This window comes from Diadema setosum, chromosome 18 (genome assembly GCF_964275005.1).
Source record: "Diadema setosum chromosome 18, eeDiaSeto1, whole genome shotgun sequence".
NCBI lineage: Eukaryota > Metazoa > Echinodermata > Echinoidea > Diadematoida > Diadematidae > Diadema > Diadema setosum.
The window spans coordinates 17,810,127-17,954,305 of NC_092702.1; the positions used below are offsets into that span (position 1 = coordinate 17,810,127).

Genomic DNA, 144,179 nt, shown 5'->3' on the forward strand with positions numbered 1-144,179 from the left:
TCTGTACATACTTTATTCTCTGTTTATAAGTTTGCCTTATGTTTGTTTTCCCCCATAGTTTGACTCTTTGTCCAAATATTCACAATGGTGACCTAAAAAAACGTAATTTGTTTTACGAGTGTGCATCAATTATGATGGAACTTAGGTAGGAAAAAATATCAGGAGAGAAGTGAAAAATTTAGAAAAAAAAAAAGACGTACAATAAATCATTCCGAAGATATCATTATTATAGCATTAAACATCAAAGTCTCGAATGAAAGAATGTTATCGCTGCAATGATTAAGTTTGATATATAAGGCAAATATATATATACATATATATATATATATATATATATATATATATATATACTTTACACATACGAAGCGACAAGGAATTATTTTGTCATGACATCGCTTTACTTTTTGCGTAACGTCCACGTGCATTTGTCTGCTTAACGAGCTCTCATCACGCTTTATAAATCAGAGGCCCGCTCAATGGGCTTGGTGCGTCGTAACAGCTGGTCACGACTTGCGTAAGGTGTCACCGTGACGCTGCTATACTCACGAAACATCGTCACACGATTTTGATTTGTGGCAGTGTTTGTGCATAACTCGCCGATGGTCAGACCATGGAGGTAAAAAAAAAGACCATGGAGCTATGTTGTAGCTGAATGGTCAGACGAGGTCTCGAAGAGGCCTGAAGACTGCAGGCCATATGTGACCCAACATGAGACAGCGCCAGGGGCCCAGTCCAGGAAATTTGCATTTATCGAACCGAAATGCTACCTTATGTTCGTTTTTTTCCTCCCCATGTTTCAGCTCCGAGCAGATGAAATCAGTACTTGTGTATCTCTTTTTTTTTTCTTTCTCTCTCCCTGCTATCTCTTTCTCTAAATGTATGTCTCTCCATCTACCTGTATGTCTGTATTTCTGTACTTTTTTTTTCCTTCAGGTGTTGTCCATTTGTTGATTTCCCTCCATGCGTTGTTATTATACTCCATGTGTTCTCTTTTGGTTGGAGCACAAGGACATCGACATCCTAAAGACGCTACCATACCGTTCGATTTGTCTCCGATAGAATAGCAAGTCACCTTTCAGAGATAGAGAGTCGATGACCTAAGCAAATCACATGTATTTTCTTTCTTTCTATTTGGGAACACAGCATTGTAGTGCAACTGATTGACAGATTGCCCCACATCGACGTAAATAAGCACTGAATTGATCAGTGTTTTAGTAGTAGCCATGATAAAAAATCATGGGCGTACATACTCGAGCAGGATTCGAACCTACGACCTCCTGATCACCGGACAGGCGTCATCTCCACTAGACCACCGAGCTTTCGCCCGACAGCAAGTGTTGGTTCTAATCCTTATAGCATGCAGCGGGTACTGCTTTGTTATTCAAATTGATGAAAATCTGCCGTCGAGATGTTTTCATTGCAACTGATTGACAGATTGCCCCACATCGACGTAAATAAGATTTTCATGAATTTGAACAGCATTGTAGTGTTCTTCAGACATCACGTCATGGAAAAAGTAACAGACACTGAATAATGCATAGACATTGAAACGCAAATCGTTTGACGCACGCATATACTGTAGTTATCTTCTGCATATATACCAAAGATACTTGAGAAACTTGACAATCAGGAAAGGAAGTTCATGAAAACGATTTCAAACCTTCAAATGAGAGTTCGTGGCCATCACTTTGTGATTGAAGGTAGGTGAGTAGGCGAGACACAGTAACAAACACTAAAACAGAAAGAACACAAAGAATTATATTGCTTGATTTGCAAACGGAATTTGAAATTAATCAGATTTAGGTGTGAGTTTCTTCAATTTGTCTCCCTCTACAAATTAAATTTGTTAAGATCGCAACAGATTAGCAGTTGCGATCTTAGCCAATTTAATTTGTAGAGGGGGAAAAATTGAAGAAACTCACACCTGAACTTTCACCCCTCTGAATAATATTTTTTTTTTCATTCGTTCAGATTTGTTATCAGTTTGCTAGATATGAGCGAAACTATTATGTGCTTTGATGTATTAGGTAAATTTTACTTTAAGGGAATTCATCCAGGAAGCAAATTCAAACTTTTACTTCTGTGACTCTTATCTGATTAGACTGTGAGGTATTCCAAATTGGCCTATCCAACCTTCGACCGGAAGTGTGTTGATGTCTTTATTTGTTTATTTTGTCGGGGCTGGAAAGAGATTTTACGAAGCAATGTTGAGGCTCCGGTTAAGGTCTACGAAGGTCTATATAGCCGCGCGCCAGTTGCTCGCCTTGTCCGCCACTAAAAGGCGACGCGGTAAGAAGTCGCAACAGCCTTCTCCCATTCCACGATGGCGCTCCTGATTCATGGCCGCTGCTATGTCAATTAAATGTGATGTAAAACATCCATCCATACTTTTGTTATCTGAAACACACGACATCTTCATCGACCATATTGTCCAGACGTACCGTCAGTGTTTAATGCGTGTCAGCAACCGAATGTCGGCGACCCCATGTGCGGTGTGCTTTCTATTGGCACCCGGTATGCAACCTGACATTCGTCTCCAATGTATAGACACGTCAGAATGTCTAAACAGTGGAACAGATAGATAAAGAAAATAACGGTTTAGCAGGTCTAAATGCCGTTGAATATGTGAAGAATGAATCATGGTAGCTTGGTAGCATGGTAGCATGATGATGATGATGATGATGATGATGATGATGGTGATGATGGTGATGATGATGGTGATGATGGTGATGATGGTGATGATGATGATGGTGATGATGGTAATGATGATGGTGATGATGATGATGATGATGATGTTGATGATGATGATGATGATGTTGATGATGATGATGATGTTGATGATGATGATGATGATGATGATGATGGTAATAATAAAAATAATAATAAGATTAATATTTCCTTTAATGTTATGTATTTTTGACAGTGACATTGATATTGTATTGCTGTATTTCTCTTGTGTGGCTATTATGTCTGCTTTGTATAATACAAAGCAGACATAATTGCCGATGTAATGTGTATGCATGCAAACAAAACAAATTTCCAGAAATAGACAATGAAATCGAATTGAATTGAATTGAATAATCAAAATAGTAATAAATGATACCAGTAATCATACTCTTGAATCCGCTACTAATGGTAATTAATGTATTAGTAGACGCATATTTCTCCAACCGACAATGATAATGACGATTGTAGAAATAGCATCCCCTATGGTGCAGCTGGTCTAAACAGTTCTCATTGTCCGTACGGTCTTATTCAACTCGGAAATCTTTAGCTACGTACCCTGTAGTTATCACCGCCTCATTGCCAGCAGGCACGTAGTTAGTGACCTTGTGTGTCGCGGAAGGGACGTAAAATATAAAAAGCCATCATGTCCAAGTGTACATAAACTCCAGCAAGAATTCTGAAGGAAGATCTCCTGTTTCAGGATCCGAAAAATAAGAGGATAGAATGTCGCCACAGTGCTCCAAAAGGTACAATACGAGAACACAAGTTGAAAGGAAAGCGAATGATGCTGGGCGTGGATATGTAAAGGGCAGAAAATTCCAGCCGCCATTTCTTTGAATGTATTTCCCTTAAGATTTAGTACCCCTCTACCTTCGCGGCGGCGATTCGTTAATGTCCACTCTAATGAGTAGGGTGTGCGAGTTTAAGGAATGCATCCAATTTCTGGTTTTATGTCATGGTAGACTGATTGCATGGTGTGGACATGGCAACATGACTAATTCTATCCGGTCATCAGCGGCCGAGGGAGCGAAGCTGTGCACGCTTGTCCAAACACGTTAATTGTCATCATTTGGTCAATAGTGCTTGACCCAAACTCTTGAGGCGAAGTGTCCCAGGTGTTTTGTGCGTGGGAGGGCGCGCAATATCCCGTCTCTAACCTCCATCCCACCCCACCCTCGATGACTTGAAGTATTCCTTATTTCACATCGGCCATTTTTTATCGCAGTTTTTCCCCACTATACTCCAACACAACATGTTTTCTTCACTCCTTGTATACATAACGGCACATAAATGCAATGGTTTGCTGTTCCACCGTATTTTGATTTAATAAGACATAACCAGCTCTGCCCCATTTGTTTGTATCTTCCTTTTCGTTTTCGCGCATCTGTTCAATCATACCCATTTTCTTCCTACCTTCGGCCTTCTCCTCCTTCTCCTCATCCTCCTTCATCTCTCACTTCTTCCACCGTCTTCCTCCTCCATCTACTACTTCACTTTCACATGCATTTTGCTCTATGTTTATCCTTTTCATTTTGTTCTGTTTTGTTTCGTCTTCGTGTCGCAGTAATGTCCCTGGCATGTCCCAGTTGGTAGAGTGTTTTTTTGTTTGTTTTTGTTTTTTGAAAACGTTCACTTAAGGATGCCTTAATACCATCAACCATAATAGCTGGAATAAGCGGAATTGAAGACAAAGAGTTGCATTTGCTGTGAATTTACATTTTAATGTCTCCCTCGTTTGACTCGTACATGCTGTATACGGCAAACACTTCATGTACTTGTTTAGCAAATATGCGACACGTTTCAGCTGCGCATGCAGATATGTCAAAACACGTTTGACTTGCAAACGTGTTTTGGCATTACAACATCGTCTTGTGATGACGCCACAAGCCCAATTGGCGAACCTCAGTTCTACCCAACTTATAATAACAACACACGGACACAAAGTGACGACAATGTAGACGGCTGTGATGTCAATGATAAGTATGAGGATGATGATGATGATTATGATGATGATGATGATGATGATGATGTCAGTGGTGGTGGTGGTGGTGGTGATGGTTCAGATGGCTATAAGAATGATACCGGTTATGACAATGATAATGATAGGCATGATGATAGCGATGATGATGATGATGATGGTGGTGGTGGTGGTGATGATGATGGTGGTAGTGGTAGTGGTGATGGTAAGATGATGATGGTGATGATGGTGGTGGTAATGATAGTGGTGATAATGATGGTGGTAATGTTGAGGATAATGCTGCTGATGATAATGAAGATGGGGTGGTAATGATGATGATGGTGGTGATGGCACTAAGGATGACATCGATGATGATGATGACGAGGATGATGAAGATGATGATGATGATGATGATGATGATGATGATGATGATGAGGATAATGATGATGATGAAGATGGATGTTAGATGCTTTGCGAGAAACCTTGTTCCCCTATTGTCTTAACTATAGCTGTCCGGATGGTAGACGGATCATACTATCAAGCTTGAGCACTTTACTCTTAACTTCATTATACGTGTGTAACTATACACGGCTGCCATATATTTCCTTTTTGTACTGTATCCCTGTACAGCTAAAAGCCGTTGGGTCGCCCTCGGTGTTCGAAACTAATTGTAGACTGAAATTCCGACAAAACTGAAGACTATTTACAAGAAGGCAAAGAAATTTGAGCCAAAATGTGGCTCAAGCTGTTGTGGCATTATCTGCTTTTCTACTCTTTCAAAATGGAAATCGGAAGTTCCTGCAAAAGAGGACTGCCGTTGATGTAGGAAAAAACAGAAAGAAAGAAAAGAAAATCAGAACTGGAATCGATAATACCAAAGACAACAACAAGACAGCAACGAGAAAGGCGGGACTCACTTTAAGTGACAAAGAGAGGAGGCGATTCTATAAGTCATTAGCTAATGGTGAATATTATTGACACATGTTGCGAATCAATCATCCGCCGTGGCCTTCCGTCGAGCGAAACGCGTGACTCCGGAAAAAGTCCCGTCAGGCGGAGCCCAGAAGAACGTTCCGGATATGTCGCCTCGATGCTCTTTCTGAATCCCATGAAGGGGAAGACATCGGCTGATCTCGTTTTTTTTTTTTTTTTTTTCTCGGCTTTTCTTTCTCTAGGCTTTGTGATCGTCCTCGTTGTCTTGCTTTTCTGTTTGTCTATTCTTTGACAGAATTAGAACAAGACGTACAGTGCGGGGACGATTGTTCCACCTAATTGACCAAATAAGATGATGTCTTTTGTCCAACAAAAAATCATACCAAATCATCCTCAAGTTGATGAGTTTGCATGCTTTGTACGTGGCCCTAGAAAAGAAATAATTAGAGTTGAAGGTTGTGTCCTCTAGGTTAAAGACGCACAGTAAGAACTCTTAACATGAAAATTGATTCCATCTGTTGAATTTCATTTATTTACCTATATTCTAATTTATCTAGTTATCTATTTTTGCTACGAACATTGAACGTGACTCATCTTGATGCTTCCTGAAGCATTGTTCAGTCCGCGGGAATGCGCTAAAAGTAACTACATTATAAAAATGTGAAGCGATATCAGCTAAAATATATGCCGTCGAACAAGGAAATTATTTGATGAAGATTGACATAACATTCCGTTTTCCTCCGTCAGTTTCCATTATGTGTTCAAATTACACATTAAATGCAGTACGTGGCCCATAACATGTACGTTCTTCTGTACATTTTTTACAGCTATACTTTCGTCTGACGGTGACTAATTTCACCAGCCCTGAGAAATGTCCACAGCAATATATTTCAACACAAAATAACAGCTTCAGCAGTGTTTGAAGTACTAGCAGTATATACTGATATTTGTCTCGTATCACGACCAGAAAGTTTTAATTTGGGAGCAAAAACCGTGCGAGCATAAGAAAATATAAGGTCACAACACCGGGAGCAGATCATACTATTACATTAGCTTGTCAAAACTTATCATCGTTTCATGACAAGAGAGATAAACACAGTGAAGCAATGTAGATTTCACAAATGTGACCTAGAGAAACTGAAATACAGATACTGATAAAAATATGAAGATTTCAAATTCCATAGAGAATACATGAGTGATGCGACTACCTTGTATTGGACGCCAAAACCTGTAGCTGGGAGGGGAAAGAGGAGCGAAAACTTTTCATTTCATTTCATTATTGATTTTGGCAACTTGACATGGACGAAATTTTGCAAAGAAAATATATATGCTACAAATAAACTAAGGGTACATTTTGACATCCTGATATTACATGGCACAGGTTTATCAGACTTAATGAGCAATTTATATTGTATTGCCTCTTGCGTAAATAAATATATTAGGCCTAAGATGTGCATGTAGATGGATTGATGAACAGTGGCTTGAAGGAAATTGAGTTCACACGGGGTAACTGACGTGTCATGATAAACTACTGCGCTACTCAGAATACCTTTTCTGGGTTCGAGTGCTCTCTGACACCCTTTTAACCACACCACGCCTCCTGCGATGTTAACTTAACGGGCATAATCAAAGTATATAGGCACGTGCTTTCATCAGTTGACATCGGGTATATTGTGTGGGAACGCCGCGTACATTCACGTTACATCGTTTGTACATTGAAGATTAGATGGCACATAGCACGAGTTTGCAGAAAAAAAAAAGCAAGGAGATGGGGAGGATCAGAGAAAAAAAAAATATCTTTTCTATACACAAAAGCATGAGTAATGTCTTATTGCAGGCCACAGCATCGTTACATTTCCTTTTTCTGAAGATTTACTTTCTTTGACAAACTTTTGCATTTTCTTTGCAATCTAATTATGCAACGAATTAGACACCGTTACTAGGTCAATAGATAGACCTTGTCAGAGAAATCGCACAGTTTTTCTCCTTCGAACAGTCCAGTTTACTATACAGTGAGTGAGTACGATCCGGACAACTTCTCATCGCATTTTCCCGCATTTTTTTTTTTCTGACCTGAGTAAATCCCGGTCCCGGTAGGATTGACCGCTGAGCTTACACACGTGTTGCGGATATTGGACTTTTCCCGAGCGGCAAATAGACACTGACGTCTCTCGGAAGCGCTGAGGGCACGTGATCCCTAGACCATTGCGATGTTATCACGTGATTTTGAAAGCTATATAGTGCATTGGTCTTGTGTGGCCAGGGGTTAGCAGGTGATTGCCAACGGTGAAAAAGAGCAAACAGGAACAATGGGGAACCTTATCGAGTGCGCTGACAGAACGTCTCGTTTTCGAGACCATGCAAATGTTGACGGTCTATCGGCGCCTGCAGCTGTTCTCCTTCGTACTCCCGAATTTCGAGAACATTCCTATATGGCAGCGAAACACCTCGTAGGATATCCATTGCCTATTCCTTGATTTCTACATCTATCTGGGGCAATGTCGTAATTAAGGAGACGCGCTGGAAGAACAAAACACGATCTCTTTCGCCCAACTTCACTTGTTTGACATTGCTCTTCCTGAGGGTGTAAAGATTCTGTTATCGAGTAACCATGGGTAACACCTGTGTCAAGAAGAACACCTGAGAGAACTACGACATGGGGAAGATGGAGCTTGGAGTCCTTTGTGAAGGGACGCACAACATTTTACTCTCCTAGTACCAGTTGATACAAATACACCAGTACAGACAGACTGATTACCCTCTTTTGTGTGTGCTTGTGTGTGTGTGTGCCTGTGTGTGTATATATGTGTAATATAACGATATATCATATTGATTCTTAATATCGATCTTTGTTTGTATCTGTAATCATATTTCTATATTTTATTTTCACGCTTAAACTTTTAAAGGTGAAAAAATCTTCCATCCTGTCCCAAGCCCCACCCCTCTACACCCGCAGCTGCACCGTAAGCGAATACAGATTCTATTTTCTTTCAAGTTTGTCATGCTTTCAAGCTCTGCTTTTTCGTGTCAACTCCAACAACCCCATTAAACATTCTAATAGTCATGTCTTGATTGCCTCTTCAAAAGTGTAAACCTTAATTAGACATGCATTTTTTTTTCACGTGACAGACTGCTCTGAAAAAGTATGAAATAGTATGGGGAAAGAATGTAGCTTTTTACTTCAAGTAACTTTGATTGCTACACTAAGGCATGGCAAGTCATCTTGCTCGTAGTTTGCAACCTAGAAGGTGATGCATAGATACAGAGGCAAGCGGGTTTTTTTTGCACCCACCCACCCACCCACCCACACACACACACACACACACACACTTTTTATGATAATTATTCTTTATTTGAATTTCATTCTACATAAGTTTTTTTTTTTTTTACATACGGTACAATGTATAGTTATTGGAAATCAAAACTGATATAAAATTCTGCATACTAATCTCAGAAAAAAAAGCTATCTTAATCAACCTAAATCAAGCCAATCAATATCTGGCTCATTACACACACACACACACACACACACACATACACACGCACATACATACATTGTCATACCTATATATACACAATTGCACACACAGAGAAATATCATTATGTAATAATAAAAATAATTCACAATACTTGTATAGCGCATTATCACATTTATAGATAGTATAGGAGTGTATGTGTCCGTGTGTGTGTGCGTGTGTGTGTGTGTGTGTGCACTGAAATGGATTGATTAAAATTACCGGTTGTGCAGTCTATTCCTGTAAATTAATAATTTCCATCCCATTCATCAGTTTCATCTTATAGACTACATTTTTTTTTAAGCATTTTGTTCCGCCTATACACACAATAATCATTGTCATTAATTCATTCTTGCCTAACTCTCATTTTCCGATAACATTACTCCCTCTTCCTAATCCTATCCAAAAGGTCAGACAACCTGCCATTATGGACATGGCGGATAAAAAGAGTTCTAAAAATATGATACAGTAGCATGTATAACAGTGTAAGGCAAACCTATTTGCAGCGTTGACTGTCCAGCAAGGTAGAGACCTCAGCACAATTAAGGTGTGACTTGTGTTTCTCTGACCACAGAGGTAAAAGACGAAGAGGAGTCAGTATTTTTTGTTTTCAATTACAGCCAGCAAAAAAGGAGTGCTACAGCAGACGCAACACCGCCTGTAATTGAATCAGTCTCAGGTCAGCATCGGGATCAAGCTATTACTTTAATAGATGCACACCCATTTCGTCTTTGTCTCTAGTTTTTTGTTGTTGTTTTTTTTTTTTTCGTGTGTGGGATGCGAGTGTGTTCAGCAAGCACTGACTGCTATACATAGTTGGATAGAAGCTCGCGAATTTTGGCGCCTTCTAGCTCTTTTTTTTTTCCTATCTTCATGAGGCAAGCGAGAAGTTTGACCTTCGGAGAACCGGTTAGGAGAGGCCAGCAGACGACAAGCAAGAGCTGGCCAGTCGCGCGGGCCGTCAATCATGAGCGTAAACAGTGCTAAAAAATGTGTGGTTCCGCTCGCGCGCAAATAGTGTTCATTACCAGCTTGTTCTCCGGTTGTCCATTTCACACTGCGACGATTCCGATGGCAAAGCCAGATGTCCAGATGACACAAATCCCCAATAATTACTTCGCCTCTCGCCCCTTTTTTTCCTTAGCAACCATAGGAGTCCCCTGGTCACGCCCGGGATGCGCCGCAACGGAAGCACTGAAGAGAAAAAGAAGAAGTTATCATTATTTTGTGATCACAATCGTTGAAGCAGAGTTCGTGACCTCTTCTTAAAACCTAAACCAATGATAGGGTTGTCTGCTTAGATTGATTGAATTGTGTGCATAATATTGCAAAGAGAAAAACCATGTAGTTCCATCGAAAGCTATACGATGTTGGTGCCTTTACTATCTCTGCACAAGTGAACCTGTTGTTATGATACTACTTCCTCCGAATCAGAGTTGTTTTACGATTAGAAAACACCAAACACTAGAAGACACTCATGTTACCGTAGGTCATCGCCCACGAACATTTTTCGTGTTTCGTTGTCTGTTTTTGCAAACGACATACATACGTACCTTATACTATGGCCGAAGAGTTTTGTGTGTGTCCGTGTGGCTGTGTGTTTGCCTTAATGTAAGGAAGTAATAATTATGGGCTGATATCGAACGAAAAGTAAAATAAAGAATAACATTAAGAAAGTGTGTTTGCGTGTGCATGTTTACGTATGTCAATTGTGAGTTTTTGGGTGTTTTTTTTTCCCCTCAGTCTTTGTTTGAGGAAGTTATGAGCGAAATAATAAGGAACCATTGCATAACTAGAATTCTTTACATTTTTGTTTCACAAATTCCTTGGCGATAATGATTTAATTGATCACACTTGGAAGATATATCATCAGAGTAAAAAAGAATCAACTTAAGCCAACAGAGCTAAAAGGGCGCGTCGAGACGAATGTGAGCCAGCCTCAGCGCGAAGACTTGCATAGGCAGAAGGAGAACTGTAACCATGGTAACAAGAACAGAAAAAAAGGAGGCGGAGGATGAGGAAGAGCAGAAGGAGTAGGAACATTAGAATGAAGAGAAGAATAGGAAAGAAAGAAGAAGAACGAGAAGAATGAAAGGGAGAAGATTTGAATAACAACTCGGAGAAAAAGCAACAAGCCATTAATTGTGGGAAAAAAATTGTGACGTCACATTTGCTTTGGTCTTATTTTCTCCAAGGACCTACGGTTAGTATTATAGGGTTGTGTAAGAGTTTTAGGTTTAGTGTGATGTGAGGATTAAGATTAGGGATTAGGGTTGTGTTTGTGGGTAGAATTCATAATTGGTTTAACGTGCAGCAGATATTTTATGGGAGGAATTGTCTCAGGAGTAAATATCATGAACCGGAGAAACAAGATTATGTATAGCCGGGATCTTACAGAAGACTGACGAAAGTGTGACAATGGTTTTGAACGCAGTGATGAAAAATCCTGTCTACTTGCTGGAAGTTTGTTAAACAAAGGAAAGGCGGTGAAGAGAAGGACCGTTTTTCTATTTATTTTTCAAGGGGATTGTGTTTTTGTTTGTTCATTTTTGTAATCTGTTCTTGGATTAGGAATCAACAAGGGATAAGTCATCAGATATCGGGTGGTGCAATTGGCTGAGCAAATAGAGATCATTGATCTGGGACCATGTTCTCTTAAAACTACTTTTCGTTAAAGGACACACTATTACTAGTAACATTTTGTGTTCTGTTCTGTCACTGTCTGGGGAAAGCCAATTGAGAGCTCTATACGTTTGCATAATATATCTGCACTTGACAGAGCAAATACGTTTTCCTGATACTCATCAAAAAAAAAAAAGTTTCGCTAGAAAAAAAAATGGCATTTGATTTACCCGCTGTCACCCCCTTTTCTTTTTGTATGTACGTTGTTCGGATCTGACAGATGAAATCCAGGATCATTTATTTTTCTTCAGCTGATGGATCACGCCAAGTGTAAATCTCGTCCGCCTTCATAGAATTGCAAATTGGTCGAAACTGTCCCGATGAAATCGATGATTGAGGTGGCCCATATCTCTTTCCGTTCCAGTCTCTCACGAGAAAATTATGTTTGAAACCATTCCTGGTATATGCACCTCTCTCAGGTATAACAATTAAGGGGATTGCAATCTCACAAAGCATGCATGCAGCTAAAAAGGAAATTCTATTGACAAACTATAAAAGATTTGCGTTCGAACAACAAATATATTATTCATTTCATTTGACATTATCATGTTTAAAAAAAAATCCTGATAGACTTTCCTCCTGTGTTTCAGTACTCACTGCTAAATCTTAAAGCTGAGAATCACATGCTGTATCAGTGTTAGTGCATGGAGCTGTCCGCTAGCTCCAGGGTTAGAATAAAAGGTGCTGCTGTGACGTACGATTAGACGTCAACAGTGCTCTTTGTTCTCACAAGCTTCATACGATGACCTATGCAAATAATATATGCGTTAAAACACTGAAACACTCGCCATTTGAATAATTCAGTAGTATACTTGATTATCAACTTGGCTGCGTTGACATAATGTGATCTGGTCGTTCAATCTTCAGGTAATTTGGGATTTCATTCACTTTATCTCTTTTAATGTTAGCTACTGGTTATTTTCCATAGCATGTACATCAAGTGTAAATGAGGTGTTTTCACTTCATTGAATTTTAACGTACGGACAAATTCCAGAAACCTGGAGAACATGAGCAGCGCTAGAACAGATTGCATTGTGTACTCAGTAAGGGATTACACTTCACTACATACAAAAGGAAGCTCTAGGGTAGTACCTCCTTGTTATAAGTAGCTGCGGAGCTACAACACTAACCCCATGGTAACCATGGCAACAGGCACCAGTCCTCCTGCAGGATCCACACCGGGACTGTCACCAGCATTCTTCGCACTTCGTACTCGGGAGTCAATTGCCGACATCGTGATATCGGCGGCAAAATGTTCAAATCTGTCTTCAAGTGGCGACCTTTTTTTTTTTCATCTCGATGAAAATAATCATCTGATCCCTCTGAATTTCTTCCTCTGCACTCTTAGCTCCCCGTGACTCTGTTTTTATGACTATCCATTTCTCACTCTTCAACCTCACTGGTAAATCTTCACTTTAATAGTACTTCTCTTTCTCCTCATCTTCCTCTCAATCGGGCCATGAGCATCCCCCCTCCCTTTCCCCTCCCTCCCCTCTACCTCTCTTGCCCTCTGCTTTCACACACCGGGGGTGAACCAAAAAGAAGAAAAAAAAATGCGGTCGAATCAATCTGCACTAAAAACCCTTAATCGGTTTCCGGTGGCGGGCTGAAAAGGGCACCAAGTACAATCGATTTATATTCATTGGATTGTTACGTCATGAAAGACTCGTCGTATTCGAGAACAATGCTCCGATGGCGTTCTCGCAGTCCCAAATACAAACAATAAAAGTTGCCCACTTTCCAAAGCTCTTCAGCACGCGGTCAAAGTGGGAAATGATTAATGGTTTTATTCTAGGTCGGATTATGGTCAGTTGCCAATAAAGAGGAGAAAAAAAAAAAGAAGTTCCAGCGCATTTCCCTTATCATAATTATTATGTAATTTGTGGTCCCTTGCAACTTTCATCATTACTCTTTAGAGGAGAATGAACCTAAGCAGATCAAAGAAAACAAATGAACATAGATAAAAAGAATAACATTTCAAAGACTGCTACTGCTGCCTAGCTATAGCCTTGATATTCACCTGTGTGTTATATTCAGTATAGGCTCCCTATGATACACCATCGGAACTCAGCCACTGTCTGTGAGACGTTAATAATGCACTTATTCATGACACTGTAAACCGCTGAATATTGAAGATTTGCGAGATTATTTCCAACCACCAGATATATTTCATTGATTTTCTTTTTCCCCGCGGGAAGTCCATCATTTCCATTTCAAGAGTGCATTTCCATTGTATTCAGTTACAGTTCCTGTACGCTCCTCAAATCCTGCGGGGCATTTGAAATTCCTCGTCCACATTGGCCGTTACGAGGCTTTTAGTGTGAAAAGACTTCGCTAGGGCGTTCGCCTTAATTTCCGTAACGTTGTAACGTGTCTGAAATTACCGGCTCCCATCATTTTTAACGGACAAAAATGGCGCATATGCCTCTACATACTCTCGCAGAAATTAAAACCCCAAGATATACACCCTTGATATGTACACGATACTGTGGTTCTAAATTGTATCCGTGCTCGGTACTTATCCTGCTTTTTTTTTTTCTTTTGCATTCGGTTTCTATTGGGATCTAAGCTTAACAAGATTGCTTCATATGTAGATTTCATGATTCTTCTGCTGCATTTTTACTTTGGTTCAAATGGTCATAGACAATAGTCATGTTCTATCTAGCAATTATGTTTGTAATATTTCATTGCACATCCAATCTGGATATCATGCATCATTCTATTTTGTTATATCTGGTGTATTTTTCACTGAGGTATTCTGAAGATAAATTGAAATGGAAAATAAAATGAAATAAGATCGTACACAGGAATTACAACGAGAGAAGTCGGAAAACAAGCGTGATGAAACCGACTGAGCAGCTCTCTCTTAAAAAGAGGAGAAAGGATTTACTGTATCATAATCCTAAATAGAATTAAGAATAGACAAATTCAGAAGCCTCAGAATTGTAATTGTTGTCACAATGCTTTGGGGCAGGAGAAAGATTGCTGATGGTTCAAAACAAATACCATTATTTTATCCAAAAACAGAAAATCTGTAAAAGAGGAAATCACAATTCTATTTGAAAAAAGTAAGAGTTTTACCAAACTAATTTGAAAACGAGCAGTGATTTCATTACAGTGGATTGTGCATAGGAATTTAAATAAAAAAGAGAAAAGGGCCTTAAAAAGATACTCATATAAGTACGACTGATACATAAGAAATCACCACTGCCCTTACAGAATAACGAGATTGGATTAGAGTGGTATCGATGTAGATATGTCAGGATTCGTCCATTTGACATGTAAACAATGAAATTGCCAACAAAATGTATTATGTTTCACGTTCGTAAAGGTTGAGAACGATCTGTAAAATTGAAAGACCAACAAATTAATGTTTAACCATTATTTCAGTCGTAACTTGCATCGTACACAAGTGGTACATGAACATCAATAGAATGATGTCATGAACAATGACTGGTAGTCTGTAGATGATAAAACAGCGGTCAGTCCGTTTTTGATTATGGTAGATAGATAGATAGATAGATAGATACATACATACATACATACATACATACATACATACATACAGATAGATAGATACCGTGGCGGCTGCAATACTTAACCATTCTGAAAATTAAATCACAATCATGTAAGTCCACTCCACTGCTAAAATAAAAAATGAGGACAAAAAGCAACAAAATACATATAACTTATTGTCATCGGAACAGACCTCTAACAAGGAAAATTAACAAGGGACTGTAGGACGCCATAGACTCATATCGAGATACGGCCATGAAAAATGCGATGACTTGTTAAACGGCTATCACCGATTCCCCAAGAGACACAGGTCTAGGCTACTTCCTGGACACGAAGCGGAGATTTTCTCCTAATTGAAGGTGTTAGAATACCTTCTGACATTATATACTGTTCCACTGGGATCTCATTTAATAAGTTAAAAAAATGAAATAATAAAAACAGCAATTATCTGACCATAAGTAATTCCGACTCTCATGCGTGAAATAATGATCGTATCCAGGTTCTTTAATCCCGACATCTTAAACATTCCCGGGAAACCCATACCCGAGTTCCGTACAATTTTCCAGTCATTACTTCACAATTATGACATAATAGGAATGAAAAACACTAACACACCGCAGGTGATCGCATGTCGTTGTTGTCTAGAATCCATCACGCCTGAGGGAATGTGTCACATGTTTTGTCGCGTTTTCTCGAAGCAGCCTCCTCTACAAGCCTTTTTGGCCAATCAACACAATGGCCTTTTAATATGATTATTCGTGTATTCATCGATCAGAGAAACAGAAAGGCCTAAAACCCTATACCCGATAGGCATTGTACTGTTCTTCTGCCTCTCGACTAATGGTTTTCCTTCTATATAAGCGGATGATATTGGCATCCACAAGAATCACTGGGGACTAGATTTACCATCAAAATGTGTTTTGACATTGGCATGTAGTCGGCGGACGTATGAAGTGAATGCAATGAGATTGGAATGTGATTACTGTTTAATTTCATGCCGATCTTTTTTTTTTTCTCTCTCTCTCTCTTTTATAGCCAATGTTCTGATGAAACACGATATGCCGACATGGCCTCTGTAGAGAGATTGACTTTTTCGCCGCAAATTACTGCTCGTTTTGATACACTTATGCCTTAATCCTTCTTTCATGAAGGAGAATTGTTTAGACGATTTCCATTCATCTTGCATAATGTAGACCTCGGACGTCATTTCCACACACCTGAACAGTTGCAAAATGGAGCTATAACAAAGCTCCATCGATGGCTGCAACGTACAACGCAGCGTCATCTGCAGGTACAAATGCGTCGAATGTCTGAAAGGCATATTTTTGATCCGGAATCGCGAAAGTAATGTCTACTTTTACCCTTTTGATCTTTCGATTCAATAATTTGAAATGAAATCAAATAGAATTTAACTGATTTAAAAGAATCGTATGATGAAATAAACGTAAAACAATGCACACTCTTTGGGTCACCGTAACTTTGCAAGTGTCTTTAGCCCTGTTATAACAAACCCTACCCCGACAACGTCGGGACAACGTCCGGAGAACAAAAATTCTTCCAGGTGAAAATCAAATCTCCTTGCTAAATATCTTCTTATTAGGGGAATTACCTGAAATTGATGACTACGTCATTATATTGGCATCTGCCATACGACGAGTGTAATGAATATCTATGCTCGTTTAAGACTGATAATGGTGTTTTGAGGAGTTGCTGTTTTTTTTTTCTCATGTGATGATATAAAAAAGGTTGCTTTCACAGCTAGTAAGCAGAAATATATTATATAAATATATATATATATATATATATATATATATATATATATATATGTATATATATATATATATATATATATGTATATATATAGATATATATATAGATATATAAATATATATAAATGAGATATGAGGAAGAAAGGAGAAAACGGCTTTGAAATCATTATTCCTCTTACTGTTCCTGCTTTTCGGAAAAATTGCAAGAATTAAAAAATTGATCTCCGCCGGGAATCGAACCCGTATATATACATTATACACACACACACACACACACACACACACACACACACACATATATATATATATATATATATATATATATATATATATATATATGTATATAAATCAGTCGCGATCGATTTGAATTGGACAGTGATTGGCCCCACATTTTTCCCTGAAGAGTCATACTTGGTTCCATTATGCTATACTGAGAGAGAGATAAAAAGAATACGAGACAGAGATAGATAGCGAGCGATATTATACATACATATATATATATATATATATATATATATATATATATATATATATATATATATGTATATATATATATATATATATATATATATATATATATATATATATATATATATATATAGACGATGAAGACAAACAAGTTGACATAATGCATTAGAATCAGGGTAACAGACTGTTACCCTGAGGAAGATCCGTGCAAGGGTCGAAAATTTGGTTTACAAATAAATGAAGTTGGATTCTAATGCATTATGTCAACTTGTTTGTCTTCATCGTCTTCATGCTCTTATTCCAACACGCGGATAATAATACCATTATATATATATATATATATATATATATGGATTCTGTATCTCTGGATGTAGGGAAACGTTGTGCAGATAAGCAATGACAGCAGTGTAAAGCATGCGATTGAATGGAATAGTTAAAAACGTTAAGGAGACACAAGCTGTGTGTTTAGTGTGTCTCCCTTATCTAGTAACCATGGACATAGTCATGTCTCCTTAAAGCTAGATCCATCGTTATAGTTACGTTATAGGGTTCGACACTATCCCTTTCTCTGTAGACCCATTCAGGCCATTAAAGTCTTTGAATTTGGAATTTGGTGACCCGAAATGGAAAAAAAAAAGAAATATTCGAATTCATCGTGATATTTTGCTGCCCGATCGGGCCACCAAAAGTTAGCCTATCAAGAAGTCTGGTGACCTGACATCAATTTGGGTGACCCCGGGCAACTGGGCCACCACTAATGTCTATAATGAGGAGAGACCTAGAAAGGGAGAGAGAGAGAGAGGGAGAGAGTAAAAGTGTAAGGACGAAGATTCAGTTTGCCTCTTTAAGTAATGCTCTTCAGAGATCAGCGTGCTTTTTCGAGCTTTATACTTTGCTGATTATTCCGAGGCATTCAAGTGTTTCATTTTCACACCCTCCAGAGGTAGAAATACCACCGTTGTTGACGTCTTTCAAAGAAACATAATGCTTGACACGAGTAGAGCGTGAATACATTTGTACTTAAAAGATCGGCTGAGCTCTAGTTAACATTTGCGGCACGTACAAAGCGGGCGTGGTGAACCGATATCTCAACGTGTGCTATAACAAATTGGGCAATGATACGGTCTGCTGAAATACTTGCCCAGTACAGCTATGCAACATAATCTTGTAATGAATAAGCAATACCCTCTCCATGAATCTAATAGTCTGTGCAGAAAGCTTTTCCGGCAAAACCACTCGGCACTCGTCTCGGGCGCCTTTCGGTGACTAACCCCCAAGAAATCTCATCGGTATTAGTATGGCCTTGTTTTCACTTACATCCTGTTTCCACACAAATTTTCTCCTCCCCGGGATGTTTTCGTTGTTGTTGTTGCTGCTGTTGGCCAGTTCAAACAATAGTAAGATAATTGATATGATAATCTAGTTCCTGAAACATTTTTTTTTTTGATGCCATGAATGATGAAGTTTGTTAGTCAAGATGCCTGGGTATAAAAATGATCTACTTTGTGCTTTGAGAAAATGGGACAAAGATTCTCGAGTGAGCTGTTTCTTCAAGGCTTTTGCCTCCGAGGTGTGTTCATTATCTGTATACTTCAGAAATGGTACACCAAGTTCCCGCAAGTTAACAGTTAACTAAACATAGACGCAATTAACCTCGTTATCCCCCGATAAGTGCAAAATGGTCTTAAAGGTACTGTTTGCCATTGGGAGCAGTGATTTAAGAAAATGTTCGAGATATCACATTTGATGCAAAACATCGTGCCATGTAAAAATTTCATAATAAAGCCGAAAATATAAGGAGATATCACTATTCTTCCCACTAAACCATAACTGTAAACGGTTTAGTCTTGAAACATTTGTATTACAACTATTGTTCACAATTTGTATATTTAACAAGAGTTAACATTGCTTATACTGATTCAATTTTTACATTGGTTGTTTCTATCCCTAACTCACATTTTAGAACTATTTTGAAACACTAAAAGCTGGGTTTTTGTTTCATCTGTGAATGGTAAGTAATGCCTTTACGTCTACCTTCTTTCTCAACCAGGCCACCGAAAAAAAAAAAAAAAACGCCACGCGCTAAACGCTGAAGTTGGCCGGCGCCTTTAATTGATTGGGTGTTTCTCTATTCATATGAATCTGAGTAATCTGTGGCGCCAACATTATAGCCACCCAACCGTTACATACAGCTTTCTATCATCTCTGTGTGGCGTCAGCAAGACATCCCCGTTTGATTAAAACATGGTATGATATATCATTAAGGAAATATAAATGTTGAATCTTTCCAGCTTATGTTACGGAAGTCGCATGTATCGCCCCTCTCCTCAGCACACACACACACACACACACACACACACACATTTTTTGTTTTGTCGATCATTTATTTTTCTTTCTTTTTCATATATACACTAATTAAACATTTAATTTTACTTGATTGTAAAATAATACAAATTTCATTATGACAGCATAAATTACACACACACACACACACACACACACAAACCCATTTTTTTTACAGTAATCTGTATTTGATTTCTATAATTTCACGTGACAAAAACATTCATCTTGAATGTATAAACATAATATACAATCAGCAATGTTTGATTAAACACACACACACGCACACACATAATATATATATATATATATATATATATATATATATATATATATATATATATGTTATATATATTTATTTATTTATATATATAATGAAATAAAAATATATACACACAGATACATTTCACCCCAAAGAAGACCAGAATAGTAATCATTGTCATTTCTAAAGATGGGCTACCGGCAGTATTGTTTTTCTTTATACGTAAACATCTTATGTCACTTGAATGTGAATCGGATGAGGTTTTTTTTTTTCTACCAAAATAAAAACAAACAAACAAATATAAATAAGACAAAGAAAAGCAGATAAGCATATGAGGAAAAACCTGAAATGATTTCTGTCACATTCTGCTTGTCTTTGATGATAATGTTGAAATAATCCTTACCTGTTCAAGGGTCTAAAGTACTGTTTGCGGTGTCACACGCAGCGATAGACCATGATAATAAAAGCGAAATTCTGGGAATTTGCAAAGACAATATTCCGCTGCTGAATGTAGAAAAAAAGGAAGAGTGGACTGGTGTTTCCACTGGGGGTGAAGCGGAGATGATTGCCGACACGTTTTATGCCAAGACACAAGGGGGATCACTGGAAACAACATGTATGAAATGCAGGAATAGCGCCTTTGCGAAGCGCATTAATCTGTAAAATACATAAACAAAAAACGCACCCTCAGAGACGGTGTGTCTTATTCATGCCCATCAATATCAATGGCGACTTCCTACTTTATACATTATACAAGTCTAAATATAACACGCTGTGTGCCATACTTACATCAGAGATTGAAGAGGCTCTATTCTCTTTCGTCTGTACTCGTCTCGTTCATTTTTTTTTTCTTCTCCTTCAAAAGTACATGAAAGCAGTTCATTTACCATACAAGTTTCTCTATGACAGACACATCACATTTTTCCGTTCCTACATGCACTTGCACTTCCGTTTGATTAGAAAAAAAAAATTGAAAAAATACAATATATCTCTATTGGTATATTTTTCAAACTGATAACACTTTCAAATACACTCACATACACACGCATACACACACATACACACACACACACACAAACAAACAAACAAGCAGTAGATTACCACACGGGAAGCCATATGCACTTAAATTGGCAAGGCTGTAACCCCACAGCCGTGAACCCACAAGGGTTGACCGGCTTGTTCCTTCCACGCCGCAGGCTTCAGGCGTCTTTCATCAGTGAAATTAAAATAACAATGTCGATAAGAAATATATAGAAAATATCAAAATGCAAATATTGATTTATTGCTATCACAATGACACATATATCTCCTCTTATCATCAGAGGCACTACCACAGTATTACTACCTTTGGTGTATCGTTGTCAAAGTAAGTGTTATACTCAAAATGTCACATTATGCGTTTTCGCAGACAAATTATCTAATCTTCAGTTGCACAACGGGAAATCGATGGCAATCGAGTCTGATAAAAATCTTCATCAATCACGGACTATGCAAATTCATTTAGCAGGTATACTGCCCCCATTGGCCAGAAGCAAGACAGTGGTATTTGCATTCCGAAAAGGCGCCGTAAGTGAACTCTCATTAGTAAACCTTGAAGGATGCAAAAGGTAGTAAGCAGAGAAGTAATTCCTTCTCTTTTGGAATTCTTCGCCTCCGTTGTTTGCAAAGTCACACTCAATTATGCGATGAATTCCTTTCTGATTATGTGCTGTTTGTAAAATTATCATTACAAAAAGAAAAAGAAATGTTTGTTTCCCCTGGCCTACGTGCGCAATATAGTAACAAGGTAGTGATCACTCTCAATTAGAAGTATTACCCAACGAGTAATCGTGCAATATCAAGTTGCCCCTACCCCCGTCTTTTGCTATATTTTTTCCAATTGCCAAGGAGACATATACACATTGTGTTCATTTCAAGCATCAATCAATTGTTCTCTGAAAATGGCAACATATTCTCGACAATTCTCTTCTTTCTTTCTTTTTTTCGCTTTTTTTTTCGCTTTTTTTTTTTTTGCCAATGAAAGGTTCCCGAAGAAATCAAATTTAGGCTGAAGGTGGCGGTGTGTGTGCGTTTTTAACCTCTTGGTGCAAATGCCTCAAGTATCATTGTATTCAAGTTGATGGTTTTTATCGCCAATCGAGACGAGCATGTTTAAGGAAAGGGCAATCAATCCCGTATGCTACAAATGCCATTTCTGCTTTGCATCAACGTCAACTTTCATTCGATTTAATCTTGCTTTGTGTTTTTATTTACCTCTCTTTATCTCCTCTGCCCATCTCCTCTCTCTCTCTCTCCCTTCTTCACTTCTCTACTTATCTCTATATATTGATTTTTCTATCTGTCTGTCTGTCTGATTATCTATCTATCTACCTATCTATCTGTGTGTCTATCTGCCTATCTTTCTATACATGTATCTATCTGTCTATCTATTTATCTATCTATCTGTCTATCTATCTATCTATATATTTGTCTGCCTGTTTAACTATCTATCTATCTATCTACCTGTCTCTCTATCTTTCCGTCTTCCTATCTACCTGTCTCTCTATCTTTCCGTCTTCCTATCTACCCGTCTCTCTATCTTTCCGTCTTCCTATCTACCTGTTTTATCTATCTATCTTTCCATCCATATATCCATCTGTCTATCTGTCTATCTGTCTATCTATCCATCTTTCTATCTATTTGCCTGTTACAGCTCACATTTCGGGCGTGGCCGGTGGGGAGGCTCACAAGCGACTGATAAGAGACCTGTTCGCCAATTACAGCAAGACCCTGAGACCAGTGCGGGAGTTCAGCACTACCATCGAGCTGGAGATGGTACTCCTACTCTCACAAGTCATCCATTTGGTGAGTCCATCAATCACGTGACCAGCATTCAGCCAATATCAGCAAAAAGAAAACAAAACAACAAGAACAACAGCAAAGCTTTCTCGAGATATGAATACTGATTTGGTCAAATGTCCACCTTTGGGTACGATACGATAATGTCACGTATATGAAAAAAAAACAACAAACAAAGTGGAGTGTTATTTAGTTTCCTATGGCCCACTTTTACATTCCGTTATCCCATGTTTCTTCCCAATTATAGGACAAGTTATTTCATAAATGAATTATGGTTGTGTTACAACCTATTTTTGTATCAAAAAAAAATCACATTTTGGCACAATAATTTCAATCATTATAAAGATGGGTAGGTTGACCCAAAAAAAACAAAGAGAAAAAAAAGATTGACACCACCTGCCACAAATTAGATTACGTATAAGCAACTAGAAACGTCTTGGTGAGCATAATAACGTGTCAATTGTAAGGAAACTGATACTGATACGCCCCGTTTTGCAACAATTGGATGCTTACCAACAGTGGTAATTTATAAACCTTCGGGAGGACATGACAATATTCTAACATCATTTGCGTCAAATTAAGCACGCGGAAATTGGCCGATCACCAGAAACCAGAAACGTCGCCAGCTATTCGGCAGCGTATCGATTAAAAGTTGAAATGTGCACAGAAAAAAAAAATAATAAATCAATGTTAATGACTGCTGTGGCGCGCATTGCCGGTGTTCATTGCATGCTTATATCTTGCGCGTCACTTTTGCTTTAATATTTTAGTGTCAACATTTACATTCATTTGCCCATATTTCTGTCCACTTTCCCTGAGGTTATGTCAATTTCACAATCTTGAGCGTTGTTGAAAGACCAAAAATGACAAATCAACAACAAAAACTCTAATAAAGAGGTCGCCGTAACAAGTGACTGTATGTGTTATTGTTGAAAGGCTCAATGTTAATGTAATAAATATTGAACATCTTTCACCGTCTTTTGTTTTAGTTGGTTTAAGTTTCGGTTTAAGTAGGCCCTACATCGATTGCATTATTGTATGTTAAAAGACAATTAGAATGTTTTAATGGGGACTGGATGTAAGATTGGATGAATGGAGGAATGTTGCACAGTGTGTTTTGGTGTTCAACGCTCAGGGGCAAATACTCTTTCATTAATTTCTGGCGTCCAAGACGAACACATCGAATGCATTAGGGCATCAAACAAACCTGTAATGCTATGTAAATGTATTTTTTAATCGTTTTCTTTTCCTGACGGTGTTAAATTCCAGTATGCCTATGTACATTTTTTACAACCTATCTAATTCCCCTTCCTCTTCGTAAACAAGGAATAAATAAAAGATAAAAAAACAAAGAAAAGGTAAGTAGTAGAAATGTTTTGATACTTGATGTTAAAGGGATGGTATAGTTTCGATTAAGATGGTGAGTCAGATTGTACATTTTTGGGAGAGAATTTGAAACCACCTATATGAAATATGAAAGAGCACACAATTCTTAGAGGAATTCAAGGTTTTTTTGTTAAGAATAGGCTTTGAAAAGGCTGAGGTACAAAAAAAAAGAGAGTAAAACAATGCGGTCGTAATAAAAGGTGGTTATCACCTTTTATTAGGACCTCTTTGTTACTGTATAGTCTTATCTATGTCATTTCAAAACCAATTTTCAGCCAAAAAAAAATTGAATTCCTCTTATAATTGAATGCCCTCTCATATTTCATGAATTTTTTTTTTCATTATCTCACCAAAAAAAAAAGTTGGAAAACCGAAGCCCCATCTCAAACAAAACTATGTCATCCCTTTTTAAACATGAACATCGGAAGACATGTGTGACTAATGGCTACTTTCTGAAAACAAACTGGTCCCATGACATTTGCTCCTGCGACAAATGCTCCCACGAATATTATCTTCACTCTAAGCCAAACATAACCCTTACCTTACACCTAAACCTAATCCTCACATCAAACTAAACCAAAAACCCTATCACAATCCTAAGACCCTAATCCTAAATCCTTGGAGAAAATAAGACAGGAGCAATTGTCGCAGGAGCAAAAAGTCATGTTACCGAGCAAACCAGATGGAAAGTTTCCATTATGCATCCTCCTCTGCGGTTACCCATCGTCGGGTCTTGACGTGTGAAGACGATCTATCGCAAGAAGCTAACCTTGCACAACTACGCGTAGGAATATCACGGTCTTGGTACTGCGTGTGCGTAAATGTGTGTGTGTGTGTGTGTGTGTGTGTGTGTGACTGCGTTTTTAGAGGTGCAATTCCACAGCAGCTGAAACAAAGTAGAGCAATTTAATGAAGCAACTGGTTTTGTTTTTGTTTTCTTTCTGAAGGTATTTTACTCTTAGAGGAATTGAAATAAAAGTCAGGATGAAGGTCTTGGTTGTGTGTTTTAATTTGCTTATTTGTTTTCAGGGGGGCGTTTCATCAACGAGTTCGTCGGAGGTTTTCACCGACGAATTTGCTATCAGCCAATCAGACGCAAGGATTTACACTGACAACTGTTAAAAGCTAATGAAATCATTGGTCTGATTGGCTGATAGCAAATTTGTCGGTGAAATCTCCGACGAACTCGTTGATGAAACGCCCCCCTGATAAGCAAGTGATTAACTGGACTACGTTCGTATTGTTGTAGATCATGGTAACATGCTTCTACTCCCAGACCTTGATGAGAGGCCCTCATCACCGTTGACTGCATTCACACAGCATGGTCTAATTTCATGCAATCCGCTTTATACAGAAAAACGCTAATACACTTCTTCGTAACAATTTTGTTTTTCCTTCATTTAGAGCTCCGATCCCCTCTACATCCAACGATCTCGAGTATACAGAAATAGAAATATTGATTAAGATTATTGGTCCTATCATTAGAGAGTAAGAGAGGGGGAATGGGGAGAAGATGCAGTCAAAGCGATTCGCTGTACCTTGCGGTTTGGAATCATCTCCACGACCGAAAAGCATATAATTATGGTTTACATGGTTTAGCCGAAGCATCGCCTATACCTTTTCATAACGTAGGCCATTGACTGACTGTATTTGTGCCAAAGTGGTATAAAATTTAGACTTTTTTTCGCACGAAAATGGACTGTTATATCTTTCTCCCCTCCAAGGAAATAAAACAAGTGCTGTAACTGCACACCATCACCAATGATGGGAAAGTGTTTACAAAATATGCAGAGACATTAATGTGACATCCTTGCAACCAGCCACACAGTTTAGCGAGTTCGTGGCTTTTAATATCAGAATTTACAAAACAAAAAACTCTCGGAGCAAGGGGAACAAACCCAGTGAACCCGTCCGCTGACGTCATGATTTATTTCGCTTTATGAGAAAGCATCGAGGTGGTCCATCAAACAATAATCGACGTTTCTTTTGATCCGCATCAGCAAAATTAATTGTGGGGGAGAAAAAGAGGAGCGCACGATATCATAGCTGGTTGTCGATGATGTTGATGACTTCGGCGTCGCAGAAAATATGATCTGTCAGGGAGAAAGCTTGAGACACGGTAAAGACGTCGATTGCCTAAAGTGCTGAAGTCTTACCGATCATCATCCTCGCCAGTGAAAGCGTTCGATGAGCAGAAAGAATACTCCCAACTAAGAGAGAGTTATGACTCCTTGTTATGTGTCAGCCAGTGCGACTCCTGCCTTAATTTGCAGAATACAATTATGCAGGCGATTGAATGTCTCTTTTTTCTTTTGTTTTGTTTTTGTTTTGAGCATTCAGTTTTTGCCTTTTGTATTCCCTTATTTTACGTTTTTCATGTTGGTACGCAGGATGATGCTGTAATCACTCTCTCCTGTGGAACGGGTCCTCCAGCGCTAAAGCGAGTTCGTCTTCTTTTTGCTGCTGCTGTTGCTACTGTTTCTGTCTTTGCTCCCTACCCCCTGCCTTAAAAGAAGTGGGGGTGATGTCCGTGTTTGTTTGATTTTTTTTTATAATATCTTTTGTGTGAACGTGGTATCATTTACCTGGGTGTCAAATGCTTGTAATCTGAGAGAAATGGGGAAAACCATTTTGTGATGAATCCACGTGTCATGACTTAGGAAACCCCGTTTTCTTTCCGCTGCTCTGATGCCACGACGAATATTGTTTTCGTTTTGGATGCCATGGCCTCAGACGTAGCAAATTACTCGTGAGTCGTGTGCGATTCCAGATGCTAGAAAAGAAAAAAACAGGAAAATGAAGCCGAATTGAGGTCGGAAGATGTAATTGATATCATGGACGTGGTTGGAGCACGGATTCAATCCAAGTGGCTTTCCGAAATCCGAACGCAGCCAGGGCCAGTTTTCAGCGAGTCTGAATTCTGGTCGAGATGTGGGTTACCAAGACATGACTAACCTAATTCCTGACATCCAGAGAGAGAAGCCTTTCCCCCTTTTCACAATTTTTATTTCTTACTTGAAGAATATTAATTTGCTTTCACAGATTCCCTTCGAAATGCATGAATGATGTGCAGCATTAATTTATGTTATCTCAGTGCAGGTTCGTAATTTCAATTTCACTTCTCGCTTGTCGACTATTTCATCAATAACTGATATAATAACTGATATAATGGCTCGGTCACAAATACCATTAAGAACTGCGCAGCACGAACGATTTTTAGACAATTTCGTAAGATCTTCTTAAGAAAGCTGTACGAAACCAGCGTTGGTAGACCGTTCGTAAGTTCGTAGCCTGGTCGATGGTCTTGTCCAAGATTTTTTTTTTTTTTTTAAACTTCGTACGAAACCCTCTCTTCGTAAGGCTGCCGTACGAACTCCAGAATTCGTAGGAACCGCTATTCACTCAGTTTCTCCACCGTGACATATTTTTGTACACTCTGGTCACTCCTCACTGACCGCTGCTCCATTCAGTCTCCTGGACGCTGAACAATATTATTAACCTTGACCAGAGAAATAACTTTCGGTTACTGCTTTTACATTTTGCTGATGTCCACGGTATACATACAATACATTTCCCTTTTTTTTCCATTTTCAATCCTCTCCCTTAGAGCGCATAGAGACACTACGGTAGAGATAATTATGCGTTATATAAGCACTGTATTATTATTATTATTATTATTATTATTATTATTATTATTATTATTATTATTATTATTATCATTATTATTATTATTATCATTATTATCATCATCATCATTATCACTATTATTATCATTGTTATTATGCCAATTATTATTATTGTTATCATTATTATTATATTACTTTAGAGGGGGTAAAATGATGCACTTTTCACTCTATACTAAAGTGGATGACCCTAAAGTAGGCCTCTTCTGGGCGTGGACATCTTCTTGATAACCATGACGTCAATGAAATCTCCATATCTTCAGTTCAGTTCAGTTCAGTTCAGTTCAGTTCAATTTGTTTTCATATTTCTCAAAGAATAACAGATTCTTTGCCACTGGTACAACAAAATAAGAATACAAATATATCTAACCGTGTCTTTGGATTGCACATTACAAGATAAACAACGTACTCAACACAAATGTTAATGGTCATGTTATAGTACAAAGGGGCACATCTCAAGGAAGTAACAGAAATAATGATGGGGCCTACAAAAAAAAAGTTATCTTGTAAAACTGCAGGTGCTAAAATTCATGGGTGTGAAAAGTATGACAGTACGGATTGTAATGAATGCTTTGACCAACTGAAATTATCGCAATAGTATAATCGATGTGGGAGAATGGACTTGTATATATAGACCACATATTGCTTCGACCTATCTGTTGATTAAAGTAATTCATTCTGTGATACATGGTAATACAATATTATAAAGTATATATAGTAATAAGTAAAGTTCTACAGTGTATGACTGACTATATACTCCTTTCGGTACTAGTAAGATTGATGTATGCAATCAAAACAAGCAACCGAAAGAGAAAGGTAAAGCGTAAATCCTCCTCGTGTATATTTGAGAGAAGACAATGTCATACATTCAAATCATTTAGTAGTAATAATAACAAAATGAAGAATATATATATATATATATATAGAGAGAGAGAGAGAGATGTACAATATATACGTGTATCTATAATATATATATATATATATATATATATATATATATATATATATAATATATATATATATATATATGGACCACACGGGACACAAGATTTTAAAAAGGGTAATTGCTCATAGTGTTACGGTCCAGATTCTGTATTGAAGGGAATCGAGAATATCTAAAGGGCAGATGAATTACCATGCAGTAACCTCTGTTAAAGTCGGTTAAAGAAGGTTGTTTTTTTTTTTTTTTTTTTTAGGAGACAGCGAAAGTAAAAAGGCAGTTATATCTCGTGTTAAACGACCTGCCCTTCGCTTCGAATGAGCATAAAGGTAATCTATTTATACAAAACGGGATCAAGTACAATCTCGCGGTCCAGGTACAATCTGGTAAATGAACTCAATTAATACTGGATGTATGATTATAGAAAGGGAAACTGATTCATATCAGTTTGATATGTATCGAAGTGACTTATGAGGCCATCAGCTACAAAGCCCCGAGTCCTTTTATTCGTTATACTTCTTCCAAAATGAATTGCAATTATGATAATATTGTTTTCCCCTCAGGAACGGCGATCAATGCCATCAAAATCAAAGAAGCAAACACGATGCATTGTTATGTGCTCGTAAACAAGCAAGAGGAATCAGACGTATTCTGTAGCTTTGCAGAAAATATACAACACCACTCTATTCCACACGGTGTAATGTGCATGATATCGACACTTTGCAGACTGGAGAATTATTAAAACAAAAAAGAGAGACCATGTCGGAACTCGTGTTTTCTAGCTGTTTCCTCATCAAAACGAGCACACGTTTCCAAAATGGGTCATCCGGAGGCATTTCAAAGTCTGCAGAGAATGAGGTTTGCATGCCGATGGCTGAAATGTACAATTATTATTTTTTTTTTTGGAAAGTAATTATTAAGGAATTCGGGGTGATCAAGTTTCCTCCGTTAAACAGCAGCTGGTGGCTTACTTGCATTTCTCCTGGGTGCACCTGTAATAATTATTTGCGCATAACTGCATGTAGTTACTGTCAGGCGATACGCATAAGACAGCTGTCATTATTCTCAAGTTTTGTTGTTGTTGTTTTTTGTTATGCTGTGCTGTCTGTTCTGTGCTTGAAAGAAGGGTGGGGTTGCGATGCGCGTATGAGCTCAAACAAAGGGAATGATTTTATATTTTTTTTATATTAATGCAGGAATGTTGTACTCGTTTCAAATACTGCTGTAAGCCATTTTTTTTAGGATGTCTTGAAGTTCTGTCTACTAATTGTATTTTGTAATTGCAATCCATCATTCCTGAATTGCGTTTGTAAAAATGAAAACAATCCCTGTGGCTAACAAGACTATTAATTCTTCTTCTGTTTATGTGTGTATGTCCCCTCCCCCCCCCCCCCCCAAGTAGCTGCCATTTGCGACATTCATCAGAAATGCTGGTATGTATCTGAATATATCGATAGTCAACAGCTTTGTTGTTTCAGGAATTGTCTCTTCCGAGTGCAGTTTGCCGTAGAGTCATGCTCCTCTAGAATACAACGGCGTGAAATGGAAGCCGTATACCGGGTGTCCCAAAAAAAAAGCGGAACGGTGGATTTTCAGTACCTTGCGTTCTAAAAGTAGTTTATTCTTTGACATCATTAGAAAGAGCACCTTCCGCAGAAGACCATGATACCAAAATTATTAAATTTGGTTCAGTACTTTTTATTCTACGCCAATTTCTGTAAATGCAGTCATTTTCAATTTTTTGCGACTTATGAGATAATAATTTGGGTGCGACATGCGTTCCATACGGTGAATTGTGTAAGCTCATTGATCTATGTCAACAAAAGATACAACTTTCATATTGGGCGCGGAAACACACACACACACACACACACACACACTGTTTGTTTTTTCCTGGCCCGCGCCCAATGTGAAAGCTGTATCTTTTGTTGACATGGATCACCGAGCTTACACAATGCTCACCGTATGGATCGCGTGTCGCACTCAAATTATTATCTCTTAAGTCGCAAAAATCCGGAGAAATTTGAAAATGACTGCATTTAAAGAAATTGGCGTAGAATAAAAAGTAATGATGTTGGTATCATTGTCTTCTGCGGAAAATGCTCTTTTTAATGATGTCAAAAAATATATCACTTTTAGAAAGCAAGGTACTGAAAATCCACCGTTCCGCTTTTTTTGGGACACCCGGTATAGTTACACTGACTGTAAAGATGGAATGTCAATCACTGCTTTAAAATGACCCCTCCAAAAAAGTTTGCATTAAGCAAGGAGGTTTTATACATGGAGTTCCAACTGGCTGTAATTATTCAAACAGTTATCAGATTTCTATTGATGTACAAAAGAATTCCACAGGTGCACTTGTGCCTTTGATGATCGATGTTCCAAGCCGCCGTCTTGCCGAGCAATCTGAAGATTCATTTTGAACGTTATCATCATGTTGACCATATTTTGCTTATTTATTTATTTAATGAAATGAAATCTCACTTAATGATAAAGCATGTAAAACAAAAGTCAATTCCGTTCAGAAATTTGCGCAAAAGTGTAAATCAGAGCTGTATTATGTGAATATGTTTAAAACTGTACCATCCTGGCAAGCTGGTTTTATCACTTTTCCACTTAATTTGCCCAAATGAAACTGATATGTAATAATCTTCAAGTATAATTCTTTATTGATAGGTATATCAGATTAGTACCCGCGTATGCCCAGTCGAGTAATTTTCATCTTCATTTCAGCATTTTTGTGCCTCAATTTCTGTTCGCGCATCCTCGTGTCTGTACTACCTACCTTTTATAAGAAGGGATAGCGGAAAGTAATTACCATCACAAAAGCATATCTTCCTTTGAAAGTGGCTGGTGATTATGCAATGAGACACGAGTCAATTGTCTTTGTATCGGCGCGACAGATCCTGTTTGGCACATGCTTCAAATATTTTTGAGCGGCGGCTTCGAACATAGATCAAAGAGAATAACTCTGTTGTTACTCCATCTCTTCAACCTCCTTGGTATAATACCAAGGAGGTTTGAGATATGGAGTAACAACAGTCCCATTCCCTTTGATCCCATGTTTCATACCGCCACTCAGAAACATTTGAAGTATGTGCTAAACTGGAGCTGCCTCACAGATAGGAAGACAATTGATTCATGTGGCATTGCATCATGACTCGTCACTCTCAAAGAAAGATATGTCTTTATGATGGTAATTGCTTTTCGCCGTCCCTTCTTAGAAAACAAGCGGCACATTTATAGTACAGGCACGGGGATATGCGAATAAAAATTGTACAAACAGTGATGAAATGAAAATCAAAATTACTCGTTTTTACGTGACTTCACACTAATCTAACATATACATGAATAAAGAACTATATTCGAAAATTAAACCATATCAGTTTCATTTGTCGGAAGCGATCGGAAAGATGATAAAATCGGCTTTGTATTGAGAGTACAGTTTGAAATTTTTTCACGACATACAGCTCAGGTTTACATTTTTGCACATAATCTTGGACGGGATTTACTTTTGTTTCATATGCTTTATCATTAAGAGAACATTCATTCTATTTGACAAATAAACAAGCAGAATATAGACGACAGAGTTTAAAATGAATCTTCAGATTGCTCAAAAAGACGGTGGCATGGAACCCTGATCATCAAAGGCACAGGTGCACCTGTGGAATTTTGTGCATCAACAGAAAATGACAGCTGTTTGAATAATTACAGCCAGTTGGAACTCCATCTCTTAAACCTCCTTGGTATTACCAAGGTAAATGGCACACAGGTTACTCCGCATCAGGACTTCTAATGATACAGCACCATGGCGAGTACATTCTAATTCCGTCTGCGGGTATATAGAAAAGAGAGAATATTGAGGAAAGGGCATAGGTTGAAAATAAGACGCACAAACACACATAGACACACACACACAAACACACACACAAAAACACACACACACACACACACACACATTAACACACACAGAGACAGAAAAAGACAGAGAAATAGGAAAGGGGTGTTGATGATGACGAAACCAAACTCGACGTGTGGCATGTAGGACAGTATTGTGCATGATATGACCCGTCAGCTGACCTGTTGTTGGCACCGTGCACTCCCAAATCGATAGTCATTCATCCGCCAGTAAATTACGGATCGGGTGTTTCAATCACACCACGCTGCGAATGGCTGCTCCCCGGGCTATCACTGCTTCTTCCAATTTCTATCTCTCCATCCTCTCCCCCCCCCCCTCTTCTTTCTTTCTTTCCTTCTCAACCTCCGAATGTTTCTCCCTCTTAAATGTGTCTTTGGAGATATATAACATGATATGATAAATATTACATGATATACATTTTGCGTATGGTGTGTATGTCTATAGGCCTAATCATGCACAGGATATTCTATAAATAATTCATTTATCTATTCATTACTTTTTACCCAACCTTCTTGACTGTCTTATTTGTCAGAAAGTCAATATCTCTATTTAGACAAAAACACACACAGAAAGTCATTCGTTTTCTTCTTCATCATCTCCTTTTCTTTCTACTTCTTCTATTTTCTCCTTCTTCCTCTTTACTTTTTCTTCTCCTTGATCTTCTCCTCTACCTCCATCTATCACTGTCTCTGTATTTCTGTCTTTCTATCTATCTGTCTATCTATGTCTATCTATTTGTCTATGGTGACATTAATTTTGTTTACGTTATATCAATTCCATCTCTATATCCTGCTCACCGTAAACTTTTTTCGTTCTCGCGTTTCCTTCTCACGTTCTTAACATTTATCCCGACTCACTTATCTCCCATTTCTTGCACATTCCCTTCCATCATTTTCCTTAAAAAAACAAACAAACCAACAAACAAACACGTCGAGTTCCGCAGTTAAGCGACCTAAAGGAGTAAAACTGTGCATGACTTTAGTACGCAGCCTCGGTCACACTTCGTTGGAGTGGCCGCATCCCAAACCCATCGAGTTTACTCGCGAATGAAAGCGGACACTGGTCCCTCGCATCGGCCGCTTCTTCCTGCTATCATATCGAGCACACGACACTCTGGCTTCGTACCTTCACGGCGGAGACCCACCTTCAGAGTGAGATCTGTAGATGCCCAAACCTTGTCTTTCTTGAGATGTAACGATATCCTGACAGACCCATGTCTTGACTTACATACATACGAAAGGCTAAGGCTTTCCCGCTTTAACGAAGAACTTTCACGGGTCAGCTCCACTTTACTGTAATCATGTCAAGGGAACGAGCTAAAATGCCTCCGGCGAATAAATCACTGTTAGGCATTTTTAGTGGCATATCTGTGCCATTTTTCATTTTTTTGCTTGAATAAAATGAGCACAAACAAAGTTTAGTTTATCAATTTAACCCTTATACGCAGTCCCACGAGTCTTTTTTTCACTATAATATGAAAAGAGCATCAAAAGAAAACAGCATTAACTTCGTTCTATAAGCTTGACACAGGAATGCCCCGAAGCCTCAGGGAAACTTGCTTTTGTTTTGTCTCGTCTTGTTTGTTCCAAGGTTGTTTTGGACAGTTTATGTCTTTTTGCTATCTGTTGTGTTGTTGTGAGGGGGGGGGGAGGGTGTTGTTTGGGTTTGTTTATTCATTTCTTTGTTTGTTTGTTTGTTTGTTTGTTTGTTTGTTTGTTTGTTTTGCGAGGGCAGAAACAAGCAGACCTGTAGAATTCTGGGCAGGTAAAATTGTCATCGTGATGTGCCATCAGAGAACGTGCATCGTGATAATCTTTGGAAGACAAATGCAACGAGAAATGATATATTTCTGAATGCATTCAATCAAACCTTATGACTATTTTCCCTCAGAAGAACACTCAGTAGGGGAGGTGGGCAGCAGGGGTGGGGAAGTTGCCCGCTAGAGACTATGTACTGAGTACCAAGCATTGTTAGAAGTAGAATAGGAATGTTGCAACCTGTATTATGTTAGACAAACAAAGGATCCTATACTTTAATTAATTCACGAAAAGAGCAATCGTAAGAATGTATAATGGGGCTTAGGGAACACGCGGAGTGCCGTATCCAACTCCCCTTCCCCGTGAAATATCTTGCATATGGCCTGGGTCATGCTCATTATCCATCTCGGAAGGTCACCGAGTCTTCCAGTTGCGATGACTGCATGCCAACAAGACACCGTGTGTAATGAAGGGGAGATCAATAAATGGATGATACTATGACTAAATTCTCTACCCATATAAATCACAAGGTTCCATGACATTTACTCCTGCGACAATTGCTTCCATGAAATATCTGCACGCTAAGCCGAACATAAATACTACCCACAAACATGGCCCTAACCCTATAATCCTAATCCTAACATCAAACTAAACCTAAAACCCTATTACAACCCTAACCCTAACACCTTGGAGAAAATAGGACCTGAGCAACTGTCGCAGGAGCAAATGCCGTGTCACAAAATCACAAACACGGGTCTGTATACATGTACATGCAGTACAAACTTCAGTACAAAATGGTAATGCGTAAAGCGCAAAACTAAAAGAAAAAAAATACGTAAGAAAAAATACGTCCACATAACACACTAATGTTCTGGGATTTTTTATATTAGAGTATTTCACTGAAAAAAAAATATCCTTATATATCAGAATGTGAGTAGCACGTAGAGGGATTCGTTATGCTGTGGTATATTCTATGTCATATTCCGAAATATTAGCAATGAAAATGTGTGATAATAGTCTGAGGATATTTTCTGTCTCGTATAGCGTAAAAGAAACGTCATCTTACTCGGAAACGAAAGGAATTTGGTCGGACAAAGAAAGAGTATAGGAGAAAAAAATACAAAAAAAAAATTAGAACATTAATCCTTTAAGATATGATCGCTTTAACACTCGTTCGTTGTCTAGTTCAGCGCTGGTGTGGTCTTGCCAGTAATCAAGAACTGTCACTGTCTCAGGTGGCGACAGTAGAGAATCAGTGATCCTCCAAGGTCGCATGTTTAACACTATACAAGTGTGATTCCATACACATCGATGATACCACATACAGAGAAACTGTTAATTGACCCGTTATCATCTATAAAAGTAAAACTATCACTCCATCTATTTACACTCACACACATATATACATGTATATGTGATATCTTTCTATGGGTATTGTTTTGTGTATGTCTGGTTCCTAGCATGATATGTTTTTCCATTGTTCGAAATGGCAATAGTTATGCGAAATGTGAGACATTTTTACACACACACACACACACATCATGCACACACACACACACACACACACACACACACACACACACACACACATACTCAAACACACAATGTGTAAACGCCATTTTGCTTCCTTAGATGTGAGAGATTCTAAAAAGATAACAGTAATCGGACATCGATGTATGGCGATAGATTGTAAATTAAAGAAAAGGTTTAAAATAAAGAAGTAGGTGAATATAGATGAAGACAACTCAAATAGAAAATAAAATGAGGAAGAATACATTTAAAAAGTGAAATTATAAAAAGAGATGGATAGTAGGAAGGAAAAAGAATTGACATGAAAAAGAAAAAAGTAAAAGAGAGTGAAAGAGAGATGGAAAGTCAATGATTTCCACAAAGCGTTTTTGCATCTGAAGTGAAATGACGTATCAAAGGAATCGGTATGCTCAGATACGATCTGTAGTATTTTCGACGGCGCCCCGCCCGTACGCACGTGCAGTCAACTTATGATTTATACCAGATTCCGTTGGTGTAACCATTATCCCCTTCTCACAGATCAAAGAAGATAAGGCCAGACAGCATTCCAGCGGCGTGAAATTGAAAATTTCTTCTTCTTCTTTTTTTTTTCCAATAGGCAGTTTCTGCCCAGACTGAATGACCAGTACTGAAGGATTAATTTTTCGCTGAGCCCCCAGTGCATTTCGTCATGTTAACTTCCGCTATAGAAGTTCTGTTTTCGTCATCTCGGGTTTTTTTCCCCGATGTTTATACTTCAGGCTCTCCTGTCTAGCCAATAACTTCTGGGTTATCGAGATGTAAGGGGAATCAATTGCAGCCCGACGACTGATGTTCGGTTGTTTGTTTGTTTCTTTAGTTGTTGTTTGTTTTACTTGATATTTTGAACTTTTCATGAGGTCAATTGCATTAATCCTGGCTGAATTTGTATTAAATGAAGTGATTTGTGTTTTTCTCTCACTCTTATATTTTTCTTACCTGTTTAGTACCAAAATATAATTTACGCTGAGTCAAAGTATATAGCCTAGATGTTATGTTCGCTCAAGTTAAGATCCGATTTCAGAAAGGGCAAAACATCTGAATCAGTGTTAGATCTATATTGGTCAGAGTTGTTTCATGTCCAATAAATCACACAATTTCGAGGTAATGAAAGCGATCACGTTCGGCAATCCAGGGAGGTTGGAGGGACATGAGTTAAATTGAAACAGGTTCCTTTGCTCATGAACGCTGAACTTCACCCAATTCAAACACGTCTTCTCCTCTGTTTTCCACCCCTTCAGCCCACATGAAAACCGTACGATTACATATCTTATATTAAAAGTGGTATCGATGTTTACAAATATCAGGATAATACTTACCAGTTTAATAGTTTGATATTTTCTACTCGCCATGACATCCGGCAAACAAACAAACAAACAAACAAATCATCAGATATAAACTGAGCTGTTATTATTCATGGCAAGTCTTTCTCTTTCCCCTCCTCTTCTCTAAACCTTCCCTTTCTCCTTCTCTTCTATCCCCCCCCCCCTCTCTCTCTCTCTCCATCTCTATCCCTTTATACTTGATTTTAAAATCTTTAAAATACAAGATTTTAAAGATTTTAAAGATTTTCAAGATTTTCAAGATTTTAAAAATTAAAGATTTGTATTTTTTCAACTTGGACAGTTTATGTTTAATTTCAACGCAAATGCACTTCCCTGTATATTCAATTCAATGTTTACAAGGAATCAGTTTTTCCATAATTATCCCACCAGGCAATCTTCTGAGTTTCATTTACCCCTTCTGAGAACATTATTGGCTCAGAATACATTTATATACACAGGCCCTAGATTCTGGAATTCATTAAGTTGCGAAATGAAAAATTCTCCTTCTTTGTACTCTTTTAAGCGGAAGTTGAAATCCTTTCTGTTAAACCCTCTCTGATTTTTCGCTTTTATTAACCAAGTCCCAACAACCACAGGGTTCATCATCCAACCATCAATCAATTAATCTCTGAATTTATTATAATGAAATAGCCATCATAATCTCTGCACGGCTGTATGCAGCCACCTGCTGTTTGAAGCACCTCTTCAATTCCCTCTTCAATTTCTTCTTTCGTTTCCCTCTTTTGTTTCCCTGATCAGCGTGTAGGCATTCTCTTTCTTCTTTCCTTCCTTCCTTCCTTTTTTCCATCTATTTTGTCGAGTCGTGTCATGTTGCTGTGTGTCTCCTATTTTGTTCCGTCTTGTCTTAAATTATACTTGGCTAAGCATATGCAAATAAGTATTTCATTAGATTTTTCTTGAGGGGTTCACAATCTACAAGCTTGCTTTTTAGTGGACCTCTCAGTTCTTTTTTTTTTTTCCAACTGAAACATAACCTTGTATTTTTTTGCGTATACATGCATGTAACTTTATTATTGTATCATTTGATATCATTTGCAAGATGTATGTACACGATTGTGATATGATTCCTAATTTATACTGTGTTGTGTTCTGTTGGAAAAAGGAGAAGAATATAATAAAATAATAAAATAATAATAAAAAAAATTGTATCCTGGCATATCTTTTTTTTTCCCATGGGAACCAACTTGTCCGCTCTCGCCTCTTCATGTTTTTGTTTTGCTTTTAATATTGTCATCTCCTATTTTTGTTCTACCTGCGTGCATTTTCACGTCGAAGTGGTTGTGTTCAACGTATCCACATGCTTGATATGCTTATTTCGTGTTCTATCTGCATTGTCTTTTTTTTTTTCTTTTAAGCATCCGTCGATCCGTCTGACCTCCGACGCCTGTCGATATCAGTGTCACGGTTCTTGTGTTTTCGCGCCTAAACCGCTTCATGCTCCAAACATAATTGTCTCAAGTGGTAATCCTTGAAATTGTTTACACTTTATTCTGAGGAGCTTAAAATGTATTTCACTTATGCAATAAAACACGATGCACCTAGTTGTAACAACCTCAAAGTCATCACAAATAGTGACGAAAGTGAATTAATGGTTCATGAGGGTTTAAAGGCATATTACTATTTGCAGATGAAACAAAAACCCAACTTTAGTGCTTCAAAATAATTATAAAATTTGAATCAGTATAATTAATGTGAAGTATATTGTTAAATATACAAAAAATTAACAATAGATATAATGAAAATGTTTCTAGACCAAACCGTCTACAGTTATGGTTTATTGAGAAAAATAGTGAAATCTTCTTATATTTCAGGTTTCATTTCAAAATTTTTACATGGTGCGATGTTTTGTAATACAACTGACCTACACATACACTTGTATGCATCAAATGTGCTATCTCAAACATTTTAAATCACTGCTCCCAATGGTAAACAGTACCTTTAAAAGTTACAATAAGATGACACGTGCCCACACTTTTCCATACAGTATAGTTTTGAATTTTCAGCAATTCGTCTCACTGTAGGTGGACAGGAAGATGGTGTGCAATGACAATATCCAGATTTATTGCAGTGTCAATGTTTATGAAATTCTATTGTTGGCTCAGAGATATCAGTGAATTGTCAGGTTAGTTTAGTCACGTGATGCATTATGACATTACGTCATTGCATATCACTCGAGGACTGTATATTTCTGTACATCACGTTCAACGTCGTCAATCCGACACAGATGAATATTTGTAGTCGCGCACGAAAAGGGCACACAGATTAAATTATTCTGGGCCAACACACATAACCGCTTCATTTGCTGTGCAGTGACTCCTTACGTACAAAGTGTACTAGCTCAATCACTTTTCGTAATTATGTTCATTTCAGTGAAGGGCAGGTGAAAAATTGACAAGACCGCTGAAATAAATCTTCCGCAGGCCGCTGGAGCGTCTCCGGGCGGGAAAAAGGGGAGGAAAGGGAGTATCGATCGCAGAGAGACGGGTCCTATCGATCGGGATTAATACGATAGGAAGGAGAGAAGCGGGATAAACTAGGCTCTTTAGTTTTGGCTAATACACCATCGGGCGGCAGAACCGCTGTGTCTTGTAAAATGTCGTTCTAACTTTTTCGTAAGAGCCATTCTATTCACGACCTCTGTTTTATGTCGGAGCTTTAAGATTGTGAAGAGAGAGATTAAAAAAAGATATATGAGACGGAGAAAGGCGAACGTTTGTATACATGGTATTACAGGAGATGAGAAGGTAGGGAGACGAAAAAAAATGAAATAGAACATAGAAACATAAAGAAAACAAATTGATTTTGAATGATATTTAACAGCCTTAAAAGATGAAGAGAATTGGAAAGAACTGGTAATGAGGTGCAGGTAATAGAGCCCAGAGAAAGAGGGAGAACGAGAGAAAGATCGGGGAAAAAAATAGTATTTTTCAAAGTTGGAGGTCCAAGTAGATATTGTGGATGAGTGAGAAAAGTACGACCATATCCTTTTTTTTTTTCTAAAGTGAAGTAGATTCGAACATCTGTTCCTCATGTTTTTGTTAAATGATAATGATGATGATAATAATAATGGTAATTATAATTGTGATGATGATGATAGCAATAATAACAATGATGATAAAGCACATTTGAATTGCTCAATTACTTGAATAATATGTTCTAGTGCTCATTACAAAATAATAGTCATAACATACATAATTCACACCTAAGTAGCATTTTTAAGAAGATGAGTTTTCAACCTGGTGTTAAGCTCATAAACTGTAGCACTTTGCCGTACAAACAGAGGGGGATTACATGTATTCCGCAATTTTCATAATTCTGTTCTGTGCAGACACGGGTGTGCTTGTGCGTGTGCGTGCGTGCATGACTTTAGAGTTGGTTACTACCGCTTTACTGTCTGGTTGTCATCCTACGACTTTGTTATCTGTTGTCATCCTATGACGCAGTATTAAGCAACAAAAACAAAACAAAATAAAACAACAAACATGTTGATCTGCACATGCGTGAGACAGCTGTCCCCATTGCCCCTCCCTGGGATGCGCGTCATAAACATTAGCGTTGCAGATCTGAAGCTCGCTATTTTAGACATTTATGCGATGTAACGATTCGGAAGTCAAAAGCCAATCTAGCCATATATCAATGCCAACCGCAATATTTCTCTAGAGAGAGAAAAACACGCACATTGACTCTATACCACAGCAAGAGAACTGTGTAGCTGTGGAAGTGTGGACCAGTTGTTCGACAGCTGACACCAACATGAGTGGATCTTTACACCTTTTTATCTTTTTCTTTTTTTTATCGCCCCCGTGTAGCTCCTTAAATATGCCCATTCCCGCTGGGCGTTGCCCACTCGGGGAGGTGTGCAGCGGTAACTGACCCGTTCGTTGACTGTCGGTCAACCGACGACCGATCACGTGATCAATGTTTGACTTCATTCGTGTCAGAAATTCCGTGTTCACCGTGCTTACTTTATAGTATTTGTGGTTGGTGATGTTGTTTTTGTTGTTGATGCTGTTGTTATAGTGTTGCTATAAAAAGTTATTGTCGGCTATTATTCAGCGAGAGGACTATACCATGTACTAGGAACGAGCCCGGCAACACATTGAAGGTGATGGTACAGTTTTGGTTGAGATTCGGCTTCAGGTTTCCAAATTTTGTATTTTCCAAATAGTGTGAAACCTCTCATGAAATATGAATGAGCACACAATTCAAAGAGCAGTTCAAAGTTTATTTGATGAAAATTGGTTTTTAAATGACTGACATATCCAAAAACAAAGAGGTCCGAATAAAAGGTGTGACCCATCTTTTCTTACGACCACTTTGTTTCCCTTTTTTTTTTTTTTTGATATCCCAGCCATTTCAAAAACAATTTTCATCGAATAAACTTTGAATTCCTCTAAGAATCGTATTCTCTTTCGTATTTCATAAGTGGTTTCTTGTTATGTCACAAAAAGTCAAAATCTGCATCGCCCATCTCAACCTTTTCAAACTTCAGGAAGACACCAAAGAGGTGAACCAAAGCACAGTCGAAAGACAAAAGCAGTAATGAATGTATATTGTTCGATATAGATGATAAATGACAGATATACTGTCAGTATAAATTATAAACTTGTTCGATATAGATGTGGCATGTTATTAACTAGCAAAATTGCATTACCAAGTCAGTATAAAGAAAAAAGATGAACTGCAAATATCTAGCATTATTTCTTTTTTTTTCTGACTTGAAGAACAGTTCATTCCATGTCGAAGTTCATTCCTTTTCCCATATTTTTTTTTTTTGCTTTCTTTTTCGTGGTTCTCATTGGAAGACTACCATGCTGGTTTTTCAATATTTCAAAATTATCATTTCACCCATTCATTGCCTCTGATAGGTCAAAAGGTACTCGATATATAGTCATACTCTTGCTGAGTCCTTTGTTTCGTTAGGATTGTGATGATATTATGTTGATTTTCCGTCAACGTGCTGTCAGTATGAAACAAATTTTGAGATGAGATTGAATCTGTAGTTTTTGTTGAATTATCATTCACAGAGTTTCGTCTGGGCTGGATAAAAGTGGATCGGTGTCATTACATTTTTTCTGATGGCATTCTAGATACTGTTCTGAAATGATGGCAATGCCACTTCAATTCATTTCATTTCAATTATCATTCATTTACATCAAACCAAAGAGTGAATCAAAATACGAAGCATACACTACACAAATAATATTGTTTTATTGATTTGAAACCAAAAAAAAAAGTCGACCACGTTCGATCAAGTTTTCTGTGGTAAATCATGTGGATATCCGACATTTGTACCGTCTGTAAGTATAAACCAGCTGAAGGCAATGTTATCGCAGATGAATTGCTTCTAAAGATTGTGTGATCACAGAGGGGAAAAAAAAGACTAACACGTTGTATCATGCTCGTGCGATGTTTTGCTGACCTCTTTCCAATTTGTTTCTGAGTCGCCATTCATGAAATCGATACCTACAAAAGTGTAGTACAACGTCATTGCGTGCCAATGAAACCGGGTTATCTTATACGTGGGGGAAAGGTTACACTTCTGTATGTCAGGCTTTCATAGCTCGATGCCTGCTCCAAGGATTATGGACGCAATCACAGAGAATGTTGTTCACCAAAATGGCGACAGGCTTGAAATGAGTTGGTTTTAGAAAAGGGTGAAGTTAATACAGCGAGGTTATACGTTGACCTCCATTCGTCCTCGCTCCACTTAACGCGTGCCAAGTGTTCATCATTATCCCCAACGACACCACGAATAAGGAACACAAGGTATTGAATTAAAAAAAAAAAAAAAAAAAAAAAACGTGTTTACATACCCAACACCTGAAACTCTATCAGCCAGCCTCCCCCCTGCACGAAAGGTGCAGTTATTTCTGTGCAATATTGTTCGGAGCATGTTTGTGTTCAATGAATTGAATCGAGTTGAATGTATTTCTCATATTTCTCGTGATTTTGACAACAACCAAATTTGATACAAAAGTTATCACTCATCAAAACACGATTTAAAACACGATTCGAAAAATTGAAACTAATAGCTACAAAAGTAATTGCAATGATATCTATATGAGCAAATAAATAGCACAATGCTATTCCTAAATAAATTACGAACCTAAATCATTGGTCCATACGAACAGGATTGGGAAATATGACGGAGCCAACTAAAATTGATGCTAGTAAGTACTAGTCGGTTTTTGGGGTGAATGCTTATATAATATTTAGAACGAATAACAGAGATCAAGACTTTCAACGACCAAATTATCCGTGAGGATCACATATTAGATTTTGTTTATATTGTTAATAGAGAACAGAACAAGGAAAAAGAAAATGTAAAAACATCATGTTCACTTCACTTAAAAAAAAAATCCCCTTTGAATTCTGCATTGGGGAAAAAGAATATACAATTCGTCAAACTGAATATCAGTCTGAATGACTTTCTGACGCGTTGATCGTTAAACAGTATGCAAACCACTCACGATAGCATCTGCTTTTGTTCCATTTCTACTTTGATCGATTGTGTCTTCGAGTTCTCCTCCTCCTCCTCCTCCTCCTCCTCCTCCTCCTCCTTCTCCTCTTACTCCTCCTCTACCTCCTCTTCCTCCTACACGTTGGTAGCCTCATCTCTATCTCTTTTCGTCCTTTGTTCTTGTTTTTCTTCATTTATTTTTTTTTTCAATTATTTTCTCTCCAGAATGTCATAACTTCTGGTGATATCATACTGACTCAACGCAAAATTTCGTTTGTTGGTAAGATGATAGGTCTATATACGGTTACAAATAAAAGTAGATGAATACGAACACGTTTCTACATTTCAGAACTTGAATTTCTCCATGTGATTATGAGATTGATTTGTTTTCATTGGAAAAATAAAAATAGCCAGGTCTGAAGATTGGTCTGGCCGGTTCATTTGTGGTTTTACCTCGCTTTATGTTGTTGAGGGTGTGTGGTTGTTTTCGTTTTTGGGTAGCTATTAATAAAACTGATATATATTGATAAAAATCGTTGCCCTAGGTTTATGTTGCGAGACTGTGTGATGATTATTTGCTAGATAAACACAAAATACTTAAGTACCCAGAAGGTGTTGAAAAGTAGAAAAGAAAGCAGTTTTGTTATCTTACTATTATCTTTATGATTTTTGTATTCAGATTTTGTTGCCGGTCATTTTATTGACTTATTAATTTGATTGTTTGCAGAATTTTTTCAGTAGGTGTTGAACTGGTTCTTTTTTTTCTTTTGCTTCCATTTTAGTATCTACGTGCGTATATGTCATTTCTATCCCGTTCATTGCTGTTGAGTATGTTTGTTTGTTTCTTTGTCTGTTGTTGTTGTTTTGGTCTTGCTTCAAATTGTTTGTCCTTCAAACTTCGAAATCCTTTACCATCTTGCTTATACTCACCTTCGACCCTGTATCATAGCTTCAGTTAGACGGTCATCCCCATTTTCTCTTCCCCCCTCAGGGCTCGGCAGAGTCTGGAATTCCATCCAGTTGACGAGTCTTAGCAAATTTAGTAGACGTTTCATTGTCTTGATAACAGAAGAAGTAGAAATCCATATCCGTCCCAAGGTGAAACTTTTTTTTCTTTTTTTTTTGTGTGCTGAAATTCCAAACTCGCTGTATAACCTCTTGAAACGTCGTGGGATTAACATGTCTTCATGACAATTCCGTTCACCCATGTCCAAATGTAAGAAAGCATATCGTCAAGTTCCGTGTGTGTCTGGATTGAAAAAAAAAAGTCATATGTGATATTATTTTTCTTAGTGTTCACTGGACAGTTTTCATAACGAGAGTAATAATCATTTAGTCACTATTGGAGAGGTCTGCTCAGCATTTCAAACTTGAAAAAAAAAAAAGCCTGATTGGCAGGTGTTTTCATGAAATGAAAGTAAAAAAAGAACACACACACGCGAAGGAGTCGCAATCCATTTCACAGAATGACTTTCGTTTGTTATTTTGTTCCCTCGCAACGATAATTCCCCACTTAATCGTTAATAGTGAATGCACAGTAGCGCACATTTATTGATTATCCAGACACGTCTTGCTTGGGAAGTAATGAGTAAACGTCGTTCACAAAATAGGTTTAAATGTCCTCTTTTGTTTACCTTGATGCGACGCCAAGATTAAAGGCATAATTTACCATTTGCGGATGAAACAAAAACCCAGCTTAAGTGCTTTAAAATGCTTCTAAAATGTGAGTTAGGGATAGAAACAATCACTGTTAAAATTTGAATCCGTATAATCGATGTTAAGTATTGTTAGATACACAAAATGTGAACAATAGTTGTAACAAGAATGCTTCCAGACTTAACCGTCTAAACGTTGTGGTTTATTGAAAAAAATACTGATATCTCCTTACATTTAGGCTTTATTACGAAAATTTCATATGGTAGGATGTTTTGTGATACAACAGACCTACACATATGCATCAAATGTGATATCTTGAACATTTCTAAAATCATTGCTCCCAAAGGTAAGCTGGACCTTTAAGTTTTCTTCATTCTGTTGGTGTAATGTGTCCCAAGTAGTATTATAAGCACCAGGTGTATTATTTTCAAGAAAAAAAAATGTACTTGGTGTTAATATTACAGTTTTCATCTTTTTTTATAATATTGCAAATTCTGATGTAGAAAAATTTCTGTATCTTGTTCTCATAATTTCTTTCTCTCTCTCTCTCTCTCTCTTTCTATCTGTGCTGGATAAAATGCAGGATGAGCAATTTGTTCCCTCAGTTACTTTACTATATTTTCATTCTCCTCTCTCTCCCTCTTCCTAATCCCCCGAGGTACTGTTTTGCAAATCAAATCACTTTCCAGCATTTTCTTTGAAAATCAATAGAGAATGATTTTTACAAACAAAACAAAAAGATATGAGTCTGAAACACTTTTTGTTACAAGTCAAGGTTTCGACTTAATGGCATTCATGAGAGAATGGGAAAAAAAATATTGTGTAAAATTTTTCTGAAATGGCTCATCCACCAGGAGTACTTAATTAATGAAAGTGAAAAGCAAATGAAATATCATGTCTTAAGATTTTGAGTCTGATTACCCACAAGAGGCAAACATATTTTTCCAGAATCCAATCCAGAATCCTCGGTGGAAATCAGAGTGTGGAGAGGACAGAGAGAGGGAGATTTCGTGAACCATTTTGTATCCTTATTATTCATCTTAGAGCAGATGCTTTTATCACCTACATCCTTCGTGCACATCAAAGCATATGTTATATATCTCGATAAATTAGGACATGTCAGGTTTTTTTTACCTGTTTGTGTGTATATGCATGTGTTTCTCTCTCTCTCTATTTTGTTTTTGTTTGTTTTTTTTTTGTTCCTGATTTGCAACCAAGATTTGATAACATCTGCCTCGTAGTATTGGAATATCGACCCACTAGAATCCATAACAGTCTATCAGCTTGAAACGAAGATACAAAGTCGATAAGATAAAAGCACCTAAATTAGTTCAAGTAGTATATTTCCACTTATCTTCTTTATCTCGGCGCTGTAATCTTTGCTATCGTGTATCTACTGTCTACTGTCTATCACCCACATTCCAAACAAATGAAAAAATAAACAAACACACATACACACGCACACAACGCATAAATATAGATATCGTAAACAATTCGAATTACTATGTCATTGTATTCGAAAATGGAGTACCCTTGTTTAAAAATCTTCACTATGCATCATAGCAGCACCTAACATGTGTGTTAAATAAAATATTTTTTTCTGGATAATTTTATTAAATGTCTAGGAAATAGTTTCATCCGCGGTAACTGTAGTATGTAGATTCTGAGCCCTTTAAGTAAACACGAGGTACTTCAACAGTTACTAAAATCTCCAACGCCAATAAAAGAATGCATATACATATATTCCACGCAAGTTAGGACAGGGATTCTATGAAATGAAAAAAAAAAAAATCTTGCAAGAATTCATGGCAAGAGACATCTAATTTCCTTGTCTTCCTGCCCAAACATTATTTTTTAAAAATGGAAGTTACACTGGCACGTTTAAAGATACTGTTTACAATTAGTGATTTAAAAATGTTTGAGTTCCATTTGATGCATATGTGTCGGTCAGTTGTATCACAAAATATCCCATCATGATTATAAAAATTTTGCAATAAAACTTGAAATATAAAATGTCACTATTTTTCTTAATAAACCATAACTGTAGACGGCTTGTTCTAGAAATATCTTTTTTATAATCATTGTTCACATCTTGTATATTTAACGATACTTAACATTGATTACACTGTTATACTGGTTGTTTCTATGACTAAATCACATTTTAGAACTATTTTGAAGCACTAAAGGTGGGTTTTTGTTTCTTCTGCAAATGGTAAATAATGCCTTTAACCTTTGTGTGTCACATTTATTTCAGGTCCATAGGTAAGTGTGTAATGTGATTACATGTATTATATATATATATATATATATATATATATATATATATATATATATATATATATAAAGGGTTAAAGAGCGACCTCACTTCTTCCCTCACCTTTGAATAATTCTGCCTCTGTTTTGAATATACATGTATACCGTGTGTGCGAAATGTACTAAGCGAATATGTACATCGATCGTGAACAAATACATATACACAAAAGAATTCTGAGCAATCCAAATGTGTACATCGACCACGTGACAGGTGTAGCGATGTCGATATCATCATTGATATGCCTACCTACGCTCATAATACGATATGAAACGTCACTACACGAGGCAGGCACCTGCTAAAACTTGCCCTTCTCTGATGAGTACTTGAGACGGGTGGGTCCCAAAGTCGAATCGGATTTATGCGCGTTAAGGTGCTTTATTGTTCCCTTAATAAAGCCAACCATTCAGTCAGGTGGCTGTCGGGACGGGCCGTAATGGAGGTTGAAGTCGGAGAATGAACATGGTCATCTCCCACCTGCACAACATAGACATAGGCGTCATCCCACTAGAGGGGCCGCCACTGGGGTAGCCCCATGCATGAAAGAAGTCTTCGTCTTCGCTTACGTGTGTTTACCTTAAAGGTACTGTTTACTTTTGGAAGCAGTAATTTAAAAGATGTTCCAGTTATCACAATCGATGCATATGTGTAGATCAGTTGTATCACAAAACAACCTACTATATAAACATTTCGCAATGAAGCCGCAAATGTAAGGAGATATCACTATTTTTCTCATCAAGCCATAACTGCAGACGGTTTATTCCAAAAACAGTTTCATTGTAACTATTGTTCACTTTTTTGTATATTTAACAATACTTGACATTGAGTATAGTGACTAACACTTTTACAGTTGTTTATATCCCCATAATTTACATTTTAGAACTATTTTGAAGCACTAAAGCTGGGTTGTTGTTTCATCTGCAAATGGTAATTGATGCCTTTAATAGACAGGTTGAAAACGTGCTTTGTGTATTTGTGTGTTTGTGTGTGTGTGAGTGCGTGTGTGTGTGTGTGTGTGTGTGTGCGAAGTACCGGCACTTTCAGGTGCTAATTAGTCTCAGCATCAACAAGCAGGTTAGGGAGAACAATGGTGGCAGGACCGTCATACTTTCGGCATTCCTCCAGCCATTCTTTGAGGCTTTTCTTGATTAATTCTGATATGTCTATTTACTCAAGCATGATATGCCGCAGTCCGATGTAGAATTCGTCTCTCTTCAGTCAAGTGGAGCTGAGGATCGTTGAGTCAAACCTCTGAGCATCCGGCGGCGTCTCTTGACAAAGGCCGCTCATTGTGAGCACTCGCACTCGTTGCGCCATACTGTCTGACGTATTGCCATGCAGGGTTTGTTGGGTATTGTAATCTGGTAGCACAGGAACAACGAATGAGAATCAATATCAAAAAAAAGTGATTTCATACTTTCACTGACTTTCACCGACTCCACATCCCCTATATATCTCTTTATATCCCCATTCCTCCTTCTCAACCATACCCCCCCTCCTCCCGATTCCAATTCAATCCACGATTTGCAATCCCCTTCTCACGCGATATTCATTTTCCCTATTACGTCTACTGTCTTGGCCAGCTGCGACATTACGTGCTCTGATTAAATTGAAAGGAGCTAAACGGTCTGTTGTGATATTTTGCAGCGAAATAATGGTTACAACATGATAGCAATGACAACTCATGCAGACAGAACTGTATTGAACAGTCAACATACTGAAATGGTGTTATGTACCTGCACAATGTATTTCGAACACTTCAGAATTCCCTTAAAAATTATTCGATTTAGCATAGTGTGTCTTTTGTATTAACGAGTGAGTTCCAGTGTTACGAGTATTGTAGCGACCAGCAAGTTGTAGCATTTATTGTAATTGTTCATATCGTTGCGCATTGCGCAAATACAAGCATGATCAACTAACGACCACGTATGCTATTTCAGATTTTATTTGGAAAATCGTACAAAAATGTATGTATAAGATATGGAACGAATATGAAACTGAATGTTCCTCTTTCTTTTCGCTTTCTATTATTCGTATTTTGTTGTCGTTGTTTGTTCTTTAGTTTATACTCCTTTCTATGATTTCTCGATGAAAATAAAAAACATCTGTTCACGCGCATGAAATACCCAAGGACACTGGGATATCATATTAAAAAAAAAACATAAAGCGACCTATGTGTCTCTTCTTTCTGCATTTGAGGTCACAAAGCAAAATACATCGAAAACCCCTGGGGTGCAGACTAAACACTCCGCCTGAGATTACTCCGAGGAGAGCTCCGCGTTCAGTAGCCCCTCACAATTTTCCTCGACCTCCTTCCGTGTATTCATCTACAGAGAAGATCTGCAACAGATTGTGACATTCGAACAGACTCGCAACGGTTGCAAGGTCTCGTCACAAAACAAAGGAAAGACATTGAGACAACAACGACGACGATAGGATGTGATCATTTGTAATGTATCAACCCTTCTTGATACTTGCTTTCTCGTCCGTTCGAATCACGCTAATGGCTGATATGAGGTATACACGTATACTCTGGGGATCACTTGCATCTCATAGAAAATTGATGGAAAAATCCTGGAAGCAATGACCGAGACCTTACCTTACGCCACGGAGAAACCAATGCCCAGGCACTGCAGCCGGTCATGAAAAGTGGTATATCAAACACGCAGGTATAAACACTGCGGCCCCAGTGATACGCCCTTGATTTGTTTTTGTGTACGATTGGAATAACATACCAGGAAAGGAAAAAAACAACTTTATCTCGGACAAGTTGAGTCGTACATAACCATGTTATAATCTTGGTCACTAGTATGTTCTTAGACGCATTTCGGAATGTCGAATGTTTTTCAAATTATCAAATGCCATATATCACAGTAAGTGTGTTCCAAGTTAGGTGATCGATGTTCATATTTACTGATTTCCTTCGAATGCGTGGGTCATCTGCCTACACTTTGAGCTGAGTACCTACAAGGATAAACAAAGCCAGACGATTCTCTATGACGAAAGGACCCGGATGATAATACTGACTATGAATCCTTCATAACACTTTTTCATATTTGTCTTCTTCCGTCAATCTTCAATTTGTCCTGTGCTAATAAATACCATGGAAATCTGAACGACAGTTCTAAGGAAGTTTGTATATTGACTTGATGACGGCAATTTCTTGTTAAACCTGTTGTTTTTGTTTGCTTGTTTGTTTGTTTGCTTGCTTGCTTACCTATATACCAAGATTCTCTTTGCCTTTAAACGCGTGTTGAGTCGTGGCTGCCAATATAGATTCCTCCGTTGTTGTGAAAGTCCGAGAGCTCGCACAACAACCTTGTCTGATGGACGAAAAATGCTGGATAGAAGGGAAAAAGGAGGAGGAGGAGGAGGTTATCCCATTGTCCATGTTGACAGAATGTACCAAACATTTCGATGTGCCGTAATCACGCGTCCCTGTATCCACAGGAGAAATATACACGAGAGTGGAAACATATCTGTTTGAAACGTGCCGAAGGCAGTTAGATTAACTCGGCTCCCCCGCCTCCGCCGAGTTGCGAGATGTGGAACAATAGATTCTGACGAGATATTGACATTCCGCCGGGGTACTTGTTGGCGGAGTCACCGGAGACCACCACCTCAGCCCTTGCTCTGCTACGGCAACACTTGAGTCTCGGCGCGAGTGGAGATGGAGGACGGTGGAGGTTGGCGTGTAGTACAAAACAGTGAGGAGAGGAAAAAAAACCACAAACATAGGAAACAAAAGAGGAAAAAGGGCATAAGTTACATACGAAATGATAAATCGTAGCGTTGAGAGATATTTGGCTGAAATAGGAAGGGGAGAATGGATAGACAATAGGAAAACTTCAAGATTGAATTAAAATTCATAGGCACGCACACGACTTTGCGGAAAAGAGCAATGAAACATTTGGCCCCCTGGTATCGACTTGATTCCGTCTTGTTTTTGAGATTAAGATGAAAGGCATTACCATGTGTTCCAAGGTGCTATCGAGTCTGACCTGGTTCCGTGATGGGAGTCAAACAAAATGGAAATGCGTGTGGACGACCTAACCTCTTCTTGAAGAGTGTCCAGTTCAGTTTTCGATAGACGGCGCCGCATACTTTGCGATCAAAATACCCACTTGGGTCAAAGGAGCATCCTCGAGTTTCACCGAGTTTCCAATCTGGTCTGCATATGCTTCTTGAAAGCTTTGCGTTTAGCTCTGTCCTGAAACTGTAACTGCCACAAGCTTCGCTCACCACCCCCTGCCACTTACCAGCCCATCCCCCCCCCCCCTCATTGAACGATGACACGGACATTTTTCTTGTCTATGATTTTGTTTTAACAGATGAATGTGCTTCACCGAGAAGGATTTTAGGTGTAAAAGAAATGAAAAAAAAATTACTGTGATGTATCAATTACTCTACAAATTTTGTCAAAACTAAGACTAACTTGCTGTTTTACGAAAGATTTTTGGGTTTATCAAACAGGACAAAATGCTATCATAAGAAACAAGTTTCAAAGGCTATTTCTTTGCGTTTCATGGTAGTGCAAGTGTGACGGACGAACGGTTTTTGCGAGTGTGTGCGCGAGTGTGTTTTATGCATGTCTGTGTGTGTGTGTGTTTATGTGTACGTGTGTATGTAGACGCATATCTTCAACCACTTGTCACATACTTCGCGATCGCGATGTTAAAGTTGTTGCGATACTTTAAGTGCTTTCTGAACGAAAAAATCACACTGCCTTTTTAAGGCAGCTGTATAATCCTAAGGCATGGGAAAGTCGGATTGGACCTGACAAGTTGCAGCAATGGCGGCCCGCGCTACTTCATTAACGGTCTCACGCATCGAAGAGCATACGGTGTAACGATTCATCAAGAGAATAGAATCACTACACGATAACAGCCGACGGGCAGAGCGGTAAAAGAGCGATTCCCGGGCAGAACGAGGGGAAAAAACCGAAGCGTGCAGCTGCCTAAGTTTAGGACCCGAAATATAAACGAAAAAATACTCCCTTTTTAAGAGGGTAGAGGAGAAGAAAAGAAAAAAAAATACTTTAGCCTCTGGGCGCAAGGTGTCCGAGAAGTAGATACGAACAGTGATGTCGGGGGGGGGGGGGGGTGAAGGAGAAAATAAAATGGAACATATCTATCAACGGACGTACATTTCGTGCAGAATTTAGTAATCCTTTTGGGTTCCAGAAATGGAGAGGGAAAAAATTGAAAGAAAAATGTCTCGGAATGAGCTAAGATCGTCGGATAGCCGTTCTTCATCAGTAAGTGCTGAGAAAATAAATAGTTTAACGCACGCGGCTTCAGACAGATGAATACATAGCCTTCCGTTCTCTGTCGTGAAATGATGTTAAGTGGTTCGGTTTTGTTTGATGTTATTTTCTGTTTATTTATTGTTTGGATGCTGGGAGGGCCAAAACTTGGAGCAGATGTCTGATAAGGTATGCCACAAAGCTGTCCTTCAATGGCCCTCTTTACACACACAGACAGAGAGGCAGACAGACAGACAGAGAGACACACACACACACACACACACACAGAGCACACTCACATGCAATAAAGTGAATATAATACACAAAGCGGCATAATGTAGAGCATGATGCAAGAAATTGAAGCAATCATTACCTGTGTAAGTAGCTCGCGGACAAAATACCAGAGACAGTATTCATTTCACTTTCACGAGATAAAAAAAAAAAGCGACCAAACCAAAAGATAGATCAGTGTTCCAAATACACTCAAGAGAAACGTTCATCAAAATGTGTAACATGATCCCAGTAAGTCAGTTAAGAAAGTCACGTGTTAGTAAATATAGTTTAGCTCCTCTTACCTCATGCCTTGTTATGTTTGCTCCTTAATGTGACACGACAGCACCGTTAATATGCAGACAGGGACCTATGTATGATGTTCTATCATCTACTATTTTTAACGTGTTCCACAGAGAGTAATCTTCGTCATAAAAGAGACCGGTGAAATGTTTCTTTTTCCCTTAACAATAATTGCAATACGAAATCTAAATAACTTCTTATTTTTCACCCTTCTCTTTCTGTCTGTCTGTCTATCTATCTGTCCATCTGTCTGTCTGTCTCGCTCTTCTCTCACTCTCTCGCTATCTTTCCATCTCAATCCTTCCCATTTTGCAGGACGAACGGATGCAGACACTCAAGGTGAACGTGTGGATGACTTTTGTAAGTATCATCGAGTAGTGTAATCGTCACTGCAAACCAGCTGTTTATTCGTTGTTATTCTTGTTGTTTGTTTGTGTTATGGCTGTCTATGAGTCCATCCCTCTCGATTTAACGAGAGCAATATAAGCCAATAACTCACTGCCATGACAAATCATGAAACTCGTTCGAAGGATCTTGGCCCGGAGGGCGTGAGTCTCGAGGTTATCATTGCAAGGAACGTTTAACTCCTGATAGCTTTCGCAAACATTATTTTTATTTCCTGACATTTGACGATAATGTGAAACCATATTTGAGACGATGAATCATAAAGGAAGATACTGCTATATAGGGCTATTAAAATGCTACTTTTGCGTTTCTACCCAACTTTAAACCGTTCCCTGATGGGAATCTGGCGGTCTGTGTATAAAATCTATGGGGATTTCAGAGTTTAGTATGGAGCGACTTTAGATAACAGCAAGTGTTAACCCATTCCCTACGGGAACCTGGTGGCCTGTGTTTTAAATCTATGGGGATTTCAGAATTCGGCATGGAACGAGTTAAGAACAGCCATACTGATAACTTCACATCTTCCTTAGATATGAGTCCCAAGCAGTCAAGACGTCGAGTTTTATGTTCTTATGTGTTTGCATGCTCCAGAATACGATCGTTATGATCTCGTTATTCGTATTTGCTTCCTGCTGTACTTGTTCATGTTCTAATCTCGGCTATATTTCTCTTGACGTCACTCGAACCAATCATCACGCTTGCATTATTATCATTCCGCCACTTATTTCACCTCAACCCTTCGTGGTGTATCTGGTGTATAGGTGGCCGTCGGAAACGGCAACATCAACTAGTCGCATTGTATACAGAAGTGACAGCAAAAAAAAAAAAAAAAATACTTCCGCAGAGCGAACGGACGGACATGCGCTTTCGACCCAGCCAAAAGGACGACATACAATAGATAGATTACGGCTCGAATTTCGAGAAGCGCTTTCCGCTAATGGAATATCGCTGACATGCGCAGGGCTTCCACGCTCCGGACAATGGTGATGACAGCTTCGAGATGGCTATGGCGAGATCATTCTTTTTAGACGTGAAAGTTGCTGTCGTTGGAATTCTTTGTCCTGTCTGTGTAAAGTCCTTTTTGTTCTTCAACAAACAAACAAACAGAAGCAATCATACAAACATACAAGCAAACAAACAGACAGAAACAAGCATGCAAACAAACTGACGGAAACAAACATAAAAAACAAACAAACAAGCAAGGTAGGCATTAGTCTGAGTTTGCAAGCTGTAGAGTTTATGGGACAGATGCCGGTCAACCGTGCACTTCAAAATGGAGCAGAGAAAATGACAAACCCATTCAAAGGAAACCTAATCGTGATGGGGTGAACAAATTTGGCTTATTGATCCGATATTTGAGATGGTCGTCCTGGACATGAAAAATATGTCACATCGACATGATATGGCGAACTTCGGTCCGTGTGTATTGTTCGGCCATTTTCACCAGGCAAGATACAGAAGAAAAAAAAACAACAACAACAACAGACGAACCTTTAGATAACTGTCCACGAGCACACTTCAACAATTTTCTCCGACATGCGTTGACGAGCGTTTTCCCGTAGGCATATTTCAGTCATCGATATTCGAACCGAGAGTCGCTCTCTTCTAGGAATCCTGGATTCTATTCAAATAGTCAGTCTCTGTGAGGTACAATTCTTTACGTACAAAACAGATTTCCTAAGAAAAGACAGCTTTTCAAGGAAACAAGTCAAAAGCAAGTCCACGGTTTTACCGTCTTCTTCATATATGCGTGCGGTCAATGCGTAACGAAATTATGGCAAGACCTTATCATCAAGTAAACAAATACATTGAATGATAATACAATAGTATGCAATAATATAATACACATTGTATTATGATGAATATATATATAAACATATACTATATATAGGAACATATATATAATAAAATATATATATATATATATATATATATATATATATATATATATACATAGACATGATGATGTTTGTAGTCCGCATGTTGGTAACCAAGCTAACGATGTAGAGAGGTTATGCATTTTCAAGTCAAATAGTGATATTCGTTGAAACCAAATTTTCGACGCATGCATATGTCTTCTACAGTGTCGACTCTCCCTCTCTCTCTCTCTCTCTCTGGGTGATATGAATACACATTGACATACATTCATTGCCTATCAAAAATTCATCAACAGGTATTTGTCGTGGGGAAACAATCCAAGCGAGTGAAACGCTCAAGGAGACTGTCATATATATATATATATATATATATATATATATATATATATATGTACATATATATATATATATATATATATATATATATATATATGTGTACATATATATATATATGAAAAGAACATGAAAACAAAACATAAGCATGAAAACAAAAAAAAATAATAACAGTATGGCTTGAAGGCTGCAGCAGACGATAGGCAATAGAGAGTTTCTGGGTTTGGCAACTTTTCTCGAGATAACCCCATCCCATGATGCTTACTCTCGCTTTCTAAAATGTCCTCTGACCTGGTGGCTAATGAACATCTACCAGTTTTATTACCCCGTTTCCGTGATGATCAAGCGCGTTCATCATAGCTGCCAGTCTGAAGTCGTCGTTCCTTGCAAGCACAGCGATCGAAGGGCCTACCCAAGTATACTGACGTTTCAGCCACTCCAGGAGTTCCTTCTGTGTCACAAGAGACACATCCCCTCTCGTCCGCCTAAACTAAGAGAATTAATGTGAAAGAAATCGGGTAAATGTTTGCCAACGGTATCACCCACCATGTCTTAACTCGACCGGGTCTCCATGGGTCCTGTTTCATTCGGTCGCCCCATGGAATGATGTCATGAACGCCCCCCCCCCCCCACCTCCCTTCTCTTCATCTCTGATAAAGGACTCGTACTCAAGCGTGAACCCCATTTGATTACCACCGGCCTGTAGACGGAATTAGTGTAGGGTTACTCCAAGACAATTCGATTGCGCTAAATCTCGGGCTGTCTGTTTTGTCATCGGGTTTCCGTGCTATATGTCGGTCAAGGACCTTGACAACGCCTGCCCGGAAACATCTAAATTATCTTAGATATGATTTACGCGAGTTTTGTTTTCATGCCGAGTGGGCGCGTGTAAATAGTGTCACCATAGAAGCATGTACAACCTTAATACCTTAGCGGTCTAATGCGCGAAGTACTACCTGTGGTATAAACAGTCCCAGGCAAGGAAGATTTTTGTTTATGCCAGGAAATGTCTATAGCGTATCTATGATGTCTTTGAAGAGGAAGACTAGAAATAAGTCTTGGCTTTTGCAGAATTTGCCGAATACAGAAATTATCGAGTCCACTGTAACCATGTAACAGTATCGATTTAGTGGATCCAATGATCTAGAAGCAATAAGCATTGGACGAATGCATACCGTTAAGATTCACAGACGAAAGTCGCGTACGTAAAACTGTATGTACCTCCGGACCTCCAGTCTACTTTAACTAACTTGGCATGTTTGGTAAGACTAACGAGACAGAAAACGAAACTTCAGTTAAGTGGTATGCGCACACCTGACCAGCAACAAATTGATTTTGATTGTAGGCCGCTCCATGTTGAGTTCTGTAGATTTACCCTGGTGCATCTGTAGACCTGTCAAGGTCTACTATGGACGAATAGAAAAAAAAAGGAGGGGAAGAAAGAGAAGTGACCATCTAAAGGGGGGGCAATTCATAATTTCCCTGTGACAACACTAAATGTTAAGACAAAGTCACTGTATACGTAACAACCCATGGGCTAATACTGTTGCGCCCCTATAGGCAAGGCACTCTATCCTTATTTACCGATACTTCGGAGGGGACTTAATATAAAGGCCCCCGGTTTCGCAGTGCTTACGCACAGGCATTAAGCGCTTTCCTTAAAATAGATTATGACAACACAAGACATGCCATCTCTGGTCCTTTGAGATAGTCACCGCTTCACTTTCCTCTCAGAAATGGGGGAACATCCCTTTACATTTTGCCGCGTGCATGTACAAAATGTAAAGCAGTGGGTAATGAGAGCCTTTTGTGTATAGGGACTAAAACGGGCCTGTGAATCCGTGCCGATTCGGCAGGGCCTCGGTGTGACCAGATGCCAAGAAGAAGGAGACTTAACCGACCTCTCTCTTTTCTGTATCTCGCTTTCGCTCTTTACAGCAAACCTACGCCAAGCATTCACGCATTTGGCACCGGAGACAACGCTTTGAATGCACTAAAGACTCCAATAAACGCGCACGTGGGGATTTCATTTATAATTAGCCCCCGGTCGCTCACTTTGAATAACGCTTTCCTTGAGACTGCGAGGGCGAACATTGAGGGCGAACATTAAGGACCCCCTTTGAGGGCAAACATTGAGAACGAACCATACATTGAGGGCCAATTAATCGAAAATAGTGAGGAATCCTAACGACGGAAAGCCAGAGAGGTACAATACTCTTGTTTCCTCTCTGCAGTTTAATTAGCCCGAACTTCTCAACACATTCCAATAACGTTCCGGATGCATGTTTGAGCATTGTTTCGCAGCGCTTTTTTTTTTTCTTCATAGCCGGAGCAAGGATCTTGAACGAAATGTGAAGGCGACTAGACCTTCAAAGGGATTGTTGTTTTCCAGTGTTAAACCTTTATGTCCAGAGCCTTATTAAGAAGCGATTCTAACCTTTGCTATCCGTATATTAAACTCTGATATATATATATATACATACATATATATATATATATATACATATATATATATATATATATATATATATATATATATATACATATATATATATATATACATATACATATATATATACATATATATATATATATATATAATATATATATAATATATATATAAATAATATATATATATATATATATATATATATATATATATATATATATATATATATATACAAACTCTTGACACTAATGTGTTTGTTTGTTTGTTTGTTTTCTTTCTGGCGACCCGTTCTGGCCACTAAAGTCTTTGAATATGAAAAATTTCGTGGCTCGAAACGATATGTATTGGCCCGAAATGATAGAAACGTAACAATCATTTTTTAATCTTGGTGGTCCTATTGGGCCACCAAAAGATATCTTTTTTCCGAAATTACTGGTGGCACGGGCCACCGGGTCAATTATGCTAATGTCGAGCCCTGCATATAATACTCTCGTTTATATCAATCTCATTTTGAAGTCATCATCCTAGTCATATTGCTTTGGGTCAATCTCAATGCAAGGGTATTATCGTCCGGCTTTCATTCCTTTAAGGAAAAGAGATTGCCTCATTTTGAAGTCACATGGTTGAAGTTTCGCCGCAGAGATCTGCCGTTAGGCCACATTAGTCAAATTTCATAAGACAATCTGTCTGGTCGCACTGGAAACGTAAAAGCCTTTCCCTCCTCAGTCGGTATTAGCTTTTAATCCGTCATCTGTAGTTCTCTTTTAAAGATGCAAATGTGCGGCACTCGTGTTGTTTGTTTTGTTTCTGTTTTACTTTGTTTTTTTCTTTTCATTTTGCTTTGATTGTTGGTTTATTTGTTTGCCCTGTTGCTTTTTGCGTTCCCATTATACAACCTGCATGACGTAAGACGTTTCAGGGGTTTAGAGCGAAGAGTAAAACCAAAATAATAGAGACATTTTGGAGCGGTAAACCATCTCATTTCACTGCAGTTCACTTGAGTTCACAGCGCTTCTCTTTCCTCCTAAATATGCGCGCTCACAAGGAGGAATGCATTAAGACCGACAAATTCTTCGTGTCGAGACAGAATTGTTCAGGAAATGCCACGAGAGCTTACGCGATAAAAAGGAGCACCCATCGTGCGTTTTGTCAAAACCAGTCCCAGTATGGGAGTGAGGCTGTGATTTAGTCTAACGCGCTATCACACAGCTCGAGGCTTGGTTGTTGTGGTCGTTTTTTGATACTTTTTATTTTCAACTCCTGATCACATGTTATCATTTCAAGCATGAATCCTCGTCGAATTAGTTGGCAAATGGCGATTAATGAATTGGTTTGTGAAGTGATCGGATTGGGGACGGGGTGGCATAGTGGATAAGACTCCCGACTTCCAATTGGAGGACCCGAGTTCAATTCCCGCCCAGTGCTTACGTCCTTGGACAAGATGTTTTTACCCACCATTTCCCTTTCGACCCAGTTTATAAATGGGTAGCTGGCAACGCTAGGATAATAATGATAATGGCACGGGCCCTTTAGTAGAGTAGTGGCAACACTGTCACAGAGTCCGTTATTTCAATCGTCACTCATACGTCTTTGAATGCCCCTAATGACACCTCCGTGGCAACACTGAAGAGGTTACCCTAGCCTACATAACAACCCCAAACTTAAGCTTTCATCTCTTTCGCCCTCAAGTGGTTGTCCCTGTCTTCCATGTCACCAGGGCGGTGAGTTGGCTCAGTCGGCAGCGCGTCTACCTCACGATCCTAAGGACCCGGGTTCGAACCCGAGTCTGGACTGAGCAATCTTGTGTGTAAACATACCGTCCCCTCTAGCAAAAGGCAAAACACTCTGTCCCTCAGATAGGACATAAAATGGAGGTCCCGTGTATGAGAGAGTCACAACTCATGCACGTAAAAGATCCCGCTTCATTCATTTATCGCAAAGAGCAGGGTGTTTAACCCGGTGAAGTGGTCCCACCTCACATTCAACTGGACCCCATGGAAGACCAGCTTAGTGTAGCTGAATATGGGCTATCCAGCCATCTTCACAGATGGAAAATGCGCTATAACAATAACAATAAAATAACCAGTGTTGCTAGCCGAGTCCTCTTCTGGGTGGGCTACCTGCTGAGGATGTCAGATAGAAGCTGTACATAGCTGTAGCTATATGTTTCTTCTTTCAGGGGGAGAAGTTGGTAGGGCAATTTTCATGGTGTGCGCGAGTAATGATGTAATCTGCATTGACATTAGATAGTATTGAGGAAAGAGAAGAAATCCAATGACGTTATGCTTCCCTTTTGATGATATAGGTGCACTTGTGGGGTATCTTGTTTCCATTTGGATTATTTTCGGCATAAAGAAAAAGTTGTTGCTTTAATAATTAAAACAAAATGAAAGGTCTCTTTTTCAGATTGTGTGTCAGTAGGATGAGAGTATGACTCCCTCCAGTAATGAAATCTTTTAAACACACAGTAAAGTTAAGACTGACATTACGCACACTATACAGTAAGGATACACACAGTGATATGTTTTGATACACTCGGAGAGAGCAGTGGATGAGAGCTATTATAATAAACGATGCCTGTTCGCATGCGAACATATTCGGTGGATTTTCCTCGACTTCATTCGTAATGAGCACGCTATCTATTAAACGTTAACTCAAAATCGTCCGTGAAATAAGCCAGTAATTTATTATGCGAGACATTTCAAATCTCGGCGTATCCTCATTTTATTAGCGTGCAGTGTTTGGTCCCTTGCCTTCTCTTCCTTCAACATGTTCAATGAGTTGTGATTATAGGGGCATTCAAAGATGCATGAGTGACGATTGAAATAACGGACTCTGTGACAAACCCATTGAACCGTCTCTTATTTTGATTACAGAGATCTGAGTTTCCCTCGAATGAAGATTAATTGCCACAATGCAACAAGCGTGTCATATAAATTGGTCCTGTCGTCGTTCATAATTGGACGATCAATTTGATTGTTTAATTCCCGTTTAAAGGTGAAGTTTACAGAACTCTGTCATACTGATAATATGCTTGGACAGCTTTTTTTTTCTTCAAAGAGAGACGGAGAGACATATGTTAATTGCATTGGAACTTTACAAACTTTCTTAGGAGTATTGCATAAAATCCATCAATTTGAATGTGAACGGCCACAAGTAACTTAGCAACAAACGATGCGCCTTGGGGGTTTCCAGCAGTTGATATAGTTGATGGCTGTCGTTATCGGCGTGTGATTTCACGGAGAATTTTTCATGTTAAATGGATCTGCATATGCTTGTGGACCGAAAATGTACGTGTGTTTACGCGCTTTCTCGTATATACATGTACAGTTTATTGTTAGTGTGTTTAAAAACATATTCATGGCTATCTGCGTAAAAAAGTGCGTGCTGTGTGTGCTCTGTGTGTACTTCATGTGTTTTCCAAGGACCCCAACACTGTGACATAAATACTGATGAGACGTAAGCAAAAGTGATAGCTATCTTTTTTGTTTTTTAAAGAAGGCGCGTCTTTATCGACATTCTACATCAATTCTATCTTCGTCGACTTTATTTTGTCCTCTTTTCAGAGGTAGCAATTCAGACCTACTTGTTGATTGATTGTATATGACATGGTGAGATAGATATGTATGTATGTATGTATGTGTATAGGCCTACTCATCTTTTTGCTTGTATTCTTTGTACCATGTATCGCCTTTTGTTCGATGGAATAAAGAAACTCAATATAATTTAATTTAATTTGATTAAATCAAATTTGATTTTATTTAATTCAATTAAATTGAAATGAGACATTTAATCATGTTTAACCCTTTACAACATTAATATTGTGAAGATTATGTTTGTATCAGAAGGGTCCCTAGGCTGATCTGGAAAAGATCTTTGGTAATCCAATAGGACGTTAAGTTGAAATTCTGGATTAAGCGAGTTTGATCTTGTGCCTCAGCGCGATTCTTTGTAAAAGTCAATGTTCAATAGCATCTCGTCCATCGTTCTAATCTATACGGCTTATTGGATTAGAGTCATCTGTATTCATATTCAGTTTAATCTCTATTTAACTGGACAAGTATAATTCTTCTTAAGAATGTCATGCTTACCGTGATCTAGAATTTGAATTACACTTCCAAGCATTGAAGCCAAGTGAGAGTACATTTTCTTGATATATAGCAAAAATCAAATTTGTCGATTACCTTTTTTTTTTTCAAGCGTTTCCTGCTTAATGTGAATGTGCGTTTTGCGAGATTTAGATGTGCGATTGTGTCTCAGTGCACAGTAAAGCCTCGTAAATTCTTGTTACCCTAGTTTTGACTCTCGTTTTAATCCTATATCAGACTTTCAAATATGATAGTAAACTTAGCTCAATGTATTTTTTTTTTCGTAATGATGAGGTGAAATATATATATCTTTCTTCCCTCTTTTCCAACTCCTTCTTTTCTCTCCGACCAAGAACTGGCGCGATGAGTTTATGATGTGGAACCCAGATGATTACGGGAACATCACAGACCTCAAGATAACATCGAATTCGGTCTGGATGCCCGACGTGGTGCTATACAACAAGTAAGTTTGCCCCCCTCTAGGTTTATCACTGTCATCTTCACGGGGAATTTCGATTTCTCGATTTATATTGTTGTTGCTGTTGTTGCTTTTCTAGGTTTCCTAGTCATTGTGTACACATCTCGCTACGTATTTTCGTGTATTTTTGACATATTTATTTCTTTATATATCACATTTCATGTAGTTTTTCTGATCAATCAGTCATGACAGTTACTTACACAAACGTATGTTAAAACATACATACACACACAGACATATATATATTTATATATATATATATATATATATATATACATTTATATGTACATATAGGTATATATATATATATATATATATATATAGATATATAGATATATATATAGATATATATACATATATATATATATAAGTTGGTATTTTATTCATATTGTTAAGAGTCCCTATCTAGAAAGTGCGTCACAGAGTAACAAAAACTTCGAACAAAACGTATGATAGAATATTTTTGTCTCTCTCTCTCTCTCCCTTTCTTTTTTTTTTTCCTGACAGAACTTGCAGTGCCCTAAACAAATGTACTGCATTCACTGAATCTATTTTTTTTTGGGGGGGGGGGGGAGGGGGGACTGCAAACTCCATTCATTTTTCCCGTTACGTCTTAATTTCGGAATTTTTGCTGTGGATACTGTGCTGGTATCTTGCGACGAGACGTAAAAATATCTCCTGCAGGTCTGGACACGTGCAACCAGCCTGAATGTTTGCCCAAAACATACATTTATTTCTCTCTGTATTTGGCCGATCAATCATCAGTCTGTAAACAACTTTCATGAAATTTATATTGCGTCACTATGTTGTCACGAAAGCCACGGACGTTGTCAAGTGCATGTGATTACTCTGCACGCTCGTCGCTTTTTTTTTCAAAAAGTGTTGATTTTGTGATGATGGACAATTGTTATTGGCTTTCTCATTCTCCAGTGAAACCATCCCTCACGTTTTTATCACGTTTCGTCACACTTCTTCCTTCTTCTTCTTCTTTTGCGAATTTCAGCAGCAGAATGACGACTTATTCTTTTTGAATGACAAAACGTATTATAGTCGTGACTTTTCCTAGAGTTCTTTTGGTCTCAAAGAAGAAATTTATAGGAAATAATATCATACAAATTGACTGTTTTCCATCATTTAATGTTATTTTGATTAATTTCTGACATAAATCATGCAATAAAGTTGTCTCTGCTTTGAATATTAGAATCTTTATTTTTACCAAATGCGGCTACGAAAAGTGTCAAATCTGTGACGTCACCACGTGTGTATGCAACCCAGTGGGATTTACGTATCTATAGGCAAACTGTGTGCACTTTTCAGGAAATTGGTGTGTTATTTTGTTGTCAATCTAGAATAAATCGTCCGCCAAAACTATATATTCACGTCGTGAAATTGTTTGTTTGCTTGTGTTCATTAGAATCATATATTACACCCATAAATTTACGGAAAAACAAAGTTTTAAAAGCACAAAACCTATCGTCAGCTCAAAATTCACGATTGCCGTGATCAGCTGTTCCTTCGTAAAGCCACAATTTGCTGTTATTATTGACACAACAAATCGATAATTGTGAGGGAATTGCGTATAGCTGAGGTAATCTTACATACTCATGAAGGATGATAACTAAGTCAAAGAACTGTAATTGATTGGAAATCATTTTTACACCCATAAATTTACGGAAATACGACGTTTGAAGAGCACAAAACCTACCGTAATCAGCTCAAGATTCGCGATTGCCGTGATCAGGTGTACGCACAACAGTACCAGCAGAATCGGCAGTGAAGAGGTATTCCTTGATGCCGTGATTTCAGCTTGATTCTTTTCTTCGAAATGGCATGATGAAGGTTTGTTAGATAAATGTGACCTTCTTTTCCTCTTGTGTGTTGGTTTGAATTCTAATTTCTACCTCAACTTGCTAAAAAAAAAACAGTCTAACAAAGCGGGAAACTGCAACATTTCCGTGCTGAGCAGCAGTCACGATACACGTGTTGCATGCAAGCATGCACCGCTGCTGCCACTATGCAGCGATCCCCATAGTATAACACGTAGGTTGCTTGTAAACAAGAGGGTCCTCGGCGCAGTTGACCAATCGTGAACACGTATTTCGATCACGTGTCTTGGTAAGCAACAAGGCTGTTTACGCGTCTGGGAGACGATTTGCATAAACTTACGCATGTTTCAGACGAATTTATGAATGAAAGTGAGTAGCATGACAGCATGCCATGACCATATTTGGAATAAGCAGAGGTAGAGCTTTCAGTAGGTACCAAATGTGTCAGGGTTCAACACAGAATATCTAAGACACGATCGCCAAAAGAACAGTCATTTTCGCCGTAAGCGAAGGCGATTTGGTCTTTAGACGTAAGATTTTGGCCAACATTTGAGATTGACATCCCACTTTTCTCTTCAAAATTCCACATTTTGTAGGTTGTATTTCGAAATGTTGTTGATATTAATCAGAAACTAAAAAATTCCCCTACAACGTGATACCAAAATGTCAATTTGGTCCCTGAGGTAGGTCATTTTTTGACCTTTTTTCGGGCTGTAGCGCGAAATCTCATTTGCCGAGAAGTTTCGGGTTTTACCAGAGCGGGTCTCATATAGCCGTATACGGTAAATCAGCTCATACTCATTAGGTGACGTCGCTCAAATCCGATGTTTCTTGTAGCGAACGGAGCTACGTAGTCATGGAAATTGGGTGTTTTTTCAATCTCAAAAACAGTTTGGGGGTAAAGTTACATCGTCTAAAAGATATCCAGTTTTGTTAACTAGCTTCTTAGCTTTCCGTAGATATCAAACTTGTCATATTTCTAGATTCTCTATAAATTTATGCTTTAAGTGCGACGTTTTAGAAGTAACATAAAACAATTGTTATCCTGTAAGTGTACAAATAAAAAAAAACAAGCAAAGATGCGACTTATGAAAACTCAAAATGAATAATTCAAATTGCAATTATATATATAATATAAATAACAGACACCAAAGTCGCGCCATTGGTCAATTTTTGTTAGCTACGACAACACCATAGCGATTTAGTGAAGTGAGATGAGATTAATTGAGAAATGAGACTAACGTCACAATAAGCAAAACTTTATAACTGACCTCATTGCCTTGTTACCGCAGGTATGCAATGCTTTGCTGTCAAAGATATTGCAGCGGCGGGTCCAGGGAGCCCCCCCCCCCCCCTTTAGTTTTATTTTGTTTTATCAAATTAAAAGAAATCAAAGATAAAAAGTGAACAGGGCGCACTGGATGGGGCCCCTTTCATTTTTTTTTTTTTTTATTCAAGAAAAGTATGCATAAAATCGCAATGTGATCATTGTCAGCAGATGGTAGTGGCAATTGTGCTTAAAAGCTTTTTTTTTTTTCCTCATCAGCCGATTAACCTCAGAAGTAGCACCGGAAATATAAACTGCTTTGCTCCCCCCCCCCCCCCCGCCCTCATTACGGAATTCCTGGATCCGCCTCTGTATTGCCAGTCGGTTTCTGGCCGCAATGATGTCTTATTCCAATCAGCATATTCAAACAATGATAATTGCATCAATCAAACAATTCATCAATTCAAAAGCTCTCGGGGTAATATGCAATCGATATTTTGAAGGCTTAGGCAGTTAAGTTTGACTCTTCGTCAGTCTCAAAGTGACCATGGCATCTTTACCATGCATAACCCTCATTGCGACTTCGAAATCAGCCTCGCAAACTCGAGTATTAACTGCTTGTTTACAAGTGTCTTTCAACACCATCACTCGATATTTTCACCTCGACATTACTGCGTAATATACAGCAGGAGAGTAGTACTGCGTGTCGATGAGGAATCTTGATAAACGCTCATGAGGGACCAGCATGGAGACTTGTATAAAGTCGAAGAATTCTTGACATTCTCTCATAGCTCAGGATTGATAGTAATCGATGAGTCAAAACGCTTTCGGTATATTCTTGTATATAACCAAAACCAAAACGCCTTCCTTGTATTCTTTACATATAAAACCAAAACCGCAACGCCTTTCTTGTATTTTTTTTTTGTATATAACCAAAAACAACAACAACAACAAAGCAAAACAAAACAAAACCCTTCATGTGTTATTTTGATTTTTTTTCGTTGTTGTTGTCGTCGTTGTTGTTATTATTGTTGTTGTTGTTCAGAGGGGTAAGTTTAGCAATCTGCCAAGAAAAGAAGATTTACTTTTTTTTAAATTGTTTTAAAATATCAGAGGTGACTTCGCGCTCACATTCTCTCTTAAGCTTGTCATCTCTCTCCATCACGTTCCGATCTCGCGAAATATCTTATGGTCTTCACTGCTCCTCGATCGCGCAATTCGACGATAATGATCGGTGATGTGATTGTTGTCTGCGCGACCAGAGGGGAATTGTTGCACCAACCCGATGACGCGGTTCGTCGTCTGTTTCGTGCGTGGCATACCAGCAACTCATTGTGCGCTCTATAGCTCGCCCGGGAGAATGTGCGCTATATGGTGGACACTAATGACGAATTACGGTCGCGAGTTTGCGTAGCTATTCGGTTGGATTCAATTATACACAGAGTGAGAGTACCAAGATGGTCGCAGCTGGGCAAGACTCTATGGCTGTTGCTTTGCCGGAGTACTGCTTTAACAACGATCATGCCGATTCTCTGAAACTCGTCTCCCTGGCCTTGGGAAGCAGCATTGATGTCAAATTGAACACTATTTGAATTACATCAAACCCCAGACGCCTATAGATTAATCCCACCAAACTGACATGCACCGATGCCAGCTTTGCTTTTCAGGATATCTGCGAATACTCGTTTACCTCTTCCTCACCGCAAACTCTTTGTGATCGAACACCATCAGGCAGACCACGATTACAACGATAATCTAAACACTGACTTCAGATAGTCAAAGTCCCCTTCCTATAATGTACTAATCCGGAATCGGATGATCGTCTGACCAATATTCCAACCAGTTACCAGAAGCAATTGAAAAGCCAACCCACCTTTCTCAAACACACACACACACACACACACACACAAGGATAATAGCAATGATAATGATATTAATCATCATCATCATTATCGTCGTCGTCGTCATCTTCATCATCATCATCATCATCATCATCATCATGAATATCAACCATTAAATCATGAAAGATTAATTACCAAAGCCCGGTGATACTGTTCTATGACTGAAATTATCGAATATGAAATCCTCCTTCTGACGGATGCCGAAGTATGGGGTCAGCTGATTGACAACACCTTATTTAATGCCTTATATTTCAATGTTATTATAACCTTTGTCTAGAGTCAAGAAAGCCAACGGCGTAAATCCATACTGAGGAGTGGGGGGGATGGTCACCATCACCACGATTACAAGCCCATAACCGGACCGGCGCAGCCTTTTTTTTTTTTTTTTTTTGGGGGGGGGGGGAGAAGCTTTGTGCCCCCCTCCCCCCCCCCCCCACACACACACTTTACAGGGATCGGATGCCCCACTCTTTTGCATGAAATATAAATTGGGAAAATGAGTGGCAGCAACAACATAAAGACTTTTTGTTCTTGTTGCTTTTTTTTTTTTTGCTTGTCAGACGACTTTCGGCGGAAAATCAGACCTTAAAAGTATGAAAACATTTTTTTTTTTTTTGAAATATCTGTGAGAGGGAGCGGAACAACCGAACGGGGGAAGGGTGTGTATGGGGGCGGGGGGGGGGTATCCCTCTCCCACACGAGGAAGATTTTGCATTTTCAGACCTGAAATTCAGCGATCTGGTGCTCACTTGTGGTGAAATTTTCTTTTCTTTTCTTTAAAAAAACAATAAGAAAATGAAATATTCACAATATATTATTGAATGACAAAATCGTGGTATTTCAGCTCTTGCTGTGCGACATCACTGTGAAGGCCTACTAAATAATGGGGCCTATCATCGGCGTAGACAGGATTTGATCTTAGGAGGAGCGGTTATGTGAGGGAACTAATCAAGCGAGGGGGGAGGGTATGGTAGGGGGTTTCCCCCTCCTACGCTGAAATCTCTTTGCGTTGAAAATTTTGACATTTTTCAGTCCAAAAACTGCCGTTTGTAGCTATACATTCTTCGCTTTGGAAATTAAGGGGGGCACACCAGGCACAACTGCTGTCAATCACTGGCAGCAACATCAGGAGAATGGCATAGCGATTAAATGCGAGCGAGCGGAGCGAGTGAGCATGAAAATTTTAACATTTTACAGTCTAAAAACTGCCGTTTGGAGCTATACTTTTTCGCTTTGGAAATTAAGGGGGGCCGCATCAGGCGCAACTGCTGGCAATTACTGGCAGCAACATCAGGAGAATGGCATAGCATTTAAATGCGAGCGAGCGGGGCGAGCGAGCTTGAAAATTTTGACATTACAGTCCAAAGACTGCCGTTTGTGGCTGTATTTTTTCACTTTGGAAATTATGGGGGCACACCGGGCGCAACTGCCGGCAATCGGGCAGCAACATCAGAATGGCATAACGATTAAATGCGAGCGAGCGAAGCGAGTGAGCTTGAAAATTGTGATATTTTACAGTCCCACATGTCCTTTGTGGCTGTACTAGTATTTTTTCGCTTTGGAAATTAAGGGGGGGCGCACCGGGCGAAAACTGCTGGCAATTACTGGCAGCAACATCAGGAGAATGGCATAATGATTAAAGGCGAGCGCGCGAAGCGAATGAGCTTGAAAATTTTGACATTTTCCAGTCCCAAAAACTGTCGTTTGTGGCTGTATTTTTTCGCTTTGGAAATTAAGGGGGGCGCACCGGGCAAAAACTGTTGGCAATTACTGGCAGCAACATCAGGAGAATGGCATAATGATTAAATGCGAGCGAGCGAAGCGAGCGAGCTTCAAAATTTTGACATTTGACAGTCCAAAAAATGCCGTTTGTAGCTATATTTTTCGCTTTGGAAATTAAGGGGGCGCACCGGGCGAAAACTGCTGGCAATTACTGGCAGCAACATCAGGAGAATGGAATAATAATTAAATGCGAGCGAGCGAAGCGAGCGAGCTTCAAAATTTTGACATTTTACAGTCCCCAAACTGCCGTTTGTAGCTATATTTTTCGCTTTGGAAATTAAGGGGGGCGCACCTGCTCACAATCACTGGCAGCAACATCAGGAGAATGGCATAGCGATTAAATGCGAGCGAGCGGAGCGAGCGAGTTTGAAAATTTTGACATTACAGTCTAAAAACTGCCGTTTGTAGCTATACTTTTTCGCTTTGGAAATTTAGGGGGCACACCGAGTGCAACTGCCGGCAATTACTGGCAGCAACATCAGGAGAATGGCATAGCGGTTAAATGCGAGCGAGCGGAGCGAGCGAGCTTGAAAATTTTGACATTTTACAGTCCAAAGACTGCCGTTTGTGGCTGTATTTTTTCGCTTTGGAAATTAAGGGCAGAAGGAGGCACATCGGGCGCAACTGCCGGCAATTACTGGCAGCAACATCAGGAGAATGGCATACTGATTAAATGCTAGCGGGCGAAGCGAGTGAGCTTGAAAATTTTGACATTTTCCAGTCCTAAAGACTGTCGTTTGTAGCTATATTTTCGCTTTGAAAATTAAGGGGGGCGCACCGGGTGCACCTGCTGTCAATCACTGGCAGCAACATCAGGAGAATGGCATAGTGGTTAAATGCGAGCGAGCGGAGCGAGCGAGCTTTAAAATTTTAAAATTTTACACTCCAAAAACTGCCGTTTGTAGCTATATTTTTCGCTTTTGTTTGTCCCACTTTTATTTGAGAACCATCCCCCCCCCCCCCATCGACGCCTCTATACATATTAGGTTGCTTTTGTTAAGTGAAAGATCTGCTGGACACTCTGATAAATTAGGGAATATACGTCTATGTCAAAAGTGTACAAAGTTTATCCCTTATCCTGTATAGCGGACCTTTTGCATGTTCATGATTGCAATACAACGATCTGGTGCATAGTTCTGGCGATATTTGGACAATTTTCCATTAAGAAAGTTCGAGATTTGTCCTCATCTCGGGAATTGCTTGGGGGATAAATGATTTGTCTGTCTAAACACTTCCTTTGGGGCGGGGCAAATGCCCCTTTGCCCCCCATAGATTCGACGTCCCTGATCTTCCCTTGGTATGCCCATAGATGTATCCTGACTGAGTCATTAGTCACTGTCGTTTCTCAGGAATGATTCAGGAAATGGAGGGGATTCAATTATGGCGATAAAGTTGTTGTTATTGTTTGTTTGTATGTTTCCGTACATATTCTGCAGATGGTCCCCAGTTACTCGCGTCATAGCATGTTTACATGTAGACCTATACTATTTGACGTTGTCAACGCCTGAGCCATACCTTACAGTGTCTGTCGATGTTACTTTCTTCGCGAGCGAGCGAAGCGAGCGAGCGCTTGAGAAAATTATACATTTTCCTACAAGACAGAATACTGTTCAGCTCTGTTACCTGTCTGAAGGCCGGCGTACAAACGTCATGCAATATGCCAAAATTGATACAATCACATTTCTGCTTCCTCCATTTTTTCCCCTCAAAATTCAGGGGGGGATGATTGTACAGGCCATCCCCCCCCCCTCCTCCATTTCAGGGGGGGATATATCCCCCACCCCCCCCCCCCCCCCGGGATTTACGCCCATGAAGAAAGCCCTCTCGACCCAGGTGAAAAAAAAAAAAAGTGGTGCCTGACAATGCTGGGGTAATAATCATCAACAGGGCCCCTGAAAGATCAGTGCTAACACTGAAGAGGCTACCCTGGATGAATTATTATTTCATTTATCACATTGCCTTTCATGTTATAATTCATACCATCACCATTTTAACTGTCAAGTAGGCCTACCAATAATTGGCAATGGTACAATCGTCGCTATCATTTTGATTATAGAATTAAGTTTTCACGGTGATTATTACTGTCCCAACGAACTACGAACATTTATTATTTAGATCCAGTCGGCAGTAATGATCGGGGGAAAATGTGCGGAAGTCTGTCTCGCCATCCTCATGAAATGATTGCGTTTTTCTTCGTTTGAGCTTTAACGAGACGGAACTCCCGTCAGTTTGACTTGTCTCGTTTCCAGGAGGTGATGGTGCATGACGTAGGAAGATCACCCCCATCAATCAGCGAGCCGGTGAAACGGATTGGTGCTAAATTGAGAAGAAAGTATAGCAATGAGGAGGAATGGAGTGCAATAGATCGATACTCGTGATTTCACCTGCATATAACAGTGATTTCCACCAATCGTTTCCCACTTCCGGGACAAAGAGCAAGAATAGCAGCAATGAGTACCCAAAGTGGGCCCGATACGCGCCCCTTCTTTTTCAGTACCGCGAAAGGTGGCTGGAATCAAATACGCCGTCTCTCGCAATGTAGACAAAAATCTCAACGACAACAGAATAGAATTGTCTCAATTCATCTCCTAGTTCTTCCTGGCGCCTATACACTTTACAAGATATAGAGATTGATCATAAGCTGTTTTTCGGTTGGGTTGCTATGGCAAAATGCCGAGAAGAAAGGAAAAAAAAAAGGAGGAGAAACGGGGGTAAAATCACCCCGTTCACCCGGTTAGCTGTATAGCTCCGCAAGCTTGCATAGTAATTTTTTTGCCGTGATGAATTAGATGGATAGAGCGCCATCAAATTTATGGATCACTTGGTATTCGAGATGTCACCATTAAAAGATTTGAGTGATGAATAGGATCAGCCAAGCCCTATATATCTCCTCGTATCCAACAGGCTTTTTTGGTTCCCTCCACGCAGAATGAATATTGAGGGAGGTATACCACGTGAATGCCCCATATGTCCTCACGAGAATAGTATAACAAACGCCTTTTATCACTTGAAATCTGCATGACTTGTGAGGTGGACATGTCGTAATGCCTTGTGATCGTTTTAACTGTCGTTGCTCTCTTGAGCAAAGCTGCATGTACGATTTCAATGGAGGGAACCTTTGTGTCCAATTGTTATATTCAGTCTGAACTTTCTTGTGTTTTCCTTGAGAGTATACGTGCGCATGTGAATGTGTGTGTGTGTGTGTGTGTGTGTGCGCGCGTATGTGTGTGTGTGAGTGCATGTGTGAGTATGTGCGTATGATATCAAGGCTAACTGATCTCGTAAGAGAGCTAACCAGCACGTGTGTCCATCAACGAGCAAAGCATGATAGCTATATGGCTTAACCCTTTACCTCTTAAATCAATGATTAATAATCGTGATTTCAAACCCGGTTTCCGATAGTAAGCAATGACTTAACTACCTATTTCAACTGCGTGTGAGAAGGCTGGTGGCCATCAGCTTCAATATTTATGGAGAAGCCATCTGAAAGGATCAATGGCCTTTTAGATTCTCACAGCATTCTCAATTAATTTTCCTTGGTCTCTTTTCTATTTTTGCATATGTTTCGGGTGTGTTTCCCGATGTATCTCGAAGTTTTCCGTCTTATCGTATATTCAATACTAACTAATCAACTTAACTAATAACTATATAGGCCTATCAAGAAAGACAAAACGATTCGAGATGGAAATGAAATGATTTGAGATGTTAAAGCATATTCCTCCAGTGTAAGTGTGAGACAAATACAAGCAGGACCTTCACAAGGCTAATTCTCTACTTCTTTGGTAGCGCAATCGTTAATTTTTTTAAGGATGGTTTGCATGTATCACAATCTAGTGTCTTTCCCGTTTGAAAATAATGTTATCTGACGTGTTCAGTGCTCGAGCTTGCTCGCACTATAACGTTATTCTAAGCATTATCCTCGTTGTTATTATTATGATTATTATCAATGTTTTACGAAGTGGTAGTAGTAGTAGTAGTAGTAGTAGTAGTAGTAGTAGTAGTAGTAATAGTAGCAGCAGCAGCAGCAGTAGTTGTAGTAGTAAAAGTAAAAAGCTGCATTTTCAGCAGTTTGTTTAATTTCGTCTAATGAAAATGTAAAAATATAGTGCACTACTGTTATAACGAACACGGTTACAACGAAATTCTCGTTACAACGAAGTAAGAATTCATGTCGCAAAACTATCATTTATGTATCCTGATACACACATTAGTTCAGCTACAATGAAATTTCAATATAACGAAAGACAAACGCCGGTCCCGAGGACTTCGTTATAACGGGAGTGCACTGTGCTAAAGAGGAGGGACGGTTGATCTATTTCTTGACTGCTCTTATGCCTTAAATTTGCAATCACTCGCTTTTACGTCCAGGTCTACGGGGGAATTAGGATGGTGTGGGAGTGGCTCGGAGCGAAGACTTAATCTTAATTTGCGGTGGAGCTCCTGGCCCTGTTTGAATTTCGATTCAAAGCGACTTTCAAATTGAAATAAATAAAGAGAGTAAAAATCAGACAAAAACAGGATGACAAGTGTACCTTCAGAAATCAGGCATGAGGTTGAAAATCACTGAATTTCAGACTTTCACATGTTTGCAACTTATACGCGAAAATCTGACTTGGCTATGATGACGTCATCACCCAGCAACTCCCTCCTTCAGTGCTTAGGCATAGATATAGTTTAGAATAAGATAAAGAGAATATTGAATATCATGCAACAATACAATATACAGTATAACATAATACAATTAACCCTCCTGTGCCCTGCTTCCTAAAGCTGTTCGTAAAGTTACGAACAACTTACGAGCGACTGGTGATCACTTCTGATGTGCTGTACTTATCAGAATTTCCATAATTCAGCACAAGAACTGATCACCACTCGCTATTAAGTTGTTCGTAACTTTACAAACAGCTTTACGAAACACCCCCCCCCCCCCCCGGAAAGAACACAGTGTCCCACAGTGTGTTATGATCACACACTTGGCTATGTGAAAACGCTCGAATTTAACCCGTTCCATACGAGAACCTGGCGGTCTGTGCATTAAGTTCATGGGGATTTCAGAATTTAGTATGGAACAGGTTAACAGCGTGAAGATGATTTCACACTGTAGTGTGGCTTTTCACAGAGAGTTCACCTAGTAATGTTCTGTTTCACGCTGTGTGAACTGATTATTCACAATATAGTGTTCACATTCTTAAAACGCTCGAATTTAACAAAGAGGAACAGTGTGTTCTTTCCAGCAGGAATATAGCATTATATCACACATATATCATATCATATTACATCATATCATATCATACCTCATACCATATCATATCATATCATATATCATATCATATCATATCATGATCAGTTCATATCATATAGAGAATAATTTGGGGTGTAGATTATTAAGCAGCAATTTCTCTCACGACAAAAGTCACCGTTACTGGGGTATTGCAGGGACTACAATGGTTAAGTGCGACGGATACATATTATTAATATTTGGTTGATGTCAAAACGGGAAATCTAAAGAAGATGTGTATATAGTTCAGTGGGAGTTTCTTGAGAGACTGTGAGCGATTGCCAATTGGAGTGTGCGGAACCTATATCACTGATTTGTGAACAAATGACAGGTTTTTTTTTTTTATTTAATTACCTTGATATTTTCTTAGCTCAGAATTGGAATGATACCTCTGTCATTCTGTTTCTCTAATCTTACTAAACGTATGAAAGCCATCAAGGTTTATATAATCATGCTTTATTGTATGATAGTGCTTCATCTTGAGTGGATTTATAGACAAGTACAAGCGTCTTTAACGTAGTCTTAATATTTACTAGAAGCCAATGAAGTGGCTTAACGACGTAGAGCGAAGACAGCTATCTAACTTCGAAAGAAACAATTCGAGACACGACGGTTTACCGACGTTGCCGTCTCTGTTTAGACAGAGAGGCCTTTAAAGACAGACACGACTCTACGGTGGTTTTTCTCTCTCCATACCTATTCCAGCGAAGGGTGCCTCCCGGTTTGTTGGGGCCTTCTTGCGGATTTAGCCGACTAGCCAGCGGCAGCTCGCAAAGAATGCAACCGAGAAGTGAATATGACACACATCATCATGTCAGGGTGAAAAAAGGAGAGAGAGAGAGAGAGAGAGAGGAAAAAAAAAACACACACCCAGGAACCAAGAAAGGAGTAAAGCGTAGGTGTTGAGAATATTCGTAAGAAGGTGCCGTTTTACGGCCTCATAAAAACCTTACGAACTTATTTTCGATGTGATGAAATGGACATGTTTATCTTACACAGTTGAAAGCGGTTGTATATTTGCTTATTACGTCAACAACTTCAGCTCTCAAAACAAGAGCAATTTCGTGAATTATTCTGCATTACGATGTCATTTAGGATTTCTGCATTTGTTGTAATTTACTTGTTAAAATATTCTTTTTGTTATTATTTTACATTGTTACAGTTGTCTTTCATTTCCCCCTCTGCAAAATAAGATCTCAACCTGAAGAAAAAAAATGGGTGTATACGCGTGGTTTAATGAAATGCAGGGATTGCTCTGTATGCGATCCATCAAATTCAGCGGTAACCATAACGTCTGAAAAGAAAAGGAAGTTAAAGCTCCCAAGAAAATTCAGCTGAAGTAGTATTTTTCAGTAAATGTATCTCAAAAGGATAAAATTGAAGATTTGTCTATGAATATCGGAGAGTATGCAGCTGATAAAAACTTCCTATTACCATGGAGATTTATGGATTAGCCAGCGGCAGTCACATAAAGCTCTTTCAGTGCTAACCTACTAACGCTGATAGACGTATGTTACCAATGTTTGGAGAGGCTATATTTTATCCAGCACGAGTGATTTGCCCGTAATACCACCCCCGCAAATTAAATAAGAAAAGAAAAGTGTAATACTTTATAAGAATGCGAAATCCAGCTGCCATTACAAAAAAAGGAAAAAACTACAGATTAGAAGTAAACTAGCCTGCTCATTTTGCTGACGTTGGTAGCATTTATTTTTGATAGGTAATTTCTATGTTTTACATTATTATGAATATAATAACAATCCTGCCAGGGATAATCACTGAACTTTAGAGTTCATCTGAGAAAAAAGAATGACACCTATGATATATTTTTTTTCGGTAGCAAGAACTGTTTAATTCTGTTTCATACAACACAAAGATATTTCGTGTAATACAAGGAGCTATGTATACCATTCACCATAAATTTAGTATAGCTCTCCTTCAAGCTGTCTTTCTTATCTTTTGTCCCTTCTTTTTTTTTCCTAAGACTGATCCTCCTTTGAAATATGCGCAGAAGTATTATTACTCCCCAGATTCTACTATAAAAGAAAAGAGGAAGGTGATAAAAATTTGAGGTGTATCCCATCACCTTCGCACCTTGTGAGCAGGAAGGCGTTACGTATAATATGAAGAGGTAAAAAGGCACGATAGTAATGCACAGGGAGCGGGATTCCAAAGGGGCTCCCATATTAAAGGCATCGTGTGATAACAGTGTTCTTTGTATAAGTTGACACGATATGATAAGATATATTTCATGTTCTGTATACATAATGAAGACTGAGGCGCATTGAGCGTCTGCACAGAGTACGAGTGAAACACAAAAGTATATAATGATTACTGCGTGTGAAACGTAGAGAAAATACACAAAGAATTCTATAGAATGTATTATTTAAATGAAAAGTACACATTCCCTCGACTTCTTATTAACACATGTTAAAAACAACATTCTTCCCTTTGCTTTCTGAAAGATATAAGTCAAGCGCTCTTTCATTTTGCTATTAATATGAAAATAGGTTGAATTCTGTTTTAGTCTTCTCATCCAGCAATGGCTACATACTTTAATAGAAACTTTAAGATTTCATAACTTTTGAACGGATTGTCCGACTTTCCTCAATTTTCCACTGATGGGTTTACCTTATTGCTGCATTCACTCAGTCCACACATTTTATTTGGGTGAACTTGTTCTTTACGAGTGAAGTGAAAATAACAATTATAATTCTTAATGCCATGCGTAGTACAACACGTCGTGCTCTGAAATTGGGCCAACATGTTCTTTAAAACTGTATCTGTATCTTGCAATTCCTAATTTTATTCCGTCTGTTTCAAAGTCTCCCATTCAACGTTACATCGGTTAATGTTTAATTAAGCTTGTCCAATATATATATACACACAAACACATAAGCAACGACAAAATACGTTTTTCTTAATTCGTGATCTGACCGTATGGCAATAAAACGCTAACTATCTTGTCAGTTGCATGAGGAGCCATTTGCTTTTTCAGGGATGAGCGTGTTCCCGTTAAACCGTTTGAAGAGGACACAATAGAAGGATAATGCAGTATCATCCGTGTTTCAAAACTCAACAGCGCCACCAACAGCCGTTACAGTCCTTCTACTGCAAAACACTACTGATTAGCATGCGACGCATGAACAGTTAGTGGAATGAAGCAACATTATGTCGAGCGAATGTTAAACGCAAACATTCGTCGCTGGGATTAAATAATTTGTATGTCCTCGTGTAACTCGAGATTCCGTGGTATTTGTTTCCAGGTTCATTTCCTTCTTTATCAGAACGTGATAGTCCTTACAGTAAACAGTATCCGGTTTCGAAGGTTCCCTGCCATTTGCGTTAACTATAATCAAATTCTTTGAACGTTTTTTTTTTTCTCTCTCTCTCTCTCTCTCTCTCTATCTCTCTATCGATTTTTCGTTTCCTCGTCGATCGTTGTTTTTTCTTTCTCTCGATAGTGAAGGGGCGATCGGCTGGAGCGCAATCTGAAGCTGATTTCTTTGTTGTTGTTTTTTTTTTCCTCTGCTGTTGTCTTTCTCTGCCGCGCACGCGTATTCGGCAAGACGAGCAGGGGCGATTTAGTGACTACTCCAGTGTGCAATTTTCGTCCCTTTCGGGCTATCCTATTTCTCGCTGCGGGGGAGAATGGAGACGCGGAGGGAAATGTTAGAAAATTACCACAGCGCTTGATTGGATTCAAGTCACGTGTAGAGAGCATTCGTGACTTCTCGCGGTGATACCTTTCCACTATATATCCGGGCTAAACAGTATTCGACACCCCATCCTCTACCCCCCCCCCACACTTGCCTTGAAAACAACCAAAACAACCAAAACAACCAAAACAAAACAAAAGAAAAACCCAAACAAACCTCTAGAGCGCAACCTGCGGAGACACCATTCAATCTTCACTAATTGGTTCCACAAATACGTCATCCAAATCGCACATTCATAACCTCAAATCCAAATACAGACTTGCATACATAAAGACGTACATACGTAAAAACAGACTCTCACTCACATACACGCACACACACACACACTCACTCAAATTGCCTGCCTGATAAAAAAAAAATTTTTATACACGAATGCTTACACATACCAATACATAATACATAAACTGATTTACATTATATGTACTTTGATGTAATTATACCTATACGCAATACATGTAAAAGCACAATATCCATTTGCTATTCTGTATCAGTGGTATATTCATTCCGGTGGCATTTGCTGTCGGTCTATACACATCGTCACTGTCAAGATAAATGGTCAAAGAAGGTTGGTTGTTTGTTTTTTTTTAACTTTCACATTATAATATAGCGAAATTATTATTTGTGCTCACTTTACTATACCACATCCTATTATCTATATCAAAAAAAAACATGTGGAACCATCGAATTAATTTGGGGCACACACACTCATGGCCAGTGAGGTCTTTGTAATGACAGTGTTTGGATAACACCTCTAAAGAAGTTATGTGATCCATGGCTCTCGATGCTTTTGTTTTCCCATATGTTCTTGGCCATGAGAGAGCACGTCAAAACATTTAACGTGGCACGCAAGCACACGTGGTGTGGAATAAAATACGTCCACAACTCACAACTCTCACTTGTTGAAAATTAAAATGTGGCGCGCCGCACCTAAGCTAAACTGGGAAAAGGTGCGCCGAGAATTCCGCACATTTCTCCAGACATTCGCGCGTATGGCAAGCCATTTTAACATTTAATCCTATTTCTTGATATCAAGAATTCATTTCTTTGATATCAAGAATTCGATTTCTTGATATCAAGAATTCGACTTCTTGATATCAAGAACTGCCATTGGTTAACAACACAAAATCATTTCTTGATATCAAGAATTCGACTTCTTGATATCAAGAAATGAATTCTTGAAGTCAAGAAATCAACTTCTTGATATCAAGAATTCGTATTCATTTCTTGATATCACGAATAACAATTCTTGATATCAAGAAATAGGATTAAATGTTAAAATGGCTTGCCATACGCGCGATAATCATTACCGTCCTCATAAAATGATCAGCGATCATCGAGGGAAATCACTGCGTTATCGAGCGTCGATGTCCTCGTCGGACGTGTCACGAATATTCTGCATCTATGAAGATGCCACGGTTGTAGGATTGAAGCAGATATAGCAACGGAGAGTATCAATTATCATTCTTCGGACAATTCAGGATCTTACACACATACTTATTAAAAAAAGATACGCACACACAAAAAACAAACAATAAGGGATTTACGCTTCAGAAATTATGACCTGGGTTTGATCATAAAATGGGCTACGCGCCATTATTAAACATTTGAAGGTAAGTCCCTCATTAGACTGTGTTTAAAAAAATGCACATCTTCATTGTCTAAGATGCATGTAAGTTTCAATGATATTTCTACAATAGTAAGGGTAATAATGATAGAGGTAGTAGTAGTAGTTACAGTAATGATAATGATATATTTGTCGTAAATTATGATTATTATTTACATGACAAATTTACTATTATGATAATGGTTATAACAACAATAAGGTTAACAGTTATCGTACCAATGGTTGACAAATAGTTGACAATGATAATTGCTGTATATCTCTTCCCCCTCTCTATCTATCTATCTATCTATCTATATATCTATCTACCTATCTATCTATCTATCTATCTATCCCTCCATCTATCTGTCTGTCTTTCAATTTCTCTCTCTTTTCCTTCTGCATTTTGCGTATTTCTTTTTCTCTATTCCATCTTGTCATCGCATATCCTTCTTCCCCGCGCTCTCACTTCGGCGACAACCTGAACAGCGCCGCCGACGAGTACAAGGACTTCATGCGAGACGAGATCGTAGTGATAACCAACGAGGGCCACGTCAACTGGGCGGCGCCGAAAATCGTCTCCAGCTACTGCTCCATCGACGTCAAGACTTTCCCGTTCGACGAGCAGATCTGCAAGATGAAATTCGGCCCGTGGCAGCACGAGGGAAAGGAGCTAAGGATTTGGGGCGGAGGTACTGGTGGTAATAATCAGTCTTTTTCATCGCTCATTACCTTTCCCTCGTAATCTATCTTCCTTTTCCCCCCATTCATGTCACGACCTTTTGACACAAATTTTTCATGGAAATGGTTATATGAAATCGTGAATGAGTAGTCTGTATTGAACGTTGTGATATGTGTGGCTAGTATACGCAGGGCTCGACATTGACAGCGGTGGCCCGACGGCCCGGGGTCACAAAAAAAAGAGAAAAAAAAACTTCCAAAAACGTGTTTGTTTTTTTTTTTTTTTTGGTCCGATGGGACGGATATAATTCAACATGATTATTTTTTGATATTTCCTTTTATTTCGGGCCATCAAATTTCTTTTTCGCGCTACAAAAACTCAAAATTCACCGATTTTAGTGGCCCGAACGGGACACCAGAGGAAAAAAAGAAGTTAGTGTCGACCCCTGGTATATGGGTACTCACGAGTAGCTCGAAGTGTCACGATTATGCATAATAGTATCGTTAATCTATCATTGCTAGCTGCAGGGGGCTTGTGTCACAATTTGTGTAAAAAAATCGTGAGGTGTTAGTTGTTGTCATAACGGTCATGCACTCACATTGCATATGTTTATGTATGTCCTTCTTGAAAGATGTGCATTTGTATTATTTCCTTGAATCTGCATCCCTTGGTAGCATTTTAATGTACGTGCTGAAATGTTAATTTTCTTTAACAAGCGGTAAGGTTTTATTCATCAGTTCATTATCTTGTTCTGCGTTGTTCAGCATAGATTGAGCTAGGCAATAATAGAACTGTGCAATTCTGTGGCAAACACACAAACACGCACACACGCACACACGCACACACGCACACACACACACACCAACTCTGATACTTCATTCGGCCTTTTCTCTCTTCCCCTTTGCGTTATATACACGCACACACATAACTGTTACATCTAAAGTCTAAATCCATCTAAATAAATCTAAAGTTTTAAATTGATATACAGTGATCAAAACGAACCTTACTAAAGCAGTCTTTGCTGTCGTTTTTTTTTTCAATGTCAAATTATTGATTTACAAAACAACACTAACACAGGAACACCGTGTTAATACATATTGAACTACTTACGTGCACATTATTTGTATTATAACTGATCCCATTTACCTTCACATTTTGTTCCTCAATTCGTTTTTTACATTTATTATTACTTTAATTAATGTTGTCCATTGTATCGTAATAACATTGAACTTGTCGATTTCGTTTTGTTGTGATAATGATGATAACGATCTTGTTTTCACCATTTGTACGCCACAAGATTATAATGATTGCATCTTCCGCTTGAAGCGCTGTTGTGTGAAAAAAAAAAACTGACATCTCTGTACTTCATTATCATTGATTATCGTCTTGTAATAACCATTGTCATTTGACTTTGTTAAGTGGAACAGTGTTCGCGTGCATAGCTGTTTTAATATCCCAACTAACGAAAGAAATAGCATGAATGATGTTCAATCAATCAAGCAAAAACGCTTCATTCTACATCGAAGCAAAGAACAACAATTTCAGAGGAGTTTATACAAAACACATAGAAAAATACAGATACACCTGCGATGAATTTAGAATAAAAGAAAAAAAAGGGGGTTATACTGGCTAAAGTCAAACCTTAGTCTCCTCAACCACGAGAATATCAACGTTTTTATTTGCTCAAGGCAATCTTGTCCAAAAGGTAAGGGCTTAAAGCCATCTAGATTTGATCATTTGAAAAGATATAATGACGACTCTGTATGAATCTATCAGTATTCATAGGTTTTCGATTAAGGTGATTTGTTTGAATTTCTCGACACGCGGAATTATTCGTCGCATTTTGAATTAATTTCGGGCGAGCGCGAAATCCGAGCTGGATACCAGCTGCCAATTTGGCCGCGCTTCCAATCAACTGGTCTGATCTTCAATTCGACAGATCCCCTCTCCCATTCCCTTCTCTCTTTCTTCCCGTTCTCCCGTTGCCCCTTTAGTAGTATAAAACTTTTTTTGTCTTGTTCCATATGATTCCATATTACTTTCTTTTTCACGCGTCGCATATGCTCTTGACCCTTTACCTCAAGTACTGTAACCTATCCGAAGCTCCTTTCATCTAAAATGGGATGTAGAGGGGACACTTTTATACTCCTGTCGATGAGTCTAATTTTACTCCATCGCGTTTGAAACAGAACGGAATATTTCAAGATTGTATTTTCGCCCATTTCATTGGCATCACACTCTCTCAGCCTCATCCACATCAATTATAATAGAAAACCATTTTCATTCCGTGCATCGTGAATACTTTTTTCTCTGTTATTTTTCTTTTATTGTCATTATGGTCATATTCACATTTTAGGCAAACAGCATCAGATTCAACAGCTCAAATCATTTGTATTCTTTGGTATTGTTCGTTTTTCTCTGGTAAACTAGCAATTTGTTACACGTCACACGTCAGTGTTGTTATAGTAGTCCGCAATCTTTTTTTTCCTCCTCTGAAACCATTGCGTCATTGTTATCATCATCATCATCATTAATTAATTAAAATTATCATCCATTAACTACCACCATCATCATCATTTATATATTGAGCACATCACTCATTCATCTCGTGCTACATAATGGTCTTGTCGCATAATTCTCGTCGTTTAATACTCCATGCATAACGACAGTCTGTATTTCATTTTCCCCTTTTTTCATAATGAGCGATGAATATGTCATTGTATGTTGTGTTCATGTGTAATGGCAATTAAATTGATGTAACTTAAAGACATTATTTATTATGCGCAGTTGAAGCAAAAACCCAGCTTTAGTGCCTTTAAATAGTTCTAAGATATGAATTATAGCTAGAAACAACCAATATAAAAATATTAATCAGTATAATCAATGTTATGCATTATTGAATATGTAAAATGTGAACAATAGTTAAAATGACATTGTTCCAGAATAAACCGTTTACAGTTATGGTTTATTCCTAAAATAGTGATATCTCCTAATATTTCATGATTTCTTGCAAAATTTGTATATGGTATAATGTTTTGTGTCACCACTGACCTACACATACGTATCAAATGTGATAAATCGAACATTTTTTTTCTTAATTTCTACTCCCGATGGTAAATACTATGTTTGACTCCGGTTTACGAGCTATATCCTTGAGCTATATCATTACATATACATGGGTATCAATATTTATTAGCAATAAATGTAGTATGTGTCAGAAGAGTGTATTATATATAAATAAAAAGGAGTGAAAGAGAAAACGAAATGACAAGGAATTAGTGCGTCGTCGACGATATAACACCTACACTAAATCCCACAATTCTACCCGCATGCTTGGATGCCATTGCTTCTTTCCATTTTGCCGTATTCTGCAAGCAAGTGTGTTGGGCCATAACATGCTGCAATCTGCACAGGTGATGTAAGGGGCATTTACACTGCCACAAAAAAAGAAGAGAATATATATATATATATATATATATATATATATATATATATATATATATCTTTTTAATTAAGTTTTGGTTAACAAAATTGTTACTTAATATTGAAATTAGTCTAAGTTTTATATACTTTATCATTAAGTGTTAGTAGTAGTCATATGATTTAAAAAGAAAATCAGGGGCGAACATACTCAAATTTAATTAATATGAATACCAGTATTTGAGCGAAAACTGAAATGGAAAAACCCAATTCAGGAGTGAAGATTTTTTTTTTAACTTGTCAGTTTTATTTTTTTTTTTTACCTTGCCTGTTAATTACAACCCCTGTGGCTTGGTAGCTAGCATACCTATTTACTGACAAAGACTCGTGTAAGGGTCCCAAGGGAGGATTTCTTTCGTCACGAATCAATGACTCAATTATCAGACTGAGTCAATGACTCAACTATCAGACTAAGCCAATGACTCAACTATCAGACTTAGTCAACAACTCAGCTATTAGACTTAGCCAATGACTCAACTATCAGACTTTCGTCAATGACTCAAGTATCAGACTTAGTCAATGACTCAACTATCAGACTTTCGTCAATGACTTGACTATCAGACTTTCGTGGATGATTCAACCATTAGACTTAGTCAATAATTCAACTATCAGACTTTCGTCAATCACTCAACTATCAGACCTAGCCAATTAACTCAACTACAGTAAGTGAAATCTATATCAAGCTTTATTTCCGCGCACTGCATAACCCACTACCATCTCATATCTCGGTGGATGGAAGGATAATTATCATTCGCAGAATAATGAGGTAGCGATGAGACATCGATTCCTTTAGAGCCATAGGGAAATGATACCAAGGCAGCTGATTCGCGGGAGGATTATTTTCATTGTGCTCATTGTTTGATACACATAGAATTGTGTCGGTCTAAAAACGGTCGGACGTAAAAATTCTTTCACTTCCTCCGTACAGATGCTCAGTAAAAACATAATAATAGTAATAATTATGATAATAATAATAATAATAATAACAATAATACTGATGATATATAGAATAGTGAAAAACGCCTTACACTTATTTTTTTTTTATTTCCACTTATTGCTAACTGCATGAAGCTCGCCATTACATGAAACATTAAGATTTAAGTAATTCCTAATGAATAGACACCAATATAATTAGGAAAAAAAGTGCTACACCGGCAGCTCGTAGTACAAGACTTTAAAAATGTCAGAGTGCGCTGTCAGAAAAAAAAAAACAGTGATTCGATCAATTGCGAGTCCATGCAGTATGGATCTTTTGATTGTCATTTAAATTTTCTGTGAACTTACTTTTTAGGTCTTTCTGATTGTGGTTTTTCTGGTTATGGTTATGTGCTGACAAGTCATTGCACAAACAGATAATCTGCAGGAACAATGACATGGTAGAGACAATCCTAGAATATGAAAAAGGGGCATCAGTGCTAGGGATATTCATTTTGTTGTTTTGTTTTGTTTTGTTCTATTTTGGTTTGTTTCTGTGTGTGCGGTTTTGTTCATTTATTGATTTTTTTTTTTAGCTTTTGTGAGTTGTTTCTTCTTTTAGGGGGAGGAGGCCAGAACACATCTTAAAACACTGGATGAAATTTGTGTGATATTATGTCTAATCTAAATCCCAAGGTCACACTGCCTTTGGCGTGCCAAACCCGCGCGCTCCGAAAAAACAGAAACCTGACCACTGTACCCCATATCGCTGTATGGTCAGAAGCTAATAGCACGAGAGCACTGACCAGGCATGGTTCGGCTTTGAGTGGGAACAGCTTTCGGGCTACGAAACAAAACACTTCAGCCATCCGATCACGCTGCGTGCAATCATTAGAAGTGCCTTTTTGCCAAAACAAAATATCTGCATATATGTATATATATATATATATATATATATATATATATATATATATATATTATACACACACACGCGCGCGCAATTTTATATTCTACTTGCACCCACACACACTTCCAGTTCTTATGCCAATATCTGCTGACTGTTCTGTTCTAATGACCACCACCGTAGGACTTTACCTTTTATCTTGATTTATTTATCATTGTTATTATTATTATTATTATTATTATTATTATTATTATTATCATTATTACTATTATTATTATTATCATTATTGTTATTATCATGAATATTATTATTATTATTGTTTTCTACATTTGCTGTTATTTACATTTCTTTAAAGAGGAAATCAACCATAAAAATAACTAGAATTCAAAAGATAAAAAAGAATTATTCCCTACAGAACGGTGCAAAAATGACAAAAATTGGGTGAAAAATAAGGAAATTATGACAGTTTGAAGTTCCTTTCTTTCGGAAATTTTTGACCAGTCATTATGAATATTCAAATGAGCGAGTTGATGATGTCGTAACCTCACAATTTTTCATGTATATGTTTTATATAAAATTCGGGATAAAAGGTTATTTTTAGCTAATACAAGTAATAGCATGTTCCCAAACCTTTATATCAGAGGTTACTTTTTTTTTCATTTTGGGTGGTTTTAAAGCAAGTTTTATATTTATACGGCTGAAATATAAGATTTTTTGTCATTTCTGTATAAAAAATGAATAAGAAATTGTGAGAGCATGATATCGTCAACTTACTGATTTGAACATTCATAAGTACTGGTCAAGAAATGTTTTTCTAAAACAAAATGAAATTTCAAAATATCACATCTTCCTCTAATCCGATTTTTGCCACTTTTGTATTGTTCTGTAGGGAATATTGTTCCCTTTCTTTTAAAGTTTTGGGGGTGGATTTCCTCTTCAAGAAACTCGAATGAATCAAACTAATGTCGCGAGGGAAGGGTTCCCAGAATAAACATGGAAAAGAATTCTCCATAATCAACACTTAAAATGCATGTCGGTTGGTTCTCTGTTTTCTACCTCCCCATCCACCCCCCCCCCCCTCTTGTTCCCCATGGCCCACCCGTTTACCATCTTCCCTCCATCCTGCCAGTAGTCCGCATATTATATCCCGTGACCCGAGTCGCTATCACAAACACACGATCGGTGTCGATGGCAATTTTGGCGCCATGCCGATGTTGAATCACCTGCCCGAAGTGCGATCGGAGGGTGAATTAGGCCTGAGATTTTGGGAGTACCCTTTCGCTTCGTGTCCATGTGATCACCACAAGACGTTTCCTCCTGAACCTGTTCTTTCTTCGTCTTTTTTTTTCTTAACTTGTTCATATTTCTCTCTCTCTCTCTCTCTCACTCTCTCTTTATTTTTTATTTTTTGTTGTTGCTGTCCCTCCTTCCAACCTTTTCGAAATCTTCCGGGGCATAGTCTCACTACTCAGACCACCTTTGAATAGGTGACGTAAGAGACAAGCAGTTGCGTTCAACGCCACGCGGGAGGTTCGGATTGTTAAATTTGGTATCCTCATTTTATTTTCCTGTTATTTGTGATAATCATTGCAGGACAAGATTATTGTTGTCGCATTCAAAAACTCTCCTCACACCTGTTGAACAACATTTTATTATTGTATCATGCATAAGCTAAACGTGAAAAGGTCATGGAACAACCATGGAGCTGACACACAGAGCGTCGAGATCAACTCGTGCAGATTACATCGTAGCAGCTGGTTGAACGTTACATGCTTCATTCATAACCTTAGCAGAAAAATATGCGTTTTTGTAATCAATAACGGTCCATGGTATCCCCCAACAAAAAAGGGGAGTTTCAGTGAAATGTACGTGTGCATACTTTCTGCTCAGATCTTCCTGCATCAGTTAAGAGAAAACACTCAAACTCATTTATAGGGGGAAAAACGACCTTGGAAATATATAATAGTTCGGAGGGACTGTTTTAAGTGATGGTATAGTTTCGGTTGAGATGGGGCTTAAGGTTTCCAACGTGTTTGTTTGTTTGTTTTTTTGTTTGTTTATTTGTTTGTTTGTTTTTGACGATGTTTTTTTTGAGATAATGAGAAACCTCTTGTTAAATATGAAATAGCATATAGCTCTAAGAGTAATTCACAGTTTATTTGATGAAATTGGTTTTGAAATGGCTGAGATATCCAAAAAGAAGCGATCCTGATCAAAGGTCGGACCCATTAGGATCACTTTGTTTTACTTTGTGTTTGGATATCTCCGCCAATTCAAAAGTGATTTTCATCAAATAAACTTTGAATTCTTCTTAGAATCGTCTGCTTTTCAACACTTAATAAAATGGTTTCTAAATATTTCGCAAAAAGTTAAAAGCTAAATCCTCACCTAAACCAAAACTATATATGCCATCTCTTTAACGCTAACTCCAGTTATAAAAGCAATGCCACCTATAAAACATGCGCCTTTAGTAAATACATTGGAGGTTCGTCGATAAACAAATTGTGAGATAGATCGGGCTAATCGACAGCGCAGATACCGCACCCGGAAATAACAACCATTAATCTGACTGAATTCAGAATCACGCTGAGTTAGTTTCTGACTTTATGACAGACGATGCAATGACGTCGCTCCGATTTCCTGTAAACAGTTCCATAAACGCGCCAAAACCTTGTTTTGCTGCTATGCTTTCAGCTCAATGTGCCGCGGAATTTACTCTATCGAGCCCAGCTGTGACGGTACCTTTCACATAAAATGACTCAAACACCGAAGTTATATTTCAACCCTCGCCGGAATGGCATGGCTGGCGAACTTATGGTTTATTTTGTTATTAGTCTTAATTAGCTCAGGTTTATCCTTTCATGTTTAGCGCCACTCACACTATTGTCACTGACCAAACATGGACAGTATTTCCACGAGTTGAGACGTTGCTTGCCGACGCAGGCCGTGTTTTGCAGGATAAAAGATTCGAACGATCCAGCGTCAAGCGACTAGCAGTGTAAAAAAAAAAAAAAAAAAAAAAAACACACACACACAAAACGCTTGCTTACCCCAGCTTTCGTTTGGCTACGGATTTTTTTCAGCCACATTAAAAAAACAACAACACACATGATGATATGCTTTCTTTCTCACAAACCCGTGTACAAGAATTGTTGTCTCAATGTTTCAAAGTAATCGGTAAACAGGCCACGTTTGGATGAGGCAAAAACACTGAAATGAACCAAATGAACTACTGTGGGGAATAAAACGAATCAAAAAATGTCTGTGTTATTGATTCAGTTCACAGCAGACCCTTCGTTCCCCTCTTGGAAGACAGTTGGAATACCAATGTCTTGTCTTCTAGTCCTAAGCAGTTAAGCCTGCGTGTCATGGCAAAAAAAATCCCTCAAACAGCAATAAATATCTAGTAATTTAGGACGTAATCAGAAAAAAAAATGTCTGATACACAGAATTGAAATGCATCGAAATGGTAATTGAACAGGGACGCCAATTTCCACACGCTGGCGTCAAAAACCATACCGGCATTGCTTTACTAAATATTAGAAGTTGAGCTGCCATGAACTTTTGACCTACAAGGAATTGTATGTTGTTGTCACCTTTGCCTGTACGAATTTTGCTAAAGGGCTGCATATATATGCGTCTGTCAAATAGCATGAACTACCAGTAATACCATGATTAACTTTCAAAACGAGCAGTGGGGTATTAAAGGGTTACGAAACAATGATCTTTAACAAGGTACCAGTAGATGATTCTGACAGGGACGTGGTGGCATAACCCAGCTCCGACTTATTCGACTGTTTATTGCTCAACGTAGGTGACGACTCCGTCTTCAACAGTGACGGCCAGTGGGATATCCTGGACATGACCGCCACCTCAAACGAGGTCGAGTACCCGGATGCGCCGGGAAAGACGTACACAGACGTGACCTACGTGGTGAGTGCAAGCAAAAGTATCATTGATCAAAATTCTTTAATATCAAGATTTTCTGTCCTGATTCGAAGGGTCACTTCCCTTCATCTATTCGACGCTCACGTCATCTTCAAGTCTTTCTTTGCATCTGGTCGTATTCCCATTACCAGTTTTATCACCAATTATTGTACATCTAGCATACACATACACACACACGCACACAGGCACACACAGTACTATTACAAACATGCATACATACATACATACATACAATATAAGCAATGACATGTTTTAACATAATATTATGTCTAATTAGGGGTATTAATGGAGCAGATAGATGAATGTCTTTTCTGAACAATGTTGAATTAGAAATAAAACCTTCTGCCTTAAGCGATTTTCGTTTTTGATGCTCTCGTGATAACAATATTTTGTTTCTCTTTGTATAAAATGTTCTACATGTTTACTGTGTATTTCCCTATTGTGTTTGTTCTTACCCTTACAGAATGTCTCACTTTCTTTAAATTCCTCGTGACGCACGTAATAAGTTATACATATGCCTGTGTAGTGGACCCTTTGGACAATAGCTTTGTTATATCGTCATCGTGTACAGACATCCACCCGCATCTTTTTCAGTTATCAATGTATTGCTATTTCCTATGATATCATGCTCATTGTTTTGATAAGTAATACATTACCACAATATACCATTTCATTCGTTCATTTCATTTTTATTTCATTTCCGACGAAAGTATACAATATGACAATTGCATATAGATAAAGCAAAGTATACAATGTAACTTTTGCATATTCAAATGAGATTTAAATGCACGTCATTTGTTTACAATGAGACAAAACATACTTTAGATGAAAAAAATGCATGGACAAACTGTAACTGAATCGTAACAAAGAAAAAGTCGGAAATGGAGGGGACTGCTAAAAAAAAAAAAAAACAAACAAAACATAGCTTGTAGAATGAGAACGGATATCCCTCTTAATTCCAGTTACAGACCCGAATTGACAATGAAACTTTCCCTTTCTCAAACGGTACGCCAGGGTACCTCACTACCCTAGCCAAGTCTTGTGGATTCCCATCAGAACGAAAAAGTTTCGATTTTTTAGAGAAAGATTCGATAAGTGTGTCATTTTCGGAAGGAGGGGGAAACACGGGCCTTGCAGGCAAAGCATGTCTGGAATTGGAGAAGACGTTGGGGATGATTAAAATAGAAACGCAAATCGATATCATTAGGGGTGTAGAGAAATGCGTTCACCGTACGCAGTTTAAGTCACAGCTACACGGAGATTGGAAAATTTGATGTAAATCAATTCAATTCAATTCAATCATAGTTTATTTCCAATCAACGAAAATCAAAACATAGTACAGAGTAACATGTCATGAAATAATATTGTTCAAGAGTATGATTGTTCAAGAGTAATATTGTTCAAGAGTAATATTCAACCAAGAGTTGTAATGAGATGATGTACACTCATTCTATCCTCGCGTGTACGCACGCACACACACACACACACACACACACACACACACACACACACACACACACACACACACACACACACACACACACACACACACACACACACTACGCGCCATGTCATGCTTGATGTGTGTACATTGCTGGTGCATTTCGTCGTACTAAGAGGTATGTACCATGATTGGTAGGTCTGTATGTGTGTGCTATAACGTAGCCGATATTTTCAAAGCAATGATGACCATAAAAAGCTGGTCTAACGCTTCCGTATTGCGGTAGTCGTGAACGCACATACATCCTGCATTGATAATCTGTATCTTGTTACTCCACCGGGAAAGAGCGTAATTAAAAAAAAAAAAAAAAAAAAAACATTTAAAGGGAAATAATACCTAAGTATATGGATTGAGTGAATGCACCAATATTAGCAATACACATCAGCAAAATCTGAGAAAGTTTGACAATCTGTTCAAAAGTTATGAAGTTTCGGCACATGCAGCTCCGGATGACAGGATCACAACACTTCGTGACGTCAAAAAAAACTATGTGAAGAGAATTCAAGATGTTAATTTTTCTGGAATAATGAAAGAATACCTGACTTACCTCTTTCAGAAAGAAGGGGGACTTATAATAAATCACTCTTAACATAATGGCAGTAACAAGTCGATGAAATGTGTACTTTTCATTAAAAAAGAAATGAAAAAGAAGAAGATCGTATTCTCGTACTCACCACACAAACCCAGAGAAAAGGAATAACTATTGCACTTGCGCGCTTTATTATTATTATTTTTTCTGTTTTCCTCTTCTTTTGCTTTTCAGATTCGATTCAAGAGGAGACCGCTGTACTACATATTCAACTTGATTCTCCCTTGCACGTTTGTGTCGATGGTGGCGCTACTCAGCTTCTTCCTCCCGCCCGAATCGGGTGAAAAGATCAGTCTGGGCATCACCGTTCTCCTCTCACTCACAGTCTTCTTGCTCCTCGTCGCCGAAACGATGCCGCCCACCAGCGCCGTGCCCGTCGTCGGTAACGATCAGGGATTCATTCCCAGGATCATACTTGATACACGCACCACCTCTTTTGGCATTTACTCTCCCATGATGTTTTTGTTTGGTTTTTTTTTTTCTTTTTTTAACCAGAATCTAAGGGGGTGAATTTTCTTTCATTTCTGTTTCATAAAATCCCAGATTTTTCAAAATAAAGTTTTGTTTTTTGATAAGGGCATCATTCATAATCATTGTCAATCGATCGAAATAAAACGCACTCGGGATGATTTTATAGTATTTGTTGTTCTATAATGAGGTATAGTGCATGATAGAGCATACACTTATTGTATGGTAGATAACACAATATTTAACACCAATGAGGGATCCTGTATTAGAAACGTTCGTGGTAAGATGATTCTTTTCGTCGTACCCTTTTTAATTAAACCCATCACGTCTATTTATCACTCTCCCTCCCTCTCACTCTATCTCCCTCGATCCCCCTTTCAATATCTATATCTTCATCTTTTCCCCTCTCTTCTCTCCTCTTCCCTCCTCTTCCATTCTCTTCTTTTCTATTTTCTTCTCTTCTTTTATCTTCTCTTCTCTACTTATCTCTTCCCTTCCATTTTTCTTCTCTTTTCTTCTCTTCTCTTCTCTTTCCTTCTCTTCCTTTTCCTACTCTTCTCTGCTCTACACTCTTCCATTTTCTCCACTTCTCTTTTCTTCTTTTCCTTCTCTTCTTTTCCATTCTCTTTTCTTGTAATCTCTTCCCTCATCTTTTCTTCTTTTCTTTTCTTCTCTTCTCTTTTCTGCTCTAAACTCTTCCATTTTCTTCACTTTTCTTCTCTTCTCTTCTTTTCCATCCTCTTGTCTTCTTTTCTCCTCTTCTCGCTCTACACTCTTCCATTCTCTTCTAATCTCCCTCCTCCTCCAGGACAATATTTCATGAGCACCATGGTTCTCATCTCGGGTTCCTTGGCGATGTCGGTGATGGTCCTCAACATGTACCACTGCCGACCGGACTGCCGGCCCGTTCCTCGGTGGGTTCGCATCCTGGTCATCGACGTACTCGGCCGCATCCTCGCTCCGGCGGTCGTCAAGAATTCGAAGACGGAGCGACGTCGGATGAGCGTGCGCACGGACTCGCTACAGAAGCACTGCCACAGCTGGGAGTTGGAAGACCTGATGACGTGCGCGGACCCTTTATCGCCCTCGGCCAAGCAGCAGCAACAGCAGCAGCACAACGGCATGACGATGACAGAGCGCAACAACACCGTCAACAAGGACGGCATGCACGTGCTCGAGTGCGGCCGCCGCTCGGACTCGTTCACGAGGGACGCTATCCCCATCCTGCGCAGCATGTTAACCGAGCTGCGCAAGCTGACCAGCAATAATCGCGCCGAGCGCGAGGAGAAAATCCGCCAGAACGAGTGGAAGCGCGTAGCGCTGGTCATGGACAGGGTATTTCTATTAGTCTTTCTCATGGGAACGTTGGCCGCAGCCTCCTTTATGTTCAGCAAAGCGTGATCCGCAACGCAACACGAGAACCCAAGACTGTTTATATGGAGACTGTTGTCCAGTGACTGTACACTATTATGGTTAGACATGCAGCACTGCGCAATGCGGGGACTGCAAAATGAAAGGCGACGACCGTCACTATATTCTTGTCGTCGCCGACGTTTTTACCTATGCATACACGTTTTGGACAAGACTCGAAAGAGGCATTAGAGCTCATCATGTTTATTTGACGAATATATCTTATCTGCTTTTGACTATAGATGCCTTCTTAACAAGACTACATGTAGCAGTCTGAAAGGCAGAGAAGTTATTCCCAAGGTTTATTTGCTTAGTTTTTGTTTCCATAGTTTAGAGTATTTTCTGCTCTTTTTCCCTTCTCAGCTTTCTATTGTTTATAGGAAGTAGATGGTGCCTGTAGTGTTTGTCCCATAAACCATCATGGAAACGCGTCCTGATGAATTGTCGAAATTTGCTTCAAACAAGTTTTTACCGAACTGCTTTGGCGACGAGTATCAGTAATTGATGTTGATCTTGTTCTTGCTATCCCTTTTACTGATCTTATCCTAACAGCAGTAAAGCTTTAATTTGTCTGATATACCGGTTCTGATTTCGCCTAAACTTATCAGGCTTTGGCATTGGCAGAGTGACAACCAACCAACCAAATTTGCGTATTCGCATAATTCCATAAAGACACCGTGGTCTCAACTCGCTGTCTCCAAAAATGTGGTACTCCTCGTAGCCCTAATAACACGCGAATAAGTAAGCACGTCCGGTTTCTGTAAGCGGTGTGTGGTAGGTTATGCAATTTGGGATATATCTAATACACAGCTCTTCACTTGATCTTGTTGATAGTCATGTTAAATCCATAGATATTGGCTATGAGAAATGAGATCTCTCTCTCTCTCTCTCTCTCTATATATATATATATATATATATATATATATATATATATATATATATATATATATATATATATATATATATATATATACATATATATATATATATATATATATATATATGCCGTGATAGAACACACAATTTATGCATACAATTATGTTTCCGATGTTATTAGCAAACAAATTCAGAACTTTGTTTTTTGCCGCAAAGACCTTTTTTTTTTTTTTGAGCTGCACACATACCTTTTTTGAGGACCATGCTGGAACGCTCATCGCGATGGCAACAGAGCCGTGGTGACCTGAATCAGTTGGGGTTACAGGAGCACTCTTGGGGGAACTCCCCCATCATCACGCCGAAGGGAGAAGAGAGACATGATGACGTCATTATGGGGCTTTGTAATTGGTGCATCAGCGTTATTGTCGATTGCCCTCGCATGACCCTGAATCCATCATGCTGCTTCCTTACGTGGCAACCTGTTGAACACACCACGTGATCTGATATGACGTCACCACGTCCGATTGCGGCCGACATTCATTTCTGTCTATTCCACCGATGCCACACGGAAATATTTTGCACACACTGGTGTGTGTCCGAGTCTATATACGGTCGCAAAGAGATAGATCGTCGAAAATAGGTGTATCAGGTTCGCCGTTGTGACGAATGAGTGACGAGCAGATTGTGAGAGAAGATTCTCCTTGGTAACGTTGCTGAAAACATACCTTCTCCGGCGTTTCCTTCTTTTTTTTACGAAAATGCAAAGCTAGCACAGAAATGTGGTCGATCGCGTGTCGTTGACGATGACCTCAACTAAATGATGAAACCTTTACTTGCAACCTTTTCCCGTTCTGTACAAGGTGATCTAGCCTCTAGTCTTACGTTTGAATATGACCCTCATACTCTTTAATAGTAAATAACAACTCTTTGGGTATGAAACGTGCATCAACATGAATCTACGTTTCATCTTTATGTGCAATTGTATTTGTATGCTGCAAAATATTTTTGTCTTATTTTGCCACGTCATACAGTCTAATATTGGCTAAGAAAGATACAGGAATTCATGAAATTGGCAAAGTAGTCATTCATTGCTGATTACCAAATACATGGTTTTGCAAAAACGAATGAACCCAACAAGATGAAGTTGGTTGGATGACAATTTTGCTGAAGGAAACACGTTTTCGTGCGCCTGTGTCTTCTGCGCATGCTGATTAAAAAAAAAAAAAAAAAAAAAATGTTTTTTTCTTTTTCCACTGCTGTGTTTACTATTGACTTCATGAGATGTATAGAATTAAAACAGGAACAATCACCTTATTGGTATCCCCTAACGTCATAAACTGTACACATGTTACGTAAGAATATCTCAGAACACTCAGTATGATTCTGAGCACGACTCTTGAATAGCGCCACCTAGAGACCCAAATGTGTTATTTATCATACCTCTCCGCAGTGAATTTCCCTACATCAACCAGATTGACTACTTAAACAGTGCATGCCCTCTAAACCTCCATCGCGACACACAAGCACATTATTACAACCTGAAGCTACTGTAGCTCCATGATTATACACAGAACAGGCATAAGAAGACGCGCACATAAGGTGCTAATAATATTACTGACAACAGAGTCGCGTTCTCGTGACTGCAGCAAGTGAGGTTTATATCACTGCCAGTGATCCTTGTGCATGGTAATCACGTGGTTTCAATCTATTAAAAGCTGTTCTTTGAAGCGCACATTGTGCTCATTGGTTCATCGTGTAGCTATATGTAGCTATAATGTAGCAATATATGCAATGACGCGATGCTTAACACCACGCTTATGACTCTTCAATTGATATCGTTATTGTGTGGTGTGTGTGGTTTTTTTTTTTTCGTTTTTTTTTTTTTTTTTTTTTGGGGGGGGGGCAAATTCCCAACGATGTAACTGTTAATTATAAAGAAACATCAATACTTTTGGGCCATCCGTCTTGTCTCATGCAAATCGATAGTAAAACATGTAAAAACGATATGTTGGTGATTTGACAAAGAAATAAAACGGTACCATTAATAGCTGACAGCTCAAGTTCATTTTATGAGTTGTTGTTACTATATTTTTTCTCTCGTACCAAATATCATCTTAAGATTCGTTTGGTTCTGAAAAAAAGCAATGAAAAATCACGATCTACCTTAAAAAGGACCCCTGTAAGTCCAAATTAGGATAGATTCCCGAGTATTTTTCATAGAATTACGTCCTAATCTTTGTAAATAGTTCTGATATTGAACAACCTGCCATCATTTCAGCCATATTCACTGTGTGAAGAAGAAAAAAAAAGAAGAATCAAATGTGCTGGCACAAAGGAAAATTGATTTTGCATTGTGTATGCTATCATTTACCATGAGCTCTCTTTCATTACTTGCGTCGATTTGTTTGTGTACAAAGTCAATGGCTGCGGAAGGTGTTGGTCCGTAGGAGGGTTGAAGGGAATGAAATTCAAATATACACGTGGATTGAGGAAATGCAGCAATATAAGTGGAACACATAAGTGCACTTTGAGGAAAATCGAACCATCCGTTCAAAAGCTATAAAGTTTTAAATGTTTTGGCGCCTCTATCGCAGGACGAGAAGACTACAAGAGTTCGTGACGTCACTCCAGAACAACAATGTATGCGTTATGTTTTATATAACATAAATATAAGAAGAAACTCTTGTAGTATTGTCATCCAGCATTAAGTATATAACTTTTGAACTTGTTATCCGAGTTTCCTCAAAATTCACTGATGTGTTCGTTAATACTGCTCCATTCAGTCAATCCGCATCTTTATTTGGGAAAATTTCCCCTTAAACAAGGGACCTTAAATTCCCCTTCATTCTTAATTCACCCTTAATTTCTCTTTACAAACGCTTTAAATTTGCTATTTTATACTGTTATGACTCTCGAGAAGATGTCTACTCGACATTTTTATTATCTTCACTTTTTCTTTTTTGGTTATAATATTATGTCGTGAAATCATTTCCAATGTCTTGAAAATATATACACACGCATACAGCTATTGTGTAATAGCGGTAGATTACATTTATTATGTACTTAAGTAGACTTTTACTCATGGATTGTTTTGCCCTATATACAAAAATAAAACATGAAATGATCACTTGTCATCAGTTCTATCTTCATTTAGTCTCCACAGTATCATCCAGTTTATATATTTCTTTATCATTTTAATGTATCATGTATGGACAGCAGTTCAGTGCATGATTCAAGAAACACATGCATGAGAATAAGCATACAACCATATATAATATATATATGTATATATATAATATTTATATATATGTATATATATATATATATATATATATATATATATATATATATATATATATATATATATATTAATATGTATGTACTAAAATGTGTTGAAATATGTTAAATAATATTTCAAACATATTATATATCTTTTAGATTTAAGATGCATTTTTTTTTTTTGCCGAAGTCTTAGTTTGAATCATTGACTCGCAAATACTGCACGGGTGAATGATGGAAATTTATTTTGAAAAGAGCAGATTTTATTTACACACAATTTTTACACACACACATGCTATACAATGGATATAGACGCAAGATCGTATAAATCGGTTGATGAATTGATATGAACGTAATTTCTTACTGTAGTATTTAATCTGTTGATATATACATATTATTTCTAAAACAACGGTCACTGAAGTTTACGTAAGAAACCCACATAGAAGGGAAAGAATATATGATACAACTATCAAAACCAGAATGTTTGATCATAACCAATTAGCAACTGAAACTAGGATATTCATATTTACACAGCAATATGACTTGCCATTTGTTTTTACAACCTTTCAGTCAAAGTTCCTATGATATAACCGTGTTTAACTATAGTTTAGCTGTAAGGAAAATCAGCTGTGAATCTCGTAATTGTACTGCTGTCGATGTATTACTGAATGGTAATCATATTATATACGAACACTATATGAACACTATAAGAATTACATCAGATCAAATTCGATTCGAAGAATCACTGTAAATGAGACGAAAATCATACAAAGGAATTCATTCATGCAAAGCTAATCTACTACAGTTTGACCATTGATTCCACTACACAAAGATCGTCGCTTAGTAATGCAATTCAACAGAAAACACATTCTATTGACATGTTTCAGCCAAAAAAGCGAAAAGAAAATGAGAAATGCTAACTGCCTTTGAATACGCTTAAAGACTTCACATCTTTGAATTGTTCAAAGAAATACAGCCTCTACACTTGTAAAACCATTTTTTTTTTCTAATATATATATGGAGTTTGATAACAGGCAGGAAGACATAATTTTCATATCGTTATAACACTGGAAAAAATTTAAATATCGAATGAAATAAAGAAAGCAATCATAGCAACAAAAAAGAACAAAACGAAAACATAAGGGAAGTGACTGTTGTTGTTTTGTTTTTGTTTTTGTTTTTGTGTGGAATCACCTGTAATGGAAGTCGTCACTACTAACCCATTTGCATTTGGAGGAAGGTGAATAATCAGGGTACATCCCGTCAAAATGCTTTTGAATCAGCATGCATGTCAATACGCTATCGATGAAACAATTCTCCATTTTCTTTTCTGCTAGTGGGAATAAATCTAGGCTACCAGATATTCTTCTGTACACCAATTATGTGCCTTCTATTACGAATAAAATAGCTAGTGAATTTGCTCTTAACACTTTAAGTATATTTATCAACTAAAGTGCAGATTGTTGTGGTGGCTATACACATACACATAAAGGCTACTTCAAATATGTAATATTCGTGCAAGAGTGCTTATGGTAGATTTTTTTGTTTTGTTTTGTACAGGATTCAAAACAAAGAGGGGACGAAAAGGATTAAAAGACAGACAGTGACACGAGATATAAGATCGGTTCATTACAAAATTGAAAAGAAGGTATTTAATAAATCAAGGAGATTATAGAGCAATAGATATATGTTTACATGATAAGAATGAATGTAGTGGTGTGTGCAGATGATGATGATAATAAATAGACAGATAGGCACAGTTAGATTGATAGATAGATAGATAGATAGATAGATAGATAGATAGATAGATAGATAGATAGATAGATAGAGAGAGAGAGAGAGAGAGAGAGAGAGATAGATAGATAGATAGATAGATAGATAGATAGATAGATAGATAGACAGATAGATAAGGTCTTACTTATCCAGGGTAGCCTCTTCAGTGTTGCCACTGCTCTACCAGAGGGCCCTGTCATTATTATTACCCTAGTGTTGCCAGGTACCCATTTATACATCTGGGTCGAGAGGGACATGGTGGGTAAAACATCTTGTCCAAGGACGTAAGCACTGGTCGGGATTCGAACTCGGGTCCTCCGATTGGGAGTCGGGAGTCTTATCCACTGTGCCAAATAGATAGATAGATAGATAGATAGATAGATAGATAGATAGATAGATAGATAGATAGATAGATAAATGGATAGATGGATGGACAGATAGATTGATAGATAGAAAGACAACAGACAGATATGTTGGTTGATAGATAAATACAAAAATAATGCAAAAAGTAAAATGACATGTAACGACGTAGGATATTTTACTTCGAGATTGTAAGTTTCGGAAAGCGCAAATACTTGGAGAATATTCAAAGCGCTAAGAAGTGAGAAGCAGCAAAAATAAGTTAGTGTGAATGTGTCACCTATGAATATTGTATCAGCTGATTGTGGCGTAGTGTATACTCATCAGATATTTCTATTTACATTATTACATATGTATACGTATAGAAATATATGTATACATATATATGCATACAATCAGACATGACATAATGTACATTGTGCATGCATCACAAATGATATGTTGCGGAATTAGTTCATACGAAAACAGACGTATTCAAATGATTGTGTGCTTGTAATAATTCGCATGATGTTGTTAATCGGTCAAGTATCCGTGTCCAGTTCAATAATGAAACTAAAAATACCCATAAAATGTCGCCTTGACTAATATCCCAATGTCTAACGGAAAAATCATATACTAGTATATTAATGCAGAGTTGTATCACGACCACAATAGATTAATACATTTCATTCGCTATCTTTAGGCAGTGATATGATGACTGTAAAGCAAATAGGTCCATGATTAACCGCCATTATGTGTTTCTGCTTTGCAGTCGAATATCTCAAACCAACATGAACACAAAGTCGATGTACACTTACACAAGAGCACGGAGTTACGGACGAGGAAAACGACAAAATACACATAAATGCACACACATAAACACAAACACACACACACACACACACACTTTATTTGGCACTAGCTTTCCTTACGTTACACACACCTTGATGCCACAGCAGAGATTGAAAATGTAAGAAAAGTTTAATCAACATTCCATTAGTTATGATGACATTGTTTGATTAGAATAATGACACACATAATGTTAAAAAGACGTCAGAATCGATATGTGTCATACAATACCCACCGGTTTCACATTCCATTACACGAGTTCAACTCGGAACGCTTAGCGTGTTATAAATAACTGTCCTTAAGCATATGTTAAGTGCTAAGTTCGGTCATCACGATATCCAACAGGAAATAATCATTTCTTTTTACAAAAATGATCATTTTGAACCCTAAACAGCAATTAAGACATATAACCATCATAGAGTTTGTACCATATATTTTCTATGGAAATACATAAACTATTGAATTGAAATGAATCAAATTGAATTGAGCACGGATAAAAAAAGAAAAAAAAAGAAAGATCTCATCAGGACCAAAGAACTGAGGATTGGTAGTGGAATATAATCATATGAAACAGAATTTATGAGAAGAAAAACGAAGAACAGCTTTTGATATTTATTCCAATTATACCAATGTTAACTGATGTGTGTGAGGATTTTGTGAGAAAAATCACATTCTTTTTAAGCTAACTAGTATTACATTTTCGCGTAGAGTTTTGGCTAGTTCACTGTATTCTAAACTGCATTCGAATATGGTTTGCAGCAGTGTGTTCAGTAGGTAGACGAAATTAGAAGACAGTTTAATCTTAGATGCATCTTCAATTTACCTCTTAGCAACGGATAGATGCTTCTTCAGCTAGGTTACTTCTTAGCAACGAAGGTGATGAACGTCGCTCGTTAGCAACGCCGAGACGCTGCCTTCCAGCAGCGATCATCTCCGCAGAATTAATGATCTCCTTCTTCTTCTTCTTCTTTTTTTTTTACTGTCAAATCAGCAAACTATCAGCCAGACAATAATGAGCACTTTCATATAATCCTATACATGAACTCGAGTGGCTTTTGGTCCAATAAGCTGCGAAATGCCAGACGAGGGTACCATGCTTACATTCTAACCAACTACTGTATTGTGTCTTGACCCTTATTGCTTTGTAGTATCTTTGACTTAAACTAAACCATGAACTCCTAACCCTCCGCCCCCCCCCCCCCTCAAGAAATTATTTTAAAAAAATCACCCAAAGGACACAAGCGGACTTGATTTCCTCGAAATCTTGTCACAAAACGAACCACACGTCTTATTCCTTGACAGCTAGAATGAAGTATCTTGATTCCTAGAAATGCTGTCTCACACGAACCACAAGTGTCCTTGCAATGCTCGTAGTATAAGTATGTAAAATGTTCCTAAAATTAACCTTACTTATGAAACAGAATAAGAGATATGATAACGTTACTTTCATCACTAAAACTATCCATGTAGGTTATCGACTGTTGTCTAGAATTGAGTTGCATTCAATAGACCTGACATTGATCAAACTAGTCCATTGCTAATCACAACTAAACCGTATGTGCAAAGCCATAATATTCATGGTTACGCTATGATATTGGAGTAGGTAAGGTAAACTTGGTTTATGCATATACAGGGTATAGTTAGTATACATGCGTATACGGGAACGAGGCACGATAGGAGATGGTAATATGAGCGGCCTCGGTAGAGGTACAGGAATCTACGCATTGCCTTGTAGCGAAGGTTTTCTTTGCCCGGTCGCCGGAACCCCGGTGGAGTTGCCTCTCCGTCCGTCTCACTGCAGCAGCGTTCGTTTGAAAACCAGCTCCTCCGTTTCTGCATCTGATAGGACACGCCCTTCTCAGCTGCTGTCATTGATTATTTGGTCCTCAAGGTCATGGATGTCATCCATGATATCACTGTTCTCGTGGACAGTCAGAATGAGGTAAGTGAGGCCGAGCAGGTTCCCGAGGAGATACAGGCATAGGAAGACTCGGTCCAGGACCTTCGCCATTAGCAACCACTCGCGCGCTATGGCCTTATCCTTCCCTGAAGACTTCTTGTCCACGCAGAGCGTTTCCGTGGTGATGGTCACAAGAATGTCGTTCATGCGGCGCAGCTCGGAGGCGATGAGCTGGAACTGCCCGGTGTACTGGTTGTGCGAATTCTCCTTTTCCATGGTGCCGCCGTTCTGCACGCAGAACTGCTCGCCGTGCCCGTACTGCTGCGAGTTGGAGACGGTGCGGTTCTTGTCGTTCAGTGGCACCTTCTCGTAGGCCTTCTGGCGTAGCTTGGCCTTCACGCGGTTTCCCGCGGCGACGCGACTCGTCTGGTTCCGTGCGATACGGTTTGGCGGGAATCGCTTGACTTCCACCTTGACCCTGACAATGGGGGCGAGCACGTGAAGGCCGATGACGCGTGCCCAGTGGGGCATGGGCTCCCCGCAGTTGCCGCAGTTGTAGACAGATACTACGATGACATTCAGGACCAGGGACGTGGTGACGAGGATCATAAGGATGGCGAAGTATTCACCTAGTGGAGGAGATTGAAGCAACGGCATGACGAGAGAATCATTTGAATAGATTAAGCAATAAAAAATGTGAGTCGAAAATTATTAGTCAAGGGAATGTTACTTTCGTAAGCAATCCAGAAAGACATAGAACGACGGTAGCCCGAAATTAAGACCAACAAGAAAAGCTGTTCTGTTGAAATTTCTTTGAATAAAAGTGAAGCGAGTCATCTCCGTAGTCATTCACTCGCTAAGGTAATCATCAACTCATGAAACAATGTGACACAGTATCTCTTCAAGTGCTGTGCAACTGGTAACAGTTACAGGTCTAAACTAAGGATTTCAATAAATGATAAAAGCGCTAGACGTGAAACCGTCTCTAACTCCTCTTAACGCAATTGACGTGATTCGTATCAGAGTGTTTGTGGCCAAAAGTCGACATTGCAAAGTGTTTTGTGTTTCAACAGTGAGTACTCAAAGATTAAGGTGGAAAAATATCGACGCCAGGTCGTATTTGGGTGGGCTATATCCTAACTGGTAGCGTATTAAGGTGCTAGGCTGGACTTTGATGTCTTCAAAGACTTCAATTTACTGACGAAATATCCTCAATCCCACTTATAAAACACAAAAAAAAAATGATGAAAATGATATCAAGACTCTGATCAGGTCGCCCTCTGTCGTTCTGTGAAACTGGTAGTTCGATAAGCGTACCAACGAGATAGTCTCCATCATTTTTTGGAATAAGTCTTTCACAACTTAGATATACACAGTCAAATCAAAAAACACCGATACAATCACAGCTATATTCAGTACGCGCTCTGTGAGAACCAGAATAACTCTTTGCATTCAATGTCTAAGTGCTTGTATTTCCTTTTGTTTGTTTGTTTATGTGTTTTGTTGTGGGCCCGAGGAAAAAAAGATGGTGGTAATCGACAGAGACGTCAAACAGAAATTCTGTATCACCACCAGACTTTGAGAAACAGCAATTGACAACTTTACTCTCGTCCTCGAGCGCCATGTCTGTCTCCGAAAAATCTCGAAGCTTTTCTCCCTCACGTGATTTTAGCATGCTACATTCATTTGCATAAATACATAATCATGACAGCTTGCTTAAGGACGTCAGGGTAGCACCTTACCTAGGAGGGGAACTTCATTGGTCGGTGGCATTGACTCGGCAACAATCATCAAGAACACGGTCTTCGACAGTAGGAATGTGACACCCAGGGTAACCTAAGGAAAGAAAAAAGATATGAAGACGTGAGGGACAGAAACAAACGGAAAGACAAAGAACAATCAAACAAACAAGCAGGGGAAAGAATAAGGATAGACGGAGGTGAAGGAAATGGTTGAAAAGATGAAGAGAATCAGTGGTAAAATAGGCAAAAAGATTGAGGGAAAGTCGAGGAAAGTTTGACATCACAACCAACGTTCATCTTACCAAAGTTCGAAATTCATGATGGCTTCCATTAATCTGATTTTCGATTTTCTTTCTTTCATTTCCTAAGTTAAAATGCAATTATTGTTTAAACGCAGTATGGTGACAATTCTACATACGTTCACAACATAGGCAACTGGAAGTGAGCCAAGATGCTTTGAGGCACATTGGCTGTGGCTGTTGTTGTATTCTTTTTTTTTCTATTTGCTCTCCCACAGTTACATGCTGATAATACATGCACTGTGACGCACGTACCAACAGTAATACAAATCAAGGCCATGTTTCAATGGATCAATTAATCAAATTGTACATCACATATAAACAGAGTTGACATTTCAGCTGTATTGCGGACAGACATGTCGATGCGCAAGACGGACCATTGCACCAGATTTTTTCGTGATGTATTTGTTTTGAAATAATCGAAGTTATGACGTTGATGAAGTCGTTATGAAGCAACGAGTCAAGTATCGCGAAAGATAAAAGGGGGCATTTTATGCCTTATTATACTTCATTTCATTTTTTTCACTTCCAACAAAAATGCAATTGCAAAATAATAAGCATTTGCATACACATAAATACATGGAGTTTATGTGACCTCTTATGACGTCACAATGCACAATGCTAGTCGCCATCATTATTTTGGCCATGAACCTGTTGCAATCAGGCTGAGGTAGCCACAGCAATCAATACCATTTTGCTACCCCTTGGAAAGATAATCATTCGTACAGACCTTGCCCTGGGAGGTCGGCGGCAGCAAAAAGGCCAAGGACGCCATCAACGTTATGAGACTGGCCGGGATCAGCAGATTGAAGACGTAGAAGTGGGATCGCCGCTGGAAGAAGACGGTGAATGTGACATCAGTGTAGGGAACCCCGGGGTCATCGGGGTAGAACTCCACGTTGTTCTTGGACACGAGTCCCATCATATCCCACTCGCCGTTACTCACGAAGACGGATGTATGACCTGCAGGGTCAAAAGTCAACAACAGTTGTAAGCAAGACATCTTCTAGTTCCTTTAGTGTCTGTATAATACTCCGTGGATGTCACGAGGCAAGGATTATCGTGTGTGATAAACACAACTTACAAAATCACAAGACATCAAACTGCATACAAAATAGACCATTACACACACATCGATCCTTTGTGAAATCATATACATTTGGCTGCATTAAAATACCCCCCCCCCCCACAAAGAAGAAAACCATGAGTGAAAATACAGACACCTTTAATTGCTTCTTGTCAGATCCTAGGCACATGGTATGATGATTATGTTTTGTTCTCTTGCGCAAGTCCTATGTGCTGGCGGATTTGCTTGGTGGATTTGCTTTCATTATAAAAGGGACAAGAACATTAGGCTGCAGACATTTTGATGCCATTATATTAATGAGAGGTGGAAGACAAATCTGCAAGACCCTGCAAGTATTCAAATACATTAGTGTCGTGTGCCGATTTAAAAAAAAATGTTAATCACTCAATCTCGAGAGCTTAATGATGTTTTCTAAGCTGATGTTATCCAAAGTGCTTAGAGTCGTAATTGTTTTTATCCTGTATGACTCTAAGGAAGATAAAACAACCTATATATTTGGCAAACAGACCGTGTTCTCGTGATGTTTTTATTCTTTAAATCATTGCCGGAAATAGACGTATTGTGTCGATTTCCTCATTCTCTAATGAACAGTGTCGCTCTAATGTCCCATTTTAAGTGCTGTTAAGCATTCCTATTAAAGTTTACACCGTCAACATTAATTTGAGAGTGGGGGATTAAGCATTGATTTCAACGACGAAAAAAAAAAGAAGAAATGATCCATGACTCAGTCTGTCGAGCAGATCGAAATTACGCTTCATCGATGGACCGTATAGAATTTTGTGCAAGTCGTTATGGTTCGCGGAGTACGAAATGACAGCTATTGTTTAAAGTGCTCATCCACAGAGTTTTCGTCAACCAAAGCAGCAAAATCAACAATTCCAAAAGAAAAGGCAATACACACCTCCTACACGGTATGTTTCTTTAAGTGTTTATGATGAAAGAGTGCATTAAAAAAGTCAATATTGACAGAGGAGAAATAACAAATCAAACTTTTTGTCTTTAATTGCGGTTGAAACATATCACGTGACCCTTTTGAGTGTGTGCGCGCAGAAATGGTTTTATACAGGAAAAAATTAAATAAAGCGACCAAATTTGTGCTATTCCCTCGCTGTGCAACTTAAGAATACAATGTAGCGTATCTGATGAGCTCCTTATTTCTGCATTCTGCTAAAGTTTGGGGAGGCAAAAGGGGGTTCTCATTAACAGCCATGAAAAGACAAAAACAAACAAAACAACAGTCTCTGATTTAAAGAAAAGTGGGGATGTCCCTCCCCCTCCCCCCAATCCATCGTCCCCAAGTTCTTTGAATCAATAATAATATGTATACACGTGCCCGAGTCATTATCAGTGTTTTTTTTTTTTTTTTTTTTGGGGGGGGGGGGTGGGGGGGGGGTTGGTTTTGTTTTTTTGTTTTTGTTTTTACCCGTTACCGTACCGTGGGTATGTTGGGATTCACAATGTTGAATCATGAAAAGTCATGAAATGCTGAGCGCAGGTGTCTCGCACGCAACGTTCCGCGCGCTTCTCTCTCGAGTATCAAAATACAGCCCCGGATTCTCGTAGGCTGGTCTTTCATTAGATTCTCGTGAGCGTTGTTTTCTGTGTCTGTCATTATCTATTTGTGTCAAGGAAAATTCGTTTCTCTGGTTTTTTTTTTTCTTGGCTTGTTGGTTTGCTCTGCTTTTCTTCTCTCCTCTTGTTTTCATTTGACGTTGTGTATTTACTTTGTTATTGCGGCTGCTGTTGCTCTTTATTGGACATCCTGCATATTCCATCCAAATGTAAAAGAACATTTTTTCTGCCCTCCTCCCCAAACTTGATCGATTGTTATCTGACTTTGGAACCTACACTATGAAAGGGTCATTCATGGGTAGGTTATAATTAGCATCTGTAGCCAGGTACATTTTGAGAAGGAGAAGGGACAGGTCTGTTTGTTTGTTTGTTTGTTTGTTTGTTTGTTTGTTTGTTTGCTTTTTACATTTAAAAAGTGTCCCTGCTTCCCCCTCCCCAAATATATTCACATAACTATAACAGACTGTCAAAAGAACTCAATATAATCTTTTTCACGCACCATTCGTGACTCTGAGAATTATCAACATTATAAAAGTCCATTTTTCTTTTTATTAAAGACCTGAATTGAAACTCCTGAATGTAAAATGTTCATCTATAGGACAAAATTAAGTACTTCGTAGAGATATTACATTCTGTGCTCTTTTAGTTCAGGGAATAACACTTTCTGAGGGAGAACTCGTGGTCATCAGTAAACATCTGTCTCATTCGCTCTCTTGCTGATTCCCGCGTTGTCGAGGTTTGTGTATTTTTTCGAGCTATTTCGTCCTAGTTCACTGTTCCTGACAACGGGGGGGGGGGGGGGGGGGGGGTCCGTGGGGGATGCTGAAATTTCAATTGGCTCGTCAAGTGTGTGCCTCCATACTGGCTAATCTTTATGTATAAGAAGTCGACAGTCATTATTGTGCCTTGGCTGTCGCATCTTCGTCGCGCGTGCTGATTCCCCCGATGACGGCATCTGATCATGTGCTAGGGCGCATTAACACAGTCATCCGTGCCTTCCATGAATGAATCCCACGTGCATGTTTCACGCCCCCAACGGCCCGCTGAGTGGAGGATCGACCGACGTGTCCACACTGACGCTAGTTAAATATCTACAACTAATACAAATTCATGACTCTAATCCCGTCGTTTAGCTGTCAGAACCTCTTTGGATTCCCGCCGGAAAACTCGTAATGTTCATTTTCGTGCCTCAGCCACCGTTCTGTAAATTCCCAGGGAAGAATGTAGTATTTACTGGTTTCATGCAAGAAATGCATTACACGTATACATAATAAAGAGCCGGAGCATGAATGCATAAAACACATCTTAATGTCCATTAATAACTCAACAGGCTTAAGGCGACATTCACAGTTGGCTCCCCCTCGCTCGCATGATTATGTTGAACGAAGGGTAAGAAACGTGCGTGTCGTGAAGTGGCAAGGTGAATAGATAATGTCGTATCAGCAACGTTCTATTCTATTTCAGTCGACTTTGATTCCTTGTCATCATTCAAAAAAAAAAAAAAAAACCCAACAACTCTCCAAGTCAATTCAGCAAAGTCTCAGAAATAGCTTCAATAAGTTTGTAATTCAATCTGGCGAACCCAACTGACTTTCACAAAATCTAGGACACATGCCTCGTGCATTCAAAAAAAAAAAATGAATGTCAAATCAAAATCATTGTCTTTAATGTTTGTGCAGGTAAGACAAAGAAAAATCTGAATTAGAATTCTTATAATTACAAGAGTAAATTGGTCAAAACAGAGAGAGAGAGAGAGAGAACAGATGAAGCACTCTGTAAGATCTCTTACTTCTTCTTTGTTTTTCATTTCAATGTTGATGCTGCGTTTATCCTCAAAAGTCAAAGAGAATACTTGCAACTACAACAACAAAAAATCCTTTTCCAGGAACTGCACAACGGATCTTTCAGAACTGGTAGAGCTATTACTATTAGTGCGGTGGACATCGGGCAACAGTATAAATGTCGCCGCGTAGAAAATTGACAGTAGATATTTTGTAGGTCATTAGTAAGTACCAAAATGTGGATCATTTTCATCAGAAATCTTTCTTTTTTTTGGGGGGGGGGGGAGCTGATTCATGACTGTATTGGGATATTCTTGAGCTACATCCTCAACTCTAAACTTTGATTATAAACCTTCGAATACAATTTATGATCATGCTTTAGAGATAGTTTTCCTCTCGAAGAAGAATCCCAAAAGATAGACTACTCGGTGCATTTCTTATTGTTGACAACAAAAAAATAATGGCATGAAGTGAATTGAATTGAAATGAATTGAATTGTTTGTTTGCTTTTTTTAATCTAAAAATGGTAGTCGTTTTTACTGTTGTTCTAAATGCATCTCCCAATCAAGTGTAAACGATGGTCAGTGGAAGGAAAATTTTCCTTGTCTAACACAAAGATATATAGAGAAACAGGTGTAGACTCTAAAACTTACAAACGGCTCCAAAACACACACGAAGCAGGGAGCGCCTACATCGTAAAGATTCACAATTCACGTGACTTACCGCTGCCTTTCACCACGAGCTCCGTACCGTCGTGCTGCCAGGGGCCGAACTTCATTTCGCAGCTCTGTTTGTCGAACGGGAAGTAGCGTGCCTTCACGCGGCAGTGGCCCTTGAAGTTGACGGGTGCAGCCCACATCACTTCCCCGTCGTACTTGGCCTTGACGATGGTGCCCCTCAGAAAATTGCTATTCTCGAGGCGCGCGCTACAAACGTAAGAGACACACTTGATTGGATCAGTCTCAAACAGGTAAACAAAAGCATGATGTGGTATGAATAAAAATATTGAAATATTATAAGCTTATTCTTTTTTTTTATACTACTATAGTATTACCCAAACTGTTGGTATACTGATGGACGATTCCCTTTAACTGATTAATTCATCGACGTATCGACCTCTGTTACTGAGTTGTTCTGTGCCCCTTTTGCGAGGAAATACAAAATAGCAAATTGACGGCTGCGTTTGTTGCGCTATACTTTTTTTTATTCATTCTGGTCACTACCTACCAGCACTTACGATTAAAGGGATGGTACAGTATTGGTGGAGATAATAATTTGGCTTTTAACTTTTTGCGAGATACCAAGAAAACACCTATGATGTAATACAGAGTGTACCATTTTAAGAGCAATTCAAAGTTTATTTGATGAAAATCGGGTTTGGAATGACTGAAACATCAAAAACAAAAAACAAAAAACAAAGTAAAACAAAGAGATCGTAATAACTTAAGTGTGGGTCCCACGCTTTATTAGAATAGCCCTTTTTTGATATCTCAGCCATTTCAGAAACAACTTTCATCAAATAAACGTTGAATTCCTCATAGAATTACATGCTCTTTCATATTTCATAAGAGGTTTCTCATTATCTCACCGAAAAATGTTAGAAACCTGAAATTAGATCTCAGCCAAAACTGTACCATCCCTTTAAAGAAGGTACATCTGTATGCATTGAACACACTGCTCTCTCTCTCTCTCTCTCTCTCTCTCTCTCTCTGATATCATGAAAGCTTAGCCTTTTTGCTTAGTCTTGATATGTGCAGTTTCGGTGTTCTCATTCACCGCCAATTGTGACGCCAAACTGAGCCAGTATTCCATAAATAGCATTAATGCTTTCTTACGCATGATATCAGTAACATCTTGTCGTTCAATCAAATCAAAAATATTGCACTTGTTTGGATTTTTCCAGGCATTCATCTTCATTTTTTTTTTTTTTTTTTTTTTTTTTTAGCTTCCGTGCTAAATGACGGAGTTTTGACACACGAATTGGTTCGAGTCATCGCACTTTGAGCTATGGCAACGCTCTCAAGAGCATGGTTGCGTGTCTCCTTTGGGCGAAAATTCCACTTGCACATTTACGGAGCTAACAGCCGTTATCTACATGTCTTCATGAGCAGAGAGTGTATTCTCAGACAGAAGATCATTCGAGCAAGGTAAAATCTGTTAAAAAATGACGTCGCGGGAAGCGCCTGACCTGTTTCAACTGATGAGCGTACTTCAGCCCATAAGAGGAACAAAATAATTGCGTGATTGCTGAGACTGTGTACAGTGTGTCATATTTTTCTTCTTCTTCTTCTTCTTCTTCTTCTTCTTCTTCTTCTTCTTCTTCTTCTTCTTCTTCTTCTTCTTCTTCTTCTTCTTTGTGAGCAGACTTTTAACACTTTCTACTTCCTTGATTCACGCTTGTATGCTGGATACGCGCCACAACATCGGACAAGCGCGCCACCTTATCCCACCTGAGCCATTTCTTGAATTCGTCATGCCGCCGAGCAGAATTCGTTCTCCCATTTTGCAAATAAACTCGACGAGTTGTAAATATATTGCTTCGCAGTTTACCCATTTCAAAAAAAAAAAAAATGCCTCAACATTCAGAGGGAGATGGAGAGGAGGGGGCCATGAAAGATAGACGGTAAATCAGGGAGGGCAAAAAAAAAAGGACAAAAAAAAATACGTGAGAGAAGGGAGAGGGATATTTAGAGATGAAGAGAAGAGATATGAACTCTGCCTGCAGAGTTCTCGTAGGGAATGGTGTTACGAACGATTACTGTTTGTTTGTTTTGGTGGGGTTTTTTTCTGTCTTATGCCATCCCCCAGGAGTGTCCCGAACCCTACTGATCCACCCTCCGAAAGAACCTGCCGGAGCTAGATATTATCAACACAAAACACCTTAAAATGTTTACTCAAATGCGCAAATTCACCATGATAGCAATGATTGATGCCAATGGCTCGGAATCTCGAAATGTCGTGGGCGTCGAGATCGAAATAGATCGAAGTTTTAGGTACAGAACAGATTATTCCTTTATTGTCGTTGAGGTTGTATTAACCGTACTACTTTTTTTTTTCCAGGATGATTGTGTCGTGTTTTGATCTGGCAGCCATCTTTTCAAATTCAAACGTGGGAATAATTCTTTCCAAATGCGACATGTGCTTTACTTTTGAAATTACCACGTCTTGGATTACTGGATTACGCTAGATTCTTGCCGATTTCTGATAGAAACCGTGTGTATGCTGTTACATCACACATTTTGACATTGACCAGTTCTGATATGACATTGCATCATAAGAAGTAAATCTCTGGCCATTATGATGTACCAGATATTAGTTGGGTACAGAAATCCAAACACACATACGCCAACAATGATGATGCAATACCGCTGAGTCGTGTGTGTGGTTTTTCTTTTCTCCCCTGTGAAGGAGGTGTTTGGTAAAAATGGGAATTGTTCACATAGCCTGATAGAAAAAAAAAGCCTCATTATAATAAATAATTATGCTAAACATCATAATGTTTCCATGATTAGTTAAAAGACAGTGCATTTTCCTTTTGCGAGAGAAGAATGAGAGAAAAATGAAATTCTCAAGTTCCATTTGGAACCCTTCGCATCATTGTACGTTTCAAATTAAATCGCATCTTTTTTTTTCTTTCTTTTTTTTTTGGGGGGGGGGTTATCATACTGTGATGCCGGGTTTGTTTGTTTTTTCTCTCTCTCTCTCTCTCTGCAGTTGGCGTGCGAAGTATTAACTTCGCGAAGTGGCATTAATTCAATCAATTAAGTTTCCATCTAAACGTCATCGTTGAGCCTTGTAAATCATATTAGCGGATAACGAAGCTTCCGCATTGTTCAGAGGTGGTATACTTTCCGAACGGAGGGCGAGAGACAACGATATATATATCACAACCTGATTGGCCATCATAAATCCCTGAAGAAATATTCCAAGCAAGCCCTAGTTTAACACAAGGGTTTTCACCCTCGGATAGGCGAACACTTAATTATCGTAGTTTGGGCGGCAACCATCAACATACTAATGATTAAGTAGGTCCCTTGTATGGTTGACTTCATCATGTTTGAAAAAAGAAATTAATCAACGATTGCTAAATAAAATGTAAAAGGTGTATGTGTATCTTTCTTTTTTTTTTTTTTTTTTTTTTTGGTAGGCCCAATGAGCAATGGTGCGGCGAAGTTGGTAATGCATAGCCCAATGTGTTCCTCCCACTTTCTACCATAATCCTATGTGTTTACCTTTCTTCTACCCCATTTTGTTTTTGTATCCGTCAGTATCATTACACATTGTCTCACGCGTCCCCCCCCCCCTTGCCTTCCCTTGGTTTACCCGTCACCCTTCTCCCCCCCCCCCCCCCCCCCCTTTCTCACGCCCTTACTTTCCCCATCTCTCTTAATATATCCCACTCTCCCGTTCTTCTCTTTCGGTTGGTCCCCGGTACTTTCGTTTATTATCGGCACAATATAGGCCCGTGACTTTCATTTACCATATGCTTGATGGCATACTTTTCGATGAAACATTAATGGTATCCGGGCAATTGAGGTATAGGCTGCTGCGACATTAGCTGCCGGAGTGGTCTGGTACAACCATCACCGTGGTAGACATGGCGATTACAAATTAAGAGACCCTGCTAAAAGAATAAGCCATTATCAACGTAGAAGGGGGAGAGGGAGGGGGGGGGGGGGGGGGGACTGGTGCCTTGTAGCGGCTTCTACCACACGGACCTCAATTTACCTGCATGGGGTATAGAGATTATGCGGCCAGGCGGGGTTTAAAGGAGGAAAGTACCTGCCGATTTCATCCTCTTCTGTGAGGCTTAACAACAGCACACGGGTTCTTCGATAGAAGTTATCGTCGATTCGATCATGGAGAGCTACGTAACAGCATCGTAAATAATTATGATGACGAAATATCAACGCATCAGCTCGATCCACGCGAAGCTTGGTTAAAATATATGCGCCGTGTCCAGTGGGAAACGTCAGTTCATCGCATCGATATTTTGGACTGATGCAATAACGCCTTTCTGTGTTACTGGTTGTCTCACACATGAGATGGAGAAGTCCACCGAACGATATCATCGCAAAATGCTGCCTGTGCCGGCTTTAGTAATGATCTACTTTATTTGAATTTCATTCTATATCAATCTCATTTTCACAATGAAATTAAAATAAGCAGCTACATTTTTCACACTTGTGCTGCTGAATCACGGGTTTTTTTTTTTTCTTCTTTTTTTTAACATAGTGCAATATATATGTTTTTTGGGGTTTTGTTTTTTTTTTTCTTTTTTTTCTTTTGGGGGGGGGGGGCAAATCATTTTGACTGACATAGACTTGATTAACAGAGGGTCGTGATTGTTTCCAGTGGTGTTTTGAAAGCTGGTCTGTGAAAGAAAAAAAAAAAAGTCATATCAGACAGCCTATGTGAAGAAGAAAAAATCGATGTGAAGCAGGAGTCAACGAATCTCGTATTTATTATTCTAATATTCTCGTTCGTCCCTCTGTTGACTACATGTACGACATCCTTCGTTTTGTTTCAGAGTTGTGTTATAGATAGCGCGCACTACTTGTGTTTAAAATATGTTCTTTCTTTCTTTTTCATTTGTTTAGCCCTCCATGGACTATTTTATTATCTCCATGTCAACATAATACAAACTCAAAACATTCAACCATAATCTCTTTTTTTCTTAAGATTTCTCTCGTAAACATTTACACAAACAAATGTTGGAGTGACTGCCACTTTAAACTGAACTTGTTGAGAGAACCTGATACAGAATAGATATATCTCTCATCTGCATAATATTCAATATTTTTTTTCTTCATAGAATTAAACCTAGGGACTTTGTTTTTTAACTTTTGTACAAACAGTTGTTGCTTAATCAAAATCACAACACCATGTAGAGCATCATTTCTCTTTTCTTTAAAACCAAAAATGATATTTTCCAGACTAAATTTCATCTGTGCTCTAGAACCTTCATTTATCCATTATCAGTTTCATTCCAGATTGACTTACTAGTTTCACATTCATAAAAGAAATGTACAATATCTTCCAATTCTTCTGTACAAAACGAACATTTATCACTACTGACTTTTTTTCATCCTATACAGTTGCTTATTTAAAAACAATATCCTATTTACTATTTTATACTGAAAATATATCAACCCAATGTCCCCAGTAAAACGAAATATCATAATGTGATACTTTTCCATTTTGACAGTTTCAGGGGGACTATCCAAATGTCGTTCCCATTTAAAACATATCAAAGGTAAACATTTTGTTTTTCCAAGAAGAAATTTATAAAAACACTTACATACTTTTAATTCTTGCATTAGTATTTTAATATGTGATGGCAATAATAGACCTTCAATATTTTGTTCATATCTTAACTTGACTTACCGAATTATATGACAGGTAATTAAGTTTCAAACAAAATTTCCGTTCACAACTTTCACAGGTCAACAAATTTCCCTTGTTATCAACCAAATCGTTGATATACCTGATACCTTTTTCATGCCAAGATTCGAAAAATACAGTTTTATGCCATATTTGAATAGAACTATTTCTCCACAATGGATAAGTTAAATAATCAGATCCCTCTGAACGACATAATAGGGACATGGCATGAAATACATCTTTCCAAAGTGGATTTGCAACTTCTTGGAATAAAGTTAAAAAATATTCATCGTCAAACCCTACTTGAAATGGCTTAGTTATAAATGACTGCATTAAATGACTGACATCATTACATATTCCTAAAACCATTCTTCGAATCCATGTCAGTCTTAATGACATACCAAAATACTCAATATCTGGCATTCTAAGACCCCCCTCTTCATATGTTCTTTCTTTATGTCGACACAACGTTAGAACAATCCTATTACAGTCACTAGTCAATAGAAATAAAGCAAGATAATAGGATCATTACATCCATTGCACCAGAAGTTCCCTTGTCTTTCGTGCTAATTGTTGTTGCCGACAACAATAATTTTTAGATCAAATGTCTGAAGATAAAGCGAGGTGCTCAAACTTTTCATTTGGTTTGTTCAAATGTGTTGTTTTGGCACCATTAACTCTTCTCTTTTTTTTACGTTCTTTATGATCGCAAAAGACGCTAGATGAAATGGACAAAATGATAAGTACACTTGATAATGTGCGAGTTTTAGGCACAGAATATCCGGATTCATTCATTTTCATCCCTTTTTTTCAATAGAGGTTTCTCTTTTCGTCTCTTTGTTCAGATAACTGTCTCATCGGGATGCGTTCTTAAAAATCTGAAAGAATCTTGATGCAAATCACAATCTTTTTTATCCTCTATAATAAACGAAAAAGATTCACTGTGAGCTGTTGCAAACATCTGAAAAAGAAAAAAGAAGCAGGGCTAGGTAGCTCCTATATGAATATGATCGTTGTCATACGGAGCACAGGGTCCATTCAAAAACTGCACCAGAATTTGCCCTGTTCGCTTGACAACAAGGAAGGAGAAGTACGTGCGAATATTCCCATTTCTCTTTGAAATCGTCTTCACTTCTTCATGAGGCAGTCTTTGAACTGCCTTGGTGTAACCCACTTTTTATGTTTCTTAAATTAACAAGGGTTAATCGTGACGGGTTAATTGTGACGGCATGACGTTCACTCTTTTGCAGTAAGGAAAGTTGCATGGATCCACGATGTTTACTGACACACGGTGGAACCAGATCAAAATCATACATTACTGTCACTGTAAGCTGTATGGTTAAGGATATAACACTTCTGCTTGTCAGGCGGGACATATGACTGGTCATTTGTGGACTTTAAACTAACCGTTTGGTCAGGGACAACATCGTTTAGCATCTCCAGGCAATCTAGCCCCCTTCCCGCCCCTTTTTGTCCACACGTACAATCAAACTACATAGCACTGGAAGTAATACTAGGAAAGTGAGCTCCGTCGGTCGAAATACTGTATCGACTACTACTGGATGACAAGAAACTTTCAGTCTCGACTGAGTATGGACTCTAAATATAGTGCTTTCCCGCGTTTATGGCAGTACCCTATTTCAACGAGTCTTGATGCAGATGAGGTGGAACCACACGACATGTTGAAAAATACCATCAAAAGATGACTTTTTTACCCTCCCTTTATGACAATGAGAATTGTAAACCAATCTATATCTAACTAGGACTAAACTATAACAGATAACATCGTGTTGTTCCACATAAATTGACGTGCCAAGAGACATAATCACACGTCCAACTACCACCACCATCACCACCACCACCACCACCATCACAAGATGTACGAGTCGAATTCTACAACAGATAGGCAAGGCAGAGATGAAATCACCAATGTTCACATAACATGCACGAATTAAACACCAATATTAAACTAACATGTAAGGACCTATAAACCTCTCCCTCATTCGTTCTGAAGAAATGTTCATTTCATGACCAACTTACAATGGGAGACTTGATTTCCATCCGCTTCCAAATGCTTATTCACATCTTTTTTCTTTTTTTAAACTATTTACTGGTATGTAAATCTAGGTAGTAGTTGTTTGTAAATTAGAATACACTTTTACCCAACTTTGAACCATTACTTCATTGAGCTTCCCTCATTTTTATCCAAACGCGGAAAAATTCGATTTGGGTTCCATTCAAGATTTCATTTTTTCGGTCACGTGAACTATTTGTTGATCATCATTTCACAGACGGAATGAGGAGGGTTACGAAATGATGGCAATAATGACATAAACAAAGTATGTTCAAAAGACGTTATGTGTAATGAAAGACAAATGACGACATCAGATGGTTCCACTGAAATTGATGTGCGCTGTAACACACCTCTCTAAAAACATGATGACTCGACGAGTGCAATGCATGAAAATATGGACTGATAGAGCGAGACATTCCACAGACAATGAATGCTATTATTGACAGTGCACAGCACAATGATAAAGAAACTGCCAGAAATCAATCAAGCGCTTGAAAAAAAAACAGAATAGTTAAGAGGCATGCATACGTCATGAACCATGAACACGTTGCTGGGACGCCTAGGCACACACGAACACTGTGTTGCCGACACAGCCCCTTACTTGTTGTAGAAGTAAATGTCGGGTAGCCATATGTTGGACGATATTAGCTTTACTTTTTCCGTGCCCCCGTAGTCGTCAGGGTCCCAAGTGAGAAATTCATCTCTCCAATACTGCGAAGAGATACACGTTCAAGGTCATAAGGTATGTGGCAGTGGAGCATCGTGCATTCTTGGTGAGTGGCTGTGTTGACGTTGTCTGCTATGAATGGGTGTGGCAGGTGTTGTCGGTTGTAACAGCAATGTTGTCGTTGTTGTTGTTGTTGTTGTTGTTGTTGTTGTTGTTGTTGTTGTTGTTGTTGTTGTTGTTTGTCTGTTGTTGCAAATATTGTTGCGATGGGGTATTCTGTATAGTTTAAAGTATGCGATTTTGGTTCGTTTTCTGGCTACGTTTTCAAGAGTACCGGTCATGTGTGATTGTAAGAATATTATTTTGTTGTAGGTGTGGCTGTGATTGTGGTTGTGAATGTAGCAGTGGTCTCGATCGGGCCAGTTGGCTGTTTGTTTTCTCGCAAAGGCGAAGCTGCAAAAAAGGAAATCAGCTGTAATATATCGTCGTGCTGCACTCGTGAACACAAACGGAAAATCACCTGTTGTAGAAGAAAAGATCCGGCAACCAGACACTATCACTTAGGACCTTTATCTTCTTAACGCCACCAAACTCCTCGGGGTCCCACATTAAGTACTCATCACGCCACACCTGTATAAAGCGGTGTAAGGGGAGACAGAGAAAGAGAGTGGACCAAAAAAGAGGGACAGGTAGGGGAAACAGAAAAATGCAAAACATGATGTACTACATGCGATGTGAAAAAAAAAAATCAGCCTTGCCTCCAGACGTCAATACTTTATACCCAAAGTTTTCAAAAGGAACGTTCTTTCTATCCGTTCTCGAAATTCAGAATTCGCTTTAGCCTACCAAAAATAATATGATTTCCAGGAACTCATTTCAACCTAGCAATTTTTTTTTTTCAAATCATTAAACTTGAGTAATTCACCACAACCCGATCTTCCAGTAGTTTCTTGTAGACCTTCATCTTTAGCACCACTCTACGACCTATCTTTTAAATCCATGAGAAGCTCGACAATGCAAAAAAACTGCATGATATCTGTGGACATTAATCGAGGAATTGAGTCCCATTTTTTTTTTTTTTTTTTGTCTTTGTTCTTCTTTCTTGTTCCAATTATCTGCTTGAACATTGCGGAGGATTTCTTCTGTAAGATGGACATGGAAATTGACACCAAGATCAATTCAATTCAATTTAATTCAATTCAATTCAATTCAATTCAATTCAATTCAATTCAATTCAATTAGTTATCAATCAATTTAATTCAATTCAATGCTACTCAATTTAATTCAATTCAGTGCTACTCAATTTAATTCAATTCAATTCAATTCAGATTTTTTTAATAGATCAATATGAAAACTGATGAGACTTCACTTAATGTCATGAATTTGCTATGGCCATTGCCATTTAAACAGACAAATTATGATTCAGATTCTCTCTTATAAATTCATTCTATATCCAATTGACTGGTACTGATGTATCATTGTAAATACAAAATAACACCCCCACCAAAAAAAAAAAAGAGAGTAAACGTTTGGAAGCAAGGCTATTGTCAGAAACACAATGAAAAACATGATCCGAAAGTTGAAGGCGGCAACTGAATTCCACTTGACGACAGTGTGGAGAATGAGTTGAAAATGAGAATGGACGTTACGGTAAACTAAATGAAACTGACACGACGTTGAAGGCACTGGAACGAGATGATATTGTCAAAGAAAAAAAAAAACGTATTCCTAACTTCAGTCAAACTCACGCTAGATTGACGAGATGCTAGACAATAGTGAGGTAGCTAATGATAATGACATCACAACGTCCTTATATTGAATTTTCTTGTTTGATTGTTTCTATTTTTATGGCTAATCAACGTACAATAAACTTTCGCATGATTTGGGGACCAGCGACACCAGGACAAATTGAATCATGGATAAGGTTGTGCAATTGGAGAAATTTCAACGTTGGAAAAAAAATGACGGGGGTTTCTTGTCCTTTGAACCAATGCGTTATGGCTGACGGGAGAATTATTCAACTACCAAAAACTTCAACCGCTGTCAAAATTAGAGGCACTTTGTGGCTGCATATCTGGAAATGAAGATGTCTCATGCACTTTGGTTGCAAGCAAAGAACTTAAGATAAGTACTTGTTGGTTTTGATCATAATCTGTTACGTGTTAAATCTGTGGTTGGCATTTCATCACTAGCCGGTATCATGCAAAATAATACTGGTCGGAAGACGGTCGATGGTGGCGCACCAATTGGGTAAGGGTCATGACCTACTGGGGTCATTATTCTGGGATTCTACGCTATATAAGGTCACTGGGAGTAAGATAGTGTGATAGTATGGTATGATAATTTGGTGAGGTGGAGCGTTAGTTTGCTGATGTTTAGGAATAACGAAACAATAGCACTATAGTTAGAGACGGGCAACTTAACGTCACTTGTGCAACAACAAAAAATGAGCCATAAAACGAACACAAAAGTGTATGATTTTATATGAATACATACATGTATATAAAAAGAACGAAGGAAGACAGAACGTGTTGTGTAGGAAGAAACGAAAAAAGGAGGCATTTGTGATCATTAAATCAGGTTTTCTTTCTTTTTCCTTTTTGACAAACATAAGTGGCTAATTCGTCGTGGATGCCTACTTCAGTGTTCTAATTGCTTGAAAGTGATTGTCATTTTTTTCACTCCACTATTAGCACCAAAGATGTGGTGATACATGTAGGATAATTCGCTCTTGCATTTTATACTCTAGATAATTTTAATACTGCAGGTGTACTTGTTATTTTTATAGAACTAGAAGTGTAGAGAGAGTCACTATGCAGCCTTAGCGTGAGTTACACTATTTTCCGCAGAGTCAGAATTTAACAATAAAAAAAGAACAACAAAGTAGAATCTAAGTTTTGATGAAGGAAGATGATATTCACTTCCCTGTTTTAATTAAAGGACACTTACTGTCTTAGTTTCTTTTGTTGACATTTACTCTTTCAAAATGAGCTCGATGAGAAAAATGTTTTGAAATATCTTTTGTCTCAATCGTTAGGTTGGATATCTAGGCGTGATTTGATGGGAAGAATGTACGAGTTCACTTCGACAAAATTACCATGACAACGTGTGACAACGTGTCGACAAGGCAGTGAGTTTACACGGCACAATATTACTCGTACAGGGAAATGGAACACGAATGAATTCACAGTACCAATGATGACAACGGGGTAGACCGATGTTGCGAGGGAGCTTTTGGTCCTTTTGAGGAAACTTTGGGAGGGAAGAAAAGAGTGGGAAGGAGGCGGGACGGAAATGGGGGTGGGATGGGATGGGAGGGGGCCGGGAGTAGTCAAGGCGGGTGTGGAATGGGGTGGGACGGGCTGGCTTTAATTGGATCTTGGGCGTGGTTGAAGTGTATAACTCCATCACGTGAGAGGTTTCGGCGTGGCGGACAGTTCTCTCTTTTTCCTTTTTTAAGGCCATATGTTTAAAACTGTGTGGTCAGCTCTGCATACCATTTTAGTATGGTAAAAGCCTCCATACAAGAAGATTCATGAAGGATTTATTCTCTCACGTATTTTCAAACAAATGTACTCATATCATACATCCGTTAACTTCTGTGACACGCTGACCAACTGATTTTTTTTTAATGGAAATAACTTTTACAAAGTATTTTGTTCATAGACATCATGATGGCATTCGATAAGGGTGGTCTCAGCATGCATATAAAAGCATTCATCTTGTACCTCAGTTTTCATTGAAGTAAGAGTGCTTTTGCTTTCACTCTCTCTCTCTTCGTATCTAAACGACGTAAGTTTTTCTCTTGGTTGCCGATATCCTCTTACAAACAGGAATTAAATCTAATTCTATAAATCTAGTATCACTAAAGCTTTAAGAAACTACAAGCACTTTAAGAGAAGAAAGATGAAACTACAATCATTTTTTTAGAGCCACAAGGTCGCTAACACAAAGTAGGTTTTTGTTTTTCCAATACAATGTGTTTTTGTATTTCTATTTGTTTGGAAGCGTGCTCGCTCTCCTGATATTTTTTTTTCTTACACAAGATGCATCAAACATTACGAGGTCGGAATTTTTTTCAGTGAGCATGGCTAGAGATCTTTTGTTTTAGCGACCTTCTGTCTCCTTATACGTGTTTATTCGCTATCTGTTTTCATTAATTTTTTAATGTTTTTTATTCATACAAAGTACTAAAATCAAGTGATCCTCAGTTGGACCCTATCAAACAATTAAAAAGAAGCACACACACATATTTGTATCTGTAACCCGTCACCACGAAAGAGTAATAAAGTCGCCGAACATAGACTTCTTATCTTGGTATACTGCATTCAATACTAAACAATAGTAAATGCACATTCCAAGCTTTACTCTGTGTAACGTTCTTCTTCCAGTTCCACAGACTTCTTTCAACAAAGACAAAATAACCTGCCTACAGGTAAACAGAGTCTGAGCAAATTGGATTTGAGTTCAAGATGCAGAGATTTTGCACTGAAAATTTCATCATAACGCTTAATACGCGAACCTCATAAACCAGGAAAGGGGAAAAAGGTAAATTTTGAAACACTGGAGTGTATAATCCAGACAGGCAGTGTTGAATCTATCTAAGTGTTAAGTGTTTGAGGCGAAATCATATTTCTAATTTTTCATTCTTAACTTTAAAACGCATCACTCTGTTTTTGTATGTTTCTTTGTTTATTTGCTTATTTGTTTGTTTGTTTGTTTGTGATCGGCGACTTTATTGAGATAACGTTGCCACGGATTACGTAATAAGCATACAAACTGAATCATTGCATAAATTTACACTATATAGCAGTAAAGGTTGCTCAGCTTGGAAGAGGAAAAAGAAGTTAGAAACATATTTCAAACAATATATGGACAAGGAATATGAACATAATCATAGATATCAACTCATTATTGATTCTTAGTAATGAGAAGATTTAAAGACATAATGGTTGTAAGTTGATTTATTTTTGCAAGGTGTGAGGATTTTAGATGTCAGGCAATAAGGAAATCAAGAAGAATCGGTTTATTGATGTGAACATCAAGACAAATCCCTATTCAATAGTACCCGAGTAAACATTAATATCCATTAAATGTCTCCAAAAAATGGCAAATCGTATAGTAGAATCCAGTTTTTTGTTGGGCTACATACTGTCGATGGCCTGTTCGAAACATTGATGCTTGCATCAAAGTTAGCGTTTGTTTATTTCATATAGGACTAATATTGATATCTCTGGTTTGTTGGGAGGTAGTTTCTCAATGAACTCACCGTTTTGCAACTTATATAGTCGCCGAATTTTTCGAGCATTATAGAGAATTTGATTTTTGCCCGATAAAGCCATTTACCATATTACCTTCCACTTTAAAGGTCTCCAAACTTTTAGTAGAAGAAATTTCAAACATTTTTTCATCAATTATCACTCATACTGCCTTGCTGTGAAGCTTTTGTAGACAAAATATTTGATAGTTGTTTGGGCAAGCCTATACTTGACCAAAATCTAGAGCAGTAGTCGAAATGTGGCAGAATTAGAATATAATACGACAAATCAAGAGATTCAAGTCAGAAACATCTTTTTGATATTCAATTTGAGAATGGTGAAAAATATTGACGGGATTGGTATCTTGATGTTTCTTCTTAGAAAGAATTAGATTCCCCCTGTTATATAGCAGGCACACATATGAAAACAAAACAAACACGGTTTCTCTGGCCCCAACCGATTCAACACTCAAAATATTGTCGATGAAATTTCTACTCTACGTAGGTTTTCCTTCGTATTACAGCATAATTTAGTAAATGATTTTAATATCAACTTTCAAAGTTACGTATCTCAAACACTCCTGACTTACCAGTGTTAGCCAAGTAGAACTCGTCAGCATCTGCACTCGTTCGTTCTGTGAGATAAGAAGATATTAATTCGTAAGATTAGCGGAAATCAAACAAACAAAAAAGAGAAGAAAAGGGTATTGACTTCATAATGATTTGCTCGAATAGCTTTACTGGAAGATCAGTCAAAAATTGTTGCAGTATTTTAATTTGACATTATTAACGTGCTCTAATTCGATAAAGATGTGGAAGTGTTAGTGATAGGCAACTGTTGACAACACTAAGTTAAGCCATTGTTTAAAAAGTGTGGCTGATTTGGAATAGAAAAGAGGCTTTATTTCTGCCTCAGTGTTGAGTTATAACAGTGAAGGTGATTACTGTTAGAAAGCACGGAGAAATTTGAAGGACAAAAGTCTTGATGGTTAGAAAATATAGTTAGTTTCATATATTTTCATCACTGTTATTATTGATATCAATATTATGTCGTAATCACTTTTTTTATCGTTTTACCTACATTGAGATGTAAGACATTACTTCTACAAAGGGTTCTTCTTTCTTATTGTTTTTTTTTTCCTGTCGTTGTGCAGTGCCCGAAGGTGTGACGACACAATCACTACATTTCCATTATAAAACATGAGTCCACCAAACACCTCCGAGACAAACAAAATAATGTGGAGAATAAAATCTGTGTAGAATCGCAGAGCACAGTAGACGCCATTTTGCCATTTCGCCATTTCGCCATTTCGCCATTTCGCATTCAATTATTCGAAAAAAAAAAATGCGTGGTTTAAGGCCGTACGTTCCTCTTTCTAGGCTCCTTCCCATTCAGCTTTACCTTCTTTTTTCCAATCTACGTTTGTTCAGTCTCTTTTTAGTTATCTCCTTGCACGGTGCATGAAAGTCGCTCATCTTTCTGAAATGCGGCTGCATGCCAAGTACACCCCGAGGTATCCCGGGCATATGACAGGCGCCACGGACTTTCTTTATTTTTCCTCCAGTTCTAATTGTACACCGACAGATGCATTCCTTTTGCATTTGTGCGGCGGCCTCGCTGGCAGGGGGTTCGCCGGCTCAGCAGGCCCTTAGCAACCAACAGACGACTTGGCGTAACGCCTAACGACGCTACCCACCTCCCTGCTCTTCTTGTGCATGAACATAGGTCACCCTGTAGTCTTGGTGTTTAAAGTTTAAAAGTACTACTACTACTTTTTAAAGCTATTACGAACTGGGAGTATACTAGCGCCACCAACTTTGATGTGAACGAGGATTGTCATTGTTGATATTATAAATTATAGGTTTCGTTTTCTCAAAATGGGATCCACTCTTTTGAGGAGCATTGTACCTGTTCAGCAATGTTAAAATGTCACGGAGTTAGGACTATGATATCAAAAGCAGATCTCCCTATGTTTCAGACCTTAACCATGTTAACGCATATGGCTGTGATCTTCTGAACTGGAACTTTCAAGACCTGTTTAAGGGATTCCATTAGGGACGTCATTACCTTGCAAGTACTCTCTGTGTTGAATATCTTAGCGCGGAGTGTTTAGCGAATGCCTCCCATTTTCGAATTGTACTGTCTAGGAACTTTTATTTTCCATCGAGTCCTAAAGCTCCGATTAACTGTTTACTTGCTCACAGACCTTCAGGAAAAGCTTTTAAAACTGTGTCTGTAGTTTAAGAGGTCGGTGTGCTTTTTGATAATAGCGGTCAAATCCCTTTCGTACAATAGATCTAACCAACTTGGTTTCGTTCTGATGCACACTTTCTTGATTTCGAAGCAGTACGTTTCACTCATTCCGACGTTTAACCCTCAAGAGACGTCACTGAGTCCTCATGAAGTACCTTCACGTACCCCAGCAATCCACTTTATAAACTATATACCCACCTATCACTATTTTTGGTGCTCCAACTCCCTTTTTTAGTGCGTTCTTGTGACATCACAATAGTTGGCTATCACCCCCCCCCCCACCGCAGTGATGTTACATACATTAAACATACCCTCCTCGAATATTCCCCTCGTCCCTATCGCACCCTTCTGTACATCACAATTTCGACCCGTTTCGATGTATTCTACCTCGATTTACGTCCCTTCCGATATTTCACCGGCAATCTGAAATCGTTGGCGATAATCCCCGAGACTTCCCCCGCGGCCAGACATTGAATTAATGCTAATCAGACCAGCGGATGGAAAGCCGGGATGGTATAGGCAGGTTTAAGGGTACATGATTAGACGGAGAGATTGCTTCATGGGTCCACGGGGAGTCTAATCGAATGAACCACATTACACCCCCCTCGGCACAAAATGTCGCCGACCTTGCGACAAGGTTTTGGCAGCTAATGATTTTATCAAATTTCATGATCCATAATTGCATACATATTCGCCAGGGTTCAAGGAGATCGCATTTTCAGTCGGGATCCAAACCCCCAATCTTTGGAGGGAGGGGGGCGGTGGGAGGGGGGCGGTTGAGGACTTAAGATAACAGGTATGGCCATTAAGAATAGCGATCTTGGTAGACATTCATTGAAAAAGCCGATACATATGCATGTCAAGGCACGAATGTTGTACAGTAATCAGTAAGTATCGGGTTCTTCACTATTATGTCTGTGTCTGAGCGTCATGGTACCACGTTATCTGTGACGCGCAACCTATTCTAACATCTAAAAGTTTAGCATTAGGTGAATTTGTGTAAAATTACGAGCATTGACGCTTCTTCGAAAATTCTTATTAACAATGATGTGCTCGAAACGTCTTGTCAATGTCCAAGTAGTTTTAAATGTTCCGAAATTCGGAACTTGTCAGTGTTTATAAAGCATTTTGCAATGATGTGTTTTGATATCTTTCGGTGCACATTGCAGGAGGCGGTATCTGCACCCATTAAGCAAATTTTCCAATAATTGACTTTATCCAATGGGATGGCAGGATTTCCCCCGGTTACTTTGGTAGATGTCTGGATTTAAAGCGGGACGCAACTAAATCATCGGAAAGCTTAGTATCTGGGAGAACTTAAATGTGTTATGATTTAGAAATCGATGAACGCCACGTTAGGCTTTCGCGATAACGGGCACGTTAAAATCTGGTCAGTACCTATTTGTTACGGTTGTGTAAACAGGCATTTAGTAAACATTTAGTAAACTATGATAGAATTTATCCCTTTATTATCATACTGATGACTGTTTAAAGATAAAAGGTGAGTGGTTAATACTTTTTTTTATTCTTCTGCTACTTAATCAAGCGAATCTTGAGGGTGTGTGAGCGAGTCTGGTGTGTATAAATTTGTTTCCTGTTGCTGTAGCCAACTTCTCCAGATTCGTCGTAACTACCAATATTTGTCCTTAATTCGCTCTTTCTATCATTCTCCCTCCCTCTTCCTCGTGATTTGTTTCTGCTGTCTTCCACACAAATTTGTTCACACACATACAAACACAAACGCAGGCGCACACACACACACACACACACACGCACAGGACTCGAAATGGCGGTCACGTCCGAGCCACTTTCCCTTCGGTTTCGTTTCGACGTTCGTTTTGTTTGTTTGTTTGTTTACTTTTGTGTCGTTTTTTGGCTCTTTGTGTTTAGGATGCGGATGCTTCTGATCCCCCAGCCGAAAGTAAACCAGTCATTTCTGCTTGGCTCGGCCTCGCTCTACCTAAATTGCGCAGGAAACAGGAGAATTTCACTCAAATTGAGTGCACGGCGGGAAGAGTGTTCCCCGCGAATCAAGCACAATTTGCATCATTCAATTGCTCGCAAGCGTCATAAAGGTCCGTGCTTGGGGGGCCTTTCCCGCCATAACTCGATATGGAAAATATACAATTACATCGCCGTCCCTCGCTGGGCCCGGTAATATGTTTTGCTTCCCGCTTTATCCATCAACACGGACCCGTGAGTATTTGCTCGTGTTATGTAAGCATACTTTGAATTATATTTCTACACATGTGCTTCCGTGGTAAGCTGGTTTGTCGAAGATGATTCTCTCTATCCCTGTTTGAGACCTAATATTATTTGCTTCTTCTTCGCCTTCTTCTTCTATTTCTCTCTCTCCACACTCTGCTTTATCGTCCGTGTATGCACCTCTATTTCATTCCACATATTTTTTTCTCCTATCCGCTCCGCGTCACTCTCTTGGTTCACATTCTGTTGAAACGACTTCGTACAGACGTGCACCAAAAAAATCGCGATAAGCTGAACTGATAACTTCCATGGATGCACTTCCTTCTTGGAAACCCTTACTGCTCTTTGATAGATCTTTACCTCCTGCAAGTGATAACAGAGGATATAATTATAGCATCAGCCCTGTTGTCCTTTCTATTCTGTGTCCAAACTTTGATTTCCTTTTTCATCCGGTCTCCGAGTTCCCATATGGTTTGGACGATGACGGGTTTTGGTTGTTTGTTTTTTTCTTTCTTCCGATACGATGACATTTAGGAGGAAGAAAAAACACGACGGAATAAGGCATGGATAAAAATTACCCTAACCTTCTTTTCCTTAGCAATCCCAGTGTTGAATTGCTGCCACAGTAGCCTTGTTATGAATACAATCAAGGAACGGAGACAAGAGGAAGTAGGGGCTGGTCTAACACGATCCCTCGAGAGAACGAAGCCAGACGAGCCGGGAAGTGCTGGCTAGCGATCTCCCCCTTAATTGCTCTTGTCTGCAGGATGCGCTCCTTTCCTTTTTTCCCGATTTTTTTTTTCGCTCTCTCTCTCTCCCTCCTCCTCCTCCTCCTCCTCCTCCCTCTCTCCCTGTCCCCTTTACTCCAAACCCCTTCTTTTTCTTCTCCCCGTCTGTCTTTCTTGTCATTTTTTTCCCTTCTTCCTTCTCACTTTACACTTGTGTTACATCATCTAGGGATTATCATCCACAGTGCGAAACTTTGAACTCGATTTTGATCAGAAAGATCAGTCATCCGTCGTTTTTTACCTTAAAAACAAGTTGTGGAGTGTCCAATGGCAAAGGTAACTATGCTGAATATTCCTTGGAGTGATCACTCACGCCTGCTATTCGTCACTAATGACGCAGAAGCAGTAGACATATATTTAGGGAATGTCGATTAGAAGATTATTCATAGATGGGACAATAAAATTATGATATTGCACCGAAAATACCTATATAGTATCGACACTGGACGAACAAATTTGATATTTTGTTTGTCGAAAGAAGAAATGCTGAAAAAGTGGTATTGAATTTTCTCAAGACATAGCAATGTTGAGAGTATAGTGACGAGAAATCAGGAGCAAATGATATTAATTGATCCATAAATACATTGCTCGTTTGTTTGTTTGTTTGTTTGTTTGTTTTATTTGTTTGTATCATTTTCCATCTGAGAAGACGGCTGGATAGCCCACAGTCAGCTACACTAGCTGGTCTTCCATGTTGCGGGACCACTAAGTTTACCGGGTTAAACACCCTGCTCTTTGCGAGGAATAAATGAAGCGGGATCTTTTACGTGCATGAGTTGTGACTCTTTCCCATATATGACCTCCATTTTATGTCCTATCCCAGGGACAGAGTGTTTTGCCTCTTACTAGAGGGGACGGTATGATTACACACAACATTGCCCAGTGCAACTCTGGAATCGAACCCGGGTTCTTTGATCTGGAGGGAGACGCGCTTCTGACTGAACGAACTCACCGCCCGTTAACATCAACCAACGTGCAACAGATGCATCATGCTGTATATGGAGTTGTTGGTTTGTTTGGTTTGTTTGTTTTTTTGACAGTGTGGTCTTTGATGTTTTTGTTGTTATTTTTTGGGGGGTCACATTGAGGTGTTAGAAATAAAAAAGAAAAAGAAGGTGGACATTCAATATCCATATTTCACAAACCCACACACAGATGAGTGTAAGTCAATCAATCATGTTGTCTCTATGTGATTGAGTGATTTATTCTGTACCCAGTGACGGTTAATCTACACCCAATTATGTTATTGGTAAGTAACGTAAGTGTGAAACATACTGCTATTTCTTCCCGCAATCATACATATTTTTTTCAATTCCTTCTAAAACGTTACCGCTATCCTCAAACTTCTGACAGAGTTTTTTTTTCTTTATGTGTTTTCTCTTTTTCTTAATTGTCATTGCCGTGGTTCTCCAACATCTTGTCCCCATTTATTTTATCTAGCAATCTATATCTATCTATCTATCAATCAATCAATCAATCAATCAATCAAGCTATCTATCTATCTATTCATCCATCTTATTTTTTTTTTCTTTAGTACGGTTTGCCTGAGACAGTTGATGAGCACTGCTATTCTTGCTGATGGGACGTGTTTATTCACTCAAAGACATTTCTGTAGGCAGACAATTAGCACTCTGCGCTACATAATGCAAATATTTTCCCACTTTGGGATCTGAAGAGATTTCGTATCAACAGCCGCGGACTATTAAAGCACAGTGCTTATTTTTCTTTTCGTCTGGCTTTGATGACGGTTAAATCATAAGAGGAATGAAACAAGGCTTTGAGTTAAACGCTGAAATAATAATTGCGAAGACGACCTGACGTAAACTTAAGAGTCTTTTATTTTCATTTTCACTTCTTTCAATGGTTTTTGTTTATGTTCTATCCAAATAATACAAAAGTTTGAAATAAACATACAATTTTTACATTACGTTAAAAAGAAAATAAATGCTTGAAGTATAACATTGTAGGATAGTACTATGTAAAAATCATGTTAACAATCGTAATAAGCGAAAGCAAGACAGACACAAGATCCACTTTTTTGTTCCAAATTGTCCTTTAAAAGTTTGATTAAATAGCGTTATTTCGTGTTTAAGCCGATTCTGCGATGTGTTTTGATTGATTGTGATTCTGTTTGTGTATCATATTCTGTTTTGTTTAATTTCAAATCAGCAGGGTTTTTTTTCCCCTTTTTTTTCTGTTTACAATAATATTGAACAGATATCTTTGTCCGAGCAATTTCAATAAGAGACATATAACTCGTTTATACGGGTTATGCGAAGTCTAATGTGACCGTGATATTAAAGTTTATAGAGGCAAATTGATATATATTAAAAAGAAAACGAAATAACCAGAAATGAGCTGAAGGAGAGACATAATGTGTAACTTATTGACCGGAAAATCACCTGGGGAAGACCCTGCCTTATTACAGCGCTGTTTCTCGCTACAAGGGAGCGTACGTTTGATGCTACCCTCGCCCTGTTTTGATGCCGTTTAATGAACTCCTCAGCATTCTATCAATTAGGTCGTTAGCCCGTTTATTGGTGGAGCCAGGGATGTTTTGATGTTGCCACTATGATGCGCAGACACGGGGACGCTAATTGATCTAATGGCCCCCCGTGTAATGACATCTCGCTTCATGCGCCCAGTGATTGGGCGCGACGCATGCCTGCCCTGGCGGGAGGTATCGGGCGCGGAGAGGATACCACCGCACGGGACCCGAGGCACGTAATCGCAGGAGACAAAGTCTGACGAAATGTCAAAGGTCAAGTTGACCCACTTTGTATTATGTCTTACAGTAGCACATACCATTGTACATACGAGTTAATGGTTTTCCTTTTGCCCTCTTCCCAATAATAAGCCCATGCCGGCAAGATCGCAGAAAGCGAGGAGCAAAAGTAAGATGACCCTTTCGAGCCATGGGAACTTTCCCAAACGCAGATGTGGGCTTCATTTACCGCATTCAGCCCGTCTTGATGGAATGAATAAGTTCCATCTGTTGAGATGAAATTAGATTTAATTGGAAGGAAAAGTACCCCCTTATTCTACCCAATAATGCCATCCACTGCAGGACGCGTCCTATAGGCTTATGCAAGAAAACGAATGAATGGTATTTTGAAAAGCTGAAAAATATTGTTGCAGTCTTACGTCAATGCAACCGCATCATCGTATCGATATGACCATGATGATTGCCTTCTTGGCATTTTGATGGACGATTTTTCGGAGTAAACAAATCATCATGTACAGAAATTAAGTAATAGTGTCATTTTGCGATAAACCGTTCGCACAGCATGTGAGCTGCATACCTATATAACGAAAACGCACAATCATGTACACGATGGTTAGTTAACAAAGAGCATCTGGGTACATCTCCACTGTCAGAACCAAAATGAAAAGTTTCATCTAGCATATTGGTCATTTCCAACGAATTCCACCGATAAATGATCATTTTTGTTCACTGGAAACTCTTTTATCATCATTTTTTTTTTTAGTTACAGTGATCTATTTGCACGCCTTCAAATTTGCACCAAGCTGAGTCCAAAGTGTGCGATATACACATGTATCTTAATTCAGCAAATATCACTTTTTCACGACGACCATCAATGGCCTTGGCACTACAATGTATATATGACGTTTAATTCATTTCTCGAATCTTAAATCTTTATCCCGGATTGATTAAGACATCTTCCGGGCGCATGAAGACAGAAACAGAGAACAATCGTCATATATTTATTTATACTTTTTGACTTAAATCCACACTTGAATCGTTATTCGTCATTCATTATTCAACACAATTAATCTTCTTTTTTTACACATCATTTCACTCGCCTGTTTTTCTTCTTTTTTTTATCCATGCTCCTCAGATGCTGTAAATCCATACGACTGGTATTGTTTACTGATCAAATGAAAAGGTACGTTACATGGCACAGTCTGGACCGACTATTGTCTACAGCGGTGCTCGAGATGATACCATTGAGTGTACAGGAAATGAACTGGCATTTTCAAAGCAATTGATACTATGTTGCCTTAACAGATACAGAGATTATATACTGACGATTATAGAGATAATATGTCATGGGATTACTTGTACGAGCTGGCTGAGGAGTGATTTCATGAGAGCTACTTCGCACAAGAGTACTGCATGAACCGACACCGGAGTGCCCTTGGGGAGCTTTGGACATTGTGCCCACTGCTGCAAGTCTCCGCGGTGATGAGAAATCGGTAACACCCAATTCTCCCACTGAATTTGTGACGAAATATATTTGTCACAGAGGAACATACCTTTTCAAAAATCAGAAATATAATCTTTAGACAAAAAAAAAATACTTAACATATGACCCCTCCAGAGTTTCGCACGGATATTTTTCCCATTGCACATTAACCGTGGGGTGCTGTGGCATTAAGAGTGGATAAGACTCTCGACTCCCAATCGGAGGACCCGAGTTCGATTCCCGCCCAGTGCTTACTTCCGTGGACAAAATGTTTTTACCCACCACGTCCCTCCCGACCCAAGTGTATAAATGGGTACCTGGCAACGCTACAGGGTAATAATAACGGCAGGGCCCTCTGGTAGAGCAGTGGCAACATTGTAGAGGCTACCCTGGATAAAGAACACCCTATAATTATCATTACCGTTGATCTCCACCCCATAGCCCAGCAGCCCCCTCCCCCTCCCCCCCCCCCCCAAAAAAAAAAGTTCCGCGGCCCTCGATATTGATTGTGAAAAGAGTAGATGTTTCGTTTATGTGTGTGTGTGTGTGTATATATATATATATATATATATGTATATATATATATATATATATATATATATATATATATATATATACATATATATATATACATGTATATATAAATATATATATATGTATACATATATGCATATATATATATATGTGTGTATATATAATATATGCCTACATATTTGATATATGAAGAATTTGATCGCAAAAAGAGTTAACTACATTCCTGTCAATTTGACATATTTACGATCAAAGCTGCCAAAAACCAAGAAATTTATTTAAAATATGGGACATTTTCAATCATACCTTCAAGAATACTCTTTGTTATGTAACATGTTAGGTATCACTGGCAAGGTTCTATTTTGCTCTATCCTATGATGGACTCACTTTAAAGCGTTTTAAATTGGTGCTTAATCCGTTTTTGCGATCAAACCCCTCATATCATAATTGTTAGTCTCTTTACCATGTCGAGAACTTGCTGGAAGAAGAACGAGAAATCTACGGTGACCACGGTGGAGATATTCTTGACGGGACGAACCTGCCTGTCGTATTCCTTCATGAGATTTTTGATCAGCACGTGCGTGTTGTTGTCTGCCGCAGCTGCAGAGAGTATCAAAAGGAGAGGAGAGCAAAAAGAAATTGATGAGTCGTTACCATGCAACCTCCCACAGGGCGCTTTTATCGATAAAAATGCGACCTTTAAAAGGACGAGATAGGCTAAAGGTAAAATTGACGTTGGGTTTTTTAGGTTAATTCACACTGTCTTGTTTTCATATCCCAGGTGTAAACTGGTGTCCTTTATAGTTTGAGTAACGTGTGATTGATACAGTTGTGATTATCGCCATCTGAAAAGGGGGTATAGCAGAAGAAGTAATAGAAGTAGAATAGTAGTATATATAGAAATAGAAGAAGTATATATATATATATATATATATATATATATATATATATATATATATATATGTTGCAAATTCACGTATTGGCTCCAATATAGCGAAGAATCAAGAAATAAACTAGTAATGCATTATTTCGCCAATAAACTCATTCTTATTGGCGAAATAATGCATTACTAGTTTATTTCTTGATTCTTCGCTATATATATATATATATATATATATATATATATATATATATATATATATATATAACATGTAGACGAAGTGATAATCTTAGTAGCATAGTAGGTATATTCGTCATCACTCTTTATCCATTTATCATTCATTCAGATCAAAGACAAAAGTAAATATTGCATCATGCAAATTAATTTACAAAGTTAACCTTGACTGCAAAGAAACGTATAATTTCTCGCTAGATATCTAATGCGCTCTCTAATCATGTATTCCCCTACACATTCTGACGAGCGACAAAGCGGACAATGTTTTTTTTTTATGACATTGAAAATGGAAATCCTAAGAAAAATGTTTGTGATCAACGTGACAGCATTTTTTCGGAAATCACCGTCAACTTTTTAAAGCAAAATAACTGCCACCAGCATAAACAATGTGATATAGAACTATATGATGTACACAGATCAAGGCGATCATATTTCATTTCAATGTATAAAAGTTAAAGAAATTGCAGTGTAAATAGCCCCACGGTATTTATCCACGCACCCTTACGTGGTTTTCATATCAAATTTAAAGGACTCGGTAAGAGAAGTGTGGAGAGAATAGAGATGAAAATAGAGGTATTTAACTCTAACTTCAATACAGAACGTCAAATGAGCATCATGGTTTGTCAAAAAGATAATATAAGTACTAAAATCACGTCGTACCACTACACACAAACACTACTCTTTCGTTGTTGTTTTCTTAACGGTGGCCAAATGTCCACCATGTCATTTATTGTGTCATAATTGACATCGTCGCTACCCTTTGCATCAGACCAAGTGGCTTTAAATCAAGTGTAAGAATCAAACCCGAAACAAACTTTCAACCAATCAGAGTCCAGCCCATGGAACCATGTAAACCTACACGTTGGCTTTCTGTTCTTAACGTCAGTCGTCAGTGCACTGGAGTGTTACGTGCGGCTGAACCCTCGACATCCAAAGAGCGCCATCATGTCAGTGGTACAAATATCATTCTCGTTTATATCTGTAATCATGGTAATGTCTTGATGTGTGTTTGTGTGTGTGTGTGTGTGTGTGTGTGTGTGTGTGTGACTTTTAACGCAGCTATTCATGTATTTTTTCATCTATATAGGCCTTTATTCATTTTTCAGTCCGTCAATGCAGTTTAATTTATAGTTTATCGACTTGTGTTGTTTCCTCGAAGGCAGTGTTAACACGGTTAGTGGTAGTGAGTTTTGACCATATCATTATTTCGAATGAATATTCCGTGGCATCTCTCCCTGCCTCTGCCCACATAGATCAGGAAAATAATCGCGTCTATTTTTTTTTTCTGATCATATCCATTTCGGCATTGCTTCTGAATTTCCAAATCCCTCTCCTGCGTATATCCAACTTCTATCAAACGTATCAGGATGTAAGTTTAATCCAACTTTTGCCCTTACGAGAGCACCCCCTTCTCCCTCGTATTTATCATTTATATGATTACCCATCAGTATAGACTTTCCCCTCGAGGAAAATGAATATCCTAGCAAGAGAAGTTACGTCGGAAAACAACAGACTTTAAAGAGCATAACGATAGCTTTTGTTTTGAAAGCAAACATAATCATATACGTATGGTCACTCATATCTTCTCGGAACGACACTAATGAGAATCCATGACGAAGTAAACTCTGTGCGTGGGCACTATAAGCACCTCCAATATGGCAAAGTGCAGCGAGGCGGGAGAAGGGGTTCGCTAACGAGCTGTTTACAAACGGTTCAGAAAGAATTAAGAATCGCTTCATCTTCCCAGATAGACCTATAATGGGCACCACTACATGCCCATCAGTCTTGCGGTCAGCGAGAATGCCAAAACAGAAACAGAAACAGCAACAACAACAACAACAACAACAACAAAACAGATAAATGCTGATAGCCCCGTCAATGTTTTTTGAAGAAGCTTCATCAAGTCATGATCTGAAGAATTCGTGGTGAAAACTGCGTTGCGCATGACTTAACTGTGTTTGTATCGTTGCGTAAACATCACCTGTATGTAAACGTTTCATAGAAAGGGAGAGAAAGTGCATGGATATGCTGCGCATACCTCTAACCTTCCCAGAACTGGTTACAATTCGTTATTCCGAAGGTTCGTAATTCTGAAAATGAAAAAAAAAAAAAACGTTCGTTATTCCGAAGGTTCGTTCGTCTGAAAACGAAATAAGGTTCATAATTCCGTGTTTTGTTTTTCATTTTCAGACTATCGAACCTACGGAATATCGAACGACACCCTTCAGAACTACCATCTCTAACAATCGTCTCAAAGATATCTAAACTTCATAAGACATGACATTGTTGCCAACGGTACTCTCAGATATGAAATATAAACATGAATGGCGGAAAGTTCAGTCACCCTGATGATGTATTACTATGATGCCAAACCACCCTCTCAGTCATTTAAAGAAATACAAGACATGAAGCACTCCAAGAGCGTAAGCCTTAACCACGGCTATCGAGTCGACATCGCCTTTAGACTCTGCTTGCATCCTGCCAAAAATCTGGATCAGTATCATGATCAAGATCAACATATATCAATGTAAATCAACATGCATCAACAAAATAAATCAAATGAATTGAAGTGAATTGAACATGAAAAATAATTGCATGTTTTATTTGCCACAACAACGTTATCCTGAAAATAATATCAGTCGTAATCCCTTCATAACCTTTGCAGTAACAATGCTGAAAGACAGACAAACACAATGAAACGTAGACCAAACAAAACCAAGAATGTAAGTTTCATGATGCTGGTAATAATCATTAGTAACCTTTAACAAAAAATTATACACTCCATCACCAGTGGCGTATCTAGGGAAAACGGCGCCCGGGGCAAGCACGAAAATTGCGCCCCTAATTTCTGAAAAAGTGTTCAACCCCAACCCCATCCCGGTAGGGACTTTAAACAAAGTCCACATGATGCTTTTTCAAGCACTTAAAAGGGATCTTTTGAGGGTGATTTAAATGTACATGTAATGAATTTTGATAGATTTTGGCGAGCGAGCGCAGCGAGCGAGCCGAAAATGTTTATATTTCAGCTTACAAAACATGGAATTCTTGTCATTTTTTTTTGCTTACCAAATCTTACAATTCTAATCAAGATATAGTGACAGCCTTATAGATATTGATTTATACCAAAAAACTGAGGACTTTAAAAAATACTCTATAACTTAGTGCGCGCGAGTGAGCTGAAATTTGTAACTGTCCTCGTCATCATCATGTATTGTTCTTATCTTTTTTTATATAAATTTTGGCGAGCGAGCGCAGCGAGCGAGCCGAAAATTTTTGTATTTCAGCTTACAAAACATGGAATCTTGTCATTTTTTGCTTATTAAATCTCACAATTATAGTGACAACCTTATAGATAACGATTTATACCAACAAACTGAGCGAGTGAGCCGAAATTTGTATATTTCTGCGTCATCATTACGTTTTTTTTCTTATCATTTTTTATTTTTTTTTGCGCCCCCCCTCCCCCGTATGTTCGAAACCGTTGGCGTCCTCTTTTGATCCAATCGGCGATCGCTTCAGATCGAATGAAATTGCAGTCGCTGCTCCGTGTAACATTTTTCCAGCTAAATATAAAATAACAGAGTGAACACCAATAGACATTATCATTTTGTCCGCGTCATCGTCACGTTTTGTTCTTATCTTCTCTTTTTTTTTATACAAATTTTGGCGAGCGAGCGCAGCGAGCGAGCAGAAAATTTTTGTATTTCAGCTTACAATGAAACTCTTGTCATTTTTTGCTTATTAAATCTTACAATTCTAATCAAGATATAGTGACGGCCTTATAGATAACGATTTATACCAACAAACTGAGGACTTGAAAAAATACTCTAAATTAGTACGAGCGAGTGAGCCGAAATTTGTATATTTCCGTGTCATCATTACGTTTTGTTCTTATCTTGTTTGATTTGTTGTTGTTTTTTGCGCCCCCCCCCCCCATGTTCGAAACCGTTGACGCCCTCTTTTGATCCAATTGTAGTCAGGTCGCTTAGTGAAATTACCGTTACACGGCGGATAAAAGCACCAAATTGTACATGTATAGTACATATACGTCTGAAACGCTAATAGTACATCACACTGTGACACCTCAACAGCATTTTCTATTCATAAATCGTAATATATTCAATAACCTCCATGTTTCAAATGCTTTGTTGATCACGGAATTCGAGATTGGGTTCATGTTTTTCTAGTTCCATGAAAAATCAAAAATATACAACAAATTTAAACCTCTTTTTTGTTAGTTTACTTCCTCAGATACATAAATACAGTGTTATATTTGCGACATGAAATTTTCGCACATTGGAGCTGACGGTCTTTTCGCAGCATGAAATTTCAGCGAAGTGCCACTGGCATCTAATGCATTGTTAAGAATCGCACCCATTTTGCTTTTGCGAATATTAGCTCCTCGCGAATTTGCGAAAGTTTCATGCCCGCAAAATTTTCTGCAAATTGAAATTCAGCATTTATACCATGAAAATGAAAATTTTACAGAGGGCTCCTACTCAAGTATCAATGAGTAGGTCCTGAGGGGTCATCTCTCCAAATTTGGTGCTTTTATCCGCCGTGTAACGGTAATCTCAATATTTGACATTAAGCGACCTGACTATTGGCGATCGCTTCAGAACGAATGAAATTGCAGCCTCTGCTCTGTGAAACATTTTGCCTGATAAATATAAAATGACATGTGTGAACACAATAGACACTGTCATTTTGTCATCATCACGTTTTGTTCTTACCTTCTTTTTTATATAAATTTTGGCGAGCGAGCGCAGCGAGCGAGCCGAAAATTTTTGTATTTTAGCTCACAGAACATGGAATTTTTGTGTGAACACAATAAACATTGTCATTTTGTCAGCGTCATCATCATGTTTTGTTTTTATCTTGTTTGATTTGGTTTTCTGCCCCTCCCCCCCCCCCACCATTCTCCCTCCCACTTCCGGGGCGAGTTTGTTTTTTTTTTCTTCTTCTTCTTCTTCTTCTTCTTCTTTTTCTTCTTCTTTTCTTTTTTTCTTCTTCTTCTTCGTTTTTTTTTCTTTTTTTTTTCTTCTTCTTCGTTTTTTTTTTCGTTTTTTTGCGCCCCCAAGGAGTGGCGCCCGGGGCACGTGCCCCCCTTGCCCCCCCCCCCTAGATACGCCACTGTCCATCACTGCAGAAAGTAGGGCTCTTTGTGCAAGAGTAAGTGTCAAGATTTCAAAACACACCATGTTTCAGAACATTTACACAGTGCCAGCTTTGCAACAGTATTATGGGTCAGATTGCTTCATGCACTGTCCCACGTGCACAGGTAGCACCGACTACTTAAACAACACCTATGTTTCCTAACAATACAGTAGTCTCCGCTAGATCAAGTAAAGCCGGGCAGAGCAGTTCTTACCCAGTTAAGCGGTTTACCCGATTAAGATTAACCGGATAGCATGATTTATACGTCACAGATACCACATTAACAGTCGATGTACCCTTCTTTGTAATACACGCAGCATGGTATGATATCACTACAGCCATAGCTCGTATGCTTGACACTTGTAACAGAAAGTCACACAACGTTCCTTACATAAATCCCAATCTTTTTTCTTTCACGAAATGCTTTCAAGGAAAAGGACGTGTAAAATCACATTTCTTTGGTACTGATCCAAGGGTGGCTCCCCGAGCATGGAGACTTCTCAAAATTTGTGCAGTTAGATTCCTGCATGCTGGGCATGCAGCTGGCAAGTACGTGCTGCAGGAAAGTCTGCTGCCCTCGTAGGTCAAAATAGTGACAGCAAGTTATTCCACGAACAGCCTAAAGAAAGGTTAGAGCCTCAGTGGAGCAAGCTAATCTTTTCCCCCAAGAACTATATAGCTAGACACGCGTATACTGATTAATGTGTCACTGTGTGTGTAGTTTGGGTAATGTGTAGTGCCGGTAAATTGTACAAGGGTTTGAACACGTCATGCATAATGAGTGCTTATTTTGTAGTAATACGGCGAATCAATCATACACTGCACATTTGGCATACTAAATCTCGAAGCCAAGCACGTTGTCGCCTCTCAGCACCCGAGAGTTTTTACAGAGCATAAATTTACATCTATAGTGTAAAGATTTTCTGCAAAAAAAAACCCTCAAAAAACTATGAAAACAGATCAGGTCTGTCTGGTACATTTCCACCCATTTTTACAAATGAAGTGCCTACCCGATTACCATGACATGAATCTGAGCTGTATGTTCAGCCTGGGCGCCAATTAAGCGGAGTATCCAGTGAAAAGCTGTTCCCTATTATGCGGAATCGACTGTGAAACTGATAGTGGACTTTAAAGACATGCCCTGATAGGTTTTATTGCAGTGGGTTTTGAAAAGCAAATAAGTGAGTTAGTCGTGTGAGCTTGACAACTAAGTACCCAAGCCACACACCTTCTGACACGCGCGCGGACAAGCGCCTCACACCAATACGCAATTTTATTGATCCCTTCGACGCGCCGACAGGCCTGGACGACGTGTCAACCGTCACATTTTGGTGGAGTCAAATGACGCGGCCGAGTAGATCAAAGTGCAGTGGGTCCGAGGCCCTATTCTAAACATTCCTACCTCTGCAAAAATGTCATCTGAAGCACTCGATAACATCTCCTGGTGGAAAAGGTCGCCTGAGTACTTTTCTAATATGACGAAAGAAACTTTGACAGAAGTCCCGAAAGGCTAAATACGCCGAGATTTACTATCGAGGGTAATCTTTGAAAGATCGAATCATAAATTGTTTCGAACATGACTCGTCTAGCGGATAAGAGTGTCCGCGAATCTATGATCTCACCAATAAATTGATCGCATTGGTTCTGACAAAATAAATCGTCGCTGAATTTCGATGTTCCGTAGTCATGGGCTTTCGATTTTATACCTTATGTGTGTTTATGGGACGCGCGGGTAGGGATATTATGCGCCTTTAAGGAATAGTTTTTTCCCCTCGATCCAAAGTTATTTCAGGAGCAGCTAAAAATATGTAGAGATGGGTCAGGTCACATTAACTGAAAAGTCGCACCGTGCGGTTCCCGGGGTGTAGCCCTATTAACGATCGCAAGGCGCTGTGCCTGCTGAGCTCCGAGGGAACAAATCAAGTTAGCGCCCGAGGACGAAGACAAGATGATTGTATTGTCTGATCTTTAGCGTCACAGTATTTGTCATGCATCTTTCAATTGATGTTCCGATGTGATTATTCCAATGTAAACCAGCAAGCACGCCAGTTGACGTAAGCCATGATAGCGAGGGAGGTGTACATTGCCATCCATTCGTTAACGTGCTATGCCACGTTTACGCACCCCCGACAGAGTGCAGCGTTCAGGGTACGCAGCGGAGTGCGATTTCTCTCCTACGACAACAAGCAACAAACTACACTAAAACTGATGTTAATGGTTAGATGGTTCCCAGAGTGCCATTTCTTTGTGTCTGGCTACGAATCATCGTTCTAGATAGCTGATGTTAGCTATTTCTTATCATAAAAGGATGAAGCGGATCCTACTGAAATGATTGGTTGACAGCGTACGCGTGACCAGTCATTTATTTCGCCTAACACGTAACTTTGCTTATGACTGGTCATTAGCAAAGTATAATGACCGGTCATTAGCACTTTCACGTCGTGACGGTGACGGGGCGAGATTCCATCGTTTTATTTACTGAATTTAAAACACGTACACATTTGAAATTCTTTCGACAACAAGGATCTGCGTCATCAGTTTATAAGACAAATAGTGCCCGTCATTTTTTACAGGCATCAGTACGATTACCTACACTCGGTACCTTTGAAACAGTCCCAGCGCCATCGGCTATCGCCTAAGGTGTGTTAGACTGTTCCAAAGCTATACCTTGTGTGAGTAAATCTTAAATGCCCCTCACTGATGATTATGTATTATTAGTATACTCATTTCAACTCATCGTCATTTTTTTTTTTTGGGGGGGGGGGGCGCTGGGGGTTAGAACCATGGCATTGTGGCTGAAAACTCAGTGGTTATTATTGACTAACGAACTCTCGTCGAGAACTTGATTTTTCCACACACTTTGTACAGACCCACTATACCAGGCAACGTGTGTTAAATGAACTGTTGGGAGTATCTTGTTCTTCTGCCTAACACGACTTCTTTCAAGCGAAATATCACAGATTTGCTTGAACATCGAAGTTAGTTGTCGTCTTATCATGGGTAGATGTGAATATGTTATAGCCAAAAAAGACGCCAAATCACGTACCATTCTCTAAATTATACATCACCGTGATCGATTCAGACCAGTCAATATGAAATACTATAGTCCAGTTAGCTCGTATTTACAGTTTCTATTGTATGTATTAAAATCACGAGAATCGCTAAGAGAAGGAGAGAGAGAAGGAATTACAAGAATGGAGGTCGTTAGATGAATATAATACTAAACTTTTAATTTTTCTGGAAGTTCCCTTGTAAAAATGTGTACCCAAATGTAGAAGTTCAAACCATAGTTAAGAGGGGGGAACAACG

General features: G+C 38.6%; 2 protein-coding genes across 2 annotated transcripts; one reads left to right on the forward strand and one right to left on the reverse strand.

Moving 5' to 3' along the window:
* Positions 1-22,857: 22,857 nt before the first annotated feature.
* LOC140241374 (neuronal acetylcholine receptor subunit alpha-10-like) lies at positions 22,858-94,725 on the forward strand (the record flags this gene model as incomplete). The annotated part of the gene is made up of 7 exons (XM_072321104.1): positions 22,858-23,013; positions 54,150-54,194; positions 63,340-63,449; positions 81,327-81,535; positions 90,633-90,751; positions 93,031-93,238; positions 94,133-94,725. Coding segments are annotated over 7 exons (1,440 nt in total), but the record flags the coding sequence as incomplete, so codon positions are not given.
* An 8,983-nt stretch (positions 94,726-103,708) lies between these two features.
* On the reverse strand, positions 103,709-135,158 carry LOC140241375 (neuronal acetylcholine receptor subunit alpha-10-like). Its single transcript, XM_072321105.1, has 7 exons — positions 135,063-135,158; positions 125,204-125,248; positions 119,877-119,986; positions 110,955-111,157; positions 106,522-106,754; positions 105,493-105,586; positions 103,709-104,379 (listed from the first exon to the last, which is right to left on the reverse strand). The coding sequence occupies exons 1-7, from the start codon at positions 135,156-135,158 to the stop codon at positions 103,709-103,711; spliced, it is 1,452 nt and encodes a 483-aa protein (XP_072177206.1).
* Between the last annotated feature and the right edge of the window lie 9,021 nt (positions 135,159-144,179).

Coding starts and splice junctions, on each gene's coding strand:
- LOC140241375 (XM_072321105.1), bottom strand. CDS start 135,158: ATGAAGGAATACGACAGGCAGGTTCGTCCCGTCAAGAATATCTCCACC. Junction 111,158..119,876: donor GATCTTTTCTTCTACAACAG/GTGATTTTCCGT, acceptor TTACGTTTGTAG/CGCGCGCCTCGAGAATAGCA. Junction 105,587..106,521: donor CGCCGACCTCCCAGGGCAAG/GTCTGTACGAAT, acceptor TTCTTTCCTTAG/GTTACCCTGGGTGTCACATT.